This window comes from Schistocerca cancellata, chromosome 8, assembly GCF_023864275.1.
Source record: "Schistocerca cancellata isolate TAMUIC-IGC-003103 chromosome 8, iqSchCanc2.1, whole genome shotgun sequence".
NCBI lineage: Eukaryota > Metazoa > Arthropoda > Insecta > Orthoptera > Acrididae > Schistocerca > Schistocerca cancellata.
In genome coordinates, this window is record NC_064633.1 from 533659968 (window position 1) to 533782260 (window position 122293).

A 122293-nucleotide genomic window follows, 5' to 3' on the forward strand; every position below is an offset into this window, starting at 1 on the left:
GCTGACCTACCATGAAAGTATGCAAATGTAGCAATGCTTGTAGATTCATAACGAAATTCAGTTAAAAATAATTCAGTGCCACACTTGTATGATATTCTACAAGTGTTTCATATTAACATCCACAGTGCGCTGGTATAGAATAAAGTTAGCAATAAAACGTATTGGGGGCGCGAGAATTTCTTGAAATTGCTTTACTGATAGTCTATCTGCCTCCATCGCGATTAGAGCCGAAAACAAACCAGACCTCCCTTGCAGTAGCCAACACCTTTCACAACGCTAGCAGACAAACCCAAGGTAACAGCCCACTATTATTACCCCAGACGTGAATAAGCCGGGAATTTCGCAATGAAAATGGCAAAATGATCTGCAGTTTCTGTTGCATAGAGCTTTCTGGTCTCACAAACATGAATTTCCTGTCTTTATTTCACTGCTTATGTGACAATCATTAGGGATGTTTATCGAAATATCAAAATACTGTTATTAGCGAGTAAATTTAGTAGGATAATTCTGCACCCCCCAGGAAATAAAGGGCTACATAGCTGCCAAACGTATTCTACAATGTTTCGAATTCTCCATTAGACTTGCCACAGCCAAAAACGTTCAAGGGCCGAAGTGTTTCTTAAGCTAGCTAGCAATGACAGTCCTCGCACTTTTAAAACGCGGTGGTATTAATAGAATCTGAATTACACGTGTATAGGCAAATGGATTTTATTTTCATTCCTGTAAACGTATCTATCAAAAGTGTAGCTACGATTAATATGCTGATGTATCGACTACATTTAAAACATGTCGAATGTAGAGTAGGAGGAATTATTTATGCGGTCCTCATCTTCAGTAACTTTCGTAGCTATTTAAGTTGTTAGGATTTCGTCACCTAAATCGGTAAAGATGGAACCTTACTAGTCTCACTTTCTTGGCCATCTATCAGTCTACCCAACCCTCAAAACCCGTTTACCTCGAGTACGGGTAGACATAATAATGTATCGCATTTCCTGCGGTATACGGCCCTTGGTGGTGTAAAAAAGTGAGCTTCTATGTCAACGCAATCTAAAGATACGGTCGTTTATGTAAAGAAAATCTACACGAAAATTCAAAAAATGGCTCTAAGAACTGTGTGACCAATCTGCATAGGTCACCAGTCCCCTAGACCTTAGAACTACTTAATCCTACCTAACCTAACACACATCCATGCCCAGGGAATGATTCAAACTGACGGCGCAAACAGCCGCGCGGTTCGTGATTGAAGCGCCTAGAACCGCTCGGTTAACGAACCCGGCGAAACCCTTTTCACCTCATGTATATGTTGTTGTTGTTGTTGTTGTGGTCTTCAGTCCCGAGACTAGTTTGATGCAGCTCCCCGTTCTACTCTGTCCTGTGCAAGCTGCTTCATCTCCCAGTACGTAATGCAGCCTATATCCTTCTGAATCTGCTTAGTGTATTCATCTCTTGGTCTCCCTCTACAATTTTTACCCTCCACGCTGCCCTCCAGTACTAAATTGGTGATCCCTTGATGCCTCAGAACATGTCATACCAACCGATCCATTCTTCTAGTCAAGTTGTGCCACAAACTCCTTTTCTCCCCAATTCTATTCAAGACCTCCTCATTAGTTATGTGATCTAACCATCTAATCTTCAGCATTCTTCTGTAGCACCACATTTCGAAAGCTTCTATTCTCCTCTTGGTCAAACTATTTATCGTCCATGTTTCACTTCCATACATGGCTACACTCCATACAAATATTTTCAGAAACGACTTCCTGACACTTAAATCCATACTCGATGTTAACAAACCTTTCTTCTTCAGAAACGCTTTCCTTGCCATTGCCAGTCTACATTTTATATCCTCTCTACTTCGACCATCATCAGTTATTTTGCTCCCCAAACAGCAAAACTCCTTTACTACTTTAAGTGTCTCATTTCCTAATCTAATTCCCTCAGCATCACCCGAGTAAACTCGACTACATTCCATTATCCTCGTTTTGCTTTTGTTGATGTTCATCTTATATCCTTCTTTCTAGACACTGTCCATTCCATTCAACTGCTCTTCCAAGTCCTTTGCTGTCTCTGACAGAATTACAATGTCATTGGCGAACCTCAAAGTTTTTATTTCTTCTCCATGGATTATAATACCTACTCCGAATTTTTCCTTTGTTTCCTTTACTGCTTGCTCAATATAAAGATTGAATAACATCAGGGAGAGGCTACAACCCTGTCTCACTTCCTTCCCAACCATTGCTTCCCTTTCATGTCCCCCGACCCTTATAACTGCCATCTGGCTTCTGTACAAATTGTAAATAGCCTTTCACTCCCTGTATTTTACCCCTGCCAACTTCAGAATTTGAAAAAGAGAATTCCAGTCAACATTGTCAAAAGCCTTTTCTAAGTCTACAAATGCTAGAAACGTAGGTTTGCCTTTCCTTAATCTTTCTTCTAAGATAAGTCGTAAGGTCAGTATTGCCTCACGTGTTCCAACATTTCTACGGAATCCAAACTGATCTTCCCCGAGGTCTGCTTCTACCAGTTTTTCCATTCGTCTGTAAAGAATTCGTGTTTGTATTTTGCAGCTGCGATTTATTAAACTGATAGTTCGGTAATTTTCACATCTCTCAACAACTGCTTTCTTTGGGATGGAATTATTATATTCTTCTTGAAGTCTGAGGGTATTTCACCTGTCTCACACATTTTGCTCACCACATGGTAGAGTTTTGTCAGGACTGGCTCTCCTGAGGCTGTCAGTAGTTCTAATGGAATGTTGTCTACTCCTGGGGCCTTGTTTCGACTCAGGTCTTTCAGTGCTCTGTCAAACTCTTCACGCAGTATCATATCTCCCATTTCATCTTCATCTACATCCTCTTCCATTTCCATAATATTCTCCTCAAGTACATCGCCCTTCTATAGACCCTCTATACACTCCTTCCACCTTTCTGCTTTCCCTTCTTTGCTTAGAACTGGGTTTCCATCTGAGCTCTTGAAATTCATACAAGTGGTTCTTTTTTCTCCAAAGGTCTCTTTAATTTTCCTGTAGGCAGTATCTATCTTACCCCTAGTGAGATAAGCCTCTACATCCTTACACTTGACCTCTAGCCATCCCTGCTTAGCCATTTTGCACTTCTTGTCGATCTCATTTTTGAGACGTTTGTATTCCTTTTTGCCTACTTCATTTACTGCATTTTTATATTTTCTCCTTTCAGCAATTAAATTCCATATTTCTTCTGTTACCCAAGGATTTCGACTAGCCCTCGTCTTTTTACCTACTTGATCCTCTGCTGCCTTCACTACTTCATCCCTCAAAGCTACCCATTCTTCTTCTACTGTATTTCTTTCCGCCATTTGTGTCAATTGTTGCCTAATGCTCTCCCTGAAACTCTGTACAGCCTCTGGTTTTGTCAGTTATCCAGGTCCTATCTCCTTAAATTGGTACTTTTTTGCAGTTTCTTCAGTTTTAATCTAGAATTCATAACCAATAGATTGCGGTCAGAGTCCACATCTGCCCCTGGAAATGTCTTACAATTTAAAATCTGGTTCCTAAATCTCTGTCTTACCATTATACAATCTATCTGAAACCTGTCAGTATCTCTAGGCTTCGTCGATGTATACAACCTTATTTTATGACTCTTGAACCAAGTGGTAGCTATGATTAAGTGTGTATCATGATTAAGTATGTATTATGTATAATGATAATGTATACTGTCTAGTGAGGATAAACTGTATTTGCCAGCAACTCAAATCGTTTTACCACGGAACTTTTACGAAGCTACACTCAAATTTTGTTCGAAGCCGTCTGCAATATCCACTTATAAACACCCTAGGAACGTCATCTGAGATATTCACTTCTGAAGACGCTGGAAGATACTGCAGTACCGTAACAAGTAGTTAAGAATTTATTGTTATTGGTCCATGCATGACATTTTATTTCAGTATCAATGAATTAGGCGTCCTTCCTCTTCTGTAACATGAAATATATTTTAGTTATTCTATCTCAAATGAACTGCACAGAAAACCATTCACCAGAAGTGAATAACTTTTTAGCAACACCAGATGATATTAACAGCTTACATTCAGGTTACCACCCTCTTCCTTTCTTGTAATCCACCTGGCTACCGTCGACTTGTGAAGACCAATGGTTCTTGCTATATAGCCATTTGAAAATCCCTCTGCATAGAGTGCTATTATAGCGCTCTAGTCTGCCTCAGCCAGATGGGCCATTTAGCGTTGACTGAATGATTCGTCGCGGTTAGTATCTGCTGCGAAAACAGCGCTAGTAGGAAACAGACTGCCTCCTCCACGACTGCAGCCACAACGCAATGGCCGAGTATGTGTAACACGGAAATCGATGGCATAAACGAGAGATCGCAAGCCCGTACCCGTGTCATTACATGGTGGAGCAACTTTGAATCTGTAATTTTTCTCGGAAGGGACTTGTCCGCACTTGTCATGTCTTATCCTGATAAATATTACATGAAATGAAATGTTTACCTTTTGCATATACGGCAGGCCTAGCGCAAGAAACATTTCTGAAAAATCTGAGGCAACCTGAAGAACACTCCGTAAGTTTTAGCTGTAGAAGGTTGCCTTATAAGAAGGAAAACATGTTTACCTCGCTCGCCGTGATCCAAGGGGCGCAGTTTACTCTGAGGCATACATAGCTCTCGCCGGTCGTAAGAAACGACTCGACCAACGAGGGGAATTCGCCAGGTGCCATAGGCTGATTGTCCGGAAACTTTGCACAGTGAAGGAGAGGACAAAATAAGCGAACATGTGTTTCTGCTTATCTGCAGACACTCGACCGTTTCCGAGAAAACGACGGTCAAATTTATGAACGCGCTGTTGCTATAATGTAGATACCTTTTGCGCCCGAGAATGCAATTGAAGCGGTATCTCAGTGACTACTGTCGTTCCTTCTTAACTTTGATTCCAGAGTTCGAGACCATATTGTTTTTTTTTTTAAATTATTTTTTCCTCCCTCTCTATCAGAATTATCTACGAATGTTTTTTTCCAATTTATGTTGAAATAACGTTGTCGTTATTCGTCAGTTAACTTTCTGTGTAATTAATAAATTAAAAAGAAATAAACGAATGAGAAAATAATATGAAATGTTTTTGAACCTCCGTACAGCCTGTAAGGTTGCAAGTACATTCACAAATATTTCACATCATTTTCTCATTCGTTTTTTTTTTAACTTCTTTCATTACACAGCTAATTAATTGACGAATAACGACAACCTCGTTTCAACATAAATTAGAATAAACATTCGTAGGTAATTCAGAGAGTGAGGGTGGGGGGGGGGGGGGGGGAAGGAACAACCGGGTTTTGAATTAACAGCGCAAAGTTCTGAAGTCGCTGAGCCACCGCTTCAATTGAATCCTTCCACGCTAAAAGGTATCTGCACTGTAACAACAGCGCTTTGAAGACTTTGACCGTCGTTTTCTCAGAAGCGGTCGAGTGTATGCAGATAAGTCGAGACACGTGCTAGCTTATTCTGTCCCCTCTTTCACTGAGCAAAGTTTCAGCAAGATTGGGGTATGACACTTGGCGCGTGCGTTGTGATTCAGTACACAGAATGTGTCCACTTTCCTCGACTACTCATTGACGTGTTTGAAAACTCTCGTTCTTGTAGTGGCAGTTCGCATTATGAGGACTGGTTTTCCTGATAAAGATCTACTAATACACTTTGCTCCTGATTAACGTTATTGTGTAGTAGACCTACTGCAACGACTTGAGCCGGAAATATTTGGTAATTTGGATAGTCCTCTTCTTAGTTGCCATATTTCGCTATAATATTTTCCTTTGTTTCAAAATGGCAAGTTTAGATTATCACTGCAACTTGGTAACATCAGTAACAATTTAATACTTTGAAACAGTTATGTGTGGTGTACGAGGAGTGTACTCAATTGAATGAGGAATACATTAAACACGAAAGCTGCGTCCAGTAACAATAATTAACTTTCGGTTACATGACAAAAAAACAAGTCAAAATACTGTCAATTCATCTCAGTACCTAGTAAAACTTAAACTGGAACGAACGCAAACGTACTTTTGTGGGGAAGGCAAACGAAAGACTGCGCTTTATTGGCCGCACACTAAGAATACGCAACAGGTCTACTGAAAACATTGCCTACACTCCGTTTGTCCGTCCATTGCTATCGTATTCCTGCGCGGTATGGGATCCTTGACAGACGTCATTGACGGTGCACGCCAAAAACGTCCAAGGAACAGTAGCACGATTTGTAATGTCACGAAATAGGGGAGAGAGTCCCAGATTTGATAAGCGAGTTTGGGTGACATTCATGAAAACAAAAGCGTTTCTCGTTGCCGCGAGATCTTTTCACGAAATTTCAATCACCAACACCTGCTCTAAATGCCAAAACATTATTTCCTCGGGAACTTACACAGGAAGAAATGACCATAGTAATAATGTAATTCAGGGTTCGCAAGAAAAGATTGAAGTGGTCCTTTTCCCGCACGCTGTTAAAGAGTGGCATGGTAGAGAAATAGTCCGAAGGTGGTTCGTGACGCCCTCTGTCAGGCACGTAAGTCTGGACTGCAAAGAAATCCTTTAGATGCAGTCATGTAGATGTAACAACGAAATTATGTTGTAATTGCGACATGTGAGTTACATTTGATTTGAACATCGATGTTGTTTGCTGTTTTGTTCATTATTTGCTGCTGAAATAAAATGTCATGCATGGACCAATAACAACAAATTCTTAACTACTTGTTACGATACTGCAGTATCTGCCAGCGTCTTCAGAAGTGAATATCGCAGATGAAGTTCCTAGGGTGTTTATAAGTGGATATTGCAGACGACTTCGAACAAAATTTGAATGTAGCTTCGTAAAAGTTCCGTGATCAAACGATCTGAGTTGCTGGTGAATACAGTTTATCGTCACTAGATAGTATATATTATCATTATACATGAGGTGCAAGGGGTTTCGCCGGGTGCGGAGGCCGAGAGGTTCTAGGCGCTTCACTCAGGAACCGCGCGGCTGCTTGCATCGTCAGTTCGAATCATTTCCCAGGCATGCATGTGTGTTAGGTTAGGTAGGTTTAAGTTCAAAATGGTTCAAAAGGCTCTGAGCACAATGAGACTTAACATCTGAGGTCGTTAGTCCTCTAGAACTTATAACTACTTAAACCTAACTAACCTAAGGACATCATACACATCCACACCCGAGGCAGGATTCGCACCTGCGACCGTAGCAGTCGCGCGGTTCCAGATTGAAGCGCCTAGAACCACCCGGCTACACAGGCCGGCGGTTTAAGTAGTTCTAGGTCTAGGGGACTGGTGACCTATGCAGTTTGGCCGAATAGTTCGTAGAGCCATTTTTTCACCTTTCGCGTAAATTTTCTTTACATAAACGGCCGTATCTTTAGATTGCGGTGACATAGAAGCTCACTTTTTTACACCACCAAGGGACTGTATACCGCAGGAACTGCGATACATTTCCGCTTATTATGTCTATCCGTACTCGAGGTAAACGGGTTTTAAGGGTTGGGTAGACTGATAGACGGGCAAGAAAGTGAGAGTAGTAGGGTTCCGTCTTTACCTATTTAGGTGACTAAGTCCTAACAACGAAAATAGGCCGGCCGGAGTGGCCGTGCGGTTCTAGGCGAAACAGTCTGGAACCGACCGACCGCTACGGTCGCAGGTTCGAATCCTGCCTTGGGCATGGATGTGTGTGATGTCCTTAGGTTAGTTAGGTTTAATTAGTTCTAAGTTTTAGGCGACTGATGACCTCAGAAGTTAAGTCGCATAGTGCTCAGAGCCATTTGCACCATTTGAACGAAAATAGCACGACAGTTACTGAAGATGAGGGCCGCATGAGTAATTCCCCCTACTCTTCATTCGAAATGTTCTAGTTGCAGTCGATACGTCAGCATATTAATCGTAGCTACGCTTTCGATCCAAATCACGTTTACAGGAATGCAAATAAGAGCCATTTGCCTATACACAAGTGCGAGCATTCCCATTCCTAGGTGGCTTAAGAAACACTTTGGCTAATGAACGTTTTCTGGCTGTGGCGAGTCTAATGTAGTGTCCACTACTGTACATAGTAGTCTTAAGACAATTTTATTTTCATCATTTTCATAAGTAGATCGTAAGTAAACCTTTTGCTGAACAACAAACTTTCACATTACTAATAGAAGATCAGGAATAATCTTTTAAGCAAAATCATTTCATTAATACTATGAAAAGAAATGTGACAAGAATCTCATTTTGATGTAATCGTAATAATATTTTTATGGATGCAATTATTCCATTTCTTTTGTTGTGCAATTCTAAGTAAAGAAAGTAAGGCAGAAGACATACAGATGATAAAGTTTTTCTATCATTACATTTTAAGTGTTGTACAGATGCAATGATTTGTAGTATATAATAATTTTCTGTTTATGCCTAGCATGAAGTTTGCAAACATAAACAGCAAGCTACTGTGGATTGTATTTTTAAAGTGAAGTGATAACACTATACAGATTTTAGTTCGATAGTAATGAAATGGCAACATTGTGCCATAAGCAAATTCGTATTCTGCACTAATTCTTGCAACTAATTTCAAAGATACACACCAGATTGTGTGAGGTAAAAACAGTCAGTGATGTTCTGAGCTCCAGTAGTAATGACTCAACTCACATTACATACCGAAAAACACTGTAAAGCAAGCCACACAACGAAATTAATGTCATGAAGAATTGTAAGAGGAAAAATTTAGGAAGTTACAGAACATAAACACTATATAAACAACACAGTTAGTACCTATTACAAAACGCATAAGCTGTGTGATTTTCCTTTAAGCACATTTGTAAGAAAGCTGACATGTACCAACAGAGGTTAAGTAATAAGTTGTCAATCACTGTCAGTGGTGAGGAAGTGCATGTAAATTTGCATTTCATGGGGCAACTCTTCATACAAGAGCAAAGAAAAATATGTGTTATCAAGAGAAGTTATACATGTGATAATAACATTTTGCCTGGTGAAATAAATACAAACACTTTGCAGTAATGTAGATTACGGATGGCACTCTTAGTGGCAGAACATAAACACTATATAAACCATACAGTTAGTACCTATTACAAAACACATAAGCTGTATGATTTTCCTTTAAGCACATTTGTAAGAAAGCTGACATGTGCCACAGAGGTTAAGTTGTCAATCACTGTTAGTGGTGAAGAAGTGCATGTAAATTTGCATTTCATGGGGCGACTCTTCATACAAGAGCAAAGAAAAATATGTGTTATCAAGAGAAGTTATACATGTGATAATAACATTTTGCCTGGTGAAATAAATACAAACACTTTGCAGTAATGTTGGTTACGGACGGCACTCTTAGTGGCGAGTGAACTTAACTTGCCTACTCACCCAGACAGCAGCTTTTAAGGGATGTTATATTCTGCTGAAGTGGAACACAGTGAAGCATTGTTACTTGAAACTCAGATAGTGTGTATCACACATAATCTGTGGGACAGACTGTAGCGCTGGAACTTCATGAATGTGATGTCATGTGTGACTATTACACGCCGATGTGAAGCTAAGTGCTTTTGAAACGAAAACTTTGATAAACACTTTGCAAACTTGTGTAATGTATGGCATTCTGAGGACACCAATGAATGTGCAGAAACCGAAACTAACATGAATGTGTTTGTGCAGTAACGGTGTTGATGTCAACTAATAGTACAGTGCATGAACAAAAACGACACATTAGACCTTTTGTATCACAATGCAAACATGTGTACTATGTAACATACAGCTATCACTGAACCAACTGATGTAAATTAGTGTTGCAAGTTGTTACAACTACATACTAATAAAAATTCTTTTTAGGGAATATGTATTAAAAGTTGTGTCACTGGACCCCATCTATGAACGTTTCATTTAATGCCTGTATCCTGAGCTGAATGGATTCTGTCGAATACAATGGGTCCAGAACTCTGCAATCTTCTTGGTCCATCACAGACAACACAGATCGTCATGGCTCACATGTATGCAGATTTGTCAACATCGCGAGCACGCCGCCATGACCGATGTACATCACAGCAACAGCGAATGCTGCAGCACGACTGACTTCACCTACAATTAATGCATCGCCATCGCCCTTACAACCATTGAGCAAGAAAGACTAATGTTCAACTCAGTGAATTTTGTAAACTGTTTCAAAACCACATGGATTTCTGTAAGAAATTCCTAAGTGTTTAATATGAACATTTGAAAACGCAAAGTAAAATCACAAGGACAAATAACTGTAAAAAGTGCTCATTTCTGACCTTAATGTTTTTTCTAACGATGTAATTTGTTCATCCTGATTAATTGTACTAAATGAACTGATTTTGTCAATGGGTAATGTTATTAAAATTTCATGAGAAAACATTGTGTACGAAAAAGGAACTGCATGCCTATGCCTTTCCTGTTGTTTCAACAGGTTACGGTAGGGCTGAACCTGAATGGAAAGGCAAATTACATTCCTGGCAAAGCAAAAACACACTCCAGCCCAAACGAATAAAATGATGAAAAAAAGGACAATCTAAAAACTAAAAGTCAATAAAGTGAGATAAATTTTTAAAACTTTTTACAAAGTCTTGACAAAGTTTTGAAAATTTATGGGGCTGTATAATGTTTCCCCAAGTGTTAGCGGATTTCGTGACTATGTGTTTTCGTTCAGTGGCGATGAGACGATTTTATCACTGACAAAAGACACTGTGATTATCATGTAATTTCAGCGAACAAGGACATGCAACATTTTAGTTTTTCTTCTCTTCCTGGTCAGCCATTGTCTGGTATGGTCATAAACTATATTCCTTAGTCTATCTTTCGTAGAGATTATGTTATTTGTGCTGATTTTGCATAATAATACCTATTTAATTTTGTTTGCTATTACGACAAATCAAACATTTTTCCTTAGATTTTTTGATGAATTTGATAATTAAATGTGGCTTACTTTGTGTGGGGTATCTGTTAGTGAATGAACACTCATTAATGGCACCAATCAGTGTAATACGTTTGGTTTGCTTTCAGACTCGAGCCTCCATCTAAAATTTCACTTTTCACATAACAAAGTATGACAGCTTTTAGGTGTAAATCACATCCCAAAATTGTATTCGTCAACAGACAGTCCTGGTAGAGGAGCCTAGATAAAAAATATGAATCATGATTGTGGTAATTACATTCCAATTTCGATATTTAAAAAATATTTTTACATGATTTTTCAAGTACATAATTTTTGTGGATTTAATTGAAGACTCATTTAGCCAAAGATAATGCTAATTTGATTCAGACTTGTAACAGCCACAATTATATAAAATTAAATAATAAAAATAAATAAAAAAATTATAACCACTACTAAATCTTAATCCAAATTTAAAATTTTCAAATAATTCCTATATTAAGTCGTTCCGTTAACCTTTATTTGAATAGCAAAAATATAATATATTCTCTAATAAAACATTAAGCTGATTGAATATTAAAAGTTACATTACTTTTATTTCCCCTGCTATTGTGTGAATTATGAAACACTAACCATGTAATGTATACTTTATTACCTTTCTCATTTAAAACTTTTGTGTCAAGTTAAACATCTGGAAAATTAAATGTTAATAGATCTTGTCCATAAAAATTTCGTTCTATTTCTTCATCATTTACATCTTTCAATTTAAATATGATTGAATTATAATGAATAACATATCCAATATCATACATCTGGGATGACCAATTTGCTATATATCCTTTTTCGATAATTCCTTTCAATGTATTGTTACTTTATCACCAATTTTATATTTAGCATTATTGTCTAAATAATTAGTTACATGAACAGGTTTCAATAAAATTTTTTCATTTTCTACATTTTGGTTTAATTTTTATTGTTGAATGTTTTGTTATACACAACAGCAAGATTTTTAACTGTATCAACTAAATTTTTTCCCACACTGTTTATTTTAATGTTTATTAAAATCTTTCAATAACATAAGCTTTTCATTAATTAAAAGTTAAATAATAGTTAACATTAGTTTTTATTAATTCTTCAAATTCTTTACTATAAAATTCTTTACCACTATCTGTTTGTAAAATTTTTGGATTGCTTGACTCAAATATTTTTTCAAAAGAATCAACAAATTTTTACCTGTTTTTCTTAAAGTGGAATAGCCCAACCAAAATTTTGAAAAAGCATCAATGACAGTTAATAAATATTGTATCCTTTATTTATTTATGAATTCTTTTTAATTTACCAGAATCCTTTTCGACTAAATCAGCTTCCCATAAATAAACTACTCCAAAAGAAATTACATTTCTTCTATTAAAATTTTTCTCATTGATTTATTTAATTTACTAATAATTTAATCAAAACTAATTAATCCATAGCCTATAACAGTTTTAACAATTTTTTTATTTTTTATTACAAATTGGACAAATTCCGTCACTTCTTTGTTTTCCATCTTAGTTGTTGTTCTATAAGGATTATGTATTTCAGTAACCTTTTTACTCTTCAAATAGTAGATGTGATTTAAATTATTTCACCAAATATAATTAACTTTACATCAAGTGGAACACCTTTAACAGGATCTTTGATTTATGGAATATTGTAATTGGTTGGATGAAATTAGTTATTTTGCAAAGTTTGTCAAAAACACTTATCAAAAGTTTAAAATCATTAATAGTGAAATCTCTGTTTAAATTTTTATCAATAAGAGCAACTTCTTTAAGAATAAAATCATTTTCATTGCAACTGTGCATTGTTTGTTCAACTCCTGTTATAAAATTAAATCAAACAATTTGTTTATCATATAATTTATCATTAAGATTACTTAAATTGTTTAAGTATAGAGTTATTTACGTTTTTGAAAAATTAATCTGTAAAAGCTTTCTCTATTTCTTTTTTTGAAAAGTAATTTGTTAGATTAGTTATATTAAGTAGATTAAAATCCGTTTTGCTGACTTAATTAATCAACAGCATTAAAATACTATTGCATTAAGATTTTCTAATGTATTCCTTTTTTACTGTTTAGTAACAGTATCATAGCCATTTATTGGAATGTTTTTGTCTTCTATTCTCCTACCTTTAATATCAATATATTTTGTAGAATTATAATTACTATTTTGAATTAATTGATGCTGCCACATTAACTGCATTGACTGACGCTATTTTATTTTGAATTCTTCATTAATTTGTTTACTTATCTTGTTTCCAAAAATGTCCATCTATTAAATCTGAGAATCACTAAACTAATTAGTCATGCTCACTAGTTTTAAAACATAGACACACAAATAACCACAAATGTGTTGGATAAGATTTTGATTCCTTTTGAATTAATAATATTAATAATATAATTAATAATATAAATCATTTTTCCTAAATAATTTACCACTTCTGTTTCCCGCAAATGACTCAAATAGAAAGTTTGTATTTTTATTCTTACAATAATAAATCCAATGAGTACCAAAATGATGTATCTATACTTTTCCATATTCTAAATTTTTTGTTTTGTGAGGTCATTCATCAATCATTTAAATAGCACAATATTATTGATTTTCTAATTATCTTACTAGTAATTTTATGTGAAAGCAAGATAAATTTCATTACATTTTTTGATTATATCATTGAATTTTTTTTACCTTTTTCAATTTGTTTCGTTTATTTTACAATGATGTAATGATGATCCAAAAGACATAAAACCAAATAAAGGAAATAAATATAATAATTAGGTAAAAACAATTTTTGAATGTAATTATTTTAGTTTTTCAGAAAGAAATCTTAATGATTCATTTCAAATTGTTGGTGCAGATTCAGTAAAAACCATACGAAGGAAAACCAGCTGAATGTACTTGGGTGAAAGATGTTCATCAGTAAACTGATAGATTAGCAGTAATCTGTGGTAAATTGGCATGAAATAAAAATTATCATAATGAAAACCTTGAAAAAAATTTACTTATAAAATTAATGATTTTATAATTAACTATCCAAAAGGAGAAACATATTTTATTAGAAAATGCAAACAATATACCAGATACATTTTGGGAAATGGCTTCATTAATGATGCAATTAATAATTTCAATTCTGAAATGCATTTACTTGGTTACACTTGGTGTGGCCCTGGGACTAAAGTAAATGAAAGATTGACACAAGGAGATCAAGGAATAAATACACTAGCTGAAGCATGTAAACCTGATATTTGTATAGATGTAATAAAGTACTAAAAGAAGATATGAAACTGAAAACAAACTTCAGTTAGCTGGAACAGAAAGACTGTATGCTTGATAAGCTTCAATTGGTGAAAAATTAACTGAAACATTAATTAGGGGAACAATGTAAGGAAAAAGAGAAAATCAGGCCTTGGATTCAATGTTAATGATGGTGAATGGGTTTTATAATAAATTATGTAATAATTTTTCATCTATATAAAAGAATAACTTTAGTACTGACTGTACTTAACTTCCTAATTGTGAAATAAGACAAAAATCTGTAACTTGTTCAGTTGCATCAATAACTGGTTGATCTTTTTTAAAACTTTATATTCTGTTCTTGGGTGTATTTTCAATTTTTTAACTCTTCTTTTAATTGTTCTTTTACTTTACTTTTTCCTTTATTTTTTGTAACGATCTCTGGATCGTATTTTGAAAAATTAGCTAAGGACAGTAATACAGTAATCACTTTTATTTTGTGTTCAGTTTCTATGATCAACATTTATGTTAAATGTTCCTTTCTAATGTTTAAAAATCTTTTCTCGCTATTTACCATTACCATTGACTTGATACCCATTGTACTAAAACAAATCTTATCTGTACTTCAATGTCTACTACACATTTATTTAAAATCGTCAAACTTTAAATTACCAGAATAAATTCACTGTAAATATGTTTTTAATTTGTGTCATCTTGTATGAAAATATTTAAAAAATTGTATTATCTATAAGTAATTTTTTGATATTTTAAAATAAGTTTTAGCTAATTAATAACATGTATTCTTTTATGTCTCCTCTTCCTTTATGTCTACCTCTGGTAAAATATTCTCCAACTATATCGTGATTTTCAAGAATGAAAATGTCAAAACCCACAGCTGCATTATTTTTACATTCATCTAACAGGATAATTTCATCATTTTTTCAATAAAAGTAGTTTTGTTTTCATTAATTTTATCTATCATTTTTCAGATCTTGTTATAAATGACTGACATTTTAGTTGATCTAAACTTTTTGAATCAACATACAAATGATTAATTTTATCCAAGCTTCACCATCCTGTAGCTAGAATATTCCCACAACCACATGGTCCCATTATTGATCAACAAATAGAATTTGGTAATACTTTACTGTGTATATTTTTAATTTTTTCAGGTATTATTGGGTTTGGTTCCCAATCTGTCGTTTACTTACTTCATTTTTTAAAATATAAATGAGCATACTATTTCAACTGAGTGATTATTCATCCATTCTTAGAAACTATTAACTTTTCCAATAAAAGGAACTTATAAAAATGTTTCAAGAGTTATTTTTTATTCAACTTGAATAACTTCAATTTTACAGAAAAAAGAAATTATATGCTAACGAACAAATAATAGAAATTTCTGTTCATCAATATAGTTCGAAAAATTTGTTCAATCGAAAAAACCTAATATGCACATTTGAGAAGGCAAAATTTTTAAGTGTTGTTATTGAAAGTGGTATTAGATTGTTTGTGGTTGAAGAGAATTGTATTGGGCAAATTTTAGGATTTAATAAAAAATTATTGAAGCAAATGAAATAAAATTTGCTAAAATTTTCCTAAAATTGTTCCATTTGAATTAATAAACATTAATTGTGTTGTAGGTGATGGACTGATTTTGAAATATAATGATCATGTCCATACTGAAACTGATGTCATTTCTTGAAATAAACCAAATGCTGATTCTGAAGAGCCAATAATTTATGAACCGAAATATTCTTTAAATATTCCAATTTATGATACCACTTAAAATTTTATAATTACTATCAGTGAAGAAAATAGCAAGTTGATTCACTTCAATGGGACATATGTAACAGTAATTTAAAAAATGACTGAATGAATTTTTGCCTTAATAAATCATGAACAAAATCGAGGTTATTTAAAAATTAGTTAATAAATATTTGCCTTCATAAATCATTAACAAAATCATGTGCTAAAATAGTTTGATGTTACTACAATATAAAAAAAGAAAAATATTTTGTCTAAAATAGCCTTCCACTTATTTCTTCATCAACTCTTATTCGTTTAATTTTGTCTCTATCAAATTAATTAAGTATTGAAAGACATATTCTTATCAATGATGAAATTAAAAACAAACACATTAAATTATTTTATCCATTACAATTATTTGGTGGATTTTTTTAAGGATTTCAAAGAAATAATCTGGGAAGGAGATCCAACAGTAATTTTCACTTGGAGTTCAAGATAAGAACAAGAAGATGCTATTCTTTGATGGAACTAATAATGACAATATTTCACTTCCAAAGGAAGGTGAAATTGTTAAAAAAGGCATGGGAATTCGTGTTCAACTTGTTAAATATGAACAAGAAGTTCTTTGAACTACCAACAATTGAATTTGCCAGATTTTGAACTACATGTTACTAATTATCATATTTAGTTGAATTTAATATAACTTACCTTAGTATCGTTGTTCGCCAAATTAATTGAAAAACAATCAGTTAAGTGATTCTTCTCTATTTGATCCTGATAAATTGCAAAATATCTTTGTAAAAAATGAAGGAACTGAAGTTTTTCCTCAAGAATCGTGGATCTTCATCCTCCAATAACTTTTTAAAAGATTACTATGCTCTTAGAGATTATAAAAAAATAACACAATTATATACCAGTTAAAAGAAAATTCAATATTATTCAAAATTATCCTTTCTATGTAAGAAATATATCTAGAAGAATGAATGTTTTAACTACTCAAAAGAACGACAATGGAATTATGTGCATTTTGAACGAAAATATACCAAATGATTCAAATGCATGTATAATTATATATGGTGTAAAGAATTTAACTTGCAATTCACAGTATAGAATCTTAAATGAACATTTTTAATTTCATAAATCAATAAAAAATTTAAAAATGTTTTGAAAGTGTTATCTTCATATTTACTCTTCCTTTTGAAATATTTTCAGGGTAATGGGGAAGATTAAAACTGAAAAAAAGATTTTCAAAAATTAGGGGAAACGTTTTAATTTTTTACAATCAAGATTTTTAAAATTTTGGAAATTTACATTTTTGAAATTTTCGATTTAAAAAATTAGCAAATCTATATTTTTTCTATATAAATAAAAGCAAAATAAAACAAAGATGAATGACTTCATTAAAATACAAGTAAATGAACTTATCAGTTATAGTAATGGTTATGCACAAGTGTTCACTAAATTATCTGAGCTGAGAAAATCTTACAATGTTTTCAAAGGCCGAAATTTTTTATATCTAAATATGGACAAAAAGTCTTATTACTTTTAGATGATAAATGTAAAATTATTCTTCCAGATCCCCATACTTGAATCTTTTACGAGGATGATAATAAATTAGTGAATACTGTTGGATTAAATTTTTTTATCGAGGTGAACAAAATGAAAATCGTTCTGTTCATGTTATTTAATTTGGATATTTTTTTGGTGTATTTTTAATTTAGTTTTCTGCATATTAAATTTTAATTGATTAAATTAATATTTTAATTAAATGTAAATTTGTTTCATGGATACAGATTAATTTTTGAATGAGGGAAACAGCAAAACAAAAATCTTTGTGTTAAATATGAAAATTTTTGAAAGATATGCTCTTTTTGCCAGAGCTCTCATAAATATACTATTCCTAACACTTTAATCGATGCTGGATGTTACAAATTTCTCTTCTTCAGAAACGCTTTTCTTTTCATTGAAAGTGTGGTATTTGAAGCAGGAGCAGTGGGCAAGCTGATGAGGTGAGTGCCAATGGGCCGCCGCCATAATGGTTTTGCAGAGACTCTGTGGTGGGGAGAGACACGCTGTATACACGCAAGTCTTACTTGGGAGTGAGGTCAAAATGATGTGCACGAGTAAGTGGTGTGTACATGTGTCACAAATTCACAGCACACTTGTTAATTACTAGCATGTGACGTTGACAACGGCTTCTCCATGTGTGAGTGAACCCTCCGAAATCACAGAAATAACAGCTAAGTATTTTACTTACAGCAATTTAAGCTGCACTCTTAGGCTCATGCCTAACCATAGCCACAGGAATCGCGACGTTTTCGGAGAAATCGGCCAGATATTTGTTATATACAAGAATACAAATGTCATTGCTGGTCATTTCACTTGCAGCCATTTCATCCTTTGTTTTCTGATCAGACAGAAGTCACAAAACCGAAAGAAATAATTCCTGAGACAACGCATATTTAAATAACATGGAATATAGCAGAAGACACTTGTATTGCATTAATAAGAGAATATCGTACTGTGTTAAAAAACCCCAAGATGATACAAAATTTTAGTTTACAGCAGAATATGAACTTATTTCCTTTGACTCCATAGTCCACTTTCTTAATCATTACACTAAACTCTTCATTCATAGTATTCCGATAAATTGTTGGTATACGATAAATCGCACAAATCTAAGGGCTGTCAATTCGACTAAATACCTAGGAATTACAATTACGAGCAACTTAAGTTGGAAAGACCACATAGATAATATTGTGGGGAAGGCGCAATAAAGACTGCGCTTTGTTGGCAGAATACTTATAAGATGCGTCAAACCCACTAAAGAGACAGCCTACATTACACTTGTCCATCCTCTGCTGAAATATTGCTGTGTGGTGTGGGATCCTTACCAGGTAGGATTGACAGAGGACATCGAAAAAAGAGCAAAGAAGGGTAGCTCGTTTCGTGTTATCGCGTAATAGGGGTGAAAGTGTCACTGATATGGTATGCAAGCTGCGGTGGCAGTCACTGAAACAAAGGCGGTTTTCTTTGTGGCGAGATCTATTTACGAAATTTCAATCACCAACTTTCTCTTCCAAAAGCAAAAATATTTTGTTGACACCCACCTATGTAGGGGGAAATGACTATCATAATAAAATGAGAGAAATCAGAGCTCGAACGGAAAGATTTAGGTGTTCCTTCTTCCCACATGCCATTCGAAAGTGGAATGGTAGAGAAGTAGTATGAAAATGGTTCGATGAACCCTCTGCCAGGCACTTAAGTGTGAATTGCAGAGTAACAATGTAGATGTAGATGTCTTGAACGCTTTTACGTTCAATGCATCATTAACTAACATTTAATTATAAGAAATTGTACCAAGGGCGACCTGTTTGTGGTAAATGTTCAATGTGCAATTGTGTTAAAGTGGCATAGTGCGAACTATAATGCAGAAACAGTTGAATACATCAAAATCAATATGGTGGATTGAGTGAGAGCCTGGTCTTATATTTATTTTAGATGTAAAAATTTCTGTTTTGATAAATTATTGTACTTGTACTTCATGTACACTATGTTTACAATATTCTAATCTTGAGTATTTACATACTATATGCCTTGAAGTAATTTGCTGAACAGTGGGTTGGGTTGGTTTTCTGGGCGAAGAGACCAAACAGCGAAGTCATCGGTCTCATCAGATTAGGGAAGGAAGTCGGCTGTGCCATTTCAAAGGAACCATCCTGGCATTTGCCTGCAGCGATTTAGGTAAATCGTGGAAAACATAAATCAGGATGGCCGGATGTGATATTGAACTGTTGTCCTCCCGAATGCGAGTCCAGTGTGCTAACCACTGCTGAACAGTATCTGAAGACTTGGTGTGTATGGGGCAAATCAGCATTACCTGACGTTTTTGACTCGAGTGGCAGCGACTGAGTCAGCGTAGTGGAGCAGTGCACTTGGACTCATTGTTTTCCCTTATAGCAGCAGTTAAGTCGTCGTCAAAAGATGGACTGTGCAACATCAAGTGTTCATAGTAGAGACATTCTATAAAGCTTCAGAGTTTGTGACTACCACTCAGAGGAAGTTCTGTCTACAATTCAGCGTTTTATGCACAATTCCATCCTGCAATACCATTATGCTATGGGTTAAGAACTATTGTGAGACGGGTTCTCAATGTAAAAAAAAGTAGCCGTGAGGCAGCATGAAGACGACCACGCCATTTTAAAACATTGAAGCTATGCATCATGCAGTTCAACAGGGCCTCACCGAATCTGCAAGTGACAGATGTCTATTGAGCTATCAAATTCGTTTGTCCAACGCATTTTATACAGTGTGAACGTTAATCCCCACAAAACTGTGATTGTTCAGGAGTTGAATCGTCAGATTTTGTAAAAAGGAGACGTTTTGCTGAAGTTATGAGAGACATGTTCAACGAGGAACTTCAGATTATGAGTTGTATGTCAGATTAGGCTCATTTCTTCCTAAACGGTAATGTTAATAAACAAAACTGTCGTTACTTGTCTCCATACAAACCTCACCAACTGCACCAGCACCCATTGCATTGTGACTTACAGTGTGAGTTGGGGTAGGGAAATTTGGTTTTGTAGATCTTATTTATTAGTAGAAAGTGGAAAAACTGTCACTGTGAACTCTGAGGGTTATTTGACCATGTCATGAATTTCTCATCCTGATACTTTGTCGTCTTGGCATAGATCGTCGAAATGTGACAGATGGTATGACAGATCATACTTTGACTGTGTGCATGGATGAAGTGAGGACGTTGTTTCTGTGGAAAGTGGTATCCAACAGAGGAGATGTTGGCTGGCCACCCTGTCCTCCCAACCTAAATTGTGACTTTTTCTTGTGGGGCTTCCTCAAGAATAAAATATTTATGTCGGTTAATAGCTTTTGAAAGAATAGGTAGATGTAAGGAATAATTTATGTGTTTCTCGTATTTTAAAGATATCATGACCTATGGGATAGAAATGGGGTCAGCTGAGTGATGCAATATATATATATATATATATATATATATATATATATATATATACTTGTGTGTGGCTGTGTAGTTGTATCAAATACTACCATTTGCATGGGAACATAAAAAAATTCAAATACTACCGTTTGCATCGGAACATAAAAAAAATTCAATACAAATGAAGATATGCATAACTTGCTACAAGAAAAAGTATAAAATCAAGAGTTCCACAATACAACACAGCTAAACTAGAAATACATACTGAATATATGGCAATAAAACTGTACAAATGTTTACCATTTCGTATTTTAAACATTAATCTGGAAGAGAAATTTAAGCAAGCAATAAAACTATTGCTCATAGAAAGTACTTTCTATTCAGTAAATGAATAAATACGAAATTCAAATAATTGTAAATGGACATACAGTGTAATGCAGTGAAGATGTGCTGCATAGATATAAAATAAATTCAAGTCGTGTTCTTAAGTATGGTGGAACAGAAATAAAATATGTATTGGTAAACTGTGCATTAGATACAAAATGTGTAATTATGTCTAATGGTATTGTATTTAAAAATGATGTAGTTTGATATTAAGTAGTGTATGTGATCATTATTGTGTTATGCTGACAATGAAAATATATACTTATATCTGATCCATATATGTACTTCCAAAGCTTCTAAGAAAATAAATAAGTAAATAGTTAAGCTGTTAAAAGTTTCTACCAGCTGGCAGTAGGTTATAACTCTTCCTTCTTTATGTGGTAGGCTTTGGAATGTTTCATACTCTTTCTATGCCTCTGTTATTTGTCTTTTCTGGAGTCTCCATCTCTTGTTTCATTCATCTGACACTCCGTCACTGAGAGGAAGATATTTCATTACTAATTCGGAATTCTATCATCTCTCAAATATCTGGTAATTTATCCAATTATTTCTATATTGCTTAGTGTACAAGGCACACCTCATTTGAAATTACACTGTAAATCTCGCTTCGAGTGATACTCACACTATGACACAGAACTAAAATCAGCAACAAAAACAAAGAAAGCTGTGTGGCTACCCTGTCCCAGTTCACACTACTTGAGCTGAATAAACACTAATAAAATTCGTAAGCTAACAGCCTATTTGCCAAAGTAATTTCTAGTCCACACAAAATCCATACACAATGATCAATATATCTGCTAACTACGTTTTCCAGTTAAACAGGTCAACACACCAACATTGGTTTGTATCTTTGAAGTTACTGTTTTTATCTGTGCACAGTATCAGAAAGTCTTAGCACCGAACTGAAGTCAGAAACAGGATCAGAGAAACATGTTAAGACTATTGTCTCATTGATGCATAGCATCGACAAACATTATTGAAGACATAAGTGGCAACGGGTTTCCACTTTGGTCTTTTATCTTCTGCTGTGTTTCTCATTTCTTAATTCAGCCATACCGAAATTAACAATGAGGATTATGCTAGAGGTAGAAGTCCTGTATTTAAGTCTGTTCAAAATGTAAGTTTTTCAAATATTAAAGTCAAATATACTTACCTACAGTGAGAAAAGGTCATTGTTCAAAAATTATTGTAGCACAGTGATGTTTCCTCTTTCATGAGAAACTATGAAGACATGGGAGACAAAAAGACACAAAAACCAGTGCAGTATAAATTAGATTGTTAATGACTTTGAAACCACAACGAATTTTACATTTCTGTTGCTTAACATTCAACGTCTTTTAGGAGCTATGTGCCAATTCTAGACAGGTGATAAGGGTTACATGATCCTATCATTTGATACCCCTCACAGTTCCATGAATGGAAGCACTCACAATTGCGTAAATAAATTCCACATCTAGAAAATAACATATGATTGTGTAGACCCCCATCAGGTGGTACGTAAGTGCTTGCTGAAAGAGCAACCAATACATCAGGTATGTATGTAGTTTTCTCTGCTTAGTTTCTTTCTGGTTGGCTACTGTCCCTATACATGCAGCTGTCTAAGAAACTGATTGATAGATTAAAACTATACTAGGTGGGTCTCGAAACTGTGACTTTTAACTTTTGCTGGCAAGTGCTCTACTGGCTGAGCTACCCAAGTACCACTCATGACCCGTCCTCTTAGCTTTACTTCCGCCAGGAACTTGTCTCCTGCCTTCCGGACTTTACAGTTCTGAATGCATTGCAAGACAGGCCTCCTGGAAGAAATGGTAATTTTGGAGAAATCGCTTAGCCACAGCCTGCAGGGTTGTTTCCAGAGTGAAAGTTCTCTAGAAGCCATTTGAGGAATTTGTCAGTGCTTCCTAAGAGACTACAGACTGACAGGGCTTGCTTATCCTGCAGCGTTTTTCCAATGCAAGAGATGAGGCATTACCTGCAACACATTGTTTTGATTCTGTTGCCTGAGCAATCCAAGTTCAAGGCTGGAACATTCCTTCTTCAGAGAGAGAACAATAAAGATTGAAAAATATGTACTTTTTATCCCTACTTCTTTTTACATGATTAGTTGGAATACTCTCTTTCAAAATACAGGGAGCGAAAGGCTATTTACAATTTGTACAGAAACCGGATGGCAGTTATAAGAATCGAGGGGCACGAAAGGGAAGCAGTGATTGGGAAGGGAGAAAGACAGGGTTGTAGCCTCTCCCCGATGTTATTCAGTCTGTATATTGAGGAAGCAGTAAAGGAAACAAAAGAAAAATTCAGAGTAGGAATTAAAATCCATGGAGAAAAAGTAAAACCTTTGAGGTAGGCCAATGACATTGTAATTCAGTCAGAGACAGCAAAGGACCATAAAAGCAGCTGAACGGAATGGACTGTGTCTTGAAAGGAGGATATAAGATGAACATCAACAAAAGCAAAATGAGGATAATGGAATGTAGTCGAATTAAGTCAGGTGATGCTGAGGGAATTAGATTAGGAAATGAGACACTTAAAGTAGTAAAGGAGTTTTGCTATTTGCGGAGCAAAATAACTGATGATGGTCAAAGTAGAGAGGATATAAAAAGTAGACTGGCAGAGGCAAGGAAAGCGTTTCTGAAGAAGAGAAATTTGTTAACTTTGAGTATAGATTGAGGTGTCAGGAAGTCTTTTCTGAAAGTATTTGTATGGAGTGTAGCCATGTATTGAAGTGAACGTGGATGATAAATAGTTTAGACAAGAAGAGAATAGAAGCTTTCGAAATGTGGTGCTACAGAAGAATGCTGAAGATTAGATGGGTAGATCACATAACTAATGAAGAGGTCTTGAACAGAATTGGGGAGAAGAGAAATTTGTGGCACAACTTGACTAGAAGAAGGGATCGATTGATAGGGCATATTATAAGGCAACAAGGGATCACCAATTTAGTGTTGGAGGCCAGCGTGGAGGGTAAAAATCGTAGAGGTAGACCAAGAGATGAATACACTAAACAGATTCAGGAGGATGTAGGTTGCAGTAGGTACTGGGAGATGAAGAAGCTTGCACAGGATAGAGTAGCATGGAGTGCTGCATCAAAGCAGTCTCTGGACTGCAGACAACAACATCAACAGTTGCAGTAATTTCTCTTGAAATAAAGGTGATAACGAATTGTTGTGGGCATGTTGTCTGGCAACTCATTACTGACTGATGCCACCTGCGCGGACGTGATATCTAGTTCTTAACTTTATTTGTCCCTTGGGACTGGCTGCGAGTGTGTGTAGGGTATAGTGGCATGTTTTTGTTGTATGACGACGAAGGAAGGGAGAGGAAATGCGTTGCCAGTTGACAGCCTACTCCTGTTGAATAGCAGCAGGATGGCTACACTATCAATGAGACACCATGGTATAGAATTTAACCTATGAGAATGCAATGGAGTCTGAGCATAGGTATCCTCACATGGCTTCTCCTTGCTGGTCAAGGAATATCGACGAAAATTTTGTCAGCATCAGGTTTCGAATGGACTACCTCTGAGATAAATGCCAGCCACCACACAAGGAGCTCTTTTGAATCAAAAACAGAACAGCGCTATCTTCTAGGCCCATCCTTCGCTAGGTGAGCAGTACATGATAATTGCACATGTTTCATCAGAACGATGAAGCTTGATGGATTTCTGTGTAAATTTAGGACTGAAACTGTGAACTCTGATTAGACTTATGATTTTTTACAAGTAACTTCACCTCTGAGAATGTCATGTGTATATAAAAACCTAAATGTCAAACTGAAGTTCTCCTTGTAACCAGTTCAATGAATATGTTCCCATATTAGAGGAAACCAATGTTATAAAAGCTCCAGAATCTCCATTAATAACAATGTACTGTAGTGCTCCACCTTTGAGAAAGTGTCCGTTTTGCTTTACAGCGTTACAATTACTTTTGAATCTGTTAGAGAATAACTAAGTCTTGAGAATAAATAATTCATTCTGCTTATGGTGCTAATAAAACAAAATCGTAGTTATGAAAGAATAATCATGGTAAGATTTAAAATTTCGTAGCCATAAAAGTCGCCTATAGTACAATATTCTGAGGTATTGTGCTCCACTCGAATGAATTTCTTGAAGAAAAGTCTTTGATTTCAGCACAAAAGCCTGCACTGTGTTAACGAGATGAAAAATAACAGTCAGGTGGTTGCAACACGCATGGACGAAAGTAGACTCATAGAATGCTGATGGAATTTCACCTTTACACTTTAGTCTGCAATATCTGCACTTACATTTACTTGTCACTGCCATATACTCTTGAGCGTGAGGTTTCACCATCTTTAGAGTCTCATCATCATCACCATCTTGCCTGATACAGTACTGTGCAACACTGTACTGGTCCGCTTGGAAACAAAATTTTGCTCCTCACCGCTAGATGCCAATCCAGCCAGGAATGTGCTGCATGTACTACATCATGGCAAGGTGGTGTTTCTGTGTGTCACTATGGAGGCCGCCATCTTTGGATCGTCACTTCAAGATGGCAGCCTAGCAAGGGATACACTGCGTTGTCTGGATATGTAGGAACGCCATGGTTATACTTCTCTATGATGTCACTATGATGTGCTGGTACTCAGCTTCGAATGTTTGGATATCTGTCAACTTTCGTGGTCTTGACGAGTTAGATTTCATCTTTTTAACTGAAGCTGGTATTTTATGGGTTTTGTATTCTAATTTATGTTCTGTGAATATACGCTATTTTAAAACACCAGCACATTGAGGATCTCTAGAAAACGTGTCAGTATTGGTACGATATGTTATAATTAAATGTAAAATAATGTTAGATCGGGGTTAAAGCTTTCAGGAAATATAAATTAAAGAGCATGGTCAAAAGTTACATGTGTTCCTGGTGGAGTATCAGCTTTGGACTATGGAGCTACAAAGTTAAATTTTTCTGGCTCGCATCTAGCTACTCCTATTTCTTTTTATTCTTGACTTTTTTAAAAGATTGTGGCACTTCCTTGATAATTTAATAAAAATATTTTCTGTGGTATCTAATGTTATGTACATATAAAGTGCATCTCACGAAGATGGACGCCGAGTGAGATCACAGGTATTTTCTTCGTCTGCTAAAAGAACTTATGTAAGAAGAAATAGTGTCAAATTTAAATTTTATTTATTTTGTATACTTGCTGTAGTGTCCGTTCTTGTCACACAACTGAATATTAACGTCCCAGCAGAGCTTGTTCTTGAAAAAACTTGTTCTTTAGCTGAAGTCCCGATAATCGTGACATAACCCAAATTTTGTGTGAGATAAACACAAAAAATTGTATTCAAGTTTTCTTGATAGTGCAAAATCCGTTTAAAAAAAAGACAGCTACTAGTTTCATCAGTGTCTATTGTCGCAATAAAAGTGTAATTAAACGTTTCTAAATCATATTTAACTAACACATTTCGTATTGTTTACTAGTTGGATAGACGCGATCTAGGCTTAAATGTTCCGCGTTATAAACGTTTAAAAACCTGACCAAACACAACTGATAACGTAAATTCTCTAAAAGCAAATTAACTACAAATTCATTCTTCTGTCATTGTACCTCTAAATCAGTACAAAAACAACAGCCATCGCACATGCGACCTTTGTGTCGTTTTTTGTTCACACACAGCCTTTGACAAATTTAAAACATTCCTTAAACTTAATTATTCTTTCGAAACTGACCGGGAGTGACAAATATGGAAGCTGTTATAGGGGAGTGAATAGAGGGATTTGTTGCCAATCTTGTAGGAAATATTTTCACTGGGGGGTGGGGGGGGGATGCAGTGTGGAGAATGTTGGGAGAACAGAAGAGGCTCTCTCCTGGAACTGCGGAGTATGTAGTAGGAACGTTTTGATTGGGGAACTGGAAAGGAAACAGTTGGAGGAAGCAAGGAAGGGACTCATAAGGATCAAGGGAGATAGGGGGAGGAGGGCGGTTGGGAACTGGCAGCTGGTTGGAAGATAGGAAGAAAGGGAACGCGATCTCCACTGCCAGAGTTAAGTGGAGAAGAGCCTCTGGTTGAACGAGGAGCAGGAAATGTGCAGCACACTTAAACCGAGGCCAAGAAGCCTAGGAATGTTCAAAGTATTAGGAAGAAGAAAGTGCTGCTGCTAGGTAGTAGCCATTGGTGAGGTGTAGGACCTCAGTTACAGGAAAGTTAGGAGCAGCGTACCAGGCCACCAGTATGTTCAAGCCAAATGCAGGGTTAAGTCATGTGATAGAGGACCTAGGGTCTTTATGTAAGGAATTTATGAAAGAGGACCATGTAGTGATAGTGGGTGGGGCGGGAAACAGTTTAGACAGGGATGGGGCATATGATATAGGTGGTGACCTTCCCTCACTTATGGCACCAACATACACTTTGTTGAGCTGTTCCGGCATCATGATGGACCACACCTAGATGGAGCTCTGAGGCGAATCAATGTGGGGCTAGGAATGGCTCTGAGAACAGCCTACTTCGCTCATGTTTCTCTGGTGCCTGTTGGGACTATCAACAGATGAGGTTTCACTAGGCATGGCCTTCACGTAAACAGGACTGGGAAGGAAGATTGGTACAGTTGATTCATAGAAGTTTAGGGGGTGGATCTTGGGCCACACATGGTCAAATACCTGTCATCATAGGTAGGAAATGTAGGTCTTTTTTAGGATAAATCCAGACAGATGAGGTTTCACTAGGTATGGCCTTCACGTAAACAGGACTGGGAAGGAATATTGGTACAGTTGATCAATAGAAGTTTAGGGGGTGGATCTTGGGCCACACATGGTCAAATACCTGTCATCATAGGTAGGAAATGTAGGTCTTTTTTAGGATAAATCCAGACAACATGTTCCCCTGCCCAAAGAGTATCTCCATCAGTTTAAAAAATAATGAAACAATCACTCACAAGACAGATTTTAACACTTCAGATATCACTCATACCAGATGTCACAAAGAAAAACAAACCATTGGAAAGAGTAACATGGGGCATTTCAGAGACTTAACAATCCTCCATCAAAACATGCAATCAATAAAAAATAAAATACAACTATTAGCAGTTGAGCTCCAATCTTTGAACTGCACAGTAGTTTGTGTTACTGAGCACTGGTGTAGAGACACAGAAATCCAACATGCAGTATTATCATTGTATGAAAGGGCAAATTCTTGCTGCGAAACTACTTCAAGGGGTAGAGGATCATGCATTTATATCAGAAAAGGAACACAGTGCAAATCAAGATGTGACCTCAGTACAGCAAGTGAAGACAAACACTTTGAAATATCAGCTATTGAATTAACAGGGCTTGATATCACCAAGAAATTAATCAACTTGTGTGTGTATAGATCTCCCAGTGGTAGTGTGGACACTTTTTTCAATAAATTAACAGAAGTTCTAGATAAAGTCTCAAGTACAAAGGTCAACATAATTCTGTGTGGGGACATTAACATCAACACTAATATCATAAAAGAATCCAGCAGCACCTTCATAAATATCCTTCAAAGTTTTGGCATGTCCCTATTGGTCAATAGTGCAACTGCATCAGTAATTGACCATGTGGCCACAAATATGGACAGGGAAAAATGTGATGTAGCTGTAAAAAATCTTGGACTATCAGATCATCTCTGTCAAATATAAACAGTAAAATCAGGCATCGAACCATTCCCTAAACTACAAGCCTAGAAACGACATCTATCAGAAATCAAAATAAAAGATTATTCAAAAGAACTAGGAAAACAAAGTTGGGATGAAGTGTATAAGGAAACCAATATGAATATGAAATTCTCTAAATTCTCCACATTGTTTAAATTGATCTTTGAAAAGGCATTTCCAAAAGTATGCATGTCTATATCAACAACTCACAAAAATAGATCGATAACAGCAGGTATTAAGAAGTCCTCCCAAACACTTAAAACACCTCAGTTCCATGAAAAAAATTCGCAATGATCCAGAATTCTTAAATTTCTATTATAGATACGAAAAGATCTATAGGAATGTCCTGATTGCTGCAAAAAAGTCATTTAATGACTAAAGAATATATAATGCAGAGAATAAAAGCAAACAGTCTGGCATGTTATAAAAAAGGAGACAAGGAGAGGCAAACAAATGTAGAATAACATACTGCTGAGGGAGGGGGATAAGGTAATAAATGATCCACAACACTTAGCAAACTTTATAAATGAGCAATTTTCAAGTATTGCAGAGAAGTTACAGCAAAAATTCCCCAAAACAAATATAACACCTGTAAATAACGTTGCTCTAAATACTTGATGTTATTCCAACCACAGAGAATGAAGTCAATAAAACTGTTCAAAAACTGAAAAATAAAAAGTCAGTAGGCTTACATGAAGTACCAATGTGTGTACTGAAACAATGCATAGGGATTATACAAGGTCCCTGAACAAGTAAATGAATCTTTCACATCAGGGACATTTCCAGAGCAGTTCAAACAGGCAAGAGTTGTACCTTTGCTTAAGAAAGGTAGTGCAGGAGACATGGAAAATTACCGGCCCATTTCTCTGCTGTCAGCATTCTCAAAAATAATAGAAGCAATTATGAAAGACAGATTAATGAATTAACTGAATAAATACAATCTTTTAAGCGAAGCACAGTTTGATTTCTGAAGTGGGAAAAATATGGAGTCAGCCATAGTAGAATTCACAAAAGTTGTACTTGATGCTCTTGATAAAGATGAGTGTATCACAGGCATATTTTTGTATCTTTCTAAGGCATTTGATACAGTCGTCCACAAGATTCTATTAAATAAATTAGAAGCATTAGGAATAAAAGGGGTAGCTAATGACTGGTTTTGATCATACGTAGCAGATAGGGTACAAAGAATAGAGATAACACATACTTCAAATAGATCTAAACATTTAGTAAAACTCTTATCAGAACCAAAATACATTAATATACGGATTCTGCAAGGTAGCATATTAGGACCAATTGGTCAATAAGCAATAAAGTGACATTGAACATAGAGAAAACTAATGCCATTAATGTCAGTTTGAAGAGGAAAAACGAGAATGATAATTAAATGTAGATGGAACCTCTATAGACTGTGCAACAAACGCAAAATTTCTTGGAATGAATATTGATGCTCAGTTGAAGTGATGTGAACACACAAAGGTACTTGCAAACAGTGCCTTTTAGTTACATATTATTCATATGTACACTCAGTTCTTAGCTATGGCATTCTTTTTTGGGATGCAAACGCACAAAATATGAACACAATTTTCAAACTCCAGAATATAGCCACAAAATAATGACCAAAAATACTAGTCAAGCTCATTGTAAACATCTGTTCAGAACACTGGGGATTTTAACTGCTCCATGTGAATAGATTTACCAGTCAGTTGTACACATCAAAAATAACATTGGTAATTACTGGACAAACAGCTCTATCCATGACCATGCAACAAGAGATAGACTCAACTTACATTTACCAAGAAAAAATAAATTTAAAACTTAAAACAGTATTTTCTACCAAGGAATAAAACTGTACAATAAATTCCCAAAGGAGATCAAAGAAATTGCAAAAATACACTTATTTAAAAAAGCAGCAAACAAAGTACCTGTTATACAATACATTTTATACATTGAAGGATTAGTTAGATAAAACAGAGTAGCGGTATGATAAAAAATGTTATACAAAATACTAATAATAATAATGATTATAAAACATCCAACATTCCACAGAACACCTTCACTTTATGTTTTTTCCTTCGTTTTTCCTTTCTAGAAATACTTACCTCCAAGCTATGCACAGCATAATACTAACACCTCTTCCTATTTCTGAGCTCAACATCTCACTCGTTATGGAGGGATGTTGACTGAATTTTACAGGATAGCAAATAGGAAGTTGTGGTACAGAAAATGGCCCAGAGATCACCAGTGTGTGTGTGTGTGTGTGTGTGTGTGTGTGTGTGTGTGTGTGTGTGTGTGTGTGTCTGTGTGTCTGTGTGTAGTGAGTGAAGTGTTATGATAAAATGTGTGTAGAGAGTGTGCACCGACTGATAGTGAGATATGAGTGAACAGTGTGGTATTACACTATTAATTAAGTTATTTGTAAAAAATGTATTGTATACCAGGAGTAAATCTAATGATTGTCTCTAACAAGAAGCCTGTAAATATATATGTATACGAATTAGCTTCTTTTAAATTGGTCTAAACTAGTTAATACTTTGACATGTCCTTGTACTACTACTACTACTACTATTACTACTGTTTCACAGGAGTGAGTAGTAATTTTTAATAAGTTACAAATTAAGCATGAAACGCAGAAATACCAGTAACTATTCAAAACACATTGATCATCTGGCCAAACAAACTGTCATTCTGAGTAGAAAGCACGGAAAACATTAACACATTTGAAAAGGAAGCAAAAGGCAACTTAATTTCTCCTGGCTATAAAGTATAAAAGAAAATTTACGAGCTAGCTATTTAGGAGACTTCTTTTCCAAACAAGAACATCTTCAATTAAACTACACAGGAAGACAAAATGTATTGTGGTATCAGTAAATGAATGTGTTTTCCAATTCTTTGAGTTAATTTCAAGTGCGAAGGAAGAAGTTCATTTTTCTCACAGTGAATTGAAATTTTTCGCAAAAATTAGAACATACTTCACACAACCAGCAGATGTTTACCATTGTAGAGCTTAATGTTGTGTACTTTTCGTAATGCATATAAACAATGAATATGAAGTTTGCAAATTCTCATTTGCGGAGAAAGAAAAGGCAGTAATAGTTTCCAAAATTGGAATGAGTGTACCAACTGAAGATGTAATGAGTTCTTGCTTTAATCTGTGTACAAGAATCACTACCGTAGTTACGATGATACACTGAATTTACAATCCTTTAACAGTTTCAGAAGAGTGTGATGATAGTACTACATTTAATATTCTGGTGTACAAAGCACTGATACTTTGTATATGTAGCTAAATGACATTACATTATGTGTGTGGTCCTCAAATGGATCAGTTAAAAGAAAGTCAAATTATTTCAGATTTGTAAACTGCTATTATAAAAATGTTCCCTAAGTGTTGGTATTGTATCAATATGATGATGGTGCCAATTCCAAAATGAAACTGGGAGACATAAGCTCATCAGCATCATATCTCCCCATATAGAACAACAAGATGGATGCCCTTTGTTCAACAGGTGGCTTATGGCACTCAGACTGCATGTAACCACAGAAGTTGATATACTTCCCTACACTGAACGAGGTGGCGCAGTGGTTAGACACTGGACTCGCATTCGGGAGGACGACAATTCAATCCCGCCTCCGGCTATCCTGATTTAGGTTTTCCATGATTTCCGTAAATCACTGCAAGCAAATGCCAGGATGGTTCCCTTCAAAGGGCATGGCCGACTTCCTTCCCCGTCCTTCCCTAATCCGATGAGACCGATGGCTTTGCTGTCTGGTCTCCCTCCCCCCCCCCCCCCAAAAAAAACTTCCCTACAATCTAAATTGAACACAGACACATCCTAGTGGCATCATGGAGAAGTATCAGCACGTTGAGTCTAATGTCTCCTGGGTGAACTATATGGAGAGTTAAAGATGGTGCTCCTACTGTCCATCAAAGATACCATCTCGAGTTTCTAACTGCGAGATAGCAACCCAGTCAGAAACGTGTTTAGCGAACTGTATGATGCATGAAATGACAGCGTTGTGGTGCTAGTGGTGACATGCCTACTGCCCCTCAGGTCCTCCATCTTAAGATCCTCACTGTGAGATGGCGACCCAACCAGGAATGTGCTGTGCAAACTGCATGGCAGGCGACACGGCGTCTCCTCGTTGCAGGTGGTAGACGGCTGCGCGCCCGCCAGTCATTAGGGCTGAAAAGAGACCAAAGGTGCCATAGGCGAGCACAGAGTGGTTGCAACCGGACAGTAGTGCCAGATCCAACTCCGGCTCGTCCAGCACGCCATCCCCCACTAGGAAGGTATGTCGCAGACCCAGGGATCGCAGGTGTGGCAGCAGAACAACCTGCACCCAGTACGGGTCATCAGACGCCACCACCAGCACAAGTTCGCCACCTGAGGGCACCACCTGCATAACAATTGCAAATTTTCAGGAAGGGTGGAAGACAGGAGAGGGGGAAACAGAGAGCACTCAGAATACAAACTGTGGCCTTCAGGGTCAAAATTATAACCTAGAACTCCTCAAAAATGGATACACAACTCCAGTACAATTTACGTTTGGCAAACAAAACAAGGAAGATAAAGGAAATCTCAGTTAAAATATATACACTGCCCAGTCATATTAATGTGACCACCTCTCAAAAGCTTGAATAACCACTTTTTATTTTTTGTAGTCCAGATCACTGTGAAACGTTCAGGAAGAGAGTCAATAAGGTTCTGAAAGTTACTGGAAGGAATGTGGAGCCATGCTAACTCCAGTGCAATGGCCACCTGCGCTAGGTTTTTCAGCTGAGGATCCATGGTGTGAACAACCCAGTCATTTGGGTTTAAATCTGGGGAGTTTAGTGGCAAGGCGAGTTCGGTAAACTCAACCTGGTGCCGTTAGAACCACACACGTACACTGTGAGCTGAGTGACATGTTTCATTGTCCTGCTGGTAGATACCATCATGACGAGGAAAAACAAACTGCATTTAGGGGTGGCCATGGTTCCTATCGAAAAAAAGCATACTTTTGTTGATCCATTGTGCCTTTCAAGATGATTAGATCACCCAGGGAGCGCCCTCCCGCCTCGACCCTTCTGACGGTTGTTGCAGGATGTTTATTTTCAGAAGCTTCACGCCATACATGTCAGCAGCCATCTGTCTGATGGAGTGCAAAACGTGATTCATCTGAGAAGGCCACCTGTCTCCACTCAGTAGACGTTGAGACGCGGTACTAGCATGTAAATTCCAGCCTTCATCACTGATGAGCAGCAGTCATCATGGGAACTAAAATCGCCAATGTTTTTCGGTACGCAGGAGAAAAATAAATTGCAATTGGAAACCTGTGTCCGAAACCGTCATCGATTGAGGCAGCAGAGGATGACATTCATAACAGATGATGCCTTTCTATGCAGCAGCTAGCTGCGTTTTCACCAGTGTTGATAGTGGCAATCAGTTGCGATCACTGAACAACAAACAACATAGCGACGTTTCACCTACAGTACGTCGGCATACAAAGTCACGTTTGCTGCTGATGGGGTGGTCTAGTTGCAGGCGCCGGCGTCTATAACGCCGACACCCTGTAGTGTCACTGGATGACGTTTCCAGACACAGGTTCCTTTCCTCGATTTGTTACTCAAGACACCCTCCACAACCTCTCGAAGTTTGTCTCAACATTGCTGTGACACACTGTATATGGAACATAGGGTTTAACATATCGTCAAAAATGAGGTCATTAGCGAAGTGAGCACTAGCACTGGTTGGTGTTGGGTGGGGAAGCAAATTGGAGATGTCTTTTGAAACGACCGATCCTGTCATTCGTCTAAGACTATTTAGAGAAATCACCTTAATGTGGATGGATTCGTAATGCTGTATTCTCGAATATGAGTCTAATGTCTCATGACTGTGCAATCACATTTGACAGCCCATCCTCGAACCCCAAGAAGTAGCGAACGGAAGACATTATGCCGTTACTGTAACGTGAATGGTAACTCCAATGTTCAAATGAATCCAGATCGTGAGTACGTGTAGAATACAGTCGCATCTTGGCAATTCGAAGTTCAAGGAACCACAGAAAAAGTTTCAGTAATTGGGAGTTCGAGCTAACGAATGTTTGACTGATCAGGGAAGAATCAAGAAAACTTCGAAGGATGGTCATCGCCTCCAGACACAAAAAAATACTGCTGTAGTGTCAATAACAGATGTATTTCTTACTTTTACGATGTTTTGATTACCAATGAATTTTCAAAGCCTATATTCCTCGGTGATAATAAATATTCAATAATATGTGAATCATTATTTTTAATACAGGTCTATAGTATTTAACTTGCCAAGAAATCTAAATTCTTTCTTACGTTTTTCCTATACCAATGTATTGTGAACGAAACAATCGTATTTACGATATACTAACAGCCATTAAAAATAGGTACGTTTCGCCTGTGATCGAGTATCCAGGAGTAATTACTAGCGTGCCCCTGATAGTGTAATGTAGGCGTTGCAGTCAGGGTCAGTATAGCTAGACTGGGAATTACATTTATCTGCGAGAGGGCGAGAGGGAGGTTGAGAAATACACTGCAGAGTGTCTGCAGGTTATTTGAAAAGTGTTTTTCCCTGAAGAAGATGGGTAGGCCCACTAGGTAACGGTGAGAAGTATTGATTGAAAATTTACCACGTTAATAGGAAGAGGTAAGATGCTGATTATTTGTGTGTTGTAGAATGTCAACTTTCGATGTCAACTTTCAAGATTTAATATACATAACTTTTATCAGATTCAGATTTACCTTAGTTCTAGAAATGCGTACCTCATCATTCCTTTCCATACTCGGTAGCGGTTTTCAGGAGAGTAAACAAGTGAACTGAGACATAGTCATATGACTGACACGTCTCAGTATGATAACCATGAGAAAAACAACTAATTACTGTTCCAAAAGATAGATTACTGAACTGCATTCACATAAATGACTGGTAAAAATTTGTATCACACTGCGGTGAGATGTAACCATTCCAAAGACAGTGCCACAATCATTTTGCTAAAGACCTAACCTGTTCACCGAGGGTCTGCAAGAAGAGCTATCTGTAAGTCTTCTTATCAGGTTTCTAATTTTACCGTCATGGCCACAGTATGAAAAATCTCCGTTTTACAAATTTTAAGAATAAGTCTTTACATAAAGAATAACTTCTCTACTGTAGCGTTCCCCATAGGAGATTACTGTGAATGCTATCGAGCTGCCTATGTTCAATCTTTTCCTTTAACTGCACGTCCTAGAGTTCCAGACTGGCAAAAAATACTGTAGATTCGTCTGACAGACAGTTTTATAAGAAAGGTTTTTTTTTAGGATTATTCCAATGAATCTCTATTTGTTACATGGCTTCTTGCTCAGCTGCGGTTGGTCGGATTCTCAATATGAGGTTACAGTTCATACAATTATTTTATTGCCGATGGTGGTTTTCCCACTTATTTAGGGCATTACATTACATTAAATTCCGTAGAGGATCATTGGCGAGCATTTTGCAAAAAAATGTCATCACGTATACAACTGTGTTCTCTTTGAAAAACAAAAAAAAAACCTTCGGTTCATTCGAATATTTCCTGTGATATTCCGTAAGGACGGTATTGGTTTACTAGGCGGCAGTTCAGAACAATAAGGTTCATTTTTAAAGACAAGCTTTTTAAATGTGTGTTTTGCGCGCCAGTATTTTGATAAATGCTACAGTTACATAATATTATGAAAAGGATAGATTACTTCTCACGATGTGGCGGAGACGTTGAGTAGCGGTTGGGCTCAACAAAAGGACTGTCAAATTTAGAGAACCAACATTTAAAGCTGGCTGCCGGATGATTCTACTGCCGCCAACATATACTGCGCGTAAGGACACGAAGATAAGATATGAAACATTAGGGCTCATGAGGAGGCATATTTATAGTCGTGTTTCCCGCGCTCTATTTGCGAGTGGAACAGGAAAGGAAATGACCAGTAGTGCTACAGGATACCCTCCTCCACGCACCGTACGGTGGCTTGCGGAGTATCGAAGTAGATATAGACGTAGAAACGAGTAAGCTTTAAGCCAAAAAAGCCATCATCAGAATTAGAAAACATACAAGCACATACACTCACGCAAAGACAACTCACACACACATGACCACTGTCTCTGGCTGAATCATCTCCACTATATGGCGAGTAGCAATCTATCCTTTCCATAATACTGTCACTAACCCATCCTGGATTTTCTATTATTCTACAGTTAAACAAGGAAGTACAGGATCTTCTCGAATTGAAAATTTTTTGTCGCGGATAGAAAAACAGGTCGATACTTTTAACGACTCAGTAAACGCGAGGCACTGACACGCGCTTTATTTTTCTTTTTCGTATTCCTCAGTTTATTGCACAGTTTACGTTGAAATATCGCAGTATATGTGCCAGTGTGGTGCCTGTTAGTGGTGTGTAAACAGTTTTAATTTTCGTTTTTTCTGTGGAAAATTGTAACTTCAATTTTTTATGTACTCTTTTCCAATGCTACATTTTGATTGTATTGTTAAAGATTTAAATAATAAGTAAATATCAAAATATATAGCATGAACAGAATAACAGTTTTTAACATTGGAGAAAGAGAATCAGGAGGTTGGACAAAGATATTATTTGTTACTGAGCAAACGAACATCAGACAAGCCAGCCAGCAGTGTGTGTGATCAGGAATGCTGTGTAATGGCCGCGCTCTGAAAATAATATCTGGATCGTCGTAAATTAAAGTGACAAAATGCTGAAAGGATGCAGGATGTTGTTTAATGCGACGGCGTATTAGCCACAAAATTACGCTGGATGCACTGCGAGACAGAGGAAAATGCCAGTCCGCCACTAACATTACGAGAGCTACGTCGACGACGCGTACGTTCGGTAACACAGGTAAGTGTTACACTCATAGGTTAAGTGCAACTTTTGGAATTTCTTGAGCAGTTTAATTTTAAAACTTAACTGTTGGAGTGGTTTCAGGGTTTTAATGACTATTTTCTCCATCATGATAAAATTACATTTGGCGTGAAATATTAAGTCAGTGATTAAAAGATTTAACTTGCATAGCTATGAAATGGTATTTTTAATTCGCGCCACTCGAGTCTGTTAGTATCATATGCCACTAAATTCAATCTAAAGGACGATATTTTCCCTTAACTAAATAGTTTTGTAGCATTACGTATTCAGAAATCGTCGCAGTCGGTTCAGCATCTACAAGGGTGTGCTGAAAAGCTATGTCTCCGAACTTCTTGTGTGAAAACCCTTAAAGCTTTTTAAATAAAGCAAATGTTGTTAGCATTCTACATATGTATATTCTTCGTGGCTACACATCTGCAGTACCCTGCCGTTACAGGACTCCGAATTGTAGCGTGAAACACGGCGTTGTGTAACGTAAATATGTCGGTGCATGAGAAACAGCGTGCCGTAATCGAGTTTCGAATTCGGAGAATTCGTCCACACGTGGGCACCCTTTCCTTCAGCATGACAATGCCAGACGACACACGACCGCTGAGATATCTGCGACAGTCGCCTTGGGTCCCCTGTCATCGATCACCCTACATGCAGTCACAACTTGACACCATATCATTTTCGTCTGTTTCCAAAACTTAAAGAACACCTTTGAGGAGGACTTCAATGTACTAGGGATGAAGCGGTACAACGAGAGGCGAAGTTGTGACAGTCAACGGAATCAAACATTCTGCCATAACGTTATCAATAAACTGATCTCTCAGTGGGAGAAATGTGTTCATCGCCAGAGTAACTGTTTTCAGAAATAAATACATAGCCATGAAGAATAAAGATGTATAATGTTAATAAAGTTTGTTCTATTTAAAAAGCTTTAAGTGTTTTCACATAAAAAATTCGGAGGCATTACTTTTCCTCACGCCCTTGTTACAGAGTACTTTGAGGAGAGAGCTCTGGATCAGCAGCCCATAAACCAACTGTATTTTTGACGTATGTTGCCAATACTTTCATTGTGTAGCCTTATGGAGAAGATAAATTAACTTGAGTTTTTACATTTTCTCAACTCCATTCATAAGAAAATCCGGTTCAGCATGGTATAAGAGAAAGATGTTTACCTGCCTTTAGTGGTTGTTTTGGTTATATGGAGAATGCTGGCTCCCTGGGGCATTCAGCTTGTTCTAAGCCCACTCATACCGATTTGAATTTACAATCGTCTAGTTGTCATCACCTATGGTAAAATATCAGTGTGCTTAAAACACTTGCGCACAAAGCTGACACAGCCTCAGATTCAGGATGAATCAAAATGGTTGACAGGCAGTGAGGTTGGCGTTGTTTGGGGTAGGAAATGGCTCTGAGCACTATGGGACTTAACATCTGAGGCCATCAGTCCCCTAGAACTTAGAACTACTTAAACCTAACTAACCTAAGGACATCACACACATCCATGCCCGAGGCAGGATTCGAACTTGTGACCGTAGCTGTCGCGCAGTTCCCGACTGAGGCGCCTAGAACCGCTCGGCCACATCGGTCGGCCAGGATGAATCCCAAAATAGCTCACCCACTTAAATGTAGTGTTGAAGAATCTATATATTCTACACAACAGATTAACAAGACACTATTAGTTAAAATGAAGCACCAGAAATTGGATAAGAAAAGTGCACGCCGACAAAATCTCCAGTTTTTCTTCCCTTTGTTGGCAATATTTCGTTTAAGCTAGCGAGAATCCTCCATAAATTTAAGGTAAAAGTTATTTTTCGTTCACCGTCGAAGACTGCTCTATGTCTGTGATCAGTGAAAGTTTGTTATTGCGTAAGACTGAAATTCGCAAAATATGTTGCCAGCGTGGTACTGCTTACATACGCCAAACGCAGAGCAAGCCTGCTATTGCTGAATATTTTATCTCCACTGGACATTCAGTGGGATATGATAAAACAAAAAAAATTGGTCACAGTAACATCTTTTTAGGATAAAACGTTATCCAACACAGGGCAGGGATGGTACAGCAACCAGTAATGTTTAATGAAGAAACAGTTAGTCTTGACTGCAGGGATGTATTTATTTTTTATATACTAGTGACGCATGTCGCACTATTCAGGCATCTTCAGTGTGGCTGAACATTATATGGTGTTAAGTACATGGGCTACTGAGCGTACAGAACGTCCCAGAAAATAATAGGCATAGTCAAATTTCTTGTTGAGGTGTGCGATGTAGTCCAAAAAATTCAAAGCGGGATCAGACCTACGTAGATCTGTGACTATGGAAACATGTCAGAGATGTAGTTGCTCAAACTTTTTCAATCCAAGTGCAGGTCTTAGCCAGGTGGTAGAGGATATAGGTTCCTTGTGCAAGGGTTTCACAAAGTAGGATCATGTGATGATAGTGGGTGGAGTGGGAAACAGTATTGAGTGTGACCTGGTGAAAATAGCCTCGGCAACAACCCATACCAATGCTGGGCTGGTGCCTGCTTTCGTGTGGCATGATCAGCCCCAGTTGAACCGCTCTGTCAGGAGGGTAAATATGGAGTTGGATCAGTTGCGTAGGGCGGCCACTCTGTCAGACATTGGATTGGTTCCTATCGAGGCTATTGATAGGGGGGATTTCACAAGGCATGGCCTACACGTCAGTAGGAAAGGGAAGGGTAAACTGGCAGAGTTCTTAGCGAAATCCATAAGGGGAGACACTAGTACTCATGGATGTACCTCTTTTTTAGACTAAAATCAGTGTCCAATGAGAAGTTCAGGCAGGCACGTGCTAAAGAGGTCCAAAACTCACAAAATTCTCACAACAGGAAAATAAATAATAATGTTACCATATTTAACCAAAATATTGGTGGATTAAAGAAAAAAGTAGATTATCACAATAGTAAAGTAAAAAATAATGTTACGATTTTTCACCAAAATATTCTGGGATTGAAGAATAAAGTAGATGAGCTCCTGGTTTGTTTAGATGACATTGAATCTGATAATGTAATAGATATACTATGCCTGTCCGATCATCACATTGTGTCTGATATGGAAAAGGTAACTATCAGTGGTTATAAACTAGCTGCACATATGAGTAAAGAGAATAAGGTGTGAGGAGGAGTTGCCATATACACTCCTGGAAATGGAAAAAAGAACACATTGACACCGGTGTGTCAGACCCACCATACTTGCTCCGGACACTGCGAGAGGGCTGTACAAGCAATGATCACACGCACGGCACAGCGGACACACCAGGAACCGCGGTGTTGGCCGTCGAATGGCGCTAGCTGCGCAGCATTTGTGCACCGCCGCCGTCAGTGTCAGCCAGTTTGCCGTGGCATACGGAGCTCCATCGCAGTCTTTAACACTGGTAGCATGCCGCGACAGCGTGGACGTGAACCGTATGTGCAGTTGACGGACTTTGAGCGAGGGCGTATAGTGGGCATGCGGGAGGCCGGGTGGACGTACCGCCGAATTGCTCAACACGTGGGGCGTGAGGTCTCCACAGTACATCGATGTTGTCGCCAGTGGTCGGCGGAAGGTGCACGTGCCCGTCGACCTGGGACCGGACCGCAGCGACGCACGGATGCACGCCAAGACCGTAGGATCCTATGCAGTGCCGTGGGGACCGCACCGCCACTTCCCAGCAAATTAGGGACACTGTTGCTCCTGGGGTATCGGCGAGGACCATTCGCAACCGTCTCCATGAAGCTGGGCTACGGTCCCGCACACCGTTAGGCCGTCTTCCGCTCACGCCCCAACATCGTGCAGCCCGCCTCCAGTGGTGTCGCGACAGGCGTGAATGGAGGGACGAATGGAGACGTGTCGTCTTCAGCGATGAGAGTCGCTTCTGCCTTGGTGCCAATGATGGTCGTATGCGTGTTTGGCACCGTGCAGGTGAGCGCCACAATCAGGACTGCATACGACCGAGGCACACAGGGCCAACACCCGGCATCATGGTGTGGGGAGCGATCTCCTACACTGGCCGTACACCACTGGTGATCGTCGAGGGGACACTGAATAGTGCACGGTACATCCAAACCGTCATCGAACCCATCGTTCTACCATTCCTAGACCGGCAAGGGAACTTGCTGTTCCAACAGGACAATGCACGTCCGCATGTATCCCGTGCCACCCAACGTGCTCTAGAAGGTGTAAGTCAACTACCCTGCGCAGCAAGATCTCCGGATCTGTCCCCCATTGAGCATGTTTGGGACTGGATGAAGCGTCGTCTGACGCGGTCTGCACGTCCAGCACGAACGCTGGTACAACTGAGGCGCCAGGTGGAAATGGCATGGCAAGCCGTTCCACAGGACTACATCCAGCATCTCTACGATCGTCTCCATGGGAGAATAGCAGCCTGCATTGCTGCGAAAGGTGGATATACACTGTGCTAGTGCCGACATTGTGCATGCTCTGTTGCCTGTGTCTGTGTGCCTGTGGTTCTGTCAGTGTGATCATGTGATGTATCTGACCCCAGGAATGTGTCAATAAAGTTTCCCCTTCCTGGGACAATGAATTCACGGTGTTCTTATTTCAATTTCCAGGAGTGTATGTCAAAAGTTATCACTGTGCAGAAAGCTTAGATACAAAAAAGTTTTGTCTAGACTAACATATAGAAGCATGTGCCTGTCAACATAAGCTGAAGGAGGGCTCTTTTATAATTGTAACAGTATATAGGTCCCCTTCAGGAAACTTTCATTTATTCCTGGAAGACTTGGATGCCTTGTTGTGCTATCTGTCAGATAAGGGAAAGCAAGTTATTATTTGTGGGGACTTCAGTGTTGATTCACTGAAAGAGTGTAATACGAAGAATGACCTGGAAGTCTTGCTCGGTTCTTTCAATTTGACATGTCAGTAATTTTCCTACTCGGGTAGTAAAGGACAGCAGTACAGTGATAGATAACACTTTTATAGACCAATATAGGTTTAAAAACATAAATTCTTGTCCTGTTGAGAATAGGCTTTCTGATCATGATGCTCAGCTAGTTACAGTATATGACATAGCTCCATTCAGTAATTCAAAACTACGCTCCAAAGTAGTGCATTCATTTAATGACTCAACAATTAGAAATTTCAGAGAAAATCTTCAGCAGTTAGACTGGGATGAGGTGTGCAAGGAACCCGATGCTAATTTAAAATATAACTTATTACATGATACACTTGTAAGAGAAAGAAAACTGTTTCCCCAAGAAAGTAGTTAAATCTAATTATAAGAAACCATGCAAAAAAACTTTGGCTTACTAAAGGAATAAAAATATCTTGTAACCACAAAAGGGAACTGTATCTAACAACAAGAAATAGTAATGACCCAGAAACAGCCAAATATTATTAAAACTACTGTGCTGCATTAAGAAAGGTTATTAAAAAGTCTAGAAGCATGTGCATCATGTCTGAGATCAATACGTCTGATAAGAAAATCAAAACAATTTGGAATATTATTACAAGGGAGACAGGGCAACCAAGAGTACACGATGACGGCATCACCATCAAAGCGAATGGAAACTTGATAAACAACAAGCCAGAAATCGAAAACATTTTGAATAATCATTTTTTAAATGTAGAGAAAATAGGATCTAAATGTTCATTAGAAGAAGCAAGGCAGTAAATGGTAGAGGCCATACCCACACCATTTGATACAATTGAAATTCCACCCACCTCTCCTTCTGAAATTAGAAAGATAATAAACTCTCTCAAGAATAAAAGCTCACATGTGTAAGGGGTCCGTACGCCCTTACTATAAATTTGCACTCGGCACAGGTCGATAGGGCGAAAAATCGATTGTGTCGTGTTGTGAGAGCGAGTGTGAGTTGAGTGAGTGCCATGTTGCGGGTAGAGGTGTGTGGAGGCCAGTTGTTGTAATGCAAGGCTTTAACGACAAAGGGAGTTGCCATCGCCGCGGTTTAACCCCTTTGTTCTAGAATAATACTGGGAAAGTGAAGAAGTATTATTACGAAAGTGATTAGTGATATTCTAGTGCCGATATTTTGGTTTCGCGTCTACCGCGCCGGCATCTCTTTGGATTGCAGTGTTGGATTGCAGTGTTGGATTGCAGTGTTGGATTGCAGTGATGGATTAACGTGTGACAATAATGAAAAATGAAGAAGCCGGTGCTGAGATTAGCCGTAATTAGATATGTATGACGAAGGCGGTGGCTGTCTCCTCCTTTTTGTGTTTTTGAGACGAATATAGGCTCGTAATTAGTGAAACTGTGTTGGTGTTTTTCTTGTTACCAGACATTTCATTATTACAGCGTTTGAGAAGGACGAACTGCAAAGTAACAACTCCCGTAGCAGTCAATTCCGATTGCCAGCCCCATTAGGTACACGGTCACATTAATAATAATTATTGGGCTGCTATTCGATCAGATCAGGTCGGGATAAATAAACGGAGGTGTTACACATGGAATTGATGGCATTTCCAACAAGATAATAAAAGCTTGTTCCCAGGAAATAAGTGGGATTCTTAGCCACATATGTAATAGCTCTCTGAAGCTGGGTATTTTCCCAGATAGACTGAAGTATGCCATTGTTAAACCACTGCATAAAAAGGGGATACGTCTTATGTCAACAACTACCGCCCAGTCTCTCTTTTGACTGCCTTATCCAAAATTCTTGAAAAAGTAATGTATTGTAGAGTAGCTTCACACCTTTCTAAAAATAAAGTTTTAACAAAATGTCAGTTTGGTTTCCAGAAGGGTTTTTCAACGGAACATGCTATATATACTTTCACTAATGAAATATTGAATGGTCTGAGTAACCGGAAGTCACCTGTTGGGATTTTTCATGATCTATCAAAGGCTTTTGATTGTGTAAATCATGGAATACTTCTAGATAAGCTGAAGTACTGTGGTATAAATGGGACAGTGATCAAATGGTTTAAATAATACCTAACTGGAAGAGTGCAGAAAGTTGAAATAAACAGTTCACATAATATGCAAAAAACTGGTGATTTCTCAAACCGGGGAACAATCAAGAATGGGGTGCTGCAAGGGTCAGTCTTGGGTCCTCTGCTGTTCTTAATATATACTAATGACTAGCCATTCTGTATTCACAAAGATGCAAAGCTGGTACTTTTTGCCGATGTTACAAGTATAGCTATCACACCCAACAGACAAGAATTAACTGGTGAATTTGTAAACGATGTTTATATACATCTGAGTAAATTAGCTTTCCACGCCTATTTTCATTCTCTGCTTTCGTATGGCATTATATTCTGGGGTAACTCATCATTGAGTAAAAGAGTGTTCATTGCACAAAAGCGTGTAATCAGAATAATTGGTGGAGCTCATCCAAGATCATCCTGCAGACACTTATTTAAAGAGCTAGAGATATTCACTGTAGCCTCACAACATATATATTCACTTATGACATTTGTTATTTACAATCTGAACGGATTCAAAAGTAATAGCAGTGTACATGGCTACAACACTAGGAGAAAGGATGATCTTCACTACCCAAGGTTAAATTTAACTTTGGCTCAGAGGGGGGTAAATTATGCTGCCACAAAAGTCTTTGGTCACTTACCTAATAGCATCAAAAGTCTGAGAGATAGCCATATAGCATTTAAAAGGAAATTAAAAGAATTTCTTAATGGCAACTCCTTCTACTCATTAGATGAATTTTTGGATGTAGTAAGTGGGTAATTTCTCAAACCCCTTAAAAAATTTAAAATATTAAGTGTCATGTAATATTTTGTGTATTGTAATATCTTGTATGGACACCTTTTATTAACCTGACACATTCCACATCATTACGAAGTGCCCTATTCATGATCTATAGAACAAGTACTAATCAAATCTAATCTAATCTCATGTCCAGGCTATGCACATAGTACTATGTGCATAGACCGGACATGAGCAGTTACACCTCTCACATGTTTGCATGGTGACAGTTCTATGTGGCCCTGATCCTGTTTCGTACATAGTACGATGTTCATGGCCCGGACATGAGCAACTGCACCTCCGACATGTTTACATGACAGATCTCTGTGTAAGCCCGATTCTGATTTGCATTCATTGAACTACATCGCTTGTGTCAACTCGACATTTGACGAGGGCAGTTACTTGGTGGGACATTCTGTTTGCTCAGTATCCCATGTACCTAACACAATCTAATATTCACACAATCTGAAGGTGTCTGAATTAGGCAAAAAGTGTCATTGGTAATGTGGGTGTGATTCTACTTGACGTGGATTCTACAGGCCCAATCTAGATTTCCGGAGGCATGTGGCACCAGATGTATACGCACAATTCTCGTAAATTATGGCCCAGCTGTTTGTCGGCATGGCGCTAGTGCCCATTAGCATCCGCAGTGTGCACCATCTTTTACAGATGAGTCGAATTTGGTGGCCAAGAAACCAACGTGTTGTCACTATCATGCTCTTGAAAATACAGTAAAACGTTTCTGGCCATCTGACACAGACCGTTATCCTCCTGGAGATTCCATCGGCGTTGGAGAAGACATCAAGAATGAAGATGGTCAGCAATAATGTTCACGTAGAACACACTGTCACGATGCCTCCGATTACTACCACAGGTTCATTAGTCCACGGTCCACTCTCGACGATACCGTGTGCAGTGCAATTACACTCCTGGAAATTGAAATAAGAACACCGTGAATTCATTGTCCCAGGAAGGGGAAACTTTATTGACACATTCCTGGGGTCAGATACATCACATGATCACACTGACAGAACCACAGGCACACAGACACAGGCAACAGAGCATGCACAATGTCGGCACTAGTACAGTGTATATCCACCTTTCGCAGCAATGCAGGCTGCTATTCTCCCATGGAGACGATCGTAGAGATGCTGGATGTAGTCCTGTGGAACGGCTTGCCATGCCATTTCCACCTGGCGCCTCAGTTGGACCAGCGTTCGTGCTGGACGTGCAGACCGCGTGAGACGACGCTTCATCCAGTCCCAAACATGCTCAATGGGGGACAGATCCGGAGATCTTGCTGGCCAGGGTAGTTGACTTACACCTTCTAGAGCACGTTGGGTGGCACGGGATACATGCGGACGTGCATTGTCCTGTTGGAACAGCAAGTTCCCTTGCCGGTCTAGGAATGGTAGAACGATGGGTTCGATGACGGTTTGGATGTACCGTGCACTATTCAGTGTCCCCTCGACGATCACCAGTGGTGTACGGCCAGTGTAGGAGATCGCTCCCCACACCATGATGCCGGGTGTTGGCCCTGTGTGCCTCGGTCGTATGTAGTCCTGATTGTGGCGCTCACCTGCACGGCGCCAAACACGCATACGACCATCATTGGCACCAAGGCAGAAGCGACTCTCATCGCTGAAGACGACACGTCTCCATTCGTCCCTCCATTCACGCCTGTCGCGACACCACTGGAGGCGGGCTGCACGATGTTGGGGCGTGAGCGGAAGACGGCCTAACGGTGTGCGGGACCGTAGCCCAGCTTCATGGAGACGGTTGCGAATGGTCCTCGCCGATACCCCAGGAGCAACAGTGTCCCTAATTTGCTGGGAAGTGGCGGTGCGGTCCTCTACGGCACTGCGGAGGATCCTACGGTATTGGCGTGCATCCGTGCGTCGCTGCGGTCCGGTCCCAGGTCGACGGGCACGTGCACCTTCCGCCGACCACTGGCGACAACATCGATGTACTGTGGAGACCTCACGCCCCACGTGTTGAGCAATTCGGCGGTACGTCCACCCGGCCTCCCGCATGTCCACTATACGCCCTCGCTCAAAGTCCGTCAACTGCACATACGGTTCACGTCCACGCTGTCGCGGCATGCTACCAGTGTTAAAGACTGCGATGGAGCTCCGTATGCCACGGCAAACTGGCTGACACTGTCGGCGGCGGTGCACAAATGCTGCGCAGCTAGCGCCATTCGACGGCCAACACCACGGTTCCTGGTGTGTCCGCTGTGCCGTGCGTGTGATCATTGCTTGTACAGCCCTCTCGCAGTGTCCGGAGCAAGTATGGTGGGTCTGACACACCGGTGTCAATGTGTTCTTTTTTCCATTTCCAGGAGTGTAGATTGGTGCATAGGTTCGCAGTATTTTTGTTTTGCACGTTGGTATTCCGACTGATATGGTTTTATTTATCGATTGTCATTTTTTACTAGTACTTTACTGTGGGTATGTTAAGTTTACATATAGTCATTTTGTAATTTGGAGATACTGAGTGCAGCTGTGGACGCTAGATAGTGGAGTGCCAAGTGGAGGAATCGGAACATTTACGACATATTCTTCTATTTGAATTCAGTAGAGGGGTGACAGCAGCGGAGGCGTCAGAAACTTTAGCGCCGTGTATGGGAATAATGTCACTGGACAGAGCACCGCAAGAAAATGGTTTTCTCGTTCGAGGCAGGTACGTTTTGACATTTAGTGACTCTCCCCGTTTAGAAAGACCTTTGAGGTTTGATGAAGATCGTTTAAACGTATTAATCCACACCGATCCATGTCAGTTTACTCAAGAACTGACAAATGTGATGAACTGTGATCATTCCACCAGCTTGTGACATTTGCATGCAACGGGAAGGTTCGAAAATTGGGTGGCCATATGTGCATCTCTGCTTGCTCGTCATCAAATGGCTCGTGAACAACATCGACGATTCCTATTCCGTTTCGTCACTGGGGACGAGAAATGTGCCTTTATGCTAACGTAAGAAAAAAAACCGGAATGGTTGAGTCCAAACAAAGCAACAACTCCCCGTACAAAAACCTACTCGCATCTACAAAAGATAATGTTATGTATCTGGTGGAACAGCGACGGCGTATTGTACTACGAATTGCTTCCCCGAGGCATAACCGTCATTGCTGACATTTATTGTAAACAGCAGAGACGTCTTACAGATGCAGTCAGAGAATAGTTACGAGGAAGACTCCGTAATGTGATGCTACTCTACTATAACGGCCGCCCACATTCTGCTAGGCAGACAAAAAACACAATGCAGGGGCCTTAGTCACTTGATTTTGCGCCCTAGATTTTTACGTTTCTCGCTCTCTGTCGAACGAACTTCAAGGAACTTCCATTCCAGATGAAAATGCGTTAAGAACATGGGTCGATGAGTTCTTCTCGTCAAAACTACGTGATTTCTACAGTAACGGAATCGAAAAGTTACCCCAGCGTTGCCAGAACGTAGTAAATATTGAAGGAGAATATATTATCGATGACTAAAGTTTGTTATGTGTGTCTCTTGTGTTTATTAAACTTATGGAAAAACACTACGAACTTACGCGCCAATCCAATAGTTGACGATGCACCGGATCAACATATGAAGGAGTAGATGTGGTCCGTTGTGTGACCCTCAAGTTCAGCAATGTGAATTGAACGGTGAGCGAAGAAACCACTCGTGTCTCCACCAGCATTGTACGCCTTCGCCATATTGACATTATTGTCTGATGAGGTGTAGACATGCAACATTTTGTCGCCGGATCGTGCTTTCACTGTCCTCCATTCACTTTCCACTAACTCTCGCGTCAGCAGCACGCGAACACGGGACCAGCTTCGCCGTTTCCGAAATGCTCGTTCCCAGGCGTCCGGCTATAACAATCTGCCCTGTGTCAAAGTCGTTTACGCCATCTGATTTCACCATTAGTGGCCCGTATCGACGATAGAATGATTCCCTATCCGTCTCTATTCCGCTTACCGCGTCACGTGCCCGCCACGGCACTAAGCGCCGTTCAGTCTCGCGGTCGTAATGTTTTGGCTCATCAGTGTAAATGAAACGATTAACCTTTTAAAGTTTGGTGTAACAGTATACTATTAAAGAGGAGATACGTTGATAGGGTAAGGAAAGGAAAAGTCCTGCAAACTGTGACAGTGGATAAGGCGGGTGTTGTTCCAGTTAGGCTGAAATATTGGGAACAGCTGGAGGCTGAAATATTGGGAACAGCTGGAAAGCGGCAGTAGTGGAGGCCTGCACCAAACAAACGTTTGGGTAGGAAAACGAGCTAAAAACTGTAACGACAGTCATTCTTAGCTATAAGTTAGATATTTCCTATCTGTTCGGAAATAATTACACCAGTGTTTTACATCATTCCAGGTCTGCAGAAATACAGAAGAATGGAAAACGAAGTTTATGACCTCTCAGGGGACGTTCTGTTTGGCTTAAAATATGACAACGGCAGGAAGTATTAAGAACATTTGTCTATCTATAAAAAGCGTTCAACAGTATAAAATGGTGCATAACGCTCGAAATTGTCGGGAAAATAGGGAAAGAAGGGTAATGTATCGCGTTTATAGCAATCTAGTGCGAAGAGCTAGAATGGAAGACCAAGAACGAAGAGGTCGGATTAAAAAGTAACAAAGGAATCCACTCTTCCACCACTCCTGTTAAGTGTGTACATCGAAGAAGCAGTGATGGAAATAAGAGCTTCAGAAGTGCGATAATACACTCTAAGAAAAAAAAAAAAAAAAACAAAACAAAACGCCGCCTCACGAAGGAATTATTCGAATGGGACGAAAATTGGAAAACTAGATGTACATATACAAGCAAATGATTATAATTTGAGAAAGGTTGGATGATTTATTCAAGAGAAAGAGCTTCACAAATTGAACAAGTCAATATTGCGTTCTACCACCTCTAGCCGGCCGGCGTGGGCGAGCGGTTCTAGGCGCTACAGTCTGGAACCGCGCGACCGCTACGATCGCAGGTTCGAATCCTGCTCGGGCATGGATGTGTGTGCTGTCCTTAGGTTATTGAGGTTTAAGTTGTTCTAAGTTCTAGGGGACTGATGACCTCAGAAGTTAAGTCCCATAGTGCTCAGAGCCATTTGAATCATTTTTTGTACCACCTATGGCCCTTATGCAAGCAGTTATTAAAATGGCTCAAATGGCTCTGACCACAATGGGACTAAACATCTGAAGTCCTCAGTCCCCTAGAACTTAGAAACCTAACTAAACTAAGGACATCACACACACCCATGCCTGAGGCAGGATTCGAGCCTGAGACCGTAGCGGTCGCGCGGTTCCAGACTGAAGGGCCTAGAACTGCTCGGCCACAGCGTCCGGCGCAGTTATTCAGCTCGGCACTGATTGAGAGAGATGTTGGCTGTCCTCCTGAGGGATATTGTGCCAAATTCTGTTCAATAGGCACGTTAGATCATCAAACTCCAGAACTGGTTGGAAGGCCCTTCCATAATGCTCCAAACGCTCTCAGTTGGGAAAGGCAGGGTTTGACAAGCACGAAGACAACTAGCAGAAACTCGCGCCGTGTGCGGGCGTCCATTATCTTGCTGAAATACACTCCTGGAAATGGAAAAAAGAACACATTGACACCGGTGTGTCAGACCCACCATACTTGCTCCGGACACTGCGAGAGGGCTGTACAAGCAATGATCACACGCACGGCACAGCGGACACACCAGGAACCGCGGTGTTGGCCGTCGAATGGCGCTAGCTGCGCAGCATTTGTGCACCGCCGCCGTCAGTGTCAGCCAGTTTGCCGTGGCATACGGAGCTCCATCGCAGTCTTTAACGCTGGTAGCATGCCGCGACAGCGTGGACGTGAACCGTATGTGCAGTTGACGGACTTTGAGCGAGGGCGTATAGTGGGCATGCGGGAGGCCGGGTGGACGTACCGCCGAATTGCTCAACACGTGGGGCGTGAGGTCTCCACAGTACATCGATGTTGTCGCCAGTGGTCGGCGGAAGGTGCACGTGCCCGTCGACCTGGGACCGGACCGCAGCGACGCTCGGATGCACGCCAAGACCGTAGGATCCTACGCAGTGCCGTAGGGGACCGCACCGCCACTTCCCAGCAAATTAGGGACACTGTTGCTCCTGGGGTATCGGCGAGGACCATTCGCAACCGTCTCCATGAAGCTGGGCTACGGTCCCGCACACCGTTAGGCCGTCTTCCGCTCACGCCCCAACATCGTGCAGCCCGCCTCCAGTGGTGTCGCGACAGGCGTGAATGGAGGGACGAATGGAGACGTGTCGTCTTCAGCGATGAGAGTCGCTTCTGCCTTGGTGCCAATGATGGTCGTATGCGTGTTTGGCGCCGTGCAGGTGAGCGCCACAATCAGGACCGCTTACGACCGAGGCACACAGGGCCAACACCCGGCATCATGGTGTGGGGAGCGATCTCCTACACTGGCCGTACACCACTGGTTATCGTCGAGGGGGCACTGAATAGTGCACGGTACATCCAAACCGTCATCGAACCCATCGTTCTACCATTCCTAGACCGGCAAGGGAACTTGCTGTTCCAACAGGACAATGCACGTCCGCATGTATCCCGTGCCACCCAACGTGCTCTAGAAGGTGTAAGTCAACTACCCTGGCCAGCAAGATCTCCGGATCTCTCCCCCATTGAGCATGTTTGGGACTGGATGAAGCGTCGTCTCACGTGGTCTGCACGTCCAGCACGAACGCTGGTCCAACTGAGGCGCCAGGTGGAAATGGCATGGCAAGCCGTTCCACAGGACTACATCCAGCATCTCTACGATCGTCTCCATGGGAGAATAGCAGCCTGCATTGCTGCGAAAGGTGGATATACACTGTACTAGTGCCGACATTGTGCATGCTCTGTTGCCTGTGTCTATGTGCCTGTGGTTCTGTCAGTGTGATCATGTGATGTATCTGACCCCAGGAATGTGTCAATAAAGTTTCCCCTTCCTGGGACAATGAATTCACGGTGTTCTTATTTCAATTTCCAGGAGTGTATAAGCCCAGGATTGCTTGCCATGACGGGTAACAAAACGCGGGGTGGAATATCATCGACGTACTGCTGTGCTGTCAGGGTGCCGCGGATGACAACCAAAGGGGTCGCACTGTGAAAAGAGATGGCATCGAAACCATCGCTCCTGGTTGTCAGGCCGTAAGGTGGGCGACAGTCAGTTTGGTACGCCACCGCTGTACCCGTCATCTCCAGACACGTCTTCGCTGGCCACTGGAGCTCAGTTCGAAGCAGCATTCATCACTGAAGACAATTCTACTACAGTCAATGAGATTACACGCCGAAAATGTGTCTGGTGGCGCCACAGGCAGCCGTGGGATAACTACTTGACTGGATAGTGCACGATTGACCAGTCCACTACATCGACACCCACAATGAGGCCTGTTTCAGATTCTGTCAAATGGTTATAACCCTGTCCCATACGAGTACGTGGCGTCTCCCTGACCTTCACTGTAATCACTCAGAATCTGACTCTGTTCTCGCACTTCGTACACCATCTCGGCCTGGTAAAAACATTAGATATGAACAACGCTAATTGCACTCTGGTGGCCGTTAACCGGTAACTGTCATAGAGGATTAGAACTCTTAACCATCTACATACCAGCCGATGGTGTGTATGTGTACAAATTTATATTGACATCTGATCATTTCTTCTAGCTGCACTGCGTTTTTGATTAGGCAATGTATTTTAGATAAATCTTATGTGGCATGGGATTTCTGATACTGCCATATGGGACGAAGTCTCATGATAGGGTGTGCGTGAAGTACACTATGTAATCAAAAGTATCCGGACACCTGGCTGAAAATGACTTAAAAGTTCGTGGCGCCATCCATAAGTAATGCTGGAATTCAATATGGTGTTGGCCCACCCTTAGCCTTGATGACAGCTTCCACTCTGGCAGGCATACGTTCAATCAGGTGCTGGAAGGTTTCTTTGGGAATGGCAGTCCATTCTTCACGGAGTGCTGCACTGAGGTGAGGTATCGATGTCGGTCGGTGAGGCCTGGTACGAAGTCGGCGTTCCACAACATCCCAGAGGTGTTCGATAGGATTCAGTTCAGGACTCTGTGCAGGCCAGTCCGTTACAAGGATGTTATTGTCGTGTAACCACTCCGCCACAGGCCGTGCATTGTGAACAGGTGCTCGATCGTGTTGAAAGATGCAATCGCCATCCCCGAATTGCTCTTCAACAGTGGGAAGCAAGGAGGTGCTTAAAACATCAATGTATCCCTGTGGTGTGATAGTGCCACGCAAAACAACAAGGGGTGCAAGCCTCCTCCATGAAAAAGACGACCGCACCGTAACACCACCGCCTCCGAATTTTACTGTTGGCACTACACAAGCTGGCAGACGACGTTCACCAGGCATACGCCATACCCACACCCTGCCTTCGGATCGCCACATTGTGTACCGTGATTCGTCACTTCACACAACGTTTTTCCACTGTTCAATCGTCCAATGTTTACGCTCATTAGCCGGTCGCGGTGGCCGAGCGGTTCTGGCGCTTAAGTCCGGAACTGTGCAACTGCTACAGTCGTAGGTTCGAATCCTGCGCCGCGCGGTATTAGGCGAGCGGTCTATGGCGCTGCAGTCATGGACTGTGCGGCTGGTCCCGGCGGAGGTTCGAGTCCTCCCTCGGGCATATGTGTGTGTGATGTCCTTAGTTAGGTTTAAGTAGTTATGAGTTCTAGGGGACTGATGACCTCAGATGTTAAGTCCCATAGTGCTCAGAGCCATTTGAACCATTTACGCTCCTTACACGAAACGAGTCGTCGTTTGGCATTTACCGTCGTGATGTGTGGCTTATTGAGCAGCCGCTCGACCATGAAATCAAAGTTTTCTCACGTCCCGCCTAACTGTCATATTACTTGCCGTAGATCCTGATGCAGTTAGGAATTCCTGTGTGATGGTCTGGATAGATGTCTGCCTATCACATATTACCACCCTCTTCAACTGTCGGTGGTCTGTGTCAGTCAACAGACGAGGTCGGCCTGTACGCTTTTGTGCTGTACGTCTCCACGTTTCCACTTCACTATCACTATCACATCGGAAACGGTGGACCTAGGGATGTTAGGGAGTGTGGAAATCTAGCGTACAGACGTGTGACACAAGTGACCCCAATCACCTGACCACGTTCGAAGTCACCCCATTCTGCTCTCTCACGATGTCTAATGGCTACCAAGGCCGTTGATATGGAGTACCTGAATATAGGTGGGAGCACAATTCACTTAATATGAATCATGGGCCTTGACGTTGGTGGGGAGGCTTGCGTGCCTCAACGATACAATAGCCGTACCATGGGTTCAACCACAACGGAGGGGTATCTGTTGAGCGGCCAGACAAACGTGTGGTTCCTGAAGAGGGGCACCAGCCTTTTCAGTAGTTGCAGGGGCAACAGTCTGGATGATTGATTGATCTGGCCTTGTAACACTAACCAAAACGGCCTTGCTGTTCTGGTACTGCGAACGGCTGAAAACAAGGGGAAACTACAGCCGTAATTTTTCCCGAGGGCATGGTTAAATGATGATGGCGCCCTCTTGGGTAAAATATTCCGGAGGTAAAATAGTCCCCCATTCGGATCTCCGGGCGGGGACTACTCAGGAGGACGTCGTTATCAGGAGAAAGAAAACAGGCATTCTACGGATAGCAGCATGGAATGTCAGATCCCTTAATCGGGCAGCTAGGTTAGAAAATTTAAAAAGGGAAATGGATAGGTTAAAGTTAGAATAGTGGGAATTAGTGAAGCTCGGTGGCAGGAGGAACAAGACTTCTGGTCAGGTGAATACAGGGTTATAAATACAAAATCAAATAGGGGTAATGCAGGAGTAGGTTTAATAACGAATAAAAAAATAGGAATGCGGGTAAGCTACTACAAACAGCATAGTGAACGTATTATAGTGGCCAAGATAGACACGAAGCCCACGCCTACTACAGTAGTACAAGTACATATGCCAACTAGATCTGCAGATGACGAAGAAATTGAAGAAATAGTGAAGGGAGACGAAAATTTAATAGTCATCGGTGACTGGAATTCGAGAGTAGGAAAAGGGAGAGAAGGAAACATAGTAGGTGAATATAGATTGGGGCTAAGAAATGAAAGAGGAAGCCGTCTGGTAGAATTTTGCACAGAGCATAACTTAATCATAGCTAACACATGGTTCAAGAATCATAAAAGGAGGTTGTATACATGGAAGAATCCTGGAGATACTAGAAGGTATCAGATAGATTATATAATGGTAAGACAGAGATTTAGGAACCAGGTTTTAAGTTGTAAGACATTTCCAGGGGCAGATGTGGACTCTGACCACAATCTATTGGTTATGAACTGTAGATTAAAACTGAAGAAACTGCAAAAAGGTGGGACTTTAAGGAGATGGGACCTGGATAAACTGACTAAACCAGAGGTTGTACAGAGTTTCAGGGAGAGCATAAGGGAACAATTGACAGGAATAGGGGAAAGAAATACAGTAGAAGAAGAATGGGTAGCTTTGAGGGATGAAGTAGTGAAGGCAGCAGAGGATCAAATAGGTAAAAAGACGAAGGCTAGTACAAATCCTTGGGTAACAGAAGAAATATTGAATTTAATTGATGAAAGGAGAAAATATAAAAATGCAGTAAATGAAGCAGACAAAAAGGAATACAAACGTCTCAAAAATGAGATCGACAGGAAGTGCAAAATGGCTAAGCAGGCATGGCTAGAGGACAAATGTAAGGATGTAGAGGCTTATCTCACTAAGGGTAAGATAGATACAGCCTACAGGAAAATTAAAGAGACCTTTGGAGAAAAAAGAGCTACTTGTATGAATATCAAGAGCTCAGATGGAAACCCAGTTCTAAATAAAGAAGGGAAAGCAGTAAGGTGGAAGGAGTATATAGAGGGTCTATGCAAGGGCGATGTACTTGAGGACAATATTATGGAAATGGAAGAGCATGTAGATGAAGATGAAATGGGAGATACGATACTGCGTGAAGAGTTGGACAGAGCACTGAAAGACCTGAGTCGAAACAAGGCCCCAGGAGTAGACAACATTCCATTAGAACTACTGACGGCCTTGGGAGAGCCATTCCTGACAAAAATCTACCATCTGGTGAGCAAGATGTACGAGACAGGCGAAATACCCTCAGACTTCAAGAAGAATATAATAATTCCAATCCCAAAGAAAGAAGGTGTTGACAGATGTGAAAATTACCGAGCTATCAGTTTAATAAGTCACAGCTGCAAAATACTAACGCGAATTCTTTACAGACGAATGGAAAAACTGGTAGAAGCCGACCTCGGGGAAGATCAGTTTGGATTCCGTAGAAATGTTGGAACACGTGAGGCAATACCGACCTTACGACTTATCTTAGAAGAAAGATTAAGGAAAGGCAAACCTACGTTTCTAGCATTTGTAGACTTAGAGAAAGATTTTGGCAATGTTGACTGGAATACTCTATTTCAAATTCTGAAGGTGGCAGGGGTAAAATACAGGGAGCGAAAGGCTATTTACAATTTGTACAGAAACCAGATGGCAGTTATAAGAGTCGAGGGACATGAAAGGGAAGCAGTGGTTGGGAAGGGAGTAAGACAGGGTTGTAGCCTCTCCCCGATGTTATTCAATCTGTATAGTGAGCAAGCAGTAAAGGAAACAAAAGAAAAATTTGGAGTAGGTATTAAAATCCAGGGAGAAGAAATAAAAACTTTGAGGTTCGCCGATGACATTGTGATTCTGTCAGAGACAGCAAAGGACTTGGAAGAGCAGTTGAACGGAATGGACAGTGTCTTGAAAGGAGGATACAAGATGAACATCAACAAAAGCAAAACGAGGATAATGGAATGTAGTCGAATGAAGTCGGAAGATGCTGAGGAAATTAGATTAGGAAATGAGACACTTAAAGTAGTAAAGGAGTTTTGCTATTTGGGGAGCAAAATAACTGATGATGGTCAAAGTAGAGAGGATATAAAAGGTAGACTGGCAATGGCAAGGAAAGCGTTTCTAAAGAAGAGAAATTTGTTAACATCGAGTATAGATTTAAGTGTCAGGAAGTCGTTTCTGAAAGTATTTGTATGGAGTGTAGCCATGTGTTGAAGCGTACGTGGATGATAAATAGTTTAGACAAGAAGAGAATAGAAGCTTTCGAAATGTGGTGCTACAGGAGAATGTTGAAGATTAGGTGGATAGATCACGTAACTAATGAGGAGGTATTGAATAGGATTGGGGGGAAGAGAAGTTTGTGGCACAACTTGACCAGAAGAAGGGATCGGTTGGTAGGACATGTTCTGAGGCATCAAGGGATCACAAATTTAGCATTGGAGGGCAGCGTGGAGGGTAAAAATCGTAGAGGGAGACCAAGAGATGAATACACTAAGCAGATTCAGAAGGATGTAGGTTGCAGTAGGTACTGGGAGATGAAGGAGCTTGCACAGGATAGATTAGCATGGAGAGCTGCATCAAACCAGTCTCAGGACTGAAGACCACAACAACAACATGAAAAATGTAAGTTTTTGTGGGTGTCCGGATACTTTTGATCACATAGACTACCTAGGCTCCAGCTACCGGAAACTCACCGTGGAGTTGAGCCAGAGGGCGGCGCGGCCGTAGTAGCGCTCGTCCGCCGGCCGGTCCGAGTTGTAGAGCAGCCGCAGGTGGTCCGCGTAGTCGGTGCGTCGCACGTGCACGCCCGCGAACACCACCTCCTGCGCAAAAGGAAACGCCCTATGGTGTTGCGCTATCTGGCAGCAACGACAATGCACCACAAACTAGTCAATAACGACCTATAATTTGAAACGTACTGGCGGATTAAATCTGTTTGCAAGCAGGTACCTGGAATCTTGCCTTTCAGTGATGTTGAAACGATGCTTTCATTTCCTTCGTTCCTTCTGTTCGAACAAAAACGCTAGTTGCAAGTTCGGCACAGTTTGAGAGTTCGACGCACAACACAAGCTTCTGGTTGGTTGTGGTTACAGTAAGAATGAACACTGTGGGACACTGCAAGTCCGAGATGAAGCCCATGTCTCTCATACTGTTATGAAAAATTCAGCCAAACACCAGACATAGTCCAAATTCGCAGCGTAATGCGTCAACAACACAGAAGCTGGCGAATACAAGGTAATTACACTGGTCAGTAGATTTGGAACAGGGGACCAAACAGCGAGGTCCCGTTAGTTGGGGAAGGATGGTGAAGGAAATCAACTGTGCCCTTTCGAAGGAACCATCCCGACATTTGCCTGAAGCGATTTAGGAAAATCAAGGAAAACCTAAAGGTTTGAACCGTCATCCGCCGGAACCGAGTCCAGTGTGCTGCAACACCTCGATCGGGCAGTTACACTGGTGAGCAAAGCTTAAGGACGAAAACTTTCACATCAGGTGTCACTGCCCAGTAACATAGCTCGATAAAACTTAGGTTAAAGAACTGCTACAAAGTAGCACAAAAAGTAACTGCAAGAAACACAGTAAGACGAACGAAAGTGACATTTCCATACAAAGATAATAATTACACTGAATTCCCGGCCATTAATTACGGTCCCCTGAACATCACAAAAGGTGGGACATGTTTCTCAGTATAGCACGTTATGATCACGGACAGAAAAGCATCCTCTGCAGCGTGATCACGTGCCAGCAACAAGGTCGATAAGGATTTCTTGTGGTAGGGCGTACCATTTTTCCACCAGCGTGGTTGACAACTGTTGAATGGTCGTTGCTACATGTGGACCTCGAGCAATTTGTCCTCCCAACGAATCCCACATGTGCTGGATCGAATTTAAGTCGGGGTTCAAATGGTTCAAATGGCTCTGAGCACTGTGGGACTTAACATCGTAGGTCATCAGTCGCCTAGAATTTAGAACTACTTGAACCTAACTAACCTAAGGACATCACACACATCCATGCCCAAGGCAGGATTCGAACCTGCGACTGTAGCAGTCGCGCGGTTCCGGACTGAAGCGCCTAGAACCGCTCGGCCACTACGGTCGGCTTAAGTCGGAGGACGGGCAGACCAGTCCGTTCGCCGGATATCCTGTTGCTCCACGAGCTGCTCCATTTGCGGAGTTCGATTCGGTTGCGCAATGTCACTCGTAAAAATGAATCCAGAGACAAATGCATCACCGAAAAGACTCAGTGGCACAGTTATTTTGATCGGTGAGTGCATTGTGCTCAGAGATTTGGAGGTCAATAGGCCTGTGCAACATTATGCATCCCCTCACTATAATACCTGGACCACTGAAACGATGATGTTCGGTAATGCTGGACTACATATGGCGAGAGATGGGAACATCTAATGCATCAAGGAACATAGTCGAACATGATCGTTTTGGTGGTCGAGTAGTTGTGTTGTGCAGAGGCGTGATATTGCTTGGGTGCACTGATCTTGAAGTCTTCGAACACGGTACGCTCACTGATTAACATTATTATCACTCTGTGTTCCTTTCCCATGTGCGTATTTTCAGGGTGCATTCTGCTCTGACTTCATTTTTATGGAAGACAATGCGCGACCGATTCGAACTGCCCAGGCGGAGGAGTTCTCGGAACGAGAGGATATTCGGCGAATGGAATGGCATGCTCGCTCCTACGACTTAAATCCCATTCAACATGTGTGGGATGTGTTGGAGAGACAGCATGCATACATGCGAAAACGACCGTCCAGCAGTTGTCACCCACGCTGGTGGAGGAATGAAATACCCTACCAAAGAACTCCTTAGTGACCTTGTGGCCAACATGAAAGCCTATTACAGAGCGTACATTGCCATCCATGGTGGTCACATACCCTATTAAGAACCGTGTTCTCCCTTTTGTAATGTCCAGGTGACCTTCATGAATTGCAGTGACTTCGGTGCAATTACTGTCTTTGTAAAAAGTGTCATTTCTGTTCTTCTCATCGTGTAATTGTTTCAATTACCTTTTGTACTGCACTGTAACACTTCTTTCAATGTGTGGTCCAAGATATATCGCGCTATGTAACTAGGCAGTGTCACGTAATGGAATAGCTATTTTCGTCCTTAGGTTTTGTACACTAATGTACATTATTATAATAAAAATATTAGCCATCTATGGCTCATTAAATAGTGTGGGATCCGTACCAGATAGGGTTGATAGAAGAGATAGAGAAGATCCAATGGAGAGCAGCGCACTTCGTTACAGGATCATTTAGTAATCGCGAAAGCGTTATGGAGATGATAGATAAACTCCAGTGGAAGACTCTGCAGGAGAGACACTCAGTAGCTCGGTACGGGCTTTTGTTAAACTTTCGAGAACATACCTTCACCGAAGATTCAAGCAGTATATTGCTCCATCCTACGTATATCTCGCGAAGAGACCATGAGGATAAAATCAGAGAGATTAGAGGCCACACAGAAGCATACCGACAATCCTTCTTTCCACGAACAATACGAGGCTGGAATAGAAGGGAGAACCGATAGAGGTACTCAAGGTACCCTCCTCCACACACCGTCAGGTGGCTTGCGGAGTATGGATGTAGATGTAGATGTAGACATGACGGGAAGTTATGTCTGGGAGGAGGGGGGAGGCAGCTTTGAGCTTGATGGCCCTCTCCTCCCAGAACAGAATCCTGGATCTGCAAAGGGGAAGGTATAAAACACCATTCACATCAGTACAAATCGAGAGAGAACAAGAAAAAGAGTTGACAGGCAGTGAGGTTGGCGTTGTTTGGGGGAGGAAATGGCTGTGAGCACTATGTGACTTAACATCAGAGGTCATCTGTCCCTTAGAACTTAGAACTACTCAAACCTAACTAACCAAAGGACATCACGCACATCCATGCCCGAGGCAGGATTCAAACCTGCGACCGTAGCGGTAGCGCGGTTCCAGACTGAAGCGCCTAGAACCTCGGCCACAACGACCGGCTGTTTGGGGGAGGAGACCACCGCGAGGTCATCGGTCTCATCCGATTAGGGAAGGATGGGGAAGGAAGTCGGTCGTGTCCTTTCAAAGGAACCATCCCAGCATTTGCCTGGATCGATTTAGGGAATCACGGAAAACCTAAATCAGGATGGCCAGCCGCGGGATTGAACGTCGCCCTCCCGAATGGAGTCCAGTGTGATGACCACTTCGCCACCTTGCTCGGTTCTGACAGGCAGTAAGGACCTAATGAGTAGCCTTGCAACTTAACGAAGATATGAAAATTATTTTCGTATGGGAAAGTGAGTCGCTCACTCCAGCAGGCCGCCACTTACCTTGACGTTAGGACTGGTCTCGAGAACGGTCCTCCTGAGTGACCGCAGCTTGTTCTCTGCGTACTCGCGTAGCTTCGGCGAGTAGCGGAAGTGGCGCCTCACGTCGGCAGCCAGTGGAATTATCGTCTCCGGTAGGATGATGTATACCCTGCAAAATGTCAGTCCTTATTTAGAATCACAACAGAAACCGAGCGGTGCATTTCAACGTAAAGATAAATATTGATATTTTGTAACTGATACGGTTTTGGCTATAAAAGGTGTGCTAGCGTAAGCTGACCCTGCAAACCGGGTGGCAAAGAGGTTCCGAGAAGATCGATAGTAGGCGCAAGCCACACACCTATCAGGAGACAGGGCAAGTAGAGACTCGCAAGCAACACACTGCCAATGCCCTCTCGACCGCTAGTTCTTAGATCGCCGTCGCAGACCGGAGGGCCCAGTTAGTTATCCAGTGAGTCATCGAGTCAAGTCTTCAGTCACAGCCCAATCACTTGCAGTCACAGACAGAGTCTCGGTCTCAGGCAGCACATAGCGACCAGAGTAGAGTACATAGAGGACTTGTACTTCACCTGCAATGAGGTTAGTGTGGACTATTACAGAAGAGCTTATACCACAACACCTGGACTATCTTAACCCTTTGTGCGTCACATTTAGAAAAAAAAAATTGGGGAAAATCTTTTTGTGATGAATATTTATTGTAATGTTGCACATATGCCATATCCATTGCAAAAGTTCTTTTGATTTTATTGGTTAATAAATAAAATAATGATTCCAAATGGCATCATTAGAAATTACATAATGATTACTCAAAATATGCATGCGTAACTGTATTGTAAACTTACCGTATTTGTTTCCCTTGCCCTTGAGGAACTACGTAAAGTTGGTTCCATAACCAAGAATTTCACTATACACAGAATAAAACTAAACACAACAGTTATTGTTCACTCACAAATGCAGCAGCACAACTCACGACACTTCTCTGTTCTGCACTTCAAACAAACGCCGAGTCACGAAAGCAAACTTGGAACTACATGAAGCGATGCCAAGCGGTATCATTGAAGCATTGGGAAGCTCAAAAAAGCCAGGAATACTTAATGATGCCATTTGGAATTGCAGACGCAGAAAGGGTTAAGAAGCTTCCTGTTTAAGTTAATAAAGAACCCTATTAAGGGGAGCCGGAAGTGCCTATGCTGCCCATGTTAAAATCACTAAGTTTGAGGACCATTTATGAATAAACTACCAAATAGAAAAATTTGAATTTTTTTTACATATATAGAGTGGTTTAGTATTGCAGTTATGACAGAGGGATTTTGGAGTATCTTTTCTAGTTTCCTTCCAATTATTTTTTTATTAATGACCCAAATTTTTTTACAATTAATTTCTTTATAATTAAACTGAAATGAAACTACTGAACATATTGCCAAATGGCTGTGTTACAATGTAAGTTTGACCACTAGGATTGCTGTATAAAAATTTCATCTCTCTAGCTTGAGTGGATTTTGAGAAAATGTTCCTTATATTCGAAAAATTCGAATTTATGGGAAATGGCTCTCAAAGTTTCTCAATACATTCCTGCACTATAGGATGGATTATCAGGGTCTTCTTCTTCATCCTCCAAAAGCTTCCTCTTCTGTCTTCTTTTCTAGCCTGTTGTTCCATCATACTTCATATGCCTTTCTCTTCTTTCTGCTCCTCTTATCCTTTCTCTGTCAATATTTCTTAGTGCTCGTACAGTGTTCACCCCAGCTGTAAATCCTAATGTCTTCAGAACTTCACACTTCACACTGTTCCCTTGGTTGTAGGTTGATATTGCATCATAAATGCCAAAGTTCAGTGTTTTTATGCTTACAAACACCCTTTTAGGAATCACTTTCCAAATCAAATTGTTTACGCTCTCATTAGGATTCTGCGTCTTTCCATGTAGACATTTGTGTAACAATTCTGGCTGTGCTAAGTCTTGAAAAATTGGTTTTATTGCATTTATCACAGCTGCTGGCAAACCATGTTTGTGATCATAGTCCTTTTTTGCATTATATCTGCACCAGGAATCTTTTGGGCACAGGCTGTGTTGAGGGAATCCATTGGAAGAGGGAGTATGAAGGAACAATGCCCACACTGCTTTTTGCATGTCACTAACATTATTAGTATGTTGCCTTATAGCATACCCTTTTCGCATGTCACTAACATTATTAGTATGTTGCCTTATAGCATACCCATAGTATCTCTGTAGACGTTCAATCACCTCATCAGTAAGCCTGCCTCTCCCTCCTATTGTCTTTCCATCACTGAGCTTACTTGAACTCAAAGTTTGTTTGAGCCTTCGAAGCCGTGCACCCATACGCTTTTGCACATGCCCAATGCATTCCAACTTTTCAACTATAAACTCATTTCCATATGGTTTCAGTTCCTCTATAGTCTTGAAACCTTTGGAGTCACCATCCCCAAGGTAGTATTTGTACCTAACGTTGTATCTGGCAACTGAACGTTCAAAAATTTGTTTCACTCCATCCACTTCCATTGCTCCACTTGATCCACTAAAATTTGCCTCACAGGTTCCACTGTGCTCTCCTTTGATTTTATTTTTGCACCTACAATGTTTTGATAATATTGCAACATCTATCACTTTTGCACTATCACCACAAGTAGCAGTTACAACCCCATTCAGGGATTTATGACCCCTCTTTTGCCAGGAACCATCTAATGCCACTACCAAATCCCTAGAACCACTGTTCATTTCTACAGATTCCTCCACTGCTTCCTTCATGGTTTTCAAAGCCACATCTTCAACAGAGGATCCTACCAGTTCACAGTAGTACCCAAATTTGCTTGGAGGCAATGGCAAGTTCATAATACCACAAAACAGTTTACCAGCAGCAGACCCTTTTCCAATGGATCGAAGACTATACAGAAGTCGAACATTCACATCAAACACTCTAGATCGTCCATTTTCACCAAAGAGACTGGCATGTGAATTGTAGAAAGTCACTTGATACTTGCAACATGCACAGATTATCTTCATCTCACAAGCTAAACCAAAGTGCTTTGTTATCTCTAGTCCCACTCCTACACTTGAACACATTTTGCACAGAACACTTTCTTTCAGCACAGAAGATAATAATCCAATATTCAGTACTTCGTTAATATCATCACTGTCACTAACATATTCACGAAATCTGTCACTTCCACCAGTCAGCTTCTTGCTAGATGATGTCACAGGGCTATGGCCGGCCATGTGTTGCTTAGCAGAAGAACGCACTGTTTCAGTAATTGTAGTATCGCAACTTGGTATTAGTGTTAATTTTCTTTTCCCTACGTTCTTCCTCTTCTTATATACACGGTTACTAAAACGTGGCATCGTAACCAGAACAACGCTTTACACAAGAAGTATAATACTACCAACAACAGGCGCAACACTGAACTAATTCGAAACGGTATACAGCAAAGAGATGATGTTCCGCACTCTTAGCGCTTCATTTGTCACAGAAAACAATGTAGCCAACCTTTGCACACTCGCTGCATGCGTAACATAAGGCGCTGTATGCGTAACAGGCCGAGAAAATCCCAAGCAGTTCGCCAGGCAGTCACGAGAGGGTGTTAGATGCATTCAGCGGCCGCCTATTTCCTCTGCAGGCGTGGGGGGAAATGGTAATAACTCCACTTCTAGGGCGAGTAGAACAATAATTCAAAGTTTACATTAAAGAGGAATGTTCCAATAAATTTTCGGTAGCAAAAAAAAAAAAAAAAAAAAAAAAAAAAAAAAAAAAAAAATCGTAATTTTTTGGATTTGACCACCTCTGGCTCCCCTTAATACTTGTGTGCAGTATGTATTACAGAAAGACGATACTGGTTACCAAACAGCATCCTCTCCTTGCTTCCCAAGGTACAAGCCTGCAGTGACAACGAGACGACACAATAAAATGTATCCTCAGTGACAAGTGACAATCACTATTAAAGACGAAAACTTGAAGAGAAACTCTATAATAAATTACGTGCTAGTATTACAGGTACGATAAAAGTTTTCTGCAAGAACTAATGCCCAGACTCAAAGACAATGGTGTGGAAAACTTAAGGATGAAAGTGGTTTTCGCGTAACGTGTCAGTGACAAGTAACATAATTCTGTGAAAATTGGACCATGCATAGGAAGAACTGCTGGAGTTTAGTACAGAAGGTAACTGAAATAACTACGCAACGAGACTAACCGATATGACACTTTTATTCAAAAGCATTAAGTACACTGATGCGATCACGACTCATGGGGGCCACTGGACATTACAAACAGCGCGACATGGGTCTTAATAGGATTTGTGATCACGAACGGCAGTGCATGCTCTGCAACGAGCTTCCATGCTGGCCACAACATTGGCAAGGAAAACACTCACATTGGGAAGAAGTACAGCTTCACAATAACATTGACCAGTGAGTGTTCTGTGCTCAAATATATGGAGGTCAGTACGTCAACGCAACAATACCTGGACCACCAGACGATCATGTTCGACAAATTTTCTGGGTATATTACGTCAGTACCATCGCAAATGGTGCTCCGATGTGCAGGTGTCAAACGGAGCACAACGTACTGGTCGTCGTGGAAAAAGAGCACCCCACGCAGTCGTCGCGACACTGGAGTGTGAGACTGCGCGTCTTGCAGTCCTCTTGCAACTGCATCTGCTGCTTGACGTACGTCCCTTCTTACCTATTCCACAATGCAGCGATCATCTGCTGCGGTAATTGGCCTGCTCGACCACCTCTCCTTCGGGCAACTGTATCTCTGGTTCGAAATGCTCTCCATGCACGTATAACAAAGCTATGAGCTAACTATTTACACAAAGTCTACGTTTATATAGTGTCTCCATGTTACATTACAATGTCCTTCAAACATGTATGCGCGTATAAACCAGTGGTAAATATGCCTCGAAGCGCTAAAATGACGGTAATAGTAATTTTCTCTCTCCTCGTGCAGGAATCACAAAGTGCTCCTTGTTCGCTGTCCGTCTTCGTCCCTTCACCGCATGTGTTCCTGTTTCTATGCGTTTGGGCGCTGATGACCATGTTGTTTAGCGCCCGAAAACCTCAAATCACACACACACACCAAGTGCGAGCATAGGGGATATGGACAACATGACATATGGAAGTTTTCGTCCGTCCGGGAGGCGTGCACGAATAGCCAAAGTGGTTAAGGCGACCATTTGCGATAAGCAGAAAATCCTGGTTCGAGTTCTGGTCCGGCACAAATTTTCATGTATCACTAATAAAACGTACAGCTGACGGCAATACGTAATCGCAATATGCCAATCCCTTTCGTAATTCTGTGAACAGTACTAAACTCCTGTGCTACACTAGTAGTCCTTATTCCAGTTTCTCGATGATTCTTTCCGATGTTAAGTCATCCAGATGTTGTCTCCGAGCCATGTTGTAAGGAAGAACAGCATCACATAGCAACGTAACTTCTCACTCATTGACACACACTCTCTTTCTTTAAACTGTCTCGTGTTATTTGACGCAAGAACCGCGCTGACTTCACGTCGTGGTAACGTCCAACTTTCTGTGCAGGACTGGAGAACGTCTGACAACATGCTCCTGTGCTTTCCTTCATTTCCACAGATTAACTAATATGTTACGTTTCTTTACCTGGCTTGTCCGTAAGTTTTTCAGAGCAGTATATTTCAAAAACAGGATCATGTCACGAAACCACCTGATAGCTGCTACAATGTCTGTCAACCCGTTTTCAGTCAAGCAACCGTTTTCAGATCGTTGGTATCATTACACCACATTAAAGGAAGATTCCTTGATGTCAAGTACATATTACACTGAAGAGCCAAAGCAATGGTGCACCTGCCTAATATCTTGTAGTGCCACTGCGAGCAAGCAGAAGTGCTGCAACACGACGTGGCACGGACTCGACTGCTGTCTGAAGTAGTGTTGGAGGGAAATGACACCATGAATCCTGCAGAGCTGTCCATAAATCCGTAAGAGTACGAGGGGATGGAAATCTCTTCTGAACAGCACGTTGCAAGGCATCCCAAACATGCTACATAATGTTCATGTCTGGGGAGTTTGGTGGCCAGCGGAAGTATTTAAATTCAGAACGACTGTGTAGCAATTATGGACATGTGGGGTGTCGCGTTGTCCTACTGGAATTGCCCATGTCCGTCGGAATGCACAATGGACATGAATGGACACAGGTGATCGGACAGGATGCTTACGTACGTGTCACCTGTCAGCGTCGTATCTAGATGTATCAGGGGTTCCATATCACTCCAACTGCACACGCCCCACATCATTACAGAGCCTCCACCATCTTGAAAAGTCCCCTGCTGACATGGAGGGTAAATGGATTTGTGAGGTGCATCCGCTCGACGCAATTTGAAACGAGACTCGTCCGACCAGGCAACATGTTTTCAGCCATCAGCAGTCCAATGTCGGTGTCGACGGGCCCAGGCGGGCGTAAAGCTACAGTCGTGCAGTCATCAAAGGTACACGAGTGGGCCTTCGGCTCCGAAAGCCCATACCCATGATATTTCGTTGAATGGTTCGCACGCTGGCACTTGTTGTTGGCCCAGCATTGAAATCTGCAGCAATTTGCGGAAGGGTTGCACTTCTGTCACGTTGAACGACTTTCTTCAGTCGTCGTTGGTCCCATTCTTGCAGGCTCTTTTTACGACCGCAACGATGTCGGAGATTTGATGTTCTACCGGATTCCTGATATTCAGGGTACACTCGCAAAATGGTAGTACGTAAAAATCCCCACTTCATCGGTACCTCGGAGATACTGCATCTAGTCACTTGTGCGCCGACTGTAGCACCATGTTCAAACTTGCTTAAATCTTGATAACCTGCCATTGTAGCAGCAGTACCCGATTTAATAACTGCGCCAGACACTTGTTATCTTATGTAGGCGTTGCCGACCGCAGCGCCGTATTCTGACTGTTTACATATCTCTCATGCCTGTACCAGTTTCTTTGGCGCTTCAGTGTATTATCAGATTCAGCATCTGTCACTTACACATGATAAGAATTTCGTAATATTATGTACTTGACGCTAAGGAAACTTCTTTTAAATTGATGTAATGTTATCGCAGACCTGAAGACGGTCACTTGACCGGAACTGTTTGTCCCATAAATAAAAACATACTGTAGCAGCACTTAGGTGGTTCCGTGGTGTTGTTCTTAAAGATAAGAATTTGCTACGGTGTTAAAGAATTAGCCAAGGCTGAATGGAAGTATTAAATGTAACCGACAAACAGATGTGACAGATCTGCATGTACAAAGAAAGATTAAGTGAACGTTAATGCACACCCTTCGGAAAACCAAAATCTAAATTATAAATATTGCTGCCAGAAAGGTGCACATTATATGATTCAACTCACACAAGTGCTCTGTAGAGTATTTCTCAACCTTTTCTTGGAACTTTTGTTGCTGATTTGTACGATCACACTTATTTTTCTCTGGTTCTGTGGGACGATGTGAGCTACGATTATTAGGCAATGGAACGCTACATAATCCACAGACGGTCTACAAATAAAAATATAGAAGATAAAAAGTTGGCCAAGTACGAGTAAGACACGCGCTCTGACGATATCGAGAATATCGAGAATTTCTGCTTATTATCGATATAGATACTAGCAAGATGTCAGTCCCCGGAATTCCAAGGCTTTCGATGTTGTAATTTTAAGTTCTAAGTTCGAACTTTTTGTTTTATTTGTTATTCGCTATTGTAATTCCTGAGAAACAGGAGTGTGAACAGATGGACAAACTGAATGTCCGATAATAAATAACAAAGAAAAATTTCGTGTGATATAATTACAAATTAAGAATTTTCGGCTTTTTCCCTTACTTGTGTTGTGAAACCTTCGTACTTTGCAAATTTCATGATCAGTGAGAAATACAGTATAGGGTTTGATGAGTGAGTTTGCGAGTATCAAAATGTGTGACATAAATGTCATTAAATTAGAAGCTTAAATGTTATACACTGCCAAGACACCATAGACTTTAGTAGGCGACATAAACGTCTACTTGATACATCTATACGATCCTCAGAAAAAGGGGTCTTAACAGTTGGACAGACGGACAGACAGACAAGTGGACGATAAAGCGATCCTATGAAGGTTCCATTTTTACCTATTGAGGTACAGAACACTAAAAATTAAAAAAGAAAGCAAACGCCTTGGAGGACGGAAGAAGTTAAAACATCTAATTGGAAGCTAATGCTGGTTTCATGTATAAGTACCATTGACATGTTCGTTGTATGGTCAACTGTTGCATATCAGCGGTAGGCAATGAAAACCACGTAACTCGATTTTGTTAAATTTTACAAGAGAAACAAAAACGGTTTCTTAAAAAAATGAAGTGATACAATGTTGCTAAATGTGTAACTAGTATATAGTAAAACCCTATTTATTGACAGATTAGGGAAATACATACTCTTTCAGATCTCTTTTTGATAATGGATTTACTGCTTACTGGAATCACGAGGTTTTTACAGACAAATGGAGCTCCATTGTTTTCATTGGCTACCATCGATATGATGATCTCGATATGTGCCACATCATGCTATGTAATTAATATCCATGGGATAAAAACGAATGACATATAGAAGTGAAAGTGTCATAGTGCCCACAGGGAAATAAACGAATACTCAAAGATCGAAAAAGTTACCATTTAAAGAACTGTACATACCCGTGACTTTGAATAATAGGAAAGAAGCCGTTTGTTACAAATATGTGGACATACTCCGTACAATAACATACACAAACCGATTTTGAATGGAAAAGAGATTAGAGTTAAGTCTTGTCAACAACGAGCTCACTAAAGAAGGAGCATGTGCACGTATTGGGGGATAATGGGGAAAAGAAATCGACCAAGTACTTACCAAAGAAACCATTGCAGCATCCGCGTTAAATAATATGAGTAAACCACAGGAAAAAATAATCTGAATGTTTGGGCTCGGTCCTCCAAAATTCGAATTCAGTGTTTACCACTGCGACATCCCACTCGTTTCGTGAACAGAAGTAGGATTGCGTTCTCAAGTTTTCCATATTGTGTATGAACTCACTACTATTAAAATTCAGACTGAAATGAAGAAATGGGAACAGTGATGTTGCGTTTACTTAGCATGTGATGTGGACGAGTACAGAAGATACCCGTAGGAATTGCTGAGTAGAAACAGAAAAATTCTAGGATAAAATGGTGACTGTAATTTTTGTGATTGTTCACAGAGTTAAAAAGTGATTTAAATTCATAGGGGGCTATCAAAACGCTACCGTTCGACGACCGTACAGTCCAGAATCGGTATGCTAATCAAGCAAAATAGCCGTGACCATTGAGACAGTCATCCCACCGACGTACCAGGTTTAAGACACCCATTTGGTAAAGCAGCGTGTCCTACTGCGTGCAGAAGTCCGTAACTCCCTGCTACACGTCCTCGTCCGACAGGAATCGACGACCCTTCAAGGTCTTTTTTAATTGTCCGAATGCATGACGATCACATGCTGGAGATCAGGCCTATAGGGCGTGCTCGGGTGTCTCCCACTTCAGTCGTAACTTCTGCGTTACTACATTTCCGATGTGGTGACATGCGTTCTACATCTGCATCTACATGGAACTGCAACTCACACTTAAATGCCTGGTGGAGGGTTCATCGAACCACCTTCACAATAATAATAAATCTCGAACAGCGTGTGAAAAAACCAACACCTATATCTTTCCGTGCGAGTTCTGATTTCCCTTATTTTATTATAATCGTTTCTCCCTGTGTAGGTCGGCGTCAACAAAATAGTTTCGCATTCGGAGGAGATAGTTGGCGATTGAAATTTAGTGAGAAGATTCCGCCGCAATGAGAAACGCCTTTGTTTTAATGATGTCCACTCCAAATCCTGTATACCGAGCGAGGTGGCGCAGTGGTTAGCACACTGGACTCGCATTCGGGAGGACGACGGTTCAATCCCGTCTCCGGCTATCCTGATTTAGGTTTTCCGTGATTTCCCTAAATCGTTTCAGGCAAATGCCGGGATGGATCCTTTGAAAGGGCACGGCCGATTTCCTTCCCCATCCTTCCCTAACCCGAGCTTGCGCTCCGTCTCTAATGACCTCGTTGTCGACGGGACGTTAAACACTAACCACCACCAAATCCTGTATCATGTCAGTGACACTCCCTCACCTATTTCGCGATGATACGAAACGTTCTGCTGTTCTTGGAACTTTCTCGATGTACTCCGTTAATCCTGTCTGGTAAAGGTCCCACACCGGGCAGCAGTACTCCATAAGAGGACGTACAAGTATAGTGTACGCAGTCTCTTTAGCAGATCTGTTGTGTCTCCTAAGTGCACAGCCAAAACATAGATTCTGGATCGCCTTCCCCACAACAATCTCTGCGTGTTCTTTCCAATTTAAGTTGTTCGTAATTGTAATTCCTAGATTTTAGTTGAATTTACGGTATTTAGTTTTGACTGACTTATCGTATAACCGAAGTTTAACGAATTCTTTTTAGCACTCGTGTGGATGACCTCACACTTTTCATTATTTAGGATCAGCTGCCAATTTTCGCACCCTTGCAGATATCTTTTCTAAATCGCTTTACAATTTGTTTTATCTTCTGACGACTTAACTAGACGATAAAAGACAGCATCATCTGCAAACAACCGAAGACGTCTGCTCAGATTATCTCCTAAACCGTTTATATAGACAAGGAATAGCAGAGGACCTATAACACTATCTTGGAGAACGCCAGAACCCACTTTTGTTTTACTCGATGACTTTCCGTCAGTTGCTACGAACTGCGACCTCTCTGACAGGAAATCACGAATCCAGTCACATAACTGAGACGATGTTTCATAAGCACGCAATTTGACTACAAGCCACATGTGAGGTACAGTGTGAAAAGGTTCTGGATTCCCATAAATACAAAATCAATTTGAACTCGCTTGTCAATACTACTCAACACTTCGTGTGAGTAAAGATCTAGTTGTGTTTCACAAGAACGACGTTTTCTAAATCCGTGTTGATGTGTGTCAATAGACCGTTGTCTTCGAGGCAATACATAATGTTCGAACACGATATACACTATGTGATCAAAAACATACGTTTTTCATATTAGGTGCATTGTGCTGCCACCTACTACCAGGTACTCCGTATCAGCGACCTCAGTACTCATTAGACATCGTGAGAGAGCAGAATGGAGCGCTCCGCGGAACTCACGGACTTCGAACGTGGTCAGGTGATTGGGTGTCACTTGTGTCAATCGTCTGTACACTAGATTTCCACAATCCTAAAGATCCCTAGGTCCACTGTTTCCGAAGTGATAGTGGAGCGGAAACGTGAAGGGACACGTATAGCACAAAAACGTACAGGTAGACCTCGACTGTTGACTAACAGAGACCGCCGACAGTTGAAGAGGGTCGTAATGTGTAATATGCAGACATCTATCCTGATCATCACACAGGAATTCCTAACTGCATCAGGATCCACTACAAGTACTATAACAGTTAGGCGGCTGCTCTTAAGCCGCACATCACGCCGGTAAATGCCAAAGGACGCCTCGCGTCGTGTAAGGAGCATAAACATTAGACGATTGAATAGTGGAAAAATGTTGTGTGGAGTGACGAATCCCGGTACACAATGTAGCGATCCGATGGTAGGGTGTGGGTATGGCGAATGCCTGGTGAAAGTCATCTACCAGCGTGTGTAGCGCCAACAGTAAAATTCGGAGGCGGTGGTTTTATGGTGTGTTCGTGTTTCTCATGGTGAGGGGTTTGCACCCTTTGTTATGCACGGCACTATCACAGCACAGGGCTACGTTGATGCTTTAAGCACCTTCTTGCTTCCCACTGTTGAAGAGCAATTCGGGGATGACGATTGCATCTTTCAACACGATCGAGTACCTGTTCACAATGCACGGCCTGTGACAGAGTGGTTACACGGCAATAACATCCCTGTAACGGACCGGCCTGCACAGAGTCCTGACCTGAATCCTATCGAACACCTCTGGGATGTTGTGGAACGCCGACTTCGTGCCAGGCCTCACCGTCCGACACTGTTTCCTCACCTCAGTGCAGCACTCCATGAAGAATGGACTGCCATTTCCAAAGAAACCTTCCAACACCTGACTGAACGTATGCCTGCGAGAGTGGAAGCTGTAATCAAGGTTAAGGGTGGGCTACACCATATTGAATTCCAGCATTACCGATGGAGGGCGCCACGAACTTGTAAGTCATTTTCAGCCAGGTGTCCGGATACTTTTGATCACATAGTGTATGTTCCAATACCCGCTGCATATCGACATTAATGATACGGGCTTGTAATTTAGTGCATTACTCTTATTGCCTCTCTTGAATATTATTTGGACCTTTGCAAATTTCCTATCTTTAGGTATGGATTTTTCGTTGAGTGAGCGGTTGCGTATGATTGTTAAGTAGGGAGTTATTGCATCAGCACACTCTCAAAGGTTCCGAATTGGTATACAGTCTGGACCGTGAGACTTGCTTATGTTTTTACGTTCCTTCACTGCTCCGAGGATAGCTACTATTAGGCTACTCCTGCTGTTCTTGACTCGAATTACATAATATTTACTTCGTTATCTTTGGCGAGGGAATTTCGGAATGCTGTGTTCAGTAACTCTAGCTTAGTAGCCCTGTCGTCTATAGTATTCCTACTGCTATAGCGCAGAGAAGGCATTGATTGTGTCTTTCCGCTAGCATACTTTACACAGGACTAGAACCTCTTTGGATTCTCTGCTAGATTTCGACACAAAGTTTTCTTTGTGGAAATTACTATAAGTATCTCTCATTGAAGACCGCGCTATATTTCGAGTTCTATAGAAAGTCACCAATCTTGGAATTTTTACGTTCGTTTAAATTTGGCGTGCTTTTTCGTTGTTTCTGTAGCAGTGTTTCGACCCATTTTGTGTACCATACTGGATCAGCATTTATTTGGTATAAACCTTTCAATTGCTGCCGATACTATTTCTTTGAATTCAAGCAACGTTTGGTTATACTTACTTTGTTAATTTGGAAGGAGTGGAGTTTGTCTCTCAGGAAGGCGTCAAGTGAATTTTTATTTGTTTTTTGAATAGGTATATTTTCCGTTTATTTCTGGAGGATTTTGGAGTTACAATATTCAGTCTCGCTATGATGACCCTGTGTACATTAATTCTTGTATTCGTTTTGGTGCTCGTTATTAGTTCAGGACTATTTGTTGCTAAGAGGTCGAGTGTGTTTTCACAACCGTTTACTATTCGAGTGGGCTCAGGAAATAACTGCTAGAAATAATTTTCAGAGAGTGCGTTTAGCACAATTTCGGATGATATTTTATGCGTACCTCCGGACTGAAACATTTATTCTCGACAACAAATCGAGGATAAATTGAAGTCAGCACCAACTATAACTGTGAGTCGAGTACGTGTTTGAAATTAGACTCAAGTTTTCTTTTAACTCTCCAGAAATTGTATCATTTGAGCTGGGAGGAGGATCCGATTATTATTTTATTCCGGTTGCCAAGAGTGACCTTATCGGCTGAACTTACCTCCGGTTTTAGTCAGCTTCCAGTGCCTATAACGATTTGTGCATCAGTGCTTTCTACTAGCGCTTGGAGATCTGGTGCTTTCCCAACAGAGCTACGAAAGTTTACAATTGTTATGCCGATTTTTCCCGGATCTAAGTTTTTCCTGTGTACGTTATCATGAACTTTGCGCACCATTCCACAACGGTGGTTATCGACAGACATCCATCTCCATGCACATTCTTCATTCTCCGCTGGATGTCTGCCGGTGTTTGTCCTCCGGTAGCCAAGAAAAGAATAACAGCACTGTTTGCAAGCATTTGGTAATAACGTCGCCATAGTTTACGTTTCCGCATTTACCACACACTCGTCGGAAAGACACGAATGCTACACTAATCCCCTGTGTACATGTCGGTGCTTCTACACCCGCACCGGAGTCGCTCAACGTTGCATATACGCTCCAGCAACGCCCTCAAATGAAACTTTTTGAGCAGCCCTTATATACGAAACAGTCAGAATCTCCTGTTGCTTTTAGACATGCATGAACTCGCATTATGATGTACAGTCGCAACATTTAAAATTCTTCTAAATTTTGTCCAAAGCTATGTCCCCACGACAATATGGAAAGTGTCCCTGCTCCAACATTTGAAATTCTGGTACATAAACTGATTCCCTGGTGTCTCCAGGAATAAAAATCCAAAAGGGCGAAAGTGCGAGCTGTAGTAGCAGCCTTTCTCTGTGCCTGTCCGCCACATTATACTTCACCCCATCTCTGTTAATACGACTGGAGCTTATATCTAGTAGCCGTTTTACCAATAAGTCACACGCTTCTTCTCATAAAGAGGGCATTTTCTACGGAATATCTGGAAGAGTATTCCGTAAGTACGCACATCAAAAAAGTTTTGCGTCACTCCGGTTCCCAGAACTCCTGAAGAGAGGCGTTGACTGTGGATATTGTATCACAGACACAGCCCCTTTGACTGTTCAGGGTTGTCACTACACCCGCCCAAAGATGTAAACAACCATGCATGAGCAGCGTCTATTAGAAGGAGGGGGTCTGACAGCTGATCAGTTCCAGTCATTCCCCCAGGAAGGAGGCACACGGCTCGTGTTGTCTGTCGTTCAACCATGCCTAGACAGTCAACACCGCGGGTCGATCGCGTCCGCATTGTTACTTTGTGTCAGGACGGGCAATCAGCAAGGGAAGTGTCCAGGCGTCTCGGAGTGAACCAAAGCAATGTTGTTTGGACATGGAGGAGATACAGAGAGACAGGAACTGTCGATGACATGCCTCGCTACGGCCACCTAAGGTCTACTACTGCACTGGATGACCGCTATCTACGGATTGTGGCTCGGAGTAAACCTGAAAGCAAAACCAACATGTTGAATAATTCTTTTCGTGCAGCCACAGGACGTCGTGTTACGAGTCAAACTGTGCACAATAGGCTGCATGATGCGCAACTTCACTCCCGACGTCCATGGTGAGGTCCATCTTTGCAACCACGACACCATGCAGCGCGGCACAGATGGGCCCAAGAACATGTCGAATGGACCGCTCAGGATTGGCATTACGTTCCCTTCACCGATGAGTGTCGCATATGCCTTAGACACACTTTCCAGCGAGTGCAGCAAGGTGGAGGTTCCCTGCTATTTTGGGGTGGCATTACGTAGAGTCGACGTACACCGCTGCTGGTGATGGAAGGCGCCATAATGGCTGTGCGATACGTGAATGCCATCCTCCGACCGATAGTGCAGCCATATCGGCAGCATACTGGCGAGGCATTCGTCTTCATGGACGATAATTCGCGACCCCATCGTGCACGTCTTGTGAATGACTTCCTTCAGGATAACGACATCGCTCGACTATAGTGGCCAGCATGTTCTCCAGACATGAACCCTATAGAACATGCCTGGGATAGGTTGAAAAGGGCTGTTTATGGACAACGTGACCCACCAACCACTCTGGGTTACCTACGCCGAATCGCCGTTGAGGAGGGGGACAATCTGGACCAAGAATGCCTTGATGAACTTGTGGGTAGTATGCCACGACGAATACAGGCATGCATCAATGCAAGAGGACTTGCTACTGGGTATTAGAGGTACCGATGTGTGCAGCAGTTTGGACCACCACCTCTGAAGGTCTCGCTGTATGGTGGTACAACATGCAATGTGTGGTTTTCATGAGCACTGAAAAGGGCGCAAATGATGTTTATGTTGATCTCTATTCCAATTTTCTGTACAGGTTCAGGAACTCTCGGAACCGAGGTGATGCAAAACGTTTTTTGATGTGTGTCATATGTATGAGATATGTTGAATGGACGTACTGACCTAACAGACACTCACCTACAGTTGTGACACTCTTATCGGGCTTAATTTGGTGCAGGTCGTTATTCCGAACATACTATGAAGATTTTCGTCAGGCCGCGGCTATCAAAATTTGCATTAGAATCTCTCAAACATTTCTCCTTTAACGACCTACTCATTGATCGAAAATTAAACACTACTGTTCATACTTCTGTCTTCTCCTAAACCTTGCTGCATCTGTAGACTATCCATAGGAGATACACGGCATGTAAGCAATTTGTACAGCAAACCTTTATTAAACATTTTTTCATGGTGGGAGCGCCTGCGATGGTGTACTCAACGACGAACCTGGGTGCACAAATGGCAAAACGTCATTTTTTCGGATGACTCCAGGTTCTGTTTACAGCATCCTGATGGTCACATCCGTGTTTGACGACATCACGGTGAACGCACATTGGAAGCGTGTATTTGTCATCGCCATACTGGCGTATCACCCGGCGTGATGGTATGGCGTGCCATTGGTTACACGTCTCGGTCACCTCTTATTCGCATTGACTACCCTTTGAATAGTGGACGTTACATTTCAGAGGTGTTACGACCCGTGGCTCTACCCTTCATTCGATCCCTGCGAAACCGTACATTTCCGCAGGATAATGCACGACCGTATGTTGCACGTCCTGTACGGGCCTTTCTGGATACAGAAAATGTTCGACTGCTGCCCTGGCCAACACATTCTCCAGATCTCTCACCAACTGGAAACGTCTGGTCAATGTTGGCCGAGCAACGGCTCGTCACAATACGCCAGTCACTATTCTTGCTGAACTGTGGTGTCGTGTTGAAGCTGCATGAGCAGCTGTACCTGTACACGCCATCCAAGCTCTGTTTGACTCAATGCCCAGGCGTATTAAGACCGTTATTACGGCCAGAGGTGGTTGTTCTGGGTACTGATTTCTCAGGATGTATGCACCCAAATTGCGTGAAAATGTAATCACATGTCAGTTCTAGTATAATATATTTGTCCAATGAATACCCGTTTATCATCTGCATTTCTTCTTGGTGTAGCAAATTTAATGGCCAGTAGTGTACAAATGCCTCAGTGTAACAGTTTGTGGGTATGTGAAAGGGAGCAATCACATAAGCTTAATCGTAAATAAAGCAGGCGAGAAATTGGAATAATTGGTAGAATACTGCGAAAATACACTTAGTCTACAAACGAGATTGGTTACAAAGTACTCGAGCGGTGCATCCTAGAATATTGTTCTAGTGTGAGGGAAGTAGATCTAGCACGGGGCTCACTAATGGCACACGGGAGAGAATCATGGAAATTCTGTAGAACGTTAACTGGCAGATAGTCGAACACAGACGCCAACTGCCGACCGGTGTGGCCGAGCGGTTCTAGGCGCGTCAGTCTGGAACCGCGCGACCGCTGCGGTCGCATGTTCGAATCCTGCCTTCGGGCATGGATGTGTGTGATGTCCTTAAGTTGGTTAGGTTTAAGTAGTTCTACGTTCTAGGGGACTGATGACCTCAGATGTTAAGACCCATAGTGCTCAGAGCCATTTTATTTGAACAGACGCCAACTATGCCACGAACGCCTGCTTACAGTTTCAACAACCGGTACTGAGTGAGAAAGCTAGGAATGCACTACTGCCTCATACGTAACTCTCCAGTAAGGACCGGAAAGGTAAGATTAGAGGCATTAAAGCATGTTATTCTTTGCGCCTTAAATACCCGAATGGAACATGGAGGAACACTAATATGCGGTAAAATGGCCAGCAGTCTCTTCCATGCGCTTCACAGCGGTTTGAGACTGGATGTGGACAGAGACGGGCATATGGTGTCAGAAAACGTGTATGACCTTAAAGGATGCCTGTAGCTGAAGAATTTCAACAGTGGGTGGTGTATCAACAAGATGGTGCACCGCCACACTGGGTATTATTTGTTCCTCAGTTCAAAAATGGTTCAAATGGCTCTGAGCACTATGCGACTTAACTTCTGAGGTCATTAGTCGCCTAGAACTAATTAAACCTAACTAACCTAAGGACAGCACACACATCTATGCCCGAGGCAGGATTCGAACCTGCGACCGTAGCGGTCGCCCGGTTCCAGACTGAAGCGCCTAGAACCGCTCGGTCACACCGGCCGGCTTTCCTCAGTTCATGGATGAAACTTTTGCGGACCATACAACATCATGGCCACTGCGTTCAGCAGACATAACTTCTCCTGACTTTCTTTGTGGTGTTGCGTTAAGGATAAAGTATTCAGTTCGCCAGTTCCTGATGTGCAGACTCCAACAGCACGAGATGCTGTGAGCCGATGACGAAAGAGATATTGTCAAAGACATGGAGAGAAATTAAGTTTTGCGTAGACGTTCTAAGGACAATAAGCAGAGCACACGGGGAAACGTATCCACAAAAGGCCTTCTGATATTTGCAACAATCCGCATTGCTGTATGCATCATAGAGGCTTAGGAATAAATTTCTGTAATTAGGGAAAGACCTCATTCTCACCAAGTATGTATCGATCGTTTCATTCTGGAATAGGACATGAGAAATATGAACACCTAAATCTTTTCGTGCGACCTTTGATTTCTCTTATTTTATTACGATGGCCATTTCTCCGTACGTAGGTGGGAGGCAAAAAAAAAAGTTTTGGCATTCGGAGAAGCAAGTTGATGACTGAAAATTCGTGAAAAGATCTCATCGCAACGTAAGTGGCCTTTCTTTTAATGAGTGACAGTTCTAGGGTAAGTTATTCCTAAATACAGTGTAAGACAAAAAGAAAATGAAGTAAAAAATAAAGAAAATAAAACAAAACATTGCACCACTAAGGAGTTATCCAAATCGGACGGAAAGCGATAGACGTGATGTACGGACACACACAAACAAATGGTCACCATTTCAGAAAAATTGGATGTTTTTTTCAACAGGAGGAGCTACACAAATTGAGGATGTCAGTAACATGTTGTCCATTCTGGCCCTTACGGAAGCAGTTATTCGGCTTGGTATAGTTGTTGGATATCCTCCTGGGGAATATCATGCCAAAGTTTGTCCAGCTGACACTTTAGCTCGTCAAAATGCCGAGCTGGTTGGAGGGTCCTGCCTATAACACTCCAAACGTTCTCATTGGAGGAGAGATCCGGCGACCTTGCTGGCCAATAGGGTTCTACAAGCACGAAGACAAGTAACAGAATCTCTCGCCATATGCGGGCGTGCATTATCTTGGTGAAATGTAAGCCAAGGATGGCTTACCATGAAGGGCAACAAAACTGGGAGTAAAATGTCGTCGATGTACCGCTGTGTTGTAAGAGTGCCGCAAATGACAGCCAAACAGGTCCTGCTAAGAAAAGAAACAGCACCCCAGACCATCTCTCCTAGTTGTCGGAGCGTATGGCGGTTGACAGTCGAGTTGGTATCCCACTGGTATCTGGGTCGTCTCCAGACACATCTTCGCTGTTCATTGGGGCTCAGTTCCAAGCAGGACTCTTCACTGGAGACAGTTATACTCCAGTCAATTAGATTCCAGGTTAAATGTGCCCGATACCACTGCAAACGAGCCTGTCGGTGTACAGAGGTCAATGGTAGTGGTCGCAAGGGGCGCCGGGAGTTCAGCCTCTTTCCGTGAGCCATTGTGGTCGCTGAAGCACCATTTGCAAGTCGGGTCGCTGATAATGATGAATTCGGGGCTCTGAGTGCCTCTCGGACGATTCCTCGGTTCTCAAGTTTTGTCTTCTCTCTGGTCCACTGCTTCCAAGTTGAAGCTGTGTTCGGCTGTGGTTCACCCATTTGTGTCAATATCGTCGAATAGTGGCATCACTCCTATTCAATCGTCAAGCGATTTGTCGATTACTCCAACCGGTTTCTTTGGGCCCAACTACACGTCCTCCCTCCAATGCTGACATCCGCACCTACATCCATACTCCGCAAGCCACCCGACGGTGTGTGGTGGAGGGTACTTTGAGTACCTCTATCGGTGCCCCCTTCTATTCCAGTCTCGTATTGTTCGTGGAAAGAAGGATTGTCGGTATGCCTCTGTGTAGGCTCTAATCTCTCTGATTTTATCCTACGGTCTCTTCGCGAGATATACGTAGCAGGAAGCAATATACTGCTTGACTCCTCGGCGAAGGAATGTTCTCGAAACTTCAACAAAATCCCGAACCGAGCTACTGAGCGTCTCTCTTGCAGAGTCTTCCACTGGAGTTTGTCTATCATCTCAGTAACGCTTTCGCGATTACTAAATGGTCCTGTAACGAAGCGCGCTGCTCTCCGTTGGATCTTATCTGTCTCTCCTATGAACTCTATCTGGTACGGATCCCACACAGGTGAGCAGTATTCAAGCAGTGAGCAAACAAGTGTACTGTAATATACTTCCTTTGTTTTCGGATTGCATTTCCTTAGGATTCTTCCAATGAATCTCAGTCTGGCACCTGCTTTACCGACGATTAATTTTATATGGTCGTTCCATTTTAAATCACTCCTAATACCTACTCGCAGATAATTTATGGAATTAACTGCTTCCAGTTGCTGACCTGCTATATTGTAGCTAAATGATAAAGAATCTTTCTTTCTATGTATTCGCAGCACATTACACTTGTCTACATTGAGATTCAATTGCCATTCCCTGCACCATGCGTCAATTCGTTGCAGATCCTCCTGCATTTCAATACAATTTTCCGTTGTTACAACCTCTCGATATACTACCGCATCATCCGCAAAAAGCCTCAGTGAACTTCCAATGTTACCACAAGGTCATTTATATATATTGTGAATAGCAACGGTCCTACGACACTCCCCTGAGGCACACCTGAAATCGCTCTTACTTCGGACTTCTCTCCATTGAGAATGACATGCTGCGTTCTGTTATCTAGGAATTCTTCAATCCAATCACACAATTGGTCTGATAGTCCATATGCTCTTGCTTTGTTCATTAAACGACTGTGGGGAACTGTATCGAACGCCTTGCGGAAGTCAAGAAACACGGCATCTACCTGTGAACCCGTGTCTATGGCCCTCTGAGTCTCGTGGACGAATAGCGCGAGCTGAGTTTCACATGACCGTCTTTTTCGAAACCCATGCTGATTCCTACAGAGTAGATTTTTAGTCTCCAGAAAAGTCATTATACTCGAACATAATACGTGTTCCAAAATTCTACAACTGATCGACGTTAGAGATATAGGTCTAATGTTTTGCACATCTGTTAGACGTCCCTTCTTGAAAACGGGGATGACCTGTGCCGTTTTCCAATCTTTTGGAACGCTACGCTCTTCTAGAGACCTACGGTACACCGCTGCAAGAAGGGAGGCAAGTACCTTCGCGTACTCTGTGTAAATCGAACTGGTATCCCATCAGGTCCAGCGGCCTTTCCTCTGCGTATATTGTTCAAGCTCCTGGTTGCGAGGTGTAGTTACTGTCCAACTGAGTACACGGAATGATGACGCCTTAGTACCGACATGTCCCCTGTTTACCACCCTTGCCAGCTGAGTGGTGTAACTGAGCTGCATCTTAACACGTTCACCCATCGGCCGCCAAAGTTTACAGTTTTGTATTTTCCGTCGATACCTGTTAGAATATCACTTTGGGCCCTCTTTGCATAGTTCTTTCGTGCTGCGTCGTTTTTTTTTTGCCTTAGAGTATATAAAAGAAAAGTACTGTATTGAGGATGTTCTACAGTATTGTTCGTGATTATAATTCCTAGGTTTTTAGTTGAATATTAAATTTGTGTGATTTATCGTGTAACCGAAATTTAACAGAATTTATTTAGTACTCATGTGAATGATCTCACATTTTTTGCATTGCCATTTCTCGTGTGATGTAAACATCTTATGTAGATCATTTTGCACTTCGCTTTGCTCTTTTATGTAGTGTACTATATAGTAAACGATGGTATCATCTGCAAACAACCCAAGATGGCTGTTCAGATTATGGCTGTTTATGTGGATTATGTACAGCACAAGGCCTATAACACTTCCTTGGTCCCTACAGATATCACTTAAGTTTCACTAGATGACATCCCGTCATTCATCGCCACTGTTTGGAGGAACCTGTGCCGCTGCGGCACAAAAGTGGCAAGACAGTCATACTTCTTCTCTATCCCTATATTCCTCCGTTGATCTCAGTTCTTGTATTTTTTTCCCACAGGCGTTGGTTGAAGTGAAAATTGCTACCGGAAAGAAATGCATAAGGGAATACTGTTTCCATAGTTTTCATAATAGTGATTTCAAAGTCTAGCACTGCAGTTTTCTGTGACCACCCTGACATTGCATTTATCAATCCAGTAAAGGTGTTTCATATGCATTTTGGCTTTTGTGTAGGAGCAAAGCAAGTAAAACTTGAAATAACTTCGTGTCTTCTTCTGTGGTACCGAGGTCAATGTGACTTTTCTTACAGGAACTCACAAATCCGATCGTATAACCAACACGATACTCCACAGGCATGGAGTTTGATTAGAAGCCACTTGTCAGGAGCGGAAAAAAAAAAACGAAATCCTTGTACAGGCCGTGAAGGACCAAGAGCCCAAGGTATACCGTATGTTGTCTGCCTTACGGATGCATGGAGAAGCATGTGATCAGCACGCCACTCTCCCGGTCATTTTCCCGACTTTCTAGACCGGAGAGCCGCTACTTCTCAGTCACGTAGCTCGTCAGCTGGCATCGCAAGGCTCAATACACCCCCTGCGAGTCCTCCCACCAATGAAAAAATCCTTCGCTCTATCGGGAATCGAGCGTGGGTTGTCTGCCTGGCAGTCATCTATACTTCCTTAGCTATAGACGCTGACAACGATGTCAAAAGCCTTCTGGAAATATAGAAATATGGAATCACCTCGAGATCTCCTGTCGATAGCGCTCTTTTCAGTCCACGTTTTGCTAGTTTTGGTTGTAGCTTTTTTTGGAAAGCAAAATAATCTTGGAAATTCTTCTTTCTGTTGAGTATGTTTAGGGTTATCCTTTCGTGTTATACCCATATCTAGCAGGTCTTTTTCTGCCTCAGCGAAACAGTCCTCCTTGATTTCAATATAGAAAGTCAGCGGAACTATTTTAATTGCAAAGCCACACATACTTACTCGAAGATGATGGGCACGTGCAGTTCCTTGGCCTGTGTGACAACCTCCGCCAGCGACACCGTCTCTAGGTCGACCTTGAAGAGGCGCTGGTCAGCCTCCTCCATGGCGTCCGCGGGGCACCCCGACTGCGAGAGGAACTCGACCGTGTCCGGCACGCCCAGCGGCTCGAACACCTGCCCACAAGTCGACACGTCATCGTTAAGGCTGTGGAGGGTATTCCAAAGCATGCACTGCTGGCTGTGAACCACTCATACAACGTAGTGGGAAAATGCGGAAAAGAGGTTCGAATATTGACCAGGGTAATCTCCAGTAGGGACTATAAGAAGAAATGAGAGGACCCACTGATGAGCCGAAACATGATGACCACTGCCCACTGAGGGACTGAATGCTGCCTCTTGAGACTGGAAGCATGTGGCATGGTAAGGAAAGGGTGAAATCTAAGTAGAAACGAATACGGAATTCATCTAGTGACATGGGCCACAAATGGAGGAATTCACTGATGTGACTTCGGCAAAGAGCAGTTTACTGTGGGCCAGCGATTGGGAAAGAGTATCTCTGAAACAGCAAAACTTGTCGTCTGTTTGCGTGTTCCTGTGGTGAATATGTGAGGTAACTGGTTGAAGGACGGTGAAACGACGTGTAGGGGACAAGATGTCAGACGTCCACATCTCATCAGAGACAGGGTGTTTGGCCGTTCTGTAAAGCAGAATAGGCGGCGATCTGTGGGAGATCTGACGACAAAGTACAATGCAGGTGCAGTTACAAGTGTTTCAAAGCACTCCATTCGGCGTACTTTGAATATGTGGTTCCAGAGTTGAAGACTACTGCATATTCCAACGTTGACGCGATGACACTATCAATTACGATTGCATTATTGCAGTGGACACGAGTTAATTGAGATTGGACTATGGATTAATGGAGACGTTTGGCTTGATCGGAATCATGTTTCTTTGCAAGCTGGTGCAGGCAGTATTATGCTATGGTGATCATACATCCGTCCGTCCACGCCTGGTAGCTGAGTGGGCAGCGCGACAGACTGTCAATCCTAAGGGCCCGGGTTCGATTCCCGGCTGGGTCGGAGATTCTCTCCTCTCAGGGAACGGGTGTTGTGTTCTCCTAATCATCATCATTTCATCCCCATCGACGCGCAAGTCGCCGAACTGGCGTCAAATTGAAAGACTTGTACCCGGCGAATGGTCTACTCGACGGGAGGCCCTAGTCATACGATATTTACATTTACCAAGCTGCGACATCGTCGCGAAAAAAAAACACAGTGGCCCGTATATGTAATAAGTTTCTTTTAATTTACGTTTATGGTCACAATCTTTACTGTTTAACAGATTACCGGTTTCGGTCTTTAATGACCATCATCAGGACTTTGTTTTTATGAGGCAGATCTGATGATGGTCATTAAAGACCGAAACCGGTAATCTGTTAAACAGAGCAGATTGTGACCATAGATGTAAATTAAAGGAAACTTATTTACATTTACATCATACATCTGAGTTGCCATTAAAGACATCATGGCAGTTTCGCACTGTGTAAATATTATCTTGCAGCCGTACCATGGTGTCCTCTTTGGTGTTGGGAATGTCAAAACTGGCATCCGGTGGAGAGAGGCTTTGACCAGCCTGTAGCTTCTGACTTGGTCATTTCTTAATCTATCTAAAGTGCCTTGTGGTCAGAGCTGGTACTTTCACAGGCACTTTCCCAGTATACCTGGTCTTGTCAAACACTTGTTAGAGAACAAAGTTGTAATAGGAAATAACACTTTCATACGAGTGCTATTGGCAGAAGTAGAAAGTGATTGAGGGAAAAACATGATCTGCACCTTTAGGGCTAGTTGTCTGAAATGCCACAACAACAAAACAATTTTGTGGAGCCTGTTGGAGATTGCAAACTTTGGGCGTCGGCCAACGCCCTCCCGGATGGAGGAGGAACATTGTGGATCCTGTAAAGTGTTGACTCTATCTAGTCAGGAGAGAGTGATCATCTGCAATCAAGAAGGTTGTGAGCTCGGTGTCGAAAAGTTAAAAGCGTTCATAAATAATCTCCCTTGCATGACTGCAGAACTCAGTCATTTCCAGTTTTGTAGGTCAGTAATAGGGCATAGTTCAAGTGCAGTGCCGGCCGCTGCGACCGAGCGGTTCTAGGCGCTTCAGCCCGGAACCGCGCTGCTGCTACGGTCGCAGGTTCGAATCCTGCCTCAGGCATCGATGTGTGTGGTGTCCTTAGGTTAGTTAGGTTTAAGTAGTTCTAAGTCTCAGCACTGTGGGCTGAATTGCACAGTAACCCTGGGTTCGGTGTGGGGTGGCGGTGGGGTGGGTGGACTGCTGTTGTGGGGTTGAGTACCACTGCAGGTCGTTTCTAGGTCCTCAGTTCCATACAATACAATACAATACACTCTTTGTATTGCTTATGTTAATTTGTGAATCATCATGTTCAACCATGAACTGTTCTGAGCTGACAAATATTTCTTATACTGTGATCACGAAAAGAATTTAGTTTTTGTGTATCTTTGATGACTGTTTAATTTGGGGATTTTGCTACGATTCTCGTAACGCTCACGACGTAACTTTACTGCATTTGATAAGGGCATTTTGTGTCTCTATTTTAATTGAATATCGTAGGACCATTTCCCGTTTATTTGAGATGCCCTTTCTTGAATAAATACACTCCTGGAAATGGAAAAAAGAACACATTGACACCGGTGTGTCAGACCCACCATACTTGCTCCGGACACTGCGAGAGGGCTGTACAAGCAATGATCACACGCACGGCACAGCGGACACACCAGGAACCGCGGTGTTGGCCGTCGAATGGCGCTAGCTGCGCAGCATTTGTGCACCGCCGCCGTCAGTGTCAGCCAGTTTGCCGTGGCATACGGAGCTCCATCGCAGTCTTTAACACTGGTAGCATGCCGCGACAGCGTGGACGTGAACCGTATGTGCAGTTGACGGACTTTGAGCGAGGGCGTATAGTGGGCATGCGGGAGGCCGGGTGCACGTACCGCCGAATTGCTCAACACGTGGGGCGTGAGGTCTCCACAGTACATCGATGTTGTCGCCAGTGGTCGGCGGAAGGTGCACGTGCCCGTCGACCTGGGACCGGACCGCAGCGACGCACGGATGCACGCCAAGACCGTAGGATCCTACGCAGTGCCGTAGGGGACCGCACCGCCACTTCCCAGCAAATTAGGGACACTGTTGCTCCTGGGGTATCGGCGAGGACCATTCGCAACCGTCTCCATGAAGCTGGGCTACGGTCCCGCACACCGTTAGGCCGTCTTCCGCTCACGCCCCAACATCGTGCAGCCCGCCTCCAGTGGTGTCGCGACAGGCGTGAATGGAGGGACGAATGGAGACGTGTCGTCTTCAGCGATGAGAGTCGCTTCTGCCTTGGTGCCAATGATGGTCGTATGCGTGTTTGGCGCCGTGCAGGTGAGCGCCACAATCAGGACTGCATACGACCGAGGCACACAGGGCCAACACCCGGCATCATGGTGTGGGGAGCGATCTCCTACACTGGCCGTACACCACTGGTGATCGTCGAGGGGACACTGAATAGTGCACGGTACATCCAAACCGTCATCGAACCCATCGTTCTACCATTCCTAGACCGGCAAGGGAACTTGCTGTTCCAACAGGACAATGCACGTCCGCATGTATCCCGTGCCACCCAATGTGCTCTAGAAGGTGTAAGTCAACTACCCTGGCCAGCAAGATCTCCGGATCTGTCCCCCATTGAGCATGTTTGGGACTGGATGAAGCGTCGTCTCACGCGGTCTGCACGTCCAGCACGAACGCTGGTCCAACTGAGGCGCCAGGTGGAAATGGCATGGCAAGCCGTTCCACAGGACTACATCCAGCATCTCTACGATCGTCTCCATGGGAGAATAGCAGCCTGCATTGCTGCGAAAGGTGGATATACACTGTACTAGTGCCGACATTGTGCATGCTCTGTTGCCTGTGTCTATGTGCCTGTGGTTCTGTCAGTGTGATCATGTGATGTATCTGACCCCAGGAATGTGTCAATAAAGTTTCCCCTTCCTGGGACAATGAATTCATGGTGTTCTTATTTCAATTTCCAGGAGTGTATTATTCAACAGTTCTCTGTCGCCTGTATCAAAACAACCTATGTTATTAAATTATTTGTTTAACTTTTACTTTGCATTTCTGTGTATCTTATTAACTCGCAATTCTAGGCAATGCATAGACTATTTGACAGCAGGATAACAGCTACAGGTTATTACGTGCAGCGAATTAACTGCAAAGCAGGAAAGCAGACTATGCGGCTTGACCCTATGAATACATGGGGCTATTCTTTTGAAACAGAGCTATGCATAGTCCCAGTACCTAAAGTATGAGTAACCGCATGTAAAAAAGCATCTGGTTTGCTCGTATGACGTGCTGCTTAGGTACCATTGCAACTTTCCGAACAGCAGTCATGACACAGTAGTATACTGCTTGAAGATCGTACGTTCTGTCTAGGATTCTCAGCCATGACAATGGCAACTTCTTCAGCAATTTGTGGCGCAATTGGCCATCAGCGTCCCCTAGAGCAATTTTCAAATCACTGTTAACTTGAACTCCAAATCATCATCTTCAGGCCTGCTGCAGGACATGGACCACTCTGTATTCCTATAATGTCTTGATACTCGGGAAGAGCAGCAGCCATATAGCTGTTGTTTTGATAAAACAGCCTTATGAGTAAAGCCCTGCTTCTAGAGCCCAAAAGTTCGTTATCTTGTAAAAGAATTACCTAGGACCTACACTTGCCATCTACTATGGTCCAATTTTCAGGGCTTACGCATTTATTTTCATTTAAAAATACACATATTACACTTGCTTAGAAAAACTTAAGAAAATGAATATTTTTTGTTATGATGTACACCTATTATGAAATTTTTTTCTCAAAAAAGGTGAATGTAAGAAAATAAGTGTAATATTTTTCATAAATGGTGCAAATAAGAAAAAAATGAGCTGAATTATAGTAAATGTAAGAAATTATTTCCTCAACTCAAATTATTCTAATTATTTCTTCTTGATCAGCTGCAAGATTTTTATGAGCTGTTGTTTGTAAATGTTTTTTAAGAAAAGGTTTGTTTACAGTTCTACCACATTCAGATATAACCTTAATTTTCTGGTAGTGAGATACACATTCTTTACAAATCCAACAACATCTATGTTTTTGATACTTATGTTTATCAAATTCATTAATATTCTTTTCATTCAGTCGGTCACCACAATGCTTTAGCGGTTCAGTATTGTATATTTAAAGATTATAAGTTTAATAGGAAAATAAACATTTTTTTTAAATTTTCAGAATGAATTCCAGGTCATGAATTTCATTTTTTTTATTTTTAAGTTTCTTCATTCCTCTATATTTCAGTTTCATCTGTCCTCCTTCAAGTAATCGAAAATCCAAATCAGTAATTAATTTAGAATATCTGGTAAAATAATCTTAAACTCATTATTAAGCTCCATTCAAATTTTTCTCTGTATCTAGTTTTTTGAAATATTCACATCAAGCAATACTGCACAAAACATTTATCTCTAACTCATTTTTTAAAATCTCTTTTGAGATACTTGCATTATTGAGCTTCTTGATTAGAGTCTCTGTTTATATAGAAAACATTTTATTAGATTTTTACAGTGTGTAATGTCCATATGATAATGTATCTATTTCATTTTACAAAACAAGTCCTTTGTCATCATGAGGACTTAATTCCTTCTTGTTTATTTCAACTGTATAGACTATATGTTATTCACTTAGAATCATATTAATTATTCTGTTCTGTTCTCTATTGTTAAACAACCAGCCTTTATGATCTTCTAAACATATTCTGTTTTTAACAATATATTCCTTAACTCCTATAAATTTTTTCTCTAATTCATCATCAACTTTATAAGCATACATTTTTGCTCTTAAACTGCAATATTCTTCCATTAATTTCCCATCATCTTTTTCTTTCTTAAAACTTTCTTATTTACATGTGGAATTCCTTAAATATTATCTGTTGGATAATCACTTCTACCAAAGTAATCAATCATCGTTTTCATATCTTTATAAAAATCTTTAGTTTTAATTTTGTTAATGTAACTGAATGTGTCTTGATAATGCAACTCAATATTTTGTCCATATTTTGGCTCCATTATTTTATAGTGAAAATCATACCTCAGTTCTCTAGATAACTCAGATATACTCATTCCAACATAGATTGGTTTACTAACGTAATTTTTATTTTGTCCATAGGAAAAGGAACAAGATTTTGATTAAATGTTGTTCTTTTTTTAAGATTTGGTTTTGCTATAAGTTTATCACACTTTTTTATCTGACACTAACTTTATATCCACGCTATTTGTAATATTTTTCATTGTTTTACCAAATACTAACTTTTTCATCAATTTATAGAAATATTTTCCAAAATAATTTTTGGCCTTAGGTTTCATTTCTACATTTCAATATGTATGCTTCTTCAACCAATCTGACTGTTTAAAATTTAAAACTCTATTACTTTTGTTAATTTATTTCCTAATGGTAGAAACTGTGCAAGACTTCTATAGTGGACTACATAATTATTTTTATTTTCTATTGTAGTTAACAATTTCCTTTCTTTAGTTCCTGGTACAGTTTTATTTTCAGGCGCTAATGGTACATCTTTGTGTAAGTGATGTAATTCTTTTGGACATTCTAAATCTACTTAAAAATATATCCAATTTTAAGAGTATCTGATATTTCAGTGATTTTATACAATCTCAACTATTTGGCTCATCCCATTAAAAGCCATCACATGGTAAACATTACTCAAGCATAGCCATATAAAGTATTCACATCTAAATATACTAAAAAGTTCTATATCTTTTTAGCATCATAATCGCTCATATATTTAGTTTTTTCTTTAACATCTCTCTTACAACACTGTGATATTTCTCATCTTATTCCCTTTTCTACCATTAAAATCATATCATAATCATGTAATAAATCAAGTAGTTGCTTAGTCATTCTCAACACTGAATCCCGAAAAAACCTGGTGCTGTAAAGTATGAAGATGGATCAAGATCATATTCTTTTATACAAGTCCATCTAAAATTTTCAAATACACCAGACAATAACAATAGATCAATTTTAAGATACGGATCTTGATATTCACCAAGATTGTTAATATTAAATTTTTCCCAAACTAATTTTGCATGTTTATACTCCTCATCACTTATTTCATAGTCAGGGAGTTTACTATAAAACTCTTATTTTGTTAGAAATTGTGTCTCTTCAAACTTTTTCCAAGAATCCATGTAATCATATGGATATAGACCTTTTTTGATCACTAGATTGAGTAACTCTTGTGAGAAAATTTCTTTAATATTTTTCATTTGATCCTTTTTAGAATTTGAAAAAAGCGTGTTAGGTGATTAGGCCATAAATTAGAATATATCAGTAAACCACATCTTCAAATTTCCTGTCTTCCTGCCAAACCTAATGAATCTATCTTCATTATTTGGTTTTAAATCTATTTCTTTTTTTTAACATAACAAAGTTCTTTTAAAAACAGATGTGACTCACATGCAGATAAATTCTTCAAATAAATTGATATTAAACTAGGATGTTTTAACTGTAAATTACCATTATTACATTATGAATTTATCAATTTTGCTCTAGAATGATAAAGGTAACAATCCTTTTTATTTTTTGTTGAATGATGACATTTATACAATGTACATTTTTATCGATCTTGCATATCTTGATTGTTCTTCAGGAGTTAATGGTTTCATTTCTTCAATTGAAGAATACATTCTTCCAATTTCTTCGTTTTCTTGTTTTATACATTCAATACGTTTCTTACGACAATTTGTCCCTGTATAAACAAAAGGGTTTTTCCATGTATTTTATATTTCATTTTATATGAATTTTCTAGATATAATCAACATAAATAACAAATGGAACATTTGGTGTATATTGCCAATTTTTTAAATGAATATGTAAAACTGCCTTCAGAATTTCTACTTTTAATGGTTTGTTAACTAAACAGCTTGATGCGCGATTACTTAATTTCTTGTTACTAGTGAAATTGGGTAAACGTACATCACAAATTTTCTGCATGATTATTTATATTGCTCAATACAAGTCTAAATAAATTTTTCACATAGCAATAATGTGAATTAATTTCATTCTTTAAATAGAGGTGTTTACATATTCCTCTCTTAAATTTCGTAATTTCTAACGGATACACTTGATAGTCTTCATCAAATGAATAAACATTAATAGATACATTAATTCTATTCTTGATTTTTGGAATATTGTCAACTACTGAAGGATATACAAAACTTTCAAGTTTCAAATCAAATCAGACCAACCTTTTTATATTTTTAACTCCTTCTGCATTCTTATATACAGGATATGATGCAGATTTTATAGTGCACAGGAAAGATTTTTGATCTTTTTTTTACAGTGTTCATGCTTTTTTTATTTTCTATTTTATCTGGCAATTCAATGTAAGATGATCCTCTCAATGTATCATTTCTGTTAATTCCTAGTTGTAAGCAAATAACTGTATTTCATGACCATCTTGATCCTCGTGCTTGAAAGTTAGAATTTTTTGATAAAATACTTTGTTTACCATTCTTAAATTTTTTAGTTAATTCTTTTTCATTTGTTACCTTATGGTTTTCCATCTGAAAATGGAATTCCATAATATTTCTATTTGTCAGCATTTGGTAACCACAATAACATTTTAAAGTTACTTTCAATCTGTGATATATTTTTAACTGTCTTTTACAATTTTCATAATTTTCGGTTTTCTGCAGTCAAGAAATGATTAGGTTCAACTGAGTTTGTTATTTTAAAATTTACAGTTTGTAATCTAGTTACAAATGCAATATCAACTAGATAATCATGAACTGTTCTTCTGCTCTTAGTTTCTCAAATAAAATAAAATCAAAAGAAAATGATATTTTATCAGTAGTTCTGCTTACTTAGTTCACAAACAAATTGGTAGAAAATGGAAACATTCCTTACAATGGATTAGTTTCATTATTTTGAAAAATTTCACTATCACTTTCAATTTTGTAGTAAGTTAATTTTTCCAAACAATTACAACTTCCATTAGATAATGTCTATTGGTAAATTTAATTATATCAGCTTTATTTACTGTACTATAACCTTGTAAGTTATTTCTTTTAAAACAATCATGAGGCTGAATAACTGTGAATTTCTCTATTTGGTCTCCCTATTTATATAAAATAAAATTTAGTAGATTTCTAAAAAAATAACCTTGTAAATTCGACCAATGAGAATCCTTATGTAAGATATATTTAAATATTAATAGAAGATAATTCCCTTTTCTTATTTTTCATATATTCCAAAGTACATTTTTTACATTTGTTATTGTGGCTATCTTTATAGGAACTATTTATATTTTTTAATCTCTTGACAAGCTATACATTTTTAATTTGTTGCATTTGCTTGTTTTTCATCATTATTAATCGAAAATATTTTGGAATGTTCATCACCTGTTGTAAGTGATTTTTGTAATAATATTTAGAAATATTTTTTCCATATACACAAAGAACTCGTTTTCTGTTGTAGTATCTTACATTGTATTCATTTACACATTGTCTACACTTCGTTTTATAACTATCTTTTGTGTATTTTTCTGAAGTACAATTATCAATTGTCTTATCACTGTTACAATATTTACAAAATTTGGGTTTGACACAACACTGTTTCGGTTGTTGTCGAACCTGCTCCATTTATATAGAAAAAAATTTTATTAGACAAAAAAATCTATAATCGACGCCTTTTCTTCTTAATGGGGTCGAATCTAGATCCAATCAACATCATGCTCACACATAATAATAAGCAAGTGTTTATGATCATCGATTAAAAGGATAATCCATGGTTTAAAGGAAAATATGTTACTAAACTTTTACAATTTGCAAATACAAGACATCAAGTAGGTAATGAAGACAAGAAAAATTATATTGAACTGATAACAGTATCAAGTATTGATAAATATATAGAACCTCATACAGTTTTCATTAATAGAGAAGGAATAAATTCATTAGTACAGAAACATAGAACAATTACTTCAAAAAATGAAATAAAAAACCTGTTTAGTGATCTTGAGTTAAAATTAAATTTAGGCACACAAACAAAGGAGCAAGAATTCATTAGCATGATAATCAATTGTTTTAAAAATGAAAGATTTGAAACACAGTACTCTATACAGAACAGCAGTTGAATGTGATAAAAATGATCACAATGATCCAAATATATCAAAATAAATTGAAAGACAGAAATTCACAGAAGAGCAATAGGTTGTAGAATTATTCGTTTTAATCCTGATGAAGAAAAGTTTATAATTTGTGATGTTATCAATAGAATACATAAAACATTTTAAAAAGAGCGAAGATAAATAAATAAAAATAGGGGTACGCCAATTCGTTGCCTTAACAAAAATTCAAATTTTTATTTGTAAATAAGGGATGGTTATTCATTACACACACAAAAATTCAACTTTTTAATAAAAACTGTTTAATATAAATGGGTGACAATTTAAGCAAATTAGCAGATACTTATAACAGCTTCTCCAAAACAAAAATATGAAGTATTGAGTAAAGAACTTAGAAAAAACGAATATTTAGAATTTAATGCAATAGCAAAAGATTTAAACATAAGATGATATTCTTACAGACGTAAATGTACTGCTATATCACAACATATTCATTTTGATTTGCTGAAACTCACATGTATCCAAAAGATTGGCAAATAGAAGCACTAAATGTAAAACAACTTTGGGCTGTTGCAAAGATTTTAAAGACCGAGAAATATTGTAACTATCACAGTTAAAAGCTGGTAGATGTAAGAAAAAACTATGGATTAGCACTAGAAAAACCATTTCCAAAGGATGTGGAGAAGAATAAAGCTGCCAAATTAAAACAGAAAGCAAAACAATATAAAATTCGAGGTTTGTTCTTGTATTAATGATCGTAAGAGTACTCGAAAAACAGCTCAATAAAATACAATTTGGAAGAAGGGAAAAGGCCTAAAAATTACAGGAATTCAATTTCGATTATGCAATATATTTGTAAATGAAATTGTCTACATTTTAATAATAAAAATAAAAATCTAATAACACTTTTATTCTATATAATGGTGTTGATTGTAGATCTACTCAACAAGAAGCTTATATATAATAATAAATGTGATCATAATAACCCATAATCTTTTGGAAATCAGTTTGCAAAAATTTGTGAATATAAAGATAGTAAACATGGTATATTAAAATGTTGATAAACGTGATAAAAATATTGTAGTTAATCTATTGAATGAAGGAGGTGTCTCCAGGACACTATCCTAAATACATAAAAAATACCTTATTTATGAATGATCCAATACTCTATTCATTAATTCTGAAATCACAAAAAGAGGCAAAACAATACAAAAAATGAATTATATATAAAGTTTTACCTTCAGTTTGAAAACAAGGAGAATATAACATTAAAAAAGAATTAAAAGACATGTATAAAAGCCAAATAACTCCGTTAGAAAAATTTAAACAGGATTCGAGAAGAAATGGTCTAGTTAATAGAGCTATGGATAGTTTACGTGCAAGAAACAAAGAAATAAATAGTTTATTACCTCATACTGTTCCTCAAAAAATAATGAATATTAATTTTATTGTTTTAAAATGATTTGATCATGATTATGAATATACTTATTATTTTTTAACATGATTCTCCTTTATTACTTATTAACAGTACCTTTTTCTCTTTTTCATATTTATTCGATATATCTTGTATTTCTGATTCATTTAATGTATAGTCATATTTGCCAATATCATCTTCAGACTAGTGATGTAGTCATCTAATTGGTGATAAATATCCAAAATCTTCTTCATGATGATGATTTGGAATTTATCTTTCAGCTTCACTGTATTTTTCAATAACTTTTAATACATCCTTCGATTCCTTGTTTTACTTGTTCAGTAGCATCTATAACAGGTTGATGTTATTTTTTATATTTTTCATATTCTGTTCTTGGTTGTTTATCCAAAGTTTGAATTGTTCTTTAAATTCTTCAGCTATCTTTCCATTTTGTTTAGCCTTTTTAACAATTTGTGGGTCTTATTTTGCAAATATTAGAGATGAAAACACAGTAATTAATTATTTTTAAATGTTTAATATTCTCATTTAACATATATTTTATGTTTAAACTTCTTGTTTAACATTTATGAATGCTGTATTCTTTTTCTGAATTTACCTTCATTTAATTTTCTAGTCATATCTATCATAAAAAACCAAACTGAACATTCAAACAATTACAACACATTTCTGTAAAATCATGAAATACTAAATCACCACAAACTAACTCGTGATAAATGTGACCTAACTTTGTGTCATCTTCTCTGAAAATATTTAAAAAATTAGATTACCTCTGGCTTTTGGTATTTTTGAATATATTTGTGCCAAATAAGTCTATTCCTTTATTTCTTCAACTAGTAAAATATTCTCTAACTATATCTTGATTTGCAAGAATGAAGTCATGAAATAATACTACTGAATTATCTAGACATTGAGCTAATGTAATAATTTCATCATTATTTTCAATAAAAGTAGCAATTTTTTGTTATGTTTATCTTTAATTTTTATGCCTTTTTATAATTTCTGAGTATTCTGGTAGATCTAAACCTTTTGAATAATCATAGAAATGATTAATTTTATTCCAATTCAACCATTCTGATGCTAGAATATAATTATCATTAATGTTGTTTTTCCATATCCACTTGGTCCTATGGTTGTATATTGAACAGTAGATGGTAAAAGTGTACCATGTTTATTTTTTGATTTCTTTCCTAGAATTTATTTTTGGTTCCCAATCTGCCACTCATTTAGATACATTTTTATTGGTATAAATGGTTTGTCTATTTCAGTTGAGTGATAAATCATCTGTTCTTAAAAGAAGATGAACTCTTACAGTAAGAGAAAATAATAAAGATGTTACAATTGTTTGTTCGATATATCCCAATTTTTGGTATTCCATTCTTATATTTCGCCGTTAGTTTTTGAACATATAGCATATTACTCAACTTTCCCTATAGCTTACACCTATATTCCTGGCCCCAAGTTAAAACAGGTGTTCAGTATGGTCTCCCGATTCAGCAAAATGCTGCATCCGTAACGTGGCATGGTCCACATCTCCTCGCAACATATGCTGTGTAATCAGAGCGATATGTCGTCGTATGCTATCTTTCAGATCAGGAAGAGACCAGATAGAAGCCTGATAGACGTGATCCTTCAGATATCCACACTACCACAAGTCACGTGGATTTAAGCTGTACATCTGGAAGTAAACGTATATTGAAATTACCTAGAGATATTTCCGTCGCTACCGAAGGTTTCTCCAAGCAAGTCTTTCATGTGGCAAGTGACAAGTGGTTTCGCCCCATCTTGCATGGTGGTAAATTGGGTATCTGTGGTAAGTTCCTACAGGACCAAACTGCTGGGGTCACCGGTCCCTAGGCTTATGCACTACTTAATCTAACTTTAACTAACTTACGGTAAGGACAACACACACGACCATGTCCGAGGGAGGACTCGAACCTCCGACAGGGGGATCCACGCGAACCGTGGCAAGGTCATATTGCATGAAAATAGTGGTTTGGAGACAACTGCGTTCTTTAAACCTGAAATAACGTGTTGAACAAGGTTTTTATACCATGTAGATGTCACTGTACACCTAACAGGCCCACGAGGTGCCATCTCCTCGTAGAAAAACGTTCCAAAAATGAAGGAGCTTCTGAAACCACACCACACTGTCACATAAGCTCAGTGCAGTGGATGTTCCTGGACAACATGTGAGGGAGTAGAACCCTATATGCGACAGTTCTGTGCATTCACAGCATTGTGCAGAGTAAAATGTGCCTCGTCCGACCAAAAAATATTCCCTGGCCACAAATCATTCACTTCTATGCGCTCCAAAAGACGAAGGGCAAAGTTACGGCATTTAGGCCTGTCTTGGAGCTGCATTTGGTGCACACTGTTAATCTTGTAGCGATACTAGTTGTAATACACCAACTATGTTACATAGTAATGTATAAATCTATACTACTTTATTTTTCTTGTTACTTGCATTTGGTAATAATTGCAATGACTTAAAAGTTTCACCTAAACTGAAAGAGAAGAATTTTACGTTACCTATAAAGCGACTTTGTACTCCAGTTAACATAAGAGGGAGCACCTGAAATGACTCTGGGCAGGCACACACCTGGATGTTACGTATAGAACACAGTGAGTTGCTAGGAGCAGGAAGGCACTAGAGCAATGCAGCCGGAAGTAATATGGGTGTGGCACTTGCGCGGGAATGCGGAGAACGTCTCGATGTTTCTAGAACGATCTTCGCGTGGGTAGACCTTTCCGTCAGCTTAAAAGCGCACCAAACAGCTACGAATATGTCAGAGGGTAATCCCCGTCCTGGTCTGCTACGCAGTATATCGAGATATCGCGAAAGACGTTAAGTAGTCCCAAGAGTTCTTAACCCTCCAGGTTAAGAACTAGGGGCCTATTTATTTTAATAGTAATCTAAAGAAGGCAATAGAGGGAAATACCTAATGGGCCAGATTCCTCTGTTTCCGTTCACATGTTTTCATTCATTTTCAAAACTAAATACTTCTACTGTGCCTCGCGAGCGCGAAAGTATATGTTTCAGTTGAGGGGGTGCCAGCTAAGGTGTGGGTGCGCCCGAAACAATAAGTCGCTGGTGAGCCGTCATAGAGGCAGTACACGTAAATGAAATTGTTCATTTATCATGTAATGTGGTAATTTCTGAGTACTATCGCTTTTCGGAAACTGCTCCGAGTGTCTGAAAGAGCATATGAGCAGCGCAGGCTATTCCGCAAAGATCACACACAGTGAAGTGTAGGAGTAGTAAGTGACTCTGAATATGTGTACACGCATCATTTCCAACCGTGACGATTATTAGAACGATGGCAGGAGCGCGTTCCCAAGTCATTATCCCGTCTGAATATGACGTGTAAGTGATTCTAGGGCATGGCTTTGCGCTTGCGAAATTTCTGATAGTAGTGTGTTCCCATGGTAGTTTATTATGCGCATACGAGAAGACTATATTCTAGAATATAACTGAAAGATCTGCGCAGTAGTGCAGAATTAATGAATGCAAATGAAACTTCCGTTACATATTATTTTTCCGTGTTCCTTCTATTTTAAAATACCAAGTGCTTGGGGTACGAACCAATTGTGTTTGATTTCATTTCGTTATTAGTATCAATCAATTGTTGGTTCCTAATGTGGGGCAATCTCATTAGTCATCTACTCGTCATTTTGTGACAGCATAGATAAGGAATCACAAATGGTTCAAATGGGTCTGAGCACTATGGGACTTAACTTCTAAGGTCATCAGTCCCCTAGAACTTAGAACTACTTAAACCGAACTAACCTAAGGACATCACACACATCCATGCCCGAGGCAGGATTCGAACCTGCTACTGTAGCGGTCACGCGGTTCCAGACTGTAGTGCCTTTAACCGCTTGGCCACACCGGCCGGCAGGGAATCACAGTTCACTACATTTTTGTGGCGCTGGCGGTATCTTACAAACGTAAGATGGCTTTTGGCATGCCTCCCACCGTGGTTCATGAAAAAAGTGGCACGTATGCAGTAGAGTAACTGCTCATTGGCATCCAACCGATACGATTCAAACGTATTTAGGGTTTGATAATAAAATAGCATTCTTCCCGTTGACTAAATAGTTAGGAGGGATTGATTAACACCTTTTACAATTCGCCACTGTGCCTCTTAAGTGCCACAGTATAAAATGCGTCGCAAATTATTTTGAATAGTTGACCAAGGGGAAACATTTCCTGTGACACAGCTCGAGCACTGGCTACAAAATTTGAGGCGTGTGCTGCACGGTCGGCTATAGTTACAGCAACTCCATCAACAGCTGCCATTAGAATGGCCGCCTCCCTCTCCTACTGCATCATTCAAATCACCCGTTTCTTCAACTTCCTTGGTTAAAATCGTTAGCCCATTTACTAAATGGTGCCTCTCCACAGCCGTTCCTGTCAGCGATGTTCCCGCAATGCAGCGCTGCTACTGCTAGCGTTGTGATAAAACAACTTTACCAGCAGTGTCAACAGCCAATGTGCTTCGTACAGAAAACTTCACCTTCTTAACCCTTTAGACTAGAGGTGGGCCAAACGGTTATACTGGAGTAACCGTTATCACAGTTCCAGTTATTCTTTGATAACCGTTATCGTTAACCGTTATTAATAACTGCCAAGTTATTTTTCGCTAGCGAATACCGATAACTCCGACAGTTAAATAACGACATAGTTGGAATGATTCCGGAATCCATCTGTTTAGTTATCAGTATAACTGCGAGTAGTGTGAAATAGCAGGAATGTCGTATGAATCGTGTCATAACCTTAGCTTATTAACTCCGGGTACATTTTAGTTGATGTTAGAACGATTATTAGTGTTTCATATTATATGTTTGTAGGTTATCGGTCGCTATTAGAAATATTATCTTCGCAGCTGCGACAGAAAGTACGCGGAACTTCGCCAAAGCACTGTTTAAGTAAAATGTTGACAACGTGCATTTTTAAGTATGAAGTAATATGTAAACTGAGTACTGTAGGTTAAATTCGAAGCTTAATTTCTTGTGCTCCTCACATAATAGAATAAAGTGTACAGCCTTATAATACAACAAAAAATATACGTAATGTAACAGATTCGTTTACTCCTGTGCTGTAAAGGCTAGTCCTATTGGGGAAAGTGTGAGTACGCTAATCCAAGTTTTATGTCAGATTTGCAAACTGCTCGATTTCTCCAGCGACAGCATGTTTATAACATATGAAGACATGCAGATCGAAAAGGTTGACAGTGTTACATTTCTGGGACTACAACTCGATAATAAATTCAGTTGGGAAGGGCATACCACATTTTTTCATCCTGTTATTTCATAAGGGAGCATATTCTGTGGGAACTTATCAAACGTAGCAAAAGTTTTTCACATGTAAAAGCGTGTAATAAAAATCGTTTGTGGTATCAATTCAAGAACATCATGTAGGAACCTGTTCAAGGAACTTTGTATTCTAAACACTGCTTCCTAATATATTTATTCCTTTATGAAATTTGTTACAAGTATTTCCAACCAATAGCTTAATACATAATATCAGTACTAGAAATGGGAACAGCAATCTACATAAAGACCTAAAATTACTTACCTTGGTCCAAAAGGGGTCCAATATTCAGGAACATGCATTTTCAATAAACTGCCAGCAAGTCAGCAACCATTAAAAACTTGGTTTCAGATAAGGCACGGTTTACAGTGTGTTTGAAAGACTATTTGATACAGAAGTGTCTGATTCCACTCATCATCAATATGCCGGAAATGGCTATTTTAAGTGTGTCTATGATGTCACTACATACACATGGCAACAAACACGAAGATACATATAAATAATACAATAACATTTCCCACCAAAAATACAATCAAACCAATGGGACAACTGCGGGAAGTTGGGGGTTTTAGGGTGAGGACAAGCTAGTAAAAAAAACACACCATGATCCCAAAACACAAAATGAAGAACAAAAAGAAAAAAAAAATTACAGCATTCTGCTACACCAACAAAAATCTGCAGGAACCGGACACTTCCCTTGAACAATATAGGTCAACTATAGGTGACCATACCAAAACACCAATACCCACAACTAAAAGTACGAAAATTGGAATCAGACATTTCCCTTGACCTATATAGGTCAACCTCAGATGACGATACTAAAACATCAACACACACAACTATGAAAATGGGAATCGGTCATTTCCGGTGACCTATATAGGTCCACCACAGCTACTGATGCCAAAAAACCAACACCTACAACTGCGAAAAATAAAACCACAATCCCAAAAGTCTACAAATCAATCATCCCTACATAAATTAAATCACATTCAATACATCATAAATACACAAAACATCACAGCTAGAAAAAAAAAATTAATTACCACCAGCAAATTCCGGCACTGCAACCTAGATCGACAGCCCCCCCCCCCCACCACACACACACACAAACCAACTCATAAACACCGTGCCGTAATGACATTCACACACCACAACACCTTTACGTCGAAGCAGACGGGTGGAATCAGACGCTTCCATCGACCCCTCCTTCTACTCTGTAGATGAATATCGTAACAGAGACTGATAGACCAGCTTAGGTAAAAATTCTGCTATATTTCAGTTTTGACAGCACTTGGTTGCAACAGTTAAGATCGGGTATTCTGTGTACGATAAATTTATTAAAAGTACGTAACTGTGTTTTATTCTGTCAGTGTACCAATTCTGTAAATATTAGCAGTTACTGTGATATATCCACATATTTTGACAATCTCCTGACAAATGATGAGGATAATAATTATTATATTCCACTGTATTATGTTATACTTTCTGACATGTTATTTGTCATTCGCGATGGCCAGTGGCTATTTCCGTAGCAGTACGAAAATATTTGTTCGCTCCAGTTACTATCCTCTCTGGAAATATCACCTGGAACTACGACCTTTAACTGGAGTCACCGAGTCAGGAACGTCTAGACACACAGTTATTCTGTTACCAGCTTCCAGGTTATCTGTGGTGGTAGCCCGATAACTACCAGAGAACTAGAACTACGAGCCAATAACGATAACTGCCAGAGGAGAATACCGGTCTCTGACAGTTATTTCCATAGTCGCTCGAATTCCTAAGTAACTTTCCTTCTACTACCCGTCCAAGCTAAATTAACACGTAAGGCGGTGGCTTAAGTGAACGACCGTACTTGTTAATGCCAGTACTGCAGCTCCTATCAGCCACGGCTCGGACATTAACTTTATTTAATTGTTTATGCTAAAAGTAACGAAGGCCCACGAAATAGTACACAGTTCTTATCAACAGATGGCGCGCAGTCTCACAGTTATTCCCATGGTCTATAGAATGCCTTCCAAATGCGCAGTACGATCTTCGATCAACAGATGGCGCGAGGCACTGTTGACACTAAACAGTTATTGAAATAACTGCCAGAATCAGAGGAACGGTTATCGCAGTAACCGTTACTTCTCAGTAACCGGTTATTTCTATCAGTTACGTTATTTTTTGCCACCTCTACTTTAGACCAATAGTCACTTCACTTGAGGATTTGGAGGGCGTTTTAGATCCTCGGAGGGGCAGAAATCCAAGCAATGCTGGCATAACAAAGAATGAGGCAGATCAAGCATTTGCAGGTGTGAAGGATGATGGAAGGATGCAGTCCCCATGTCCTGTAGGACAGGAGTTTCAGGGGGCGAAATCTGTTGTGGGCTTTGTGTTGGATTGTAAGGAGGTAGGGAGTGCAGGTGAAGGGGCGGTCAGTGTCTATTGCTGAGGCTGATATCTTAAAGTGTACTTTTCCTCCTTAAAATACGTGATCAAGTGTTGGTCTGCTGCAGTGGTTGGAGCCAGACCTGGGACGCCAGAATTTTCGGGTAAGAGTGAACGACGATACCTCTGGACCGTGGGACGCACTCCATTTACTCTCCATCTGTCTGAAAAACAAACGCAAATCGTCCTACCTCGTGGAGGCGATCGCGCAGCTGCGGCGGGACGAAGGCGGTGAGGTTGTGGAGGCGCGCAGCCGTCCAGAGGGAGAGGAACTCCATGATGAGGTTCCCCAGGCGGCCGCCAGAGCGCACGGTCACGGCGCCACGTGGTAAGCACTTCACGCTCACCTCGGACAGCGCGATTCCTGGGAAAGGATGGTTGTTACTGGAGAAGCGATACGTGAAAGGCGCGCTCGCCGCCGCCACGTCGTCTTCCCAGAAGACCGACCGTGTGTACCACGTGTGGTGCACGCAGAACCAGACCAGCAACGCTGCCGACGTCACTAGTGCCCATCGCAGTCCTACAGCGCGTGGGCATTGCCTGGCCACGCACAAGTCTGCCCATCGGAGTCCTACAGCACGTGGGCGTAGCCTGCCCATGCACAAGCCACACATCACTGTCAACCACCAAGAGTCGCTGATGTCACTGCCACGGTGCTAGGCGGCCAGGAACATCAATACGAGTTACACAACGGTCTTCACATCCGCACTAGTGAACGATAGCGATCGTAGCAAAGATGTGTGCCGATTTACCGATCACAATGACAGTATCCCCATATCATTCCACTAGTTCACTCCCTTCTAGTACACTTCCTACCTACGATGCTCAAGAGTCATACGCTTTACATCCAGTAACATATTTCCACATGTAAAGAAACCTTTTCCGCAAAGTCACTGCTGTATGTCTGCGACTCCTTGCCACTAGGATCGTACGCATCCACTGGTCCTCCTGGAAATGAAATAAAGGAAAATGTAAATTTCTCTAAGTTTTCAGGATTTCCTGGTTATTATTGGATGTAAAATCTTCTGAGCTGTTAGGCCGTGTCCACGCATGTGAACAGCCAACTAGAGGCCGCAGAAGATATGTTTCTCGTTTATTGGCAGTATGATGAAAGCTGTCAATATAATGTTAGAGTACTGGGAGACAGTCATTCCAGGCAAATAATGCCATGTATGGAACTGTAGCGTTGTGCAGTATAACGTGGGGTGTGTGATCCAACGCATGAAACGAGTGAAAAATAAGTTTCTCATATCCAACTGGCAGCTCACAGCAGGCTCGTATAAAGAACTATAGATCTGCATTTTATAACACCAATGGCATATCAAAATTTTGTCCAATAGGAAGACAAATTGAAACCCTTGGTGTGGAGCTATATACATGAAATAATAACATCTAAGCAACGTAAAAAAAAGCATGTACTGGACAGCCAGGCAGAGCTGTGGCAATTCTGCTACGTGAACATGAGAGAAGATGGAAACTAAGGAAGAAAGATTCAACATTTGCTGAGTATCTTTTAGCAGAAAAAAATCATTCATACGATGTACAATGTGAAATTTTACATTCCGTTAAAAGAAAAAAAGCAGAAAGATGACCCTACTGGAAATCAACAAACAGATGAAAATGGAAATGGCTCTGAGCACTATGGGACTTAACTTCTGAGGTCATCAGTCCCCTAGAACTTAGAACTACTTAAACCTAACTAACCTAAGGACATCACACACATCCATGCCCGAGGCAGGATTCAAACCTGCGACCGTAGCGGTCCCGCGGTTCCAGACTATAGCGTCTAGAACCGCACGGCCACCCCGACCGGCCAACAAACAGATGACAGAATGCCAGCCTAGTATTAAACGATGACTCGGTGTCCATTTTCCCCTTTGCTAAGTTAAGTTTTCGTTAAAATACTAGATTCAGACTTTAGATTCATTTTATATCTCATCTGTTGTTAAATACACCTCCACATAAAAGCTTTGTTCAAACACCCTTTTTTCAAAATGGTTCAAATGGCGCTGAGCACTATGGGACCCAACTTCTAAGGTCATTAGTCCCCTAGAACTTAGAACTAGTTAAACCTAACTAACCTATGGACATCACACCCATCCATGCCCGAGGCAGGATTCGAACCTGCGACCGTAGCGGTCTCGCGGTTCCAGACTGCAGCGCCTAGAACCGCACGGCCACTTCGGCCGGCCCCTTTTTTCATCAACGTAATTATTTCTGTGGGACAAAAATGTAATGTTATACTTCGTCAACGCTCCCATTTCTGTATCTTCTGTACAAATAATATCTGTGTAAGTCGCATATCACGTTTATCCGTGTTTACGACATTCAGTTGTCTATCACCTGAAGGTGGCCTGAGGAGTCTGATGTCGGTTCGTAGCCAAATAAATGTAATTTTGCGGAATATCAGGAATTTAATATAACGTATTGTGATAGGGCTCTCACTGACTGTAGCCTTCACCTGTCCTCTTTTATTAATATTATCAAAATCTACACGACCTTACTAATAGGAGAAGAATTTGGCAGTCTACGTCTTCAAAGGAAAGGAGATCAGCTGGTCAGTGAATGTCTAGTCTGGGATCATTTATCAATCTTTAATGCCAATAGCCGCAGATGCTTTGATCACAGTAACGCTCTATTACGTCCAAATGATTAGCAGATCTCCAGTCGCTACAGACACATCTATAAGAGACGCGATGCGAGTTGAAAGAACATTCGTCACGTTTGTTCAAAATGTATATGTCCCCCTGCAACGCCAGAGTGAAATGTCTGGCTACTACAGCCAGCCCACATCGTCATTTTGTCGGAGCTACGACGAGTCGATAAGCGGCCAAAAGTCCTAAGGAAACTCCAGCAACCGTGGCTGAGTGTCGACTACAAGACGAGAAATGTAAGAGCAACATGATCAGGTTTGATAGCCCAGGCGATGTGACATTTAACACATTTTCTGCCACTTTCTCTGCTATTTGCTGGGAAATTACTTTTTCAGGTGTAACGAGTGATTCTCCGTGACTGTTCGTGTAAATATAAAGTCTACATTTATGCGATCGTCTGTTAATTGTGAGCTTCCGGGTGTGAAGCCGAGTTGTTTCCGTGTTCTGCATGGTATTGCGACCAACCCAGCCATCTTCTTAAAATGCCACGAGGTAAGCTACACCAAGAAGAACGGGTATTCATTGGTCACACATATTATACTAGAACTGACATGTGATTACATTTTCACGCAATTTGGGTGCATAGATCCTGAGAAATCAGTACCCAGAACAACCACCTCTGGCCGTAATAACGGCCTTGATACGCCTGGGCATTAAGTCAAACAGATCTTGGATGGCGTGTACAGGTACAGCTGCCCATGCAGCTTCAACACGATACTGGCGTATTGTGACGAGCCAGTTGCTCGGCCACCATTGACCAGACGTTTTCAATTGGCGAGAGATCTGGAGAATGTGCTGGTCAGGGCAGCAGTCGAACATTTTCTGTATCCAGAAAGGCCCGTACAAGACCTTCAACATACGGTCGTGCATTATCCTGCTGAAATGTAGGGTTTCGCAGGGATTGAATGAAGGGTAGAGCCACGGGTCGTAATACATCTGAAATGTAACGTCCACTGTCCAAAGTGCCGTCAATGCGAACATGAGGTGACCGAGACGTGTAACCCATACCATCACACCGGGTGATACGCCAGTATGGCAATGACGAATACACGCTTCCAATGTGCGTTCACCGCGATGTCGCCAAACACGGATGCGACCATCATGATGCTGTAAACAGAACCTGAATTCATCCGAAAAAATGACATTTTGCCATTCGTGCACCCAGGTTCGTCGTTGAGTACACCATCGCAGGTGCTACTGCCTGTGATGCAGCGTCAAGGGTAACCGCAGTCACGGTCTCCGAGCTGATAGTCGATGCTGCTGCAAACGTCGTCGAACTGTTCGTGCAGATGGTTGTTGTCTTGCAAACGTCCCCATCTGTTGACTCAGTGATCGAGACATGGCTGCACGACCCGTTACAGCCATGCGGATAAGATGCCTGTCATCTCGACTGCTAGTGATACGAGGCCGTCGGGATCCAGCACGGCATTCCGTATTACCCTCCTGAACCCACCGATTCCATATTCTGCTAACAGTCATTGGATCTCGACCAACGCGAGCAGCAATGTGGCGATACGATAAACCGCAATCGCGATAGGCTACAATCCGACCTTTATCAAAGTCGGAAATATGATGGTACGCATTTCTCCTCCTTACACAAGGCATCACAACAACGTTTCACCCGGCAACGCCGGTCAACTGCTGTTTGTGTATGTGTATGTCAGCACGTTGTAGGTGTCGCCACCGGCGCCAACCTTATGTGAATGCTTTGAAAAGGTAATCATTTGCATATCACAGCACCTTCTTCTTGTCGGTTAAATTTCGCGTCTGTAGCACGTCATCTTCGTGGTGTAGCAATTTTAATGGCCAGTAGTGTATTATGTGTACTCGCTATCTTGAGACCAACTAGACTGTGAGCTGTTGTTGGTGTCACTCCGTTATTTAGAGCCAACAAGTCCACTGTTCCCTTTGAAGCTCCTTTGTTTTACAGAGCCTCCACTGATACTCCGTGAAACGCAAACTCCGTCAGCATTTTACAACTCTGATGGATCTGATAGTTGGCGAGATTTTAATAAATTGAGTGCCGGACCCCCAGCGTTAGTTTAATTGAAACATCCATCCCTGTTTATTAGATTTTCTTACATCTTTCTTTCCGATAGTCTCCTTAATTATGCTGTACCACAAACTCGGCTATAAACTGCGGCGTGAGAAAAGCAATAGCTCACTGTCGGTCGGAGTCCAGACAGCTAGTGCACTTAACAGCAAAACTCGAAGTGCCCGAAAAAGACGCCTGGTTCGGTCGTCGAAATATTGTACAGAAAGTGGAAACAAGAACTCGACTGGCAACAAGAACTCGTCTCTACACCCGGAAGCCCTCTATTAACCAGTCACGCCGAAAAATTTGGAAATTTGTGGTAAGATCTTATGGGACCAAACTGTTGAGGTCGTCGGTCCCTAAGCTTACACGCTACTTAATCTAACGTAAACTAACTAACGCTAAGGACAAGACACATACCCATGCCCGAGGGAGGACTCGAACCTCTGATGGGACTAGCCGCGCGAACCGTGGCAGGACGCCCCAAGACCTGGCGGCTACCACGCGCGGCTCAAGCCGAGACAATCTAAAATATGATCACCTATACTCCGTAAGCCATCTGACGGTGTTGTGGAGGAAGGTAATTCTGGCACCTCTATCTTCCCGCCCCCTTCCCCGAATGGCACCTGGGAAGAACGACTGTTGGTAAGGCTCCATACAAGTATTAGTTTCTCTGATTTTCTCGTGGCAGGCGTTACGTGACACGTATATGCGATAAATTAATATTTTGACGGACTCATATTTGAAAGTGAGCTCTCGGAATTTCAACAGTAAGCCTCTCCTTGGTGCTCAACGCCTCTCTTGTAGCGTTTGCTACTGGATTTTGTCGGGCCTCTCCATAATGCTCTCGCGCTTATTAACAGTCGCATGACGAAAAGCGCTGTGCTTCGCTGGATGAGCTTACCTGAGGTTATGTAACACCGAAAATGCAGGATGCATGGCACCTGCTACCGGTATATAATTTTTTTTAATTGTATGTAAATATTTATAATTTAAATACTTTCTTTTAATAAGTAAAGACATTGCTTCACTGTATGTGTAGATTGTGGTAGAAGTCTGTTGACGTTTCATTATACGAGGTGCATTCAAGTTCTAAGGCCTCCGATTTTTTTTCTCCGGACTGGAAAGAGATAGAAACATGCGCATTGTTTTAAAATGAGGCCGCGTTCATTGTCAATACGTCCCAGAGATGGCAGCACCGTACGGCAGATGGAATTTTACCGCCTGCGGTGAGAATTAGAACTGTTTTAAATACTTAAAATGGCGAAGTTTTCCTTACTTGAACAGTGTGCAATCATTCGTTTTCTGAATTTGCGTGGTGTGAAACCAATTGAAATTCATCGACAGTTGAAGGAGACATGTGGTGATGGACTTATGGATGTGTCGAAAGTGCGATCGTGGGTGCGACAGTTTAATGAAGGCAGAACATCGTGTGACAAGAAACCGAAACAACCTCGGGCTCGCACAAGCCGGTCTGACGACATGACCGAGAAAGTGGAGAGAATTGTTTTGGGGGATCGCCGAATGACTGCTCAACAGATCGCCTCCAGAGTTGGCATTTCTGTGGGTTCTGTGCACACAATCCTGCATGACGACCTGAAAATGCGAAAAGTGTCATCCAGGTGGGTGCCACGAATGCTGACGGACGACCACACGGCTGCCCGTGTGGCACGTTGCCAAGCAATGATGATGCGCAACGAGAGCACGAATGGGACTTTCTTTTCGTCGGTTGTGACAATGGATGAGACGTGGATGCCTTTTTTCAATCCAGAAACAAAGCGCCAGTCAGCTCAATGGAAGCACACAGATTCACCGCCACCAAAAAAATTTCGGGTAACTGCCAGTGCTGAAAAAATGATGGTGTCCATGTTCTGGGACAGCGAGGGCGTAATCCTTACCCATTGCATTCCAAAGGGCACTACGGTAACAGGTGCATCCTACGAAAATGTTTTGAAGAACAAATTCCTTCCTGCACTGCAACAAAAACGTCCGGGAAGGGCTGCGTGTGTGCTGTTTCACCAATGCAACGCACCCGCACATCGAGCTAACGTTACGCAACAATTCCTTCGTGATAACAACTTTGAAGTGATTCCTCATGCTTCCTACTCACCTGACCTGGCTCCTAGTGACTTTTGGCTTTTTCCAACAATGAAAGACACTCTCCGTGGCCGCACATTCACCAGCCGTGCTGCTATTGCCTCAGCGATTTTCCAGTGGTCAAAACAGACTCCTAAAGAAGCCTTCGCCGCTGCCATGGAATCATGGCGTCAGCGTTGTGAAAAATGTGTACGTCTGCAGGGCGATTACGTCGAGAAGTAACGCCAGTTTCATCGATTTCGGGTGAGTAGTTAATTAGAAAAAAAATCGGAGGCCTTAGAACTTGAATGCACCTCGTATATACCTGTGTTTTACTGTGAAACTTATAAGCTCTGGGAAAAAGCCAAAGGAATTGTTATTTGCATCGACTAGCAATGATAATAGAACTTGTGCGTTGTACAATCTTTGGGTAGGGGATTGTTGCGCAGAGCGCGCGGAGAGAGCGGGAGAGGGGTTCCAGCGCTTGTAGTGTGCAGAAGTGTGGTGTTAAAGCTCTCGCGGTAGATAGTACCATTTTCGGCGGTATCATGTACGCGCGCCGGCCAGTAGCAGGAGGAGGTACAGTTACCGCACTGATGAGAGTACTGCCTGAGTCTACCGCGCTGATGAGAATACTCTGGAATCGGTCAAACGATTGTTTTGTAAGCCACTTTCTTTGGGGATGTATTACATTATCTTAGATACTTGCAATGAATGTCATCCTTTTTCTACTTTTCGTGCTGTTTAAGTTATCATTTCACTTTACGAGGGGCAGCTATCAAATTTTAATAACCACCTCCAAAAAACAGAATTACTTGTTTTCTTTTAGATGCATGCCTGGTGTCCTGGAACACAATCAAATAGCCGCACCACTCTGTCAGTGGGCTGCACCTTCTTGATTTGCCTCCTCTAACGGTTTGCTAAGATATTGTGCATTCGGAGTTTCAACATATCCCAAGACTGCAATCAAGCAACTGAAAAAATGCGTAAATTTTATTTTTTGAGGTGGTTATAAAAACTCGATGGCTGCTCCTCGTAGGTCGCTCCAGATGGTTAATCCTAGGTTCACTGATGTGCAAAACGTAAGGACGAAAGTACCTTTAGCTTGATTTGTCAGTACCAGGTAACAGCTCGATGACATTTGGACTATATACGGAAAGAACTTCTACTGTATAGTACAGCAGATAACTGAAAGCAATACACATGAGGGGAATAGAAATGACACTTTTATCCAAAGGTAGTAATTAAACTGAAGTCACCGCGATTTGTGGTGGTCCCCTAGACTTACAAAAGGCGAGAAATAGTATTTAACATTTTGCCGTCCGCACGTCTCGTACAAATTTATTCGCTTGGCGCCGGCAGCGCTAATTCGGATTACTTGGCTTGTGGCCGGCAGCTTGTCACCTTTCCGTTGATGACAAGCTTCAAAGACATTGACTTTGCGCGCTTTAATTTTTCCGGAAATCCTCTATTTTGCTGTATCGTTCCACAAACTCGAATTTTCTTTTCAAGTTACTTCTCTGCAAGTTCTACACTGTTATAATAATTATCCATGTAGAGGTGATGGCACATTCCATAAGAAGGTGTCAATAGTTTCATCACTGTTTTTGCTAAAGGTTGTACAGCGCGGGAATATATCTTGAATGAGGAAATGTATCCCATACTCGAATCACACAGCATCCGAATAAGTATGCCATATTTGGTAATTTTCGACGGATTGTAAACTTTAAAATTTAACTGTCCACGCCACGGTATCATTCCTTCATCAGTTGAGATGTTTTGACTTAGATTAGACGATTCTTTAAACTTTTTGGAAAAATAATCAATTACGAATTGCACTTTGAAAAGCCGGTCGGCATTATCCAGTTTATTGTTGTTGTCAGGAAAATTTAAAAATGATAATATTTGTCTGAATCGGTGGCGGGACATTGTTTTGCGAAATATCGGTGTGTCTATCAAGGGATTCGTCGACCAGTAATTATCGATCCTTGATTTTTTTACAATTCCCGCAAGGATAGCAAGTCCAAACCATTTTCTAAGTTCAGGTCCCGTAACGTCGACAAATTTGGAATTTTTTTTATCCAGTTTCCTTCTATTGCAATTTTGACTGTGATACTTGTTGGTTTCGTTGCTAATATATCCAAATAGATCGATCCCAATATATAATACAACAATGTCCACAACGCTCTGTGTATCTTTGCGAAACATGTGTGAACCCAGATATCCTTCAAATTTATTATTGGTCCTCAGTAAATCATAGTCTGTCTTCTTCGTCTGATTCATCCGAATCCGTTGGCAACCGTAGCGTTCGCCGAATTCTTCTTGGACGTTTTTCACTACCTCCGACGATTCTGCTTCACTTTCATTTTTTTGATATCCAGTGTCTTCTTCCCAATCGGCGAAGTCGCCCGGAACGTCTCACAAGACGACGCCTGCGCATTCATCGTAAATAATCGTGTCGTCTCATTCGTCTGCCATGAAAGTGCACAAGTTCTTATAAAAACAAAAAAACTTGTTGACGTGTGTAACTTATTGTTACCTAAACAAAATACCATCAGAATGAAAACGATACTAAAGTGCTGTCACCAGCCACTGAGCGATACTATGCACACGACACCACTGTGGTGTAGCCGGCCACGGAGCGATACTATGCACACGACACCACTGTGGTGTCGCCGGCCACTGAGCGATACTATGCACACGACACCACTGTGGTGTCGCTGGCCACTGAGCGATACTATGCACACGACACCACTGTGGTGTCGCCGGCCACGGAGCGATACTATGCACACGACACCACTGTGGTGTCGCCGGCCACTGAGCGATACTATGCACACGACACCACTGTGGTGTCGCCGGCCACTGAGCGATACTATGCACACGACACCACTGTGGTGTCGCCGGCCACGGAGCGATACTATGCACACGACACCACTGTGGTGTCGCCGGCCACTGAGCGATACTATGCACACGACACCACTGTGGTGTAGCCGGCCACTGAGCGATACTATGCACACGACACCACAGTGGTGTCGCCGGCCACTGAGCGATACTATGCACACGACACCACTGTGGTGTCGCCGGCCACTGAGCGATACTATGCACACGACACCACTGTGGTGTCGCCGGCCACTGAGCGATACTATGCACACGACACCACTGTGGTGTCGCCGGCCACTGAGCGATACTATGCACACGACACCACTGTGGTGTCGCCGGCCACTGAGCGATACTATGCACACGACACCACTGTGGTGTCGCCGGCCACTGAGCGATACTATGCACACGACACCACTGTGCTGTCACCGGCAACTGAGCGATACTATGCACACGACACCACTGTGGTGTCGCCGGCCACTGAGCGATACTATGCACACGACACCACTGTGGTGTCGCCGGCCACGGAGCGATACTATGCACACGACACCACTGTGGTGTCGCCGGCCACTGAGCGATACTATGCACACGACACCACTGTGGTGTCGCCGGCCACTGAGCGATACTATGCACACGACACCACTGTGGTGTCGCCGGCCACTGAGCGATACTATGCACACGACACCACTGTGGTGTCGCCGGCCACTGAGCGATACTATGCACACGACACCACTGTGGTGTCGCTGGCCACTGAGCGATACTATGCACACGACACCACTGTGGTGTCGCCGGCCACTGAGCGATACTATGCACACGACACCACTGTGGTGTCGCCGGCCACTGAGCGATACTATGCACACGACACCACTGTGGTGTCGCCGGACACTGAGCGATACTATGCACACGACACCACTGTGGTGTCGCCGGCCACTGAGCGATACTATGCACACGACACCACTGTGGTGTCGCCGGCCACTGAGCGATACTATGCACACGACACCACTGTGGTGTCGCCGGCCACTGAGCGATACTATGCACACGACACCACTGTGGTGTCGCCGGCCACTGAGCGATACTATGCACACGACACCACTGTGGTGTCGCCGGCCACTGAGCGATACTATGCACACGACACCACTGTGGTGTCGCCGGCCACTGAGCGATACTATGCACACGACACCACCGTGGTGTCGCCGGCCACTGAGCAATACTATGCACACGGCACCACTGTGGTCTCTCCGCCAGCCGTTGACCGCTATTTCGCGCACGACACCACTGTGGTGTCGCCGGACAGCAACGTCTTAATAGGATGTGTGATGACTACGGGCGACAGTGCATGGTCTGCAGCGTGCTGCCATGTTGGCCACAAGGATGGTGAAGAGTTCTTGATGTAGGGCGTTCCATTCCTCCACCAATGCGTTTGACATTATTGCTGGATGGTCACTGATGCATGTGGATGTGCTGCTGTATGTCTCCCCAACCTATATGTGCTCGGTGGGATTTAAATTAGGGAAGTGGGCGGGTTAGCCTATTCGCCGAATGTGCTCTCGTTCCCAGAGCTGGGAGGACAACAATGTTGTAATTACATTGACGGGTGAGATTATCGTGTTCCAAGATTTAGGAGTCAGTTCGCCCATGCAACATTATGCATCCTCACACCATATTGCCAGAACCACTAAAACGATCATATTCACCAATGCTGCACTTACCCTCATATGGCGAGAGGTACATCTAATGTAGCCAGGAACTTTGTCGAACTCTATCGTTGTTCGTGTCTAGAGTCAAGTCCTGTTCCTACACTAATTACTATCGATCCTCTGCAGGTCTTGCTTCATTACGCAGCACTCTCTGGCGTTTCAAACTTCCTACACACAACAGCATCATTCATGAAAAATGTCGCAGAGCTCCTGCGTAATCCACTAGATCATTTATAAACACTATAAACAGCAACGATCCTACAACACTCTGTCGGGGTACTCCAGAAATTATCTTTACATAAGACAGATATCGCCATACCTGAGCAGTTCTTTGTATATGTTCATTATCCCATGTTAGTCCTACCTCATACGGGTCCCACACACTCGAGCATTATCCCAGGATGGTTCGCACGATATTTTTTGTAAGAAATCTCCTATGTAGACAGCATTTCCCCGGCGTTCTACCAACGAACCGAAATCTGTTGTCTGCTTTACTTACAATCAAACCTACACGATGTTTAGGTTAGCCCCCACTGGTTCACTCCCATAGACTGTATGGTTTAATTCAAGCATGGTCTCTCCCGAATGTACTTCTGGCCAAAAAGCAATTCTGATAGCTGAAATCGCAGGGTTTTTAATCCTGGATTTTGCGTTCTTTTGGTGATTTCCATGGAAATTTTCATCCCCTAACACTTATTTCTTTTTGTAATGAATAATTCCAGGTAAGCCGCTAATTTGCTACATTTGGAGCAATGCACTGTATGGAGCAGAGACATGGACCATGAGAAAGAAGGAGAAAAAAATACTTAGACAGCTTTGAAATGTGGTGCTGGAGGAGAATGGAAAAGATCAAGTGGACAGGTCGCATAAAAAATGACGATGTACTGCGAAGAGTAGGAGAGAAGAGAAGTATTCTGTGTACAATTCTTCAGAGAAAGGCCAACTGGATTGGACATGTACTTAGACACGAGGGACTCATACATGATGTCATCGACGGGAAATACAGAGGAAACGCAGGTCGAGGAAGAAGAAGAATTCAACATCTGGACGACATGAAAGATGGGAGGAGGTAGAACAGACTGAAGGGAGAAGCTGAAGACAGGGAACAGTGGAATCAGAAATTCTTCGTACCATGACATGAACCTGCAACAATGCCAAATACTACATAATAATAATAATAATAATAAGCCGCTAATGATATAATTAGTGATCCTTCTTTACTACAAGCTTATTTCGGCTATAGTGCCATTGTCAAGTAAACATGTAGATGTTATATTTGGTGAGTACACTCATATTTATAAAAGTTGCACAGAAAGGTCAGTTCGCATACATACTTGCATCTAGTTGGAACAGATGCCCATATTGCATCAGTGACTAAACTGTCGACTGTCTATTTGATGACAGATGGCTATAATCAAAATTTTGTTCGTATAGAATATTTTTGTGAAACACTTTTGACAGAATGACAGTTTATTCTCTTAGATACTTTGTGCTTACAGTGTAGTCTTTGCCAGTCAGATGTGAGCTGCGTTTCATTGCTGTTATAATGTTGTTATCATTTGTATCTATGGCATCGTGACCTGTATGATTTGAGATGAAATCGCTCGGCGCAAAATTGTATAACAGTCAAACAGGAAGAAATTTTATCTTTAGATTCAAAGAACACACAAGAAATTGCGACAGCAATCAATCAAGCTTTTACCAGCAGCTCAAAAACGAAAACCAAACGAAGATTTATGTTTATAAAGATTGCTCTATAAACATAAAGAATCTACGAGAATAAACTGTCATTCTAGCTGTCAAAAGTATTTCCCAAAAATATTCCATACAAACAAAACTTTGGTTATAGCGACCTATCAACAAATAGACAGTCGACAGTTTACCCACTGATGAAATATGGGCATCTATTCCAAATAGATACAAGTGTGTATGCAAACTGACCTTTCTGTACACCATTTATAAATGTATACTCACCAAATGTAACATCTACAGGTTGACTTGAGAACGGCGCTATAGCCCGAATAATCTTGTGGTAAAAACGAAAGCTAACTAATTAAACCATTAGCAGCTTACCAGGAATTATTCATTACAAAATATTATGTTACGACGTATTCTATGCTGTGGGCCCGAGGTCTCAGGTTCGAATCCTGCTTCGGGCATGGATGTGTGTGATGTCCTTAGGTTAGTTAGGTTTAAGTAGTTCTAAGTTCTAGGGGACTGATGACCTCAGAAGTTAAGTCCCATAGTGCTCAGAGCCATTTGAACCAACCATAAAAATTGTATCCTATGTTTCATCACCTTAGTGGCTGAATTTCTAAAATTTCTTTTATCTCTAACTGGGAAGTCAAATACAAGTTTTCAGAAACGCAGCTTTAAAGCGTTTTAGTACTTCTTTAATAATGATTTATTTTCACCGCTTTTTGTGTCGAATTTCCAAAAATGCTGAATAACGTATCTTTTTGTGACCGAGAAACCATGTACCAAATTTCGTAGTTCTAGCTTCAAAATTTTCTTAACAGAGACATTTTTTTAAAAAATCCTCTTATCCTCTATTTGACGACCTTAGGGTGGAATTTCGAAAAATTCTGTTCTTAAACGATGCAGACAATAATAAGATCAATAGCATCTAAAAAATTCAAGTACCTGTCGTTGGCAGTTTCGGTTGAGTGATGATGGGTCAGTGACTCGGTCAGAACATTTCCTTTTTTATGTAGAAAAGATGACATTAATATCCCACAAATTGTTACATTTAAATATTTCTACGATTTGACTGATTCCAGCTGAAGGTAGTACTGTAGCCACATCTATTATTAAACTGCTAAAACAGATACCGGATCATTGAGTCAGAGCTTCAGGCTGCCTAGGCTAGGCGTCCACTGGATGCACGAAGGTCCAGCAGACGGTCGCATCTTCTCGTGCATCCTTTGCTGACAACGTCGTACGAGCAAACTAGTCCAGTCCGTCTTTTGCTAGCGAGGCTGTCACGTCTTCCTGCATTTTACTATTGATATTCATCCCTTTTTGATATCAAAGATCGCCCTGGGCGTGAGTCATCAGCAACGTCTTCTCGGCCATCTTAGAACAGCTCGAATCACTCAGAAAGTCGCGTACGTAATAAACAGTCTTTGCCATACACTTCTTTTAGTAAAAGATAGGTTACCGTAGGTGGTTTTCCAAGTTTCATATGAAACTGCACGACATATCGTTGCTCTATAATTACACTTATCCTTACTCCAGCAAAAAAAAAAAAAAAAAAAAAAAATAACGGCTCTTACACAAATTCACGCCACGGCCACACTGATTTGTCTACAGACACCAGACTTGCCGCTTTCGACTGACAAGGGAACCTCCCCATCGCACCCCCCTCAGATTTAGTTATAAGTTGGCACAGTGGATAGGTCTTGAAAAACTGAACACAGATCAATCGAGAAAACAGGAAGAAGTTGTGTGGAACTATGAAAAAAATAACCAAAATATACAAACTCAGTAGTCCATGCGTAAGACAGGCCACATCAAGGATAGTGTAAGCTCAGGAGCGCCGTGGTCCCGTGGTGAGTGTGCGCAGCTGCGGAACGAGCGGTCCTTGGTTCAAGTCTTCCCTTGAGTGAGAAGTTTAATTTTTTATTTTCAGTTTATGTGACAAACCCTTATGTTTTCATCACTTTTTTGGGAGTGATTACCACATCCACATGAAAACCTAAATCAGGCAAAGTAGAAGAATCTTTTTACCCATTCGCCAAGTATACAAGTTAGGTGGGTCGACAACATATTCCTGTCATGTGACGCACATGCCGTCACCAGTGTCGTATAGAAAATATCAGACGTGCTTTCCTGTGGAGGGATCGGTTGATCTATGACCTTGCGATCAAATGTTTTCGGTTCCCACTGGAGAGGCACGTCCTTTCGTTTACTAATCGCACGATTTTGCGGTGCGGTCGCAAAACACAGACACTAAACTTATTACAGTGAACAGAGACGTCAATGGACGAACGGATAGATCATAACTTTGCGAAAATAAAGAAGGTAAACTTTTTACCCTAGGGAAGACTGAACCAAGAACCTCTCGTTGCGCAGCTGCTCACGCTAAGCACGGGACCACGGCGCTCCTCAGCTCACACTGTCCTTGATGTTGCCTATCTTGCGCATGGACTACTCAGTTTGTATATTTTTCTTATTTTTTTCATAGTTCCACACAACTTCTTCCTGTTTTCTCGATTGATCTGTGTTCAGTTTTTCAAGGCCTATCCACTGTGCCAACTTATAACTAAATCTGAGGAGGGTGCGATGGGGAGGTTCCCTTGTGAGAAGGCTTCACGGTTCGCAGATATTAGTCGTTCATCTTTGGCACATGCGTACTTATTCTGCGACAGCAAAAGTTCCGGTACTGTACAGCCCCACATCGTATGCATTGTACTCACCAGCGCTTGCAACGAGAAAACTTAAGATCTTTTACTTGTCTTCATTTTTGTCATTACAAAACTCCTCTGTATTTTATGCTGTATAAAAAATGGGACTTAACATAAGAACATCAGATTTCTTCAGAAGTGGTCTAAGAAACTACTTGGCAATGAAGCTTCACTTTTTTCTTCTTTTTTAGAAGAAGAAATACGCCGGGAAAATTTCAGAAGTCACAAGCTTCACTTTGCCTATTCGTGTTCAGGTTTGGCAAGTGACTCTAGATTCAAATGGTTCAAATGGCTCTGAGCACTATGGGACTCAACATCTTAGGTCATAAGTCCCCTAGAACTTAGAACTACTTAAACCTAACTAACCTAAGGACATCACACACACCCATGCCCGAGGCAGGATTGGAACCTGCGACCGTAGCAGTCCCGCGGTTCCGGACTGCAGCGCCAGAACCGCTAGACCACCGCGGCCGGCAAGTGACTCTAGACCGCACCCTCCTCCCTCAGTTGATTTTTCACGTAGGACAGTTTACAGAACACGGAAGAAAACTTGTCAGACAACATTGTTTAAATACAGCGCTTGAAAAAAAAAAAAAAAAGAAAGAAGTGAAGGACCAGAAGACATGGTTCTCATCAATCTAACTTGGTACAAGTAGACGCCATCAGCGGGTATCGTAAACGTGATTTTCCCCAGTTTGCCTCAAATTCTTAAAATAATTTTATGTTCTATTTAAAGAATTACCATAGTTTCAATTATTGCTCACGTTAAGGAGTGGGTATAGTCTGGCGAGTTCTCTTCCTCTGTCCTGAAAAGCACCCTAAGTAAAAGTTAATAACAAAATAATGAAAAGATTCATCAGCGATGTTCGTGTAGTAAAACTTCAGCATCAGGCATGAAGTTTAAATTTATTTCTTACTTGCCACTAACTCTATTCACAACACATTTTGCAGATAGTATCCACATATACCACTGAATCCATATGCAAGACTGTACCATTATGCGACACACAGTTCAGGAGATATGATGTCGTAAAAACTGAAATGCCTTCTCATTAACGTCAAATATTCAACCTATTAATTCATTTGCGAAGTATAAGTAATTAGACGTGTGAAATAGTTCTTTACATGGATTTAGATTCTTTAAGGAATCGAGGGGAAGGGGAGCGGAGGGTTTCCATATTAGGAAAGTACTTTTCTGTTTCATTTCGTGAAATGCAGTATTAGGTTTTCGCACATTTAAAACAAATTGCCAACATTTGCACCCCTTTGAAATCTTAACAAGATATGATTGGATGTTTGTGCAACTTTTTCAGATCCTGCTTCACTTTATATAATTAATAATTACCGGATAAGTAACACACAATCACCAAAAAGTTCCAAATGCAATCATTAACGCGTGATGCGATGCGGGGAAAGCCGAAGCTTGTGAAACGAATGTGCGCACAACGGTATTTGAGCGAAGTCGCCAATGTGCTCAGCTTACCTGAACTGGCGGCCACTCGCTCGGTAGAGAGTACTTCGCACCCAGCAGTTCGACCGAGTTGTAGCCAAGCCACGTCCGTCGTGCCGTCGATTGCCCGCCCGCCGACCGAGCCGTGATAACTGATAATGGACACGTTCGCAAACTGGAAAACCTTGTGGATATCTTTAGATAAATAAATGGTAATTTCGGCTTCCAAGAAAATACGGTGTATCTTTTGACACTAAAAGAACTAGTGTGTAGTTTTTTCCCAAACTGGAGCATAAAAGATGAGGTCGTTTCGCTGTTTCCACACATGACAATGACGCTTGATGCAAGTAGTGGAAAACGCTCATTACAGATGACGTAAGTGAATTAACATATTCTGTTAGCATCTCTTTTCTTCATTTGCAAAGCTGTCGAGTAAATACCTGTTTTCGAAGGCCATTTTCGACTAATGAAGGAATGTTTTACATGGTGAAACTCTAGCAAAAGCGCAGATTTTTGGATACCAAGATTCCCGCAGTTTAAAAATGTACGCTAATATTCCTTAAAAAGTAGGCTACACCACAACACTCTACCTGCAGAAGATAGGATCTGTACTGAAACTAGTCAATAGCCCTCCTTTCAGCGTGTACTTGGCTGATTGACATGGGCGTCAAATTCACAACATGATCCAATAAAGGTGAAATATTACCGAGCGAGGTGGCGCAGTGGTTAGCGCACTGGACTCGCATTCGGGAGGACGACGGTTCAGTCCCGCGTCCGGCCATCCTGATTTAGGTTTTCCGTGATTTCCCTAAATCGCTCCAGGCAAATGCCGGGATGGTTCCTTTGAAAGGACACGGCCGACTTCCTTCCCCGTCCTTTCCTAATCTGATGAGACCGATGACCTTGCAGTTTGGTCTCTTCCCCCAAAAACAACAACAAAGGTGAAATTTTAAGTCTGTACATTTTATATAGTTTTAACGATACTGATGAGGTGGTTTGTACACTTGTATCCAGAGCGTATGTTCGAACATGAATCTGGAATAAACGATTAAGGTTTCGTTATTCGTCGAAGAACTTGGTTACTTATTATGTATTATACACTCCTGGAAATTGAAATAAGAACACCGTGAATTCATTGTCCCAGGAAGGGGAAACTTTATTGACACATTCCTGGGGTCAGATACATCACATGATCACACTGACAGAACCACAGGCACATAGTCACAGGCAACAGAGCAT

At 41.0% G+C, this 122293-nt stretch overlaps 1 protein-coding gene across 1 annotated transcript; it reads right to left on the bottom strand.

Moving 5' to 3' along the window:
• Nucleotides 1–32628: 32628 nt before the first annotated feature.
• On the bottom strand, nt 32629–121156 carry LOC126094546 (galactoside alpha-(1,2)-fucosyltransferase 2-like). The gene is made up of 6 exons (XM_049908979.1): nt 121088–121156; nt 104051–104807; nt 84450–84622; nt 61602–61749; nt 57981–58109; nt 32629–33263 (listed from the first exon to the last, which is right to left on the bottom strand). The coding sequence occupies exons 2-6, from the start codon at nt 104471–104473 to the stop codon at nt 32937–32939; spliced, it is 1200 nt and encodes a 399-aa protein (XP_049764936.1). The 5' UTR covers nt 104474–104807; nt 121088–121156; the 3' UTR covers nt 32629–32936.
• Nucleotides 121157–122293: the final 1137 nt, after the last annotated feature.

What these genes read in the sequence shown, in the direction of transcription:
- LOC126094546 (XM_049908979.1), bottom strand. Translation starts at nt 104,473, where the DNA reads ATGTGTGGCTTGTGCATGGGCAGGCTACGCCCACGTGCTGTAGGACTC. An exon ending in TGCGCGATCGCCTCCACGAG is followed by an intron (nt 84,623 to 104,050) that starts GTAGGACGATTT and finishes ACTTGTGGGCAG; the next exon opens with GTGTTCGAGCCGCTGGGCGT. An exon ending in AGACCAGTCCTAACGTCAAG is followed by an intron (nt 58,110 to 61,601) that starts GTAAGTGGCGGC and finishes CCTTTTGCGCAG; the next exon opens with GAGGTGGTGTTCGCGGGCGT.